The 125629-nt window shown below is 47.1% G+C and overlaps 4 protein-coding genes across 5 annotated transcripts; 2 read left to right on the top strand and 2 right to left on the bottom strand.

The window, feature by feature from the left end:
• Positions 1–26644: 26644 nt before the first annotated feature.
• On the bottom strand, positions 26645–74162 carry ARID3B (AT-rich interaction domain 3B). Its single transcript, XM_032799763.2, has 9 exons — positions 73962–74162; positions 69943–70577; positions 59145–59216; positions 57645–57717; positions 41620–41803; positions 38594–38853; positions 37338–37595; positions 34201–34308; positions 26645–32869 (listed from the first exon to the last, which is right to left on the bottom strand). Exons 2-9 carry the CDS (start codon positions 70495–70497, stop codon positions 32715–32717), a joined length of 1665 nt encoding a protein of 554 aa, XP_032655654.1. The 5' UTR covers positions 70498–70577; positions 73962–74162; the 3' UTR covers positions 26645–32714.
• Positions 74163–74253: 91 nt separating this feature from the next.
• On the top strand, positions 74254–76654 carry LOC116836264 (actin, cytoplasmic type 5). Its single transcript, XM_032799789.2, has 2 exons — positions 74254–74367; positions 74989–76654. Exon 2 carries the CDS (start codon positions 75000–75002, stop codon positions 76128–76130), a length of 1131 nt encoding a protein of 376 aa, XP_032655680.1. The 5' UTR covers positions 74254–74367; positions 74989–74999; the 3' UTR covers positions 76131–76654.
• Positions 76655–84737: 8083 nt separating this feature from the next.
• Positions 84738–86927, bottom strand: LOC116836306 (actin, cytoplasmic type 5). The gene is made up of 2 exons (XM_032799847.2): positions 86723–86927; positions 84738–86404 (listed from the first exon to the last, which is right to left on the bottom strand). Exon 2 carries the CDS (start codon positions 86391–86393, stop codon positions 85263–85265), a length of 1131 nt encoding a protein of 376 aa, XP_032655738.1. The 5' UTR covers positions 86394–86404; positions 86723–86927; the 3' UTR covers positions 84738–85262.
• Positions 86928–86962: 35 nt separating this feature from the next.
• UBL7 (ubiquitin like 7) lies at positions 86963–96315 on the top strand. Of its 2 annotated transcripts, none has more exons than XM_032799845.2 (11): positions 86963–87075; positions 87637–87881; positions 88409–88528; positions 89115–89197; positions 89358–89442; positions 90076–90133; positions 92010–92143; positions 93027–93076; positions 94772–94939; positions 95216–95338; positions 95703–96315. In XM_032799845.2, the coding sequence occupies exons 2-11, from the start codon at positions 87698–87700 to the stop codon at positions 95838–95840; spliced, it is 1143 nt and encodes a 380-aa protein (XP_032655736.1). In that variant the 5' UTR covers positions 86963–87075; positions 87637–87697; the 3' UTR covers positions 95841–96315. The 2 variants fall into 2 exon arrangements, with proteins under 2 accessions (XP_032655736.1, XP_074925602.1); XM_075069501.1 differs by having other exon boundaries at positions 95682–96315.
• The last annotated feature ends 29314 nt before the right edge of the window (positions 96316–125629 follow it).

The following is a 125629-nucleotide window of genomic DNA, read 5'->3' as shown; positions in this document are numbered from 1 at the left end:
AGGCCATGGGGAAGTAGCCCAGGGAGTTGTAGCTGTCATGCAGCTATTACAGGAGGCACTATAGACAGCTGCAATCCACAGGGCCCTGGGCTGGAACCTGGAGTAGAGGGCGGGCCTGGGTTCCCCCCAAACCTCCCAACTCCTGATCAGACACAGGAGGAGTTGATCCCGTGGGGAAGATCACTGAGGTGAGCAAATCTGCCAATAAATGCAGGATCCACCAAGGTAGAGGAGGAACTTTGTCAAAGCATGCAGTTCCTTCCGAGCGCTCGGCAGTGCTGCATGACGGAGTTCCCATCTCACCTTGGGGAGCTCAGAGTCCCTACTTTATAAACCAGCCGTAATGCAGAGAGCTTGGAAAGCCCCTGGAGTGGAGGTAACTGACAGTGCCGGGGGAATCCCAGCCCATCCGAATCAGCCACGGTAGAGCTCAATGCACCCTTGTGCTAGGCATTTGGATTGTGCCATGATGATGTCATGCGGATACAACCACTTTGCCATTTGGCCAGGTTTCAAGCTCCTCTCCAATACCCAACCACTGGGCCATCTCCCTGCTCCTTTTAGACTGCAAGCTCTCTGGGGCAGGCCCCACCTGCCATCCCTGTCTCGAGCACATGCTGGGCCTCTGTAGAACTAGACATGGGCACTCTATAAATAACTGATGAAGTCATGAGCCCGGAGGAGCCCCTTCCCCAGGGTCTGTCCCCAGAGCATGCCCAGGAGTGTGATTTCATGTTTTAAAACGCTTTTGCGATTAATGCCCAGCTGCAAACGTCTCCTGGTTCATCAGCTCATGTGGCAGCGACCGATGACTTTCCTCTCACTACTGGGAGGGTGGCAATGGATAAGGGAGTGAGAAGGAAGGGATAAAAATGGGATTATCCAAACACCTCTGTCCAGCTCTAGGTCATAAGGAACAAAGGCCCACTCCCCCATACCATCAGATCTAACAGGCTGGAGAGCTATGTAGCAAGAGACAAGATACAAAATGCATGTACCCAGGGAAGGGAGGGGTGGGGGAAGGAAAGAGACCAACCTTGCTGATGTTTGTTGAGCAGGACTTGGATGAACAGCCAGAGGAAGAGGATAGCCACCACCCCTTCTATCATTCCTTTGCAGAAGAAGATGATGGACTGGAAAAGGGTGAGAGTTGGGTGTTCAGGATCCACATATGCCATCCTACTGACTGCAGAGAGCACGAGCGGAGCAGAAGCTCTCTAGCTGGTTGTGGGAGCTGTGGTACCAGCCTTCAGCAGAGCCATCAGGCAGAGAGTAGATCCCAAAGGCTAAGGGAGAAGCTCGTAGACTGGGTTCCCATTTCAGGGGAATTGCTTTCCTCCTGCTGAAGATTTCTGCCCTGGTAAAGCGTCCTCAGGGCCTTGGCTGGGAGGAGGACACAGTCCAGCCTGCCTGTATGCTAAGCAAGAGCCAGAGCAGCAGAGTTCACCAGCAGAGCCTATGCTTTGCCAGCTCCTGGTGGGACCCAGCAGGCAGATGGTGTGAAAGCACAGCCCCAATCAGCCAGCAGCCTGCCGGCTATCCAGCAGCCCCAGAGACCACCCGCCAGTGCAGATGTCAGTGGCCCTCTTTAAATAGTTCCAGGGACAGAGGCAGAGGGCAGGGAGTCAACTCAGTTGCTGTTAATAATCAGTATGGCTTCTGCTCCAGTCAGTCCAATCCAGAGCCCTCCTCCCTGCTCAGGCCCTGCCACTTCACATCAGCAGCGACAGGCTAGCCAAGCAGAACACAACTGACTTTCAGTTTGAATTACTGGTACAACATGAGCAGCCAGAGGATCGGTGCCCCGTCATGCTAAGTGCTGCACATAAACAAACAGAGCAAGGTGCAGCCCCTACCCCAGAGACCTTCTGAGCCAATTTAAGACAAGTGGCAGGGGGAAGGGGAAGGAAGGAGCATGCACTGTGAGGAACAGGAAGGACAGATACTGCTGCTATCTTCAAGTTCCCCATTCCCTCCACTCCCCCACACTTGTCACACCTGTCCATGTTACACCACGCACCTTTGTTTATTAATGGTATCAGTATTCTGACAGGCCCGGCCGTTCCTTGTTGGTAATTTACGAGACTTCACAACCTGGACTCCATTCTCTCTGCTGCTCACTTCAGGAGCCCTGCAGGGCGACAGCTTCTTTCTTTCTTGCTCTGTTATTTCTGAGCTACTTGCCTGCAAACCCTACCTACTTCTGAGACTTACTGATCCAGCTTTTCCTCTCTCTGTCATCACATGCCCCACACCCCTGCTGGACCTTTTATAGATCCCTGATGGGACCACTGTGATCCTCTAGTCTGACCTCCTGCATAACACAGTTTACAGGACATTCCGGGATTCGTTCCAGTTGGAACCAGAGTAGATCTTTTAGAAAAACATCCAGCTTTGATTTAAAAATGGCCAGCGATGGAGAATCCACCACAGCCCTTAGTATGTTGTTCCAATGGACAGTTACCCTCACTGTTAAAAATGTGCATCTTATTTCCAATCTGAATTTGTCTAGCTTCAACTTCCAGCTATTAGACGTGTTGTGATTTTGTCTGCTAGACTGAAGAGCCCTTTATTAAAGTTTTGTTCCCCATGTAGGTACTTATAAACTGCGATCAAGTCACCCCTTAACCTTCTCTTGCTTATAGACTGAGCTCCCTGATTGTATCACTGTAAGGCAGATTTTCCAACCCTTTAATCATTCTCTTGGCTCTTTCTGAACCCTCCCCAATGTATTAACTTCCTTCTTGAATTGTGGACACCAGAACTGGACAAAGTATTCTAACAGTGGATCTTTCCTATGGATCTGCATCTCTCTCCCCTCACCCAATATCCCAGTCTTAACCCTGTCTCTTTCTTAACCATGCACACACACCGTTCCCAGATCTCCACTATCCTATCCATATCCTTGACCTCAAACAGATCAACCCAGACCTCTAGTGGTTCTGCATTTGCTCTCCCTCCCTACACACATGCCAAAAACCCCTCAGTCTTCACCCTTGAGCCACATTATTTTTGAGATGAGAGCAAATGGATTCCACCCTATCAAATATCTCACTGGAATGGTCACACACCTAATCAGACCAAAGTTCAGAAGTGTCCAAAACAAGGTTGCACTTGGAATCTTAACTCTGCCCCCTTGGGCATATGTATTCTTGCAGTAGCATTAAACCATGTGATTGTGCAGTTCTCAAACAACACAATACAGCACAACAGTTTTCACAATACATGCTGGATCTTGCAAAGTTTTAATTCCTTTCATTGTCATAATGGCCTAGCATACTTTTATTGTTTAATTCTTTTTTACATACATCTTTATTGCCTCTATATCTTTAGAGTCCTTATCTCTGCTGTACATTTTATTTTCAACAACTAATTATGAAGTTAACTTAGCTGTGAATTTAATTAGCCTATCTATATTCCAGCAAGATGGCAGTATTATGCTAGCTAGGTACTTAGACAGACCCATCACTGATGTAGCTCAGAATATCTGTGCTACGATGTTTAATCTATGGTATTCTGGGTATATATGATTTTGTGTGTATTCTTCATATATGTGAATTTCATGGACTCCAAGTGGGGCACACAGAATACTAAATAGCACTACAACATGCTACACTTGTGGATCTAATGTATCAGGAAAAATTATGTATAACACATGATCATGTAATTGAAAGGTGGTATCATAGAAGCATTGGCACAAGGGGGCAGAGTTAAGGTTATACATGTATTACCTCAACCATTTCCTGATTTTTAAATCCTTATCTGTGCAACCTTAATGTTCTATTAACAAGTTTGTTTGTTTGTTTTTTTAATAGAGTTTCATACGTGTTTTTTTCTTGAAAAGAAAATGCATTGGATGATCTTCAGACTCCAGGACTTCAGAGCTGCATTGCAATGCATTTCAGATAGCACAAATAAATTCCATAACCAGGCACTCTGGCTACATGCCCACTCTGTTACATTTCCCAATGCAACTCCCATTGACTTCACTGATGCAGAATCAGGTCCCTTCGGTTCTCTGAATTTGAGTAAGACTCCAGGTCAATGCATTTCTCAAGCGCCACCAAAGCAGAGGCCTCTCTGATTCAGGGTAGGGTTTCCAGGGGTCTGATTTTCAACTGGAACCCCTGGTTGAAAAGGGATCCTGGCAGCTCCGGTCAGCACTGTTGACTGGGCCGTTAAAAGTCCAGTCAGCAACGCAGCAGGACTGCCCTGACCCTGCACAGCTCCCTGGAAGGGGCCGGTATGCCCAGCCTCTAGGTGCAGGGGCAGCCAGGGAAGCTCCAAGCGCCAGCTCCACAGCTCCTATTGGCTGGGAACTGTACAGTGCCACCTGGCCACGCCTCCATTTAGGGGCCGGACATGCCATCTGCTTCAGGGAGCAGCATGGAGCTAGGGCAGGCAGGGAGCCTGCCTTACCTCCCTGTGCTGCCAATCGGGAGCCGCCTGAGGTAAGTGCCGCCTGGCCAGAGCCCGCACCCTGAACCCCCTGCCCCAGGTCGGAACCCCCACCTTCACTCCAAACCCCTCTGCCCCAGCCCAGAGCCCCCTGCTGCACCCCCAATCCCTCATCCCTGGCCTCAGCCCAGAGCCTGCACCCCCAGCCAAAGTCCCGCACCCTGAACCCCTCATTTCTGGCCCTACCTGGAGCCCTCACCCCCTCCCACACCCACATCCCCTGCCCCAGTCCAGTGAAAGTGAGTGAGTGTGGGAGAGAGTGAGCAACTGGAGGGAGGGAGGGTGGAGTGAGTGGGGGGGATAGGGCCTCAGAGAAGGGGCAGGGCAGGGTCCTGGGGCAGGAGTGGGGCCAGGGCGTTCGGTTTTGTGCAATTAAAAAGTTGGCAACCCTAATTCAGAGCCCTTCTTCAGCAACTAGGAACCTTATGAGTCTGGCTAGAAAACCTCCATCAGACCCACTTCCCCTTACCAATTTGCAGCAGATTGGCTGATTAGCCCTTTCATAGCAAAGCTGCCTGTCAGTTAGCTGCACATGGACAGCAAACTGAAGTTTTACCAATGGGACACTGATGCAGAGCGATTAGGTGACTCAGCCAAAGTCACACAGCGAGTCAGGGACAAGAGCCAGGACTAGGGCTCAGGAGCGCCTGGTTCCCAGGCTCCAGCTATAACCTCAAGATCAAGGGCAGATCATGTACAGAGCTGAAAGCACGCGGAGTGCTGTGTACCTGCTATCTGAAGCAATGCTAACACAGTTAAGCAGAGCTGGCGATACCCCATAGACCTGCACTGGTTTATTTTTGTTTCACTGAGAATTGACGATAATGCCCTGGATACTGATTAACATGCTTTGTTCATTATTAATTCTTGTCCCACCTGCCCTGATAGGGGGAACTAGGACTGCTCCAGTAAATGGGCTGGGAGGTTTGCCTCATTTCCCTGTGGTCTCTCCAGCTGCCTCGGTAGCTGTGTCCTCAGCTAAATCACTGTTTTCAAAGCACTGAAGAATCACAGCGATATCCCTACGTCACCTCCATCAGAGCAAGACGGGTGGCAGCAGCAATCTACTCATGGCACGACAGCCCATCACCTCAGGACACCACTAACCTCTGTGAGACAGATACCGAAAGGTCGTGCACTTTAAGCACAGACAAAAGAATTATGCCTCTGACTTTATCTTGCCCTGGAGGTTGGAACGAATGGGTCCAGAAATCGCAGTCACTGGAAACAAATGCACAATGGGTGCTAACAGATTCCAAGTATTCTGGGCCAGATCCCTAGCTGGTGTAAAGTGGCAGAGGTTGCTGATGATTTATACTAGCTGAGAATCTGCCCCTCTCTTTCTACAATGCTAGGTCACAGAGCCAAACCTTTTGCAATCAGCCTTGTTCCTTGCTGTTCATAGTGCCTCTTTCGCCTGTTTTATTCCCTCAAAGGTCGCTAGATGGCAGAGAGAGAAAATATTGGGACCAATATTTATTTGGGCTAAAGAGCTGTAGCTATAATAAACATTTGACATTCTTCATCTGACACTGCCAATATAACTTCCTCGTCTCTTTGCCCAAAGTCAGCTTGGCGCCCTCCCAGTGCCCCATCCTGTTCAAGTTTAACACAGCAGGAAGCACTGTCTGGTATTTAAAGCAATGCAGTGAGTGTCAGGATGCAGGGGTTCTATTTGCAGGTCTGCCCCGAATCACTCTGAGGGTATGTCTACACCACCCGCTGAATCAGCGGGTAGTGATTGATCTATCAGGGATCGATGTACATCAATCCCCAAACACACTCCCCGTCAACTCCGGAACTCCACCAGGGCGAGAGGTGGAAGCGGAGTCCACGGGGGAGCGGCGGCCATTGATCCTGCACCAGAAGGATGCAAAGTAAGTCAATCTAAGTCACTCTAAGATACGTCAACTTCAGCTATGCTATTCTCATAGCTGAAGTTGCGTATCTTAGATCAATCCCCCCTCACCTCCCCCAGTGTAGACCAGGCCTTGGAGTCACTTTCTTTCTCTATGCTTCAGTGTCCTTCCCCTGCGGATAATATCTGCCTACCTCAGGGGTTCATGAAGGGGCTTAATTTGTAGTGACGTGATTGAGACCCTCAGATGGAAGGCCACACATGGCCAGTATGAAACAGGACCTTTAATAAAGCAGCAACCACGTTCGCCAAATCACACTGTAGATAATGAGCCAAGGCAAGGGATGGGCCCAGCTACACTCTAACTGTGATTCAAGTAGCCGTCTTCCAACCCAGACACAACATGGTTCCACAGGGCAATAGCTGTGATCCCGAATGGTATTAGAACCTTGACCATTCAATTCCTTAGAGTACTTTGAGGGTGCAATTAAAGTCCTTTCTGTAGCTCAAAATGGAGCCACATTCAATAAATGGCCACGTCTAATGCCCAGATAGCACTTCTAGTCTGTAGATCTCAAAGCATTAGCCCTGTTTGACAGACAGGGAAACCAAGGCATTAAATAGAACCCAGGTGACCTGACTCCCTCCCCATGCTCTGTGCACTGTACCATGCTGGGCACCACCCTCCAGCAAAGCTGCTCTAATGAGAGGAAAGGCTGGCTTTATACCACACATCACAAGTGAGAAAAAATATCCCTGTCTGCATGTCAGGGAATTACGTCTAGCTCCTGTCCTGCTAGTAGGAATAGTTTTATCTTTCCACATAAGAATCTCAAAGCACACACGAATGAACTGGGCCTCCCTGAGGTAGGAATTACACACGAAAACTGCGCTAGCCAGACACCTTCTTTAAACATAGCTGCTGGCAGTACAAGTCTGTGCCTCTGCCTGATCCCTCCCCCCACAATCCCAGCTCCGGGGCATGAGGCTCCAAGCCCTAAGGAATGGGTGTTGGTTTTGTCTTTCTGGGGTACCATCCTGGAACTGATCTTCCCAAACGCTGCTGGGAACTCTGGCCTAGATCCTCAGAAGTATTCAGGCTCCTAATGCCCATTGATTTCAGTGAGAGTTAGGAGCCTAAATACCTTTGAGGATCTGGATCTCTCTTCACTCTACCGCAAAGTGCTAGAAAGCAAAGCATTCCCCTCCCCCACTACTCCTGCCACCCCTAGAGCTCGCTCTGCTCTGTGGCAATGAGATAAAACAAAGCTGAAAGAGGCTGAGAGCTGAGGGAGCAGCAAGCAGGATTAGAGGTGGCGGCAGAAATCCGGCTCATTTAGGAAGGATTTTGCTTGCTGGCATCAGCCCCCTTCCAGACATGATCTCTGGGCCCACAGCATGGACATGATCAGCAGAAGCAGCATTTCCTGAGAGGGGTCAAATTAGACCACACAGATTATTCATACTCTTTTATTTGCAATGGAGCTATCAGTACTGGTCTGTCACTCATCTTGGGCTTGGATTTGAAACACTCTGCGGAGGATTTGGGGGAGGCTTTAACTGTGAATACTATTGCAGAGATCTGCAAGCCTAAGCGTGTCACAATGTGTTCTGTAGGAACGAACACAACACTGGGAGTCAGGAACTCCTTCAATCTATCTAGTCATGGCTCTGCCCCAGGCTTGAGACACTTTGGACAATCATGAGAGTTTTGTGCCTCAGTTTCCCCCTCTGTAGAATCAGGATAGCACTTACCGTATGGGAAGCACTGCTGAATGATGAAAGGAAAATCAGAAGGAAGGAAACTGCATCCCTCATTGCTTAAAAGCACCCCCCCTTCCATCTGTACGTTCCTGGTCAGGAGATCACACCCCGTCCCACAGACATACACCTGACCACCATTATCCATGCATTGGTGACTTGACACTCACTTCTGGAAATGTGGCCACACACCCTTGAAAATACAACATCCAATGGCCCATCCAGCTAGCGAGGTCAACTTTGGGGTTCCTCTTTCTGCGCAGACTCTCTTTTATTGGATACAGAGCCCTTCGTCTTGACAGTTCAAGCCTTCCCTGGGATCAGCTCTTGGAAACTGCCTCTCCATTTGTGGCCACACACCTCCCAGAAAGCAACATTCCAGCAGAGCAACCAACCCAAAAAGGGTAGGCTTGTGCGTGCACAAGACAGATCTGTCCCAGGAGCTGGACCTAGACTATGAAACTCACTCCTGCAACCAGGAAGAGTGACCACGGATTCAATGTCTTTTCTCACACATGCCCCCAGCCCCCACCCCGAACTCACTTAAAGTGCCCTGAACATGAGGACCAACCTGGCAGGATGCAGGTGGGAAAGTGTCCAATTATTACAAACCTTATTGGCCAATGCGAGAGAAGCTGCAGAGGAGAAAGGATGGCAATGAACTAGTTAATTCAAGATGGACTGGCACTCAGCTGAATCCATCTGGCATAAGTTTTCCACCTATTTGTTTTTGTCATGCAGGGCATAATAATGACATCATCATGACGCTGAATCCCATTGTTTGCTTCTTCACTCAATCCTGGATTAATAGCCCTGGAAACTGAAGTTCTCTAGATTTATACCAGGCATCAGCTGTGCAAGATTCCCCCCCAATGGTCTGTCAAAAATGCCTCATTCCTGAGAGGGGACATCTGCCACCAGGATCCAGTGAATCTCCCTGATTCTTGGCTGAGATGGCTAACAAGGGAGACAGTGCTAATTGTGGTGCATTTTGAGAAGTGGACACTCCACTGGGCTGATCATCAGATGATGACAGTAAACAGAGCTGTGTATATAAAGTGATCACTTGGCCATGCAAATTCCAAGCATGCATGGCTGCCCGCCTTTCTGAAGTTGCTACAGAATTTTCTTCCAGAATCCAATCTCATTTAAAGAAGAGAGAAACTATAGGTAAAGTTTTGACCTAAGTGATTTAGGAGGCTAAATGCCATTGAAAGCACAATGAGAGTTAGGCTCCTAAGTGTCCACATCACCTTTGAAAATGAAACTTCAGCTCCTAACTCACCTAGGAGTTTTAGAACATTTTATATGAAAAAGCCCTCAGAACATAAGCTATAAACTAATGCAGCAATATCTGCCCGAGTTTGCAGACAGCCTGAAACAAAAGCTCTGAAAAAGGTGTGAGCTGCACCATTCAACTCAGTAGCTCAATCATCAATTTTGTAAGGCACCCGAATCCCATTTAGTAAACCTAGTTGGGCTGCCTGAGGAAGGCCAGCTGCAGTGGTGCCATCAACCGAGAGAGGCCAGAGAAAGTCCGAACTACAGGAGAAATGGTGGATACAGTAAGTGTGCTAAGCACCTTGATCCAAAACCCCACTGAAGTCAATGGAAAGACTCCCACGGACTTTTATAAACTTTGAATTAGGCCCTAAGTGAGGAGCTAAGCGGAGTCTGATTCTGGACAGAGCATTGTTAGAGGCTGAGATTGGTCTAAGGCCGACTCAGGGGATCTTAATATTAGGAGAGAGGAGGGAAAAAACAGCATCTTATACTATGGGACTGTGCTGAGTCAGGGTTTTAACTTGCAGGCCTTTTCATCTGCACTGAGCTCTTTAGCTCCTTTGTTATTTGTGAGTAGACCAAGCAGCTTTTGAAGGCTGAGTTCCTGCTTGGCTGAACAGTGAATGGCCTGTATTATGAAGGTGAAGGGGGTGGAGGTGGGATCAGTGATGTGCAAGGTATTCTGTTGCAGTGGAGACCACAGAAGTTAATACCCAGGGCTTTCAAGCTCTGGGAATGTGAGCCAGGAGAGCCAGAATATTCCAGGTGTGGATTCCCTTGCTGTTTGTGCTGTATATCAGTGCTGATCACTAGAGATAATGGGAAAGACGCATCGGTGGCATAGGGGTTAGAATCTCCTCCCATTCACGTCTACACTGCGGGATTATTCCAATTTTACATAAACCGGTTTTGTAAAACAGATTGTATAAAGTCAAGTGCACGCGGCCACACTAAGCAGATTAATTCGGTGGTGTGCGTCCATGGTCCGAGGCTAGCGTCGATTTCCGGAGCATTGCACTGCGGGTAGCCATTCCGTAGCTATCCCATAGTTCCCGCAGTCTCCCCCGCCCCTTGGAATTCTGGGTTGAGATCCCATGCCTGATGGGGCAAATACATTCGCGGGTGGTTCTGGGTAAAGTCGTTACTCTATCCTTCCCTGGGGAAAGCAACAGCAGACAATCATTTCGTGCCTTTTCCCTGATGCCCTGGCAGATGCCATAGCAAGCAACCATGGAGCCCGTCAGCTTTTTTTTTTTTTTTTTTTTTTTTACTGTCACTTGATGTCTACCTGATGCCGCTGATAGGCGATACTGGAGCGCATTATAATGAGCGTAGCAACAGCAGTCTTTGCATGATAGCAGAGATGATACAGTCAATTCTGTACCATCTGCGCCATTGTAATTGGCATGATGACGGTTATCTGTCCATTCTGTACTGTCGCTGCTACAGGGGTGCCCCTGCTGAGTCAGACGGGGAGTGCAAAGGCAAAAATGAGAATGACTCCCCGAGTCAATCCCTCCTTGAGTCTACTAAAAAGAGTCAGTCCTGCCTAGAATATGGGCATATGTACTAGAAACCATGTATCAGAGAGCACAGCTCCTCCATGTCAGATCCCACAGAAATAAACAGCTGCATGCCATTCACGGGGGTTCCCCTGCAACACAAATCCACCACCTTGCTCCTCCCAACTTTCCTGGGCTACTGTGGCAGGTCCCCCATTTGTGTGCAGAAGTTATAAAGAATCAGGAATAGAAAACAGTGACTTGTTAGTGAGATTAAAATGAAGGAGGAGCGCCTCCGCGCTGCTATACGTCCAGGCAGAACATTAAGCGGTGTGGGGGAGAAGAGCCCAGCATCCTGTGCTATGGACAGTCCAGGTGGACATTAGCGGTGCGGGGAGAGACCCAGCATCCCGGCTGGTCTATGAGTCCACGGCAGTACGAGAATCTTTTCTTTACGAAGCGAGAGGGGGCTGATGGAAGCCCCCCCAGTGCTATGATAGGACGTTCCAGCGTTCGTGTCGAATCATGGCGATAGACGAGAACCATTCTATTTTACCCGCGACGCCCCGCCGAGAACAGTCACTACCTGAGGCCAGCCAGCGAGTCACCAACTCGGCGCTTTGATAAAAGGACGGGCTAAGCAGATCCTACTGCACATCTGCCACTGGGAGGGAGAGAAGCGGACTGCCTTCCACGCCAGCATGCGCTCCAGCAGCATCAGTTAGACGATGAGACATTGAAGGAATCCAAGAACGATTTTCTTTCCCTTTTCTCCGTGTTGGGGGAGGGAGTAATTGTCAGCCTATACCTGAACCCGCCGGACGATGTTTTTGAACCTACAGATTGGTGAGCACTCAACCCAAGAATGTAAATATTTTTCGAGAAGTGTTGTGGTGTGGGATAGCTGGAGTCCCCGTACCCCCCCTCCTCCTGAACGCATTGATTCTTGGCTTTTCCTTACCTTGCACACAGCTGCGTAGTGCCTGGAATTTTGTTTTTCTTGTTTCAAAACACGTGGGGCAATTCGGCTTACCTGTAACGACTCTGAAGAAAACAGATTGTCCTCCACCAACAGCGATCAGATCATATCTCTCCCGCGGTCCAATAGCGGTGCTCTTTGGAATTGGAATTCGACTGGTGCATCGCCACGGTGCTGACAGAGCTCAGCACCGTGTGGGCAAAAACAGAAAGAAATCAAAAGTTCGCAGGGCTTTTCTGTTACCTGGCCACGCATCGAGTTTCAAGATTGCTGTCCAAGCGGTCACAGTGGTGCACCTGTGGACCACCCGGGGCCAATACATCGATTTGCAGCCCACACTAACCTAATCCAGTGAATACTGATAGTCACTGCCTCTCCTCTCGTTGGGGAGAGTATATGAACCAATTTAAAGAGCCCTTTATATCGATATAAAGGGCCTTGTAGTGTGTACGGGTACAGCGTTAAATCGGTTTAACGCTGCTAAAATCGGTTTAAACATGTAGTGTAGACCAGACCTCATAGCTTTCCAGCTATACACAAGTACATAAGTAACCACCAAAGCCACCTCTCCTACCCAATCACAGTGTGCTCTACTGCTAATGGGAGAATCGCTATAGGTTGAGTGGACTGAAGGCTAAATTCAGCCCTTGCATAAGTAAGTACAATTCTTTCCAGGACTGATTCTAGTCCCCAGAGGATACTAGGGTAAGGAGTTGGCTACATGGGAAAATTAACCAGAATAGCTATTGCCAAGTAAACTATTCCAGAATAGCCCTCTGTATAGACAAGCCCTCCGACCTGTCTGCCCAAAGCTAACAAGATGGAGAGGAAGAGGAACTGAATACACCAAGCATCTGACAAAGTGGGTATTCACCCACAAAAGCTCGTGCTCCAATACGTCTGTTAGTCTATAAGGTGCCACAGGACTCTTTGCTGCTTTTACAGATCCAGACTAACACGGCTACCCCTCCGATACTGAATACACCAAGAGGGTTAGGTACAGGATTGCATATACCAGATGTGTAACATTGCAGCACCCCATGTGCATCAACAGGCAGAAAGTGGCATCCTGCACTGAGTCCAGTAGAGTGAAGTGTCTGGTAAATTCTTATGTGCATTAAAACTTTACCCAACACTGAATCAAAGAGTTGAGCACAGTGTGTAAAACAAGCCAAGGAAATGGCCAGTTAAACTGCAGAGGGATGTGCCAGATAGCCCAGGTTCCACTGAGGAGTCGTTAAAAGATGCAGAATGATGAGTGCAACAGGATTAGGAAAAAAAGAAATGCCTTTTTGCACCTTGTACTGAGGCGGCCTGGCTCCCTGTCGCCCCGGAGGATGAAGAGCCCAGCCGGAGGCCAGACTGGGCAGAGCTACAGAGCTCTAAGCCTACCCCACAAAGGGTCAAGTGCCGACCTGGAAGTAAAAAGGGGGTCAAGTGCCGACCTGGAAGTATAAAAGCAGACCCTCCAAGCTCAGTGATGCCCCAGTGGCTGGAGCAAGCGGACGTCCCTCTGGGAGCTTGGGACTGGGAGACTCCTGCAATCCAGGGTAGCCGCCCAGAGTGGCCCGAACTTCCCTGTGCTCGTTATCCAGAGGAGCTGCCGGAGCTCCCCCATGCTCGTTATCCAGAGGAGCTGCCGGAGCCCCCCTGTGCTCGTTATCAGGAGTAGCTGCTGGAGCTTCCCCCGTGCTCGTTATCCAGAGGAGCTGCCGGAGCTTCCCTCCAGCCCCGGCTGGGACGAACCCATGGACCTGGACCCTGTGGAGGACGACCCCAGGATCCAGGTAAGCCCCGAGGGGGAGTCGGGAAGTACAGGGCCGTCCTTAGGATTTATAGTGCCCTAGGCGAGATTATTAAACTGGTGCCCCTGTGCCTGTCTTGCTCTTAGCAACACAAACATAAGCTTACAGTATTGGAAACCTTGCCACAGGCATGTTTACTAAAACAGTTTAACTTAATTAGCACACTGTAATGCTGATGATACTAGCACTAAAAGTAGCACTATAGAAAAATTCTCATTTGACGAGATGCAATAAATATATTTTATTTAAATTTTGTCAACATTTATTGAATGTATATGAAGAGGATTGACAACGGATAGTTTTTAATTACGCCAATTTCTGGCTTTATTTTGGCTGCAAATATCAGTAATAAGGTCATCGTAATGACAAAGAAACAAGTGATGTCTTGTTCGATTTGTTAGATAGCAAGACCAGTCCAAGTGTTCCTGACTCTTGTGAGACGGAGTGGTTTTTATGAGGCTTTAAGTTTTGAAGAAACTCCGTTTCCCGGCTACTGTTAAGGACTTGTCAAGAGATTTCAACGAACAAATATGAAAACTGGTGGCAGATTTGTGAGTTATGACTAAAAACCTGTACAATGTCCTCATCCGATTTTGCATTGACTGGCAACACACTCATTCTATCGTACAGTTTCAAGATCACATTTAAAAATCAATAGATCACCATGTGTATCAGAAGACGGTTCTTAGGTCAGGGAAAGTCCACACCACATGGTGCTGTGGGCGCCTGGCGGCCCAACAGCGGCTTATCCAGTGCACCCGCATCTGGCCAGAGACAAGGCATCTGCCAAAAGATCGCCCACAATTCTGGCGGACATGCTCAATCCCACCACCCGGTCCTTCAGTCATTGAGCGCTGCCCAAAAAGGTTGGGGACCAATAGCTCTTAGTTCTTGCCTATTTGTCATTGTTGCTTATGTTTATCCATATTTCGTTGAATTACAAGTCCACTCGCCCGTTGCCTGCTGCTGGTGAATGGGACCAGGCCGACAGTGGAGATTGGTGGACTCAAGGCTGGAAAATGGTTCAGCCGCCGAGCCTAGCTCAGCCTGCTGCCAGCCTCGGAGGTTCCTAATGGGGTCTACACGGCACCAGCAACGAGGTCGACTAAGTGGATGGAGCTGGGGACCCATCTACAGAAGGGCATGGGCAGCAGCCGGAATACCATGCGAGACACGCAGTGGCGCTGAGCATTCAGCGCCCACACAATACGTGTGATCATTCAAAATACTAGTTGCGTGCCACCTTTGGCATATAGACTTGCGTATGTCTGGCACACCCCTGCTCCCACTAGTAGGAGAGAGATTACAGTTAAGATGAGAGGTCATAGCGCTATATGCCGTAATCAGCGCAGGGGCTCCCGAGCGAACATTTTTTGTTCTCTGATGAAAACGGCCAATCCTCCCAACCAACTTGTCACAATAATCTGTCAACAACTTAATTTTCTGTTTTTTGGTTAAGATATTGATTTTAAAAACATACTGAATGATCGGATTCTAGCAAGGCATTTTTGGCAACACAGATGCTCATGACATCAATGGCACACAAGTACTGGCTTTCATTACTTGTCACTCCTCCCCCCACCGCCCACCCAGCTGCTGGTTCAACAGGCTGGTAGAGAGGAGATAGATGGAAATTGCACATCTTGGGCGTGCAGAGTGCGACAACAGCAGCGCAATCCTAGTCCGCGATCACCGCCAATGGGCCCACCGCCAACGGGCTCAGCGGTACCATGGTGAATGTTGCACGGATCGTTGATTGTCCAGGGACGGCACCACTCGGAGCCGACAGCAGCTCATTCTGCCCTGTTGCAACTCCCCTGGATGAGATGGAATCACTGCCGGTCCGGGGAGAGATCGCGTCCCAGCATAGGGTGAAACAGTTCCAGTGTTCCTCAGTATTTCTAGGCGCCAGTTCAATTTGGGCTTTAATAAGGCATCACCCCCCACTATGGTGACAGACGGAGGGGAAAATAGGATGGCTCGAGGCTGGGGGCAAAGGGTCTTATAGAAAGACCAAAAATGGCCTGTCCCTATAAACGTGGGACATCTGCTTACCCTACCCCAGACCCTTGTTCCTTGATTTTTGCACATGTTCTGGCTATCCCAGCCAAGCCGTGCCTGGACATTCCAATCCTGGCGCCTGCTAGGAGTGAGTTAACCTTTCATGTCATTCTCGCGGTAGGCACGCCGCTCACCTTTCCCACGCCCTCCCAACACAGCTCTGATAGCTCACGCCCGGCGGAATAGGTCCCCTTACAGGTAAGCCAAGGCGGCGGTTTGTATAATTTTGTGTGCCCAAATGTGGTTGCCGCCCATCCTCCGCTCGGTACCTGCAACGCCGATATACTGAAGCTACTGAGTCGGCACACAGATTCAAGGGGTCATTTAACGTGTTTAAGTCAGAAGCGCATTGCCTGCTTCATTTACGGTATTATATTTTTGTTGGCTGTTGTGAAGTGGTGTTTCTTACTGTTTTTCTCGTCTTCTGTGGGTGGCTCAGTTTCCCCTGACAAGGTGCAATTGAGGTTGCTGAGGACAACGGGCAGAAGAGTCCGAAGAGCCCCAAGGCTACACGGGAGGTGTCAGGTTTGAGATGTTGGGGGAAATGGGGGAGAGGCAGAACTTTGTCTGGCTCCCCACCTTCCAGACGGACCTGATGAGTGGGGTCTGTTTTCCTTGTACTACAGTTTTATTTTCGCTTGATCTGTCTTCTAATAAACTCCTCTGCTTTGTTATTGGCTGGCCTGAAGTTGCGCGGCTCGCAGGGACCTCTGGTCTTGCCCCAGGGCCCTGCCCTGGGCAACACTCCGCTAGCGGAGCGCGTGTGGCCCCCCCGGAAGGCTCTGCTGCCTGCCTGAGCGTCCCTAGGCCGCGCGTGGTAAAGCGTGGACAGCTATGCTCGAGAGAGGAGGCTCCCCGCCGTCCTGAGTGCGAGGAGACAGAAAGCACCAAAGATTCCCACCCTAGCCTTCCAGTCGCAACAGGCACCTGACACTCTTCCTTCTGGCTTGTCCTCTTCCAGCTTGAGAAGGCCCCCTGATCTCTCTGTCACCACACTCTGTTGGCCCTTGCGGAGGAGAAGGCGCATCGTTTGGCCTGGAACAGCGGTGGCCCTTCTGTCGCAGACGCATCATCACTGAATTTAGACCCATCACATCACTCCCTACTACTCACCCAAACCTTGAGAATGATAGGGACTGAGGGCACCACCGTCGTTCGAGCACTTCAAGCTTCCCCACTATAACTGTTCTTTAAAGAGTGTAACATAATCCGTATGTGCTTACACACACACTGTACTACCAAACCTGCCACAAATTTACAGTGCACCATATTTCCCCAAGTGCGGACGCGTTCGCTGGACTGGCGGCCTGGGGATGCGAGTCTCCCACTGCACCGCCGGAGCTGTCGCTCGGGTGGCGGTGCTGGGGGCGCAGCGCTCTGGGCCTGCGCGCAAACCGGGCCTGCAGGGATAAGGAACTTGGGATGCCGACAGGCTGCCCATGCGGCTACCGGGCACACGCGGCAGCGATCTTTCCCTCCTTTATCGGCACGCCAGCCAGCTCCAGGGACGGCCTCCTCTCCCCTTCCCCCCACCCGTGGCCCTCCCTTTGCCCCCCAGCTCACTTCACATGCTCCGCGACTCTTCCTCAGGTTCGCCAGCCCCTCCGCACCTCCTAGGCCTGCCTGGCTCCGGCGGCAGGGGTCTGCCATCAACCTCCCCCACACTCTGCTCGCTTGCCACCCTCGCGTTGCCGCGGCGATGAGGAAATTCAAGCTTCCTGTGCCTCCTTCCCATCTCTTCTCTCTCTTCCCCTCCCGGTGCTCCAGAGGTGCCTGCCACTGATCTTTATAGCCTTAGGCAAGCAGCACACAAAAGGAGAGGGACACTGGCTGTTTTCTTTCAGGAGGATCCGAGGACGGGGCAGGGGAGAAACAGCTCCACATATTGGTGGAGCACGCCCCCAGCCTTGAATTTCTTGGTGCTTGAGCACCTCAAGCCCAGCCCCTGCAGGTGAGTTCCTTCCCCCACCCCTTCCCAGAGACTTCCCAGCAGCTCCTCCCTCAGACTGTGCTGCATTCGGCTCTCTCTAGGACCCAGCAGCCCTGCTCTTACATGCTCCACTGCTTCCCGTCTGTCTGGGCTCCCGGCAGAGTGGTGCCCCCAGGCACAGTGGCACCCTACGCGGCTGCCTATTCTGCCTATGGCTAAGGATGGCCCTGGGGAAGTAGCCCGGAGGCAGGTGACCCTAGTCTGGCTGCAGCAGAACCAGAGCCAATGTCATTGTGTTGCAGCCTGGATCCCCACTGACACAGCGGGCTGCCTGCCGCTGTTAGGGCCCCGGGCTGGGACGCAGAGGAGTGGATGGGCCTGTGTCCCCCCTGCCACCCCACTCACGGGTGGCAGTCTCCCCCTTTGCCCCAACGCTCAGGCCCAGGATCTTGGGCCTCTTACCTTGTATAGACTGAACTGCTTGCTCAGCCCCTGCCTGAGGGTCTGGGCCTGGAACTGCTGTGGTCACCCCAGGTAGTGAGGCGGCCTGGCTCCCAGCCGCCCCAGAGAGGGGTGAACCCCCTCTCCCAACAGCAGACTTCTACACACTAGGGGATCTGGGGGTGGAGATTAAAAACCACATACAGTACAGTGCAACCCTGAGAAAGGACTATAAAAATGGTCCCTTTCTACTCAACAAATCTGCTCTCTTCATGTAACCAGAAAATAAGCTCCTGCTCCCTTTTCCTCCCATGAGCCCTGCAGAGCCAGGAAGCCTATAAAGAAGGAAGCTGGATTTTATCCCAGCTCCTGCATCATCATCAGATTTGTGAAGCAAGGCCCAGTTGCAGAACTGATGTTGCTAGCGATGCGTGAGCCAGAAAACAACCCAACTTAGATGCAGAGCTTTTATGGCCAGGAGGTACCATTCTGATAATCTAGTCTGATGTTCTGCATAGCACAGGCCAGAGACCCTCACCCAATCGTTAATGCATCAAGCCCACTATTCAATGTTTAGACCCCACTTTGCTAGTAAACAAAGCACTGTTGACCTGAAATTAACAAGAGACACTAAACATAGAAGCCCATGATGCCATTAGAGTCTTTTTTATCCCTAACAGAACCACCCCAAATAAATGAACATTTAAAAGCAGCTCTCAAAGAACTGGCAGGTCATTCCAGATCCCTGTGACAGGCCAGGTGGCACAAGGATGAAGTTACTGATAGACCAGGCTGCCATTATTGAAGTTCATAGTGGTTTCTTTAGCTCAGTCTGATCCTGCACCGCCCTTACCATGGATTCCAAGGTGAGGTTTTATCTGACTTAGGAGGCCAGGGCCCCAAAGGAGCAGGTTATAACTTGGGTCCACCCACAGTAGGGTTAAAAAATGTTACACTTCAGTCATCCAATCTGACTTCCTACATCATCCCCACCTCTCCTTTATCTCCTGTCCTTGACGCTTGGCCATGCTGCTGCTTTAACCATTTGTCCTACTGCTTGCAGGGTCTAGATGGGAGGGCACCAGACCTGTGTTCTGTTCCAAGCTCTGACACTGACTCACTTTGTTCCCTCAGATGAGTCCCTTAGGTGCCTTTGAAAATCCCAGCCTAAGGGAGTTGGGCACCTAATTCTCCTTAGATCCTTTGAAAATCCAGCTTTAACCCCTCTGTGCCTCAGTGTCCCCATCTGTAAAACAGGGAGAGCGAAGTCCAGCCCAGCTCTGTAATATGCATTGAGTTCTACAGCAGAAAAGCGGCTAAAGACTATTACTAATGGCTCTGTTAAACAACACTGACTTTTGTTCCACCTTTAGCTCCCCACTCTAGCCCTCGCATCTTGGGTTACTGTAATATCCCTTCCTTTCTATTATAACCTTGAAAGTACTGATTTGGATTAAAAACATGCCAGACACTAGTTGGCACATTGTCAATCCTAGAGATGGTAAGATTGCAATCCTTTTCCCTCCGCCACTATGTCTCCTCTGAAGAGCTAAACAAAGCTGTCTCGTGCCTGTATCCTGTCACCTGTGTAGCACTTGTACTGCCCTTTTTTAATAGGCTCTTTTCTTACACAGTAGGGCCCAGACCACAAAAATCCATGGGCCTGTGTAACACAGCACTACACGCCGTACACATTACACACAAACAAACTATGTCAGAAAAAACATGACTGAGACTGCTTGATGCCCTCAAAAATTAGTAAAGGCAGAATTAAAGTTGCCTGTGCAACCTTAATTCCCCACGCCCCATTGTGCATTATAATAATCTATAACACATATGATCCCACGCTATTTTTTCCAGCCTCTTTCAGTACCCAGAATGGATGGTGCTAATTGAATGAGCAACGTTCCAATATTTTGCTTTATCCTTACTGCACCTGTGTGGCACCAGGCCTTATTTGCTGTCCACTATTTATTGTATGTTGTTCTGAAGGCAGAATTATTAATTTCCTCATGGGCTTTTCTATGGTACTCATTACTGTAGTACCTGAGTACTTCACAAACATTAACTAGTTTAGCTTCACAACACCCCTGTGAGGTGAGGGGTGGTTGTTTCAGTACCCAGAGAGATTAAAGTCAGAAGCTTCCATTAATTTTGGGTGCCCAATTTGAGACACCTAGGCCCTGATTTTTAGAGTCCTTAACTTTCTATAGCACTTTATATGTTCACCACACAGCTCCCATTGATTTCAGCTGTGGCCAAGAGTGCCCAGCACTTCTGAAAATCAGATCCCTGGGTAGCAAGTCAAGTACCCAGAGAATGAGGAATACACGAGTGACCACCACCTGTGAAGTATGGTTTAAATGACTTGCCCAAGAATCATACAGGAACTCCGTGGCAGAGGCAGGGACAGAATCCAGCTCTCCAAGGCAGCATTCAACTCCCTTAACCATAAGAGCATCTTTTCTCTTCCTGCAGCCCCCTGCCTCATTCACTATGCCCCTGATGACTTCTGCAACAGGCAAGCCAGGTTCTTGTAGTCAACAGCCTCCTTCGCTACATAACCCTGATGCATCCCTTGAGCAGGTCCCCATTCTGTGCACTGAATGAGGCAGGGGTCCTGTGGAAAAAACAGTATGTGGTCATGCAATTAAAGAATGCATGATAATGCACATGCACAGGGGGGCTGGATTAAGATTGCATAGACAACCTTAATTTTGGCATTTCCTAATTTGTCAGTGCTTTATTTTGCAGCCTTAACAGTGTTCTTTTAACATAGGAAATTATACCCATGCAAAACCCTGCTTTTATTTAAAAAAAAAAAAAAAAAAAAAAAAAGGCAAAACACATCTTATTTTCCCCTAGCCTCATCATTGGAAACGGCAGACCCATTTTCACTGAAATTTCCCACACAAAATCAGCCAGACACCCAGCATGAAAAATTTCAGCCCAAATGGTGATCCTTTAGCAAAATAGTAAGCAACTCAAAACAGGGGTTTATAATGGAAAATGTCAGGTATCCTTAATAATATACAGCAGCCCCATCTATGATCTCTGAAGACAACACAGCAGCTTCACTACAATATCCTAGTTCTTTAATCCTGTCCCCTCAAGGATGGCTCTGATTCTGCTTTCTAAATGGCTATCCACACCCCAGCTACAGCTGCCAACAAAAAGCGCCTCTTTTAAGATACTAGGACTCCTCTACATTAGTTAGCTAGGGCTCCAATGAACTCCTCTCTGATCCCTGCTGCTGCACCAGCGCAACCACTCCTGCTTCAGATTCAAGCACAGGCAATCATCCCTGCTCATATGTGAAGGCTGCTGCCAGCCAAATGCCAGCCCTTTGCACAGAAGGGTGGTTGTTCACTCTTGCTTCCCAAGTCCGCCTTACCTGCTTCATTGCTTTGGCTTTTGAGGTGAGCAGTGAGAACTGACGAGTCCTGAGGTGACCCCAGAAAGGCTGACATGAGGAAGTCTGTATGCAGTGTTGTTACCGCGTCGGTCCCAGGATAATGGAGAGACAAGTGGGGGGGAGGGGGAGAAGAGGTAATCTCTTTTATTGGATCAGTTTCTATTGGCGAGCAAGACAAAGCTTTCGAAGTTTGAAAGGAACAAAATGAAGCCACCAAAGGACACCTGTGCAGGGCAGGGATGAGGGGGAAAGGAGTGGGAGGTCTCTGCTTTCAGTCGCTCATTGCCTGGAGAGGCTGGATGGCAGAAAGAAGGTGAGTCTGGCAGCGGCAGAGAGCTCTGGCAATCTGCACTTGTTTGCTATACAGAGGCCAAGAACTGCTCCAGGCTGGCAGAGCTGAGCAAACAGATGGAAAATTCCACCTGTTTACTCCCCTCTGATCCCAGGGAAAGACAGACTGCTCCGTCCTAAGGGCAGCAGGGGAGATGCAGGGATAGCCTCCGGCACAGGAGAGAGGAAAACTGGCCTGAAGCACTTTGTTGCGGGGTGCTTCAGAGCTCATCTGAACTCTGCCAGGATTCTTGGTGGGAGGAGACAGGAGGGCGAAGCTTGTTGGGATGAAGACATGAGAGCCATTCTGGGCTGAGGTAGGGCAGAGCATCCAATGAAATCTTGGGCTCCTGCTGAAATAGGTACTGCTGGAACCTGGAGTCCATCTCCCCAACAATCCTCATGTCCTTACTAGTTACCAAGCTGCAAATGCTTCCCCAGCCTCACCCACGGACAGGCTGAGCCCTTCAGCCATCAGGTAGGTTTACAACTGGACTGGAACTCACGAGAGATCCAGGTTCAAGTCTTGGCTCTGACACAGGTTTCCTGTGTGATCTCAGAGAAGTCACTTAGTATCTCTGTGCCACAGTTCCCCACCTGTAAAATGGGGGAAACGCTTCTTTTCTCCCATAGTTTGGTGATACTACAGACCTTGACAGACACTTGGGTTTCATAGTCACTATGATGGGCCCAGTATCAGAACCTGCATAGATAATTTTAGTTCAAGGATGCAGAGTTTGAGCTCAATGTGCACCTGCCCTAACGCTGATGGGGGGGAGTGACCTTTACACAGCATCTTCCATTCACAGATCCCAAAGTGCTTGACCACCTTCTATTGACAGTCACTTCGCCCACCACTCGGAGCAGCAGGGAGCAAACATCTAACAGCAACACTATGCAACAGCTCAGGTCAGAAGTGAATGCCACTGCCCCAGCCAAATACTCACAGAGCCTCCTTTCTCTTGAACTATGTGCATCCTGCCTTAATTAAGAGGGGAGAAAAAGGAGCAGATCTGGGAAAAACGAGGAACAGGTCAGTCGCCTGACACTGCACCTCTCGACTTCTCCAACCATCCAAATCAGTAGATTTAGCTTGGGTGCAGGAAGATGCTGCCCTGGAATGAGACTTTCCTGAAAGACAAGAGAGAGGAGTATTATACGTATGCTCAGAGAGGTTTCTGATGTGTGCAGGGCACTGCTTCCAGTGGTCAGCAGCCTGCCTTGTCTCACATACTGATGTGTGTACGGGGTGTGTATACAGTTACAGATGTGTGCTGAAGATGCATTCTTAAAATGTGTTTGGGAGCAGTGCGGAAACTCAGTCCCCCCTAGACAAGGGAATGTGGATTTATTTACCTGTCTGACTGGCTTCATTGCAGGCAGAGGACAATGAAAATACATTTACATCTAAGGTAAACAAAGCCATCAAGCTAAACAATTGGGGGAGAAAACCCTTCAACAATCACATCAGCTGATAAAATCTGCACCCTCGGAAGCCTTCCTGGCTCTTGAGGCAGAGACAACAGACTTGCGTAATATAAGGGGTGCAAAACGACATTTTAGTTCCGCATGAATGTGGGGACAGAAGGAACAGCACTCTTCAAGCCTGTGAAAGTTGGATCCCCTGGTGAGTTCGAAGGGCCAAGGATGTTGGTAACTTTGTCTAAGAAAACTGCTTAGGCAATGATTGTAATTTGCTAAAATAAAGTGTTAGTTACTTGAAAGTGTGTTTTGTTTTGTCTGTAATCAGACCTGCCTTTTTTACTCTTGCTTAGTATCACTTAAATCTCTGTTCTTTGTTAATAAAAAAAGTTCTTAGTTTTTCTAAAAGTCATCTCACTGCTGTTATGCTGAAGTGAAGTGTACATCTCCAGCAGGTGTGTGCACTGTCTTTTTGGAGGCAGAGAACTTCATAACTTCTGTGAGTGTCCAGCAAATGGAACTGGATACTGCAGGGAAATCTCTGGTGAACTCAGGACCTGGGGTTCACAGATTGTTACCTGCAAGGCAAGGTTCAGACTGGCAGAGTCTTGACAAGCTGGCAGGTCAGAGAACTGACACGCAGCTTAGCAGCAGCAAAGCTCTCGCTCTCGGCTAAGGCAGAGGGGTACCACAGTGGCTCACAGTTCTGGGTGTCCTAAGTAGGATGTTACACCACCCTTCTCCTTATTTCCCATATTGAGTAACACTTGTCCAACCAGGAAGCACAGCAGTGCCCATATTTCAACAGCAGGTCGCTGACATTGCATCCATCTAGTGGTAACACATGAGAACTGAAAGCAATTGGAACTTCTGCTGGCCCAGATGCTCAGAGTCGAGGGAGATCCAGGAAAGAGCTACTCATCTATTCCCACTAAGTGCAGCAATGTGGTTCACATGGCAGGAAGTGTCTTGGAATATGCTTGCTCCAAGATGGATTTTGTATCTAAAGTTCCTGAGGGGAAGGGAGCCTGGAGAGTGGTCTAAGAGGATTGTAGCTAGGAGTACTGAGATGAAACTGAGCAAGGGGGAATTTGAGCTGGATGGTGGGAAAACATCTCCCAACTCTAATATCTATTTGCCTGTAGAATAGTGTCCCAAAGGGAAATGGAAACCTAGTGCTTGACGTTTAAAAGTGAACTAGAAAAAGCACTCCAGATAGGAAGGTGGGTAGGGGAGATAAGATGGCACCCAAGAGGTATTTTCCTTCTCTGGTTTCTATTGTGGAAGTTATATATTTGTGCCAAGTGCCAGAATGAGCCAACTTCCAGAACAACGCCATCACTGGTGACAGGAAAACTCTGATGTGAAGGAATCAGAACCAGTTTCCATCCAACTGCCAAACTGGTTCAACAACTGAAAGAACAACTCTGCGGTTTCCTGTGTAACCAGAAAATAGCTGAAGTATTAGAAGTTCTTATAACCACTGAATAGTACAGTTGAAGGGATTTGGAAACTAGTTCCTGCCACCTACAGCTAGTTCCCATACTACGTGTGTCACAAATTGACACCTTTCTGGCTCACTGCCCCCCAGGAGATTCCAGGGCCAATCTAAGAATACCTTGCAGATCATCCAAGGATCCCCAAGCACTTGACAAATTTAAGCCTCCCAACCCTGCCATAGAAGTAGAGGAGGATACTGTGATGGAGTAGGGGCTGTCTATGTGGGGAATGGGAGAGCAGGGGATGTCTTTAGGTGAGGGACAGGATCTTTAAGCCTGTAACCTGAGCCAAGCAGGGTGGAAGGGGGGTCAGCACCTTTGCCCAGGAAGCTGAACAAAGGAATCGGCCGGCTGGAGGAGGGGCAGGTCAGTTTTGGGTTTGGGGCTGTGTGGGCGGAATTCAGGGTATCCTAGCTAGGATCCAAGCACCCTGAAAGCCCAGAAGGACTCGAAGGAGGGGTCCTGACTGTGCCTGCAAGCTCTGCTGTAACCTGCGTTCCTGTTGTCCAATAAACCTTCTGTTTTACTGGCTGGCTAAAAGTCACTGTGGGGTCCAGGAAGAGGGGTGCAGCGCCGGACTCCCCAGACTCCGTGACAGATACCCAAAAATTGCAGAACTCTGCAGCACACTAAAGCTCAGTTCTGAAACAGGCAACATTCTGTGCCCTAGCAACATTCCACTTAAGTCATCTCATAAAATTCCACTCAGAAGTGAGTATGAGCGAAACACATATAAAGCTACCCAAATACATTAAAACTAACAAAACAAATTTTTGTTCATTAATTCATTGGGATAATTCTGTGTTAATTTTCAATTTACTGGAGTAGTTTAAAAATATTGTTCAATTCATTTTCAAGTGCCCTACTATCATGACACTGGCTGGTCTGCATCCTCTTTCAATCCACATACTCCATTGTCAACAGCAGAGACCATCATTCCTGATAAGCATGTGAGTCTGAGACACGAGGACCATCACAAAGAGGATCTCCCAAAGGACTGGATAGAAACATGTATGTATGACAAGCTCCAACCCTGAACTGGAATGAGATAGAAGGACAAGTTACAAAACCTAGGGACTATCACACAAAGAAAATGAAAAAAAGAACTTGGCAGATCGGCTCAGGGATCAGCCTTGACAATTACAGATCCGTATGTGCAGTTGTTATTGCTTGTAGTTTACTTCCATTTTAGTCTTTGGGGGTACATCCCCCACAGTAACAGGTGCAGAGGGATAATATGATTTTCGTCAGTGTACATCTAGGACCTGGAATCCACCCAGGATTAAATTCCTACCACTTTATGTTAAAAAAAAATACCAAATTTGTTTTAACTCTCTAATATTCTCTAAAACCAGACAGAAAAAGGACTAAGAACCCTGATACACAGCTTTTGCATATACTGCTGTAGGTATTTAGGGGTGGGTGGGTTGTTGTGTGCATGTGTCAATCTTTCTCTCTCTGAGAAGAGGCCATCTCACATTGGGATGGAGTGTGTCTACTGGTTAGGGCTGGGAATCGAGTGGCAGGACTCAAGTTCTATTCCTGGCTTTACCACTATGTATGTGTGGCTTATGGCATGTCACCTTGTCTGTGCATATTTGTTTAGCCATCTGTAAAATGCAGATAATACTCATTTGGCTCAAGGCTCCAAAGCTTAATGTCTACCAAGTGCTTGGAGATCCCCTGATGAAAGGCGTTATAGGAGTACAAACTGTTACTGGTATCTAGCTCCTTACCATGCACAGATCTATAATGGGAGGCTGTTAGCTGCAAGGTTATAGGCAAGGTGGCCCATAAAACTACTGCACCTTCCACTTGTGTTTAAAAAGTCAGCTTGAGTCCAGAAACCTGGAGTGATTCCCAGCCCAGTCAATGGAACAAAACACATTTACAGGGGCATCATATGAAGAGGTAGAAGTTTATTGGAATATAAACATTCGGATAACATATAAGATAGAAAAACCCAACAACAACATATACAGACACTTGTTGGAAGCAGACGTCTGAGGTATTTATTCACTGCCTAGGCTATCACATTTTTTTTTAAATAGGTAACAAAACTAGTAGCAAGGCTGCTGCTATTCAGTTAAAATGTCTTCTGGTCTGAATCCATTTGGAGATCATACACAGCAACCAAAGGACTGTGTGACACATTCACATTTGTTCCAGGAGCCGATTGCTAACAGCTCCACCTGTGCAGTTTGAGGTTTATTTCTGAGCTGGACTCCATCCTTTCAATCTTCATGCACTACCAGAACACGCTGGTATAGAATATAAAAGGATAGGAGGTGGCTCTCTATGTGGACCTGGTTTGGAAACCAGACAGCACATCTGCACCCACTTCATTCTGAAAACGGAGCGCTTAGCTGCTGCTGGCCCACTGTGCCTTTGCCTCTAGCTGGGCCCTTTTGGCCGCTGGTTGCGAGACCCTAGTTGCTCTGGAGTTTCAAGATGATTAGACACACTGCAAAACGGAACACGTCACACCAGGAACAGTCCTTCCTGCAATATTAAAACCCCTGAGTGCCATACAATCTTCAACATTCTTAGTTAAATGGATTGGAGCTGAGGAGACACGCTCCCACTCCCAGTCCTCCACCCTGTATCTGGTGCTGGTTTCTATACCCCTATCCCTAAAACCTGGCAGCTCAGCAGGAACTTCTGGATCTAAGCGAAATGTGCATCAAGCCAAGTGCTAGTATCAAGCTCAGGCTAGGGAGAGGGTTAGTATTCACAGTCTGAATGGCTGATCCTTGTAGCCAGCTAATGAAAGAGAATAGTTTATTGTTGCAGCTTATTTTACTGAGGTATCTGTTACACATCCCAACTTTATTCTTTCCCTGAATTTGATAAAAACCAATCTGTTAGTCCCTGCCTATTTCCAGACTAGCTGTGTAAAGCTTATAAACATCAATACTCTAGTAGTGTCAAAGCAGTTTATCGGTTCAGTGATTCGAGTGGCTTTCTGTGCAAGAAAACACAACGGTAGCACATGATACGCAAGCAAAACACCCAATATTAACCTCTGCTCCCGAGGACAAGAGACGAAAGCATATGGAAAAGCAGATATCCTCTAGCCCTATCCTTGGGAAATAATCCCCAGCCCCACTCCCCAAAAAGAAACAGGACAATTATAAAGATTACCCCAACTCTGGAAAAAAATCTCAGAGTTTTGAGACAATGAAATGCCCTGGAGGTCTGCAAGATTCACAAATGCGTTGGGGCCAAAGTTTGGTCCCCACAAATGCATGGGTGCATACAGCTTCCACTGAAGGCAACAGGAGAGAGGATGCCCCAAGGCAGAATGCCTCAGGACAGGTGCATTATAAATAATTTGACTGCCGGTTAAAAAGTCATCACAGTGTCTGCTAATGAGACCAACTAAGCCATACAATATAAACTAATACACACAGGCAGGGGAGCGTCCCACAACGGGGGGTCAAAACTGTGGGCCTCCTGAGGCCGAAAATGCCACCACTCTTACTGGAGCATCAAGCTGAGGAAAAAGCTTGTCCATTGCAGTGTTTTATTGCTGATGAACTCAACCAGTAAGTGATTCTTGTTTACCATCAAGTCTGACTGAGAGTAAGGGATGGGTGTACTTAGCTTTAAATTGAAATTAACCAAAGCACATTAATTAAATTTGTACATGCAAATCAGATCCGGCCCTTTGGCTTCTAAAAGGCTCCAGCCTGGCCTTTACTGTTCAGAGTCTGATCACCTGTTCTATGGTAGATGCTCTTTCCATGAGTGGTAATGGATTATATCACGAAGAAGCAGAGCATTCTGGGACCAAAGGGATTTGCCGGTGCCCACAAAGGCGCTGCTGCTGCTGCTTCTGGGGGACAGGGCTCCCTTTCTGTAATATGTAGGGTGACTAGACAGCAAGTGTGAAAAATGCGGACAGAGGGTGGGGGGTAATAGAAGCCTATATAAGAAAAATCCCCAAATATCAGGACTGTCCCTATAAAATCGGGACATCTGGTCACCCTAGTAATATGTTACACAGTAGATATAAAGATGGAGCATCACAGTTCTCTTGGAATATTTACCAGGAGAGAAATTACCATGTCACCAGCCAGTCAGGACACCCTCCCTCTAGGAGCAGCCCGCAGTAAATTGTTACACTGGGGTTATTTATTTGTTAGCCACCGATCATTGGGAAAATACTCTTTTAAACAATTTGTGATAAAGTTACCTCCAGTTTTTTTTATAATAGGCCTGACCCAAAGTCTACGGAAGTCAGTGGAAAAACTCCCTATTAGCTTGAGTGGGCTTTGGCTCAGGCCCAGTGTGCATCCCCCACTCTGAGATTAAATGCTGTTGATGTCAAAAGGTGCTTTGTTCACAGTTCAGAGCTTGCTCCAGCAGCCTGACCCCAGACTAGCTCCCAAAGTGGTACCTTACAATTTCAGTACAGAGAACCTTGGATCGGTTTATAAGCTCTTAAACGCACTTTAGGACTAAGGGGAGGTGTCTGAGACACTTATGGGCTGGAGAGAGGCGAAAATGTGCAATGGCTTAATGTCCAGCTGTGCAGGCAAGCTGACTTGAGGTAAGTTATCCTAGTATTATAGTCCATCAAACCTCTTAATGCACAGTTTGGTCTTGCCTCGAGGTGTTGGGTGTTCTAACAACGTCACTAAGTTGTTCGGTTCCCCCTGGGCTGGATTCTCATCTCAAACTAGTTGTACACTGGCTTCAATTGAGTTAACTCCTAATTTACACCTGCATAAGTAGGAGGACAATCAGGTCCCTTGCCTTCAGAGGGCTGTAATACCAATCTGGTAAAATGGTTCTGTCCTATCTACACAGGCAAGAGCCAATTGAGTGATAACATGGCTGGGTGACTGTTAGGCCATCCCCCAACACTGACTGCTTGCCTGTGTGGAGCAAAGAAGCCCTTAGATTCTGCAGACACCAGGAGCAGAACTGGGTTAGCTATGACCATGTGATGCGTGGCTGTTGCTATCAGGGGCCTTTACAGCGCTGCAACTTTCTCGCTCAGGGGTGTGAAAAAACACCCCCTTGAGCACAGCAAGTTACAGCGCTGTAAAGCGCCAGTGTAAACAGTGCCCTAGCGCTGGGAGAGCAGCTCAGGGAGGTGGAGTACCTGCAGCGCTGGGAGAGAGCTCTCCCAGCGCTGGCGTTGCAACCACACTCGCACTTCAAAGCGCTGCCGCGGAAGTGCTCCTGAGGCAGCGCTTCGGAGTTTCAAACGTAGCCAAGCCCAGGGACTGTTGCCTTAGAACTATGACTGAAAAAAGTCCAATAGACTGCTGAGGGGGATCAGTCTGCAGCAGGACTCTCTGAAAAAGCACTGTTCAAAGAAACAGTGTTAGAACCCTGCGAGCAATAACATTTCACACACACGGTGGGAGCTAGCATGTCTCTGCTCCAAGTACAGACAGATCTGAAAGGGCACAGCACACTGACCGTTTCAGTGGAAACATGACAGCCCACAGACAAGGCTATAACAAACTAATTTCTAGCCAGCTGATCATCTTGCCTGTGAAGAGAGTTACAATGTGATTTAGACTTGTGTTACCAAACTGTATTTCAACCCCCTAAATATGGGGATGGTTGCACAGTTTGGTAACAGGCTTTTACAACATAAGTGAAAGCAGAACCTAGAACACCTACCAGTATTTAGCTATCTGCTCCATGAAAAACTACCACAATGCACCATTTGGGTACAGTAGCACACAATGTGGTTTGGTCTCATTGTATAAACAGGGCTCAGGTGTATTTTTATCTGTGTGATCGAATCCTACCAGTAAAATCCAAAGCTACTGCACAATTCAGGTGTCTGGTCCTGCCCACACTAGAAGAGTGAACTGTACTTTAACATGTCAGGAACTGCCGTGCTGTAAGAGGTCTAGCAAAATCTGTAGTGTAGACAGGATTGTTATCTTCAAAGCTGTTCTAATGAAACTTGCTAAAGATAAGCCCAGTAGTTGATCACAGAGTTCTGTAACAAACGTTGGGACTACTTGTCCCCCTCTGGGGATACCCCACTGTTCACATTGAGGGGAAATCCTGAAACTCAAGCCAGCCTGAGAAATATATCTGCCCTCTTACTCCTTCTCTACCTGCATCTGTCCTCCTCTATCACCCTGTCCGCATGCCCAGCTCCTGGGTCAATGCTGCTGGAACTGTCTCCAGGCTATGCTAAGGACAGGGAAGCCACATGCTCCTTCACTCAGCTTTGTTGTCTTTGGTGCTACAATAAAAAATAAAAATTAAAAACAAAGTCAGCAAAACACATATAAAAACAAGCTTTAAGATATGCCAATACTTCCTGAAGAGGTAACACAATAACAAGTCCATATCTGAGGTATTTCATCTGCTCAAAAGAACCTGACTCAGGCCTGCACGATGGAAGAGACATCACCAGCGTGGGAGTGGGAGGGCTCAGATCCACAGGCTGTGAGAACATCGCCCGGGCAGTCCTATGTGCTGCAGGAGGGGAGAGGACAGCACAGGTGCCTGTGTGTGGGGAGTGCAGCAGCAAAGAGCTGGGTCTATGGAAGTGAGCCAAGGAACTAACTTGGCTGACAAAGGAGGAATGATGGCCTAAAGCAGCGCTAGCTCCACCCATTGGGAATCTACTTGGAATGGGGGGAGATTTTCTTCCCTCTCTCCACAACCAGAGGCCCGTGCCCTCATTCAACTGGGATGCACCCATGTGGAGCTGTCCCAGGTCCAGCTCTTCTGTCCCTTTTGCCCAGGTGAGCCTCATGAACGATGGCTGTTATTCGGACAATGCGGCAACATACCTGGTAAGAGCCCAACTGAGAAAAGCATGTATTACATGAATAGACACACACACACAGAGCTCAGCAGACTGTCAGTGTCACCTCGTATCTCCTTTGGGTGACAGTGGCCCGTAGCCAACATGTCTGTGTGGGGACAGGATGGAGAGGCTAATGAAACATACAGGAGAGGAAGCGCTGCAGGAAATCACCATTTGGTGAAAACCCAGTTCTATCGAGGGCCAAGGGGCTAGAACTAGGAACAAAGGGATGACATCAAGCAAAAGAAAAGTCAGGATGACTATCAGGATAAAGGCTTCAGTGGTGAGTTTATTTAGCCTGTCCAATGCTCCCCCAAGGGAAGCGGGGAAAGGGCCACTGCTTGGGGCATTTAAAACTAGGCTGGGCAAAGGCCTGGAAAAAACAGTAGGGTTCAGGCTTGCACTGGCCATGGGAAATGACTAGCTGGACTAAAAGATCTTCTCCATCTCCGTGTATCAGATACAGAGGTGAGAGAGTCCTCTGTGTGCTGCCAGGACCCTAGAGAGGTAGTTGCCAAAGGATGAAGAAATGCAAGTCTCCTGTGAATCCAGCATTAGTGACCATTTGCCTTTCAGCCTAGTCTAACACAAAGGAGACAGCATCAGGAGGCTGAACACAGCGGAGACAGAATGGGCGACTAGATGAGACTTGCTCGCTATCAACCTGCACGACTGCTCTGCAAGTGATGGCAAGAGGGAACAAATATAAGGGGAAAGGAGACCAAAGTCCCTCTGGGGTTAGGATTGTCAATACACTGTGTTATGATAGGGAAGTCCACACATCTGTTGATTAGAGAACAGGAACCCTTCCCCCACCCCAATTACTACCTCCTTGCTCCTTCCACCTGCCATGATGATGTCTCAGTCATCTGCAAACACACAGCCCCTAGAGATAATCCCTGATTGAAAAATGCCCCATGTCCCCTTCCCTTCGCCCCAACCCCCCAGCAGGAACACAGTCAAACCTGAAAAAACAATAAAAAAGGCTGGACAAACAAGCAATGCAAATGCGCCAGCACAGAAGGTTTCATCATCTGGCCATTGACCAACCGCAAAGCAGGTTCCTTGAGATGAGGTAATCTGTGCGACTCCTTCCTGGCTCGCTCTCTGCCTTGAACGGAGAGGGCAGAGCTGCCTGAAGCCAATGAGAGAGAGAGCCTGCTCCCCCATCCGTCAGAGAGACCAGCTAGTTGAGGGCTCTGCGCTGGGGGTGCCCCTGGATGAGGTCGGGCTAGGGGAGCAGTGGGAACTGCTGCTGCTACTGCAGGTGCTTTGGGTGCTGGATCCTGCAATTAGATGGACGACGGGCTTCTGGGCAAACAGTACTCCTGCAGGACAGAGACGGGTTTGGAACTGGGTTACTGGGACACCAGAACATCATAGTGCTTAAGGGGAAGCAACTGGCTAGCCCAGACCTATGTACACGGCAGGAAAGGAAAAGAGTCTACCAACCCCAGAGATTTTAGAACAGCACTCAGGGAATTCTACCAGTGAGAGTTAGCCCAACCCAATCAAGCAGGTTCAGGAAGCTGCAGCAACAGTGCGTCCGGAAGAAATACAGCAGGCTGATAGGGATTTTCAAACGAAGCGTCACTCTAACAGCTTCGGTGCCGTTTTCAATGCACTTTCACGCCACTACAACTGCGTTCCACTAAGCTACTCCACTGGCAACACAGCACTCTGCACCCACCTAGGGAAGTGTTAAATGTGACTTTCAGAGGGGATCACCACCCAACTGAGCAGGAGTGAGGGATGTAAAGAGAAACTGACACTCCTCAGAAGGGGGTGAAGAGAAGCTAGTCTTGTCAAAGCTGCTCCTAAGCACGAGAGGAGAGAGATTCCAAAAGTTCCCCTTCACCCAGGATTGGTGGTATCTCCTATAGCAGCAAGGGATGAAAAGCGGCCCTGGTACCACACACAGGGTGAAGGTAGGGAGGGATGTCTTGCCAGATAGTTCTTTCTCCCATTACAGTGAAATGGTGCTTGTACAGAAGTTCTGCAATCAAAACTACTTCACTATCAGGGTGTGTCTACACTGCAATCGGGAGATGTGGTTGCAACACAGACAGACCTGAACTAGCTTTGATCTAGCTAGCTCAAACAACAATATAGTGAAAGCGTGGCTGCATGGGCTAACCCCGCCCACCTAGAACCCTGAGTATGCACTTGAGCAGCCATGGCCTCGGCTGCCATGACTTCAATGCTATTGTCACTCAAGCTTGCTTTGACCTCGCTAGACCCAACCTAGCTCAGGTATGTCTACAGGTGCTGCAATCACATCTCCTGACAGAAGTGCAGACGTGCCCTCAGACAGAGTCCCACTGTACACAGAGATCACATCCAAAAACTGGACAAAGTGATTAGAATATCTCTTTAGATAGCACACACAAAGATGGAATTGCCAAGCAGTAGCATTTAGAAGGATCTTGAATATATATTAAAAAAAACCCAATGACATAAGAAGGGGCCATCTTGACAGAGTGGTGCAGAGGACGACTGTGGAAAAGCAGCCCCTGTGTCAACTCAAGGGTGTCTCAAAGTAACAAAAGTTTTGTTTTTTATGTTTGGTAAATTTATAACCATTAAGAGTATCCCGCATTCAAACAAGAGCTGCTTTCCCCTGCTGCACCACTGCTCCAGGCAGCCGTTGCTTTCTCACCAGCATAGATTGTGCCGTTAATCTCCACAGACATGTTAATACTCCCAATGCCGCTGGGTGACAAATGCAATGCTGCTGCTGCTGCTGCCGTGGCATCTGGTTTATCTTCTGTGGGGGAAAGGACAGTTGAGAGTTAGGTTGTGCTGGATCTCCACGGCACTACCCATGGACAATCTAGTACTTAGAGGGTCTTTCTTTCACCTCCCCTTTGCAGTGAAAATGGAACCAAGCCCTCCCTTCCCCACAGTCCCACTACTCTGACTCATGAACTGGTGGCCTGCTTTGGGGGTGGGGAAGGACTCCGAAGTTTGGAAATACATCGCTCCTGCTTGCAGGCCGTGAAGTACACTGGACAGTGTATAATCAGCTTCTATTAAATGATGAGACTTAGGATTTAAATGAAAGCAGAATGCAGGCAAGTGTTATGTAAGATTCCCCTGTACAGCTGTCAGTACACCCCCTCACGCCCACAGTAGCAAGTCAGAGGGTGCTGAATGGAGAAAAAGTTTTTTGTAAATGTGCAGAACTGTTTGACATTTGACAATACTGAACTTGTTTCGCTTGTGACCACTGCCAGATTCAAACCCTGGCCCTTCAGAGGTAACTAGTTAGAAACCCACTGAATATTTGATACACGGCTAGCATGTAGCTTTATTCAGCTTCATTCTGAAACCTCCACTGCTCTCTTGGCTCTAGCCTGAGCCTGAACATCTACACTGCAGTTGTAGAGCCCCGCAGCTCAAGCCTGAGACAGCTTGCACAGGCGAACTGTGGGTGTGCGCCAGTGTTTTATTGCAGTGTAGACGTACCCTCAGTTAGCAAATGCTAGGCTGCAGTACCGCTGCCTGCCAGCGGAGGGAGCAAAATCTTTTGAAATACCAGACTCATGAGAGGAATAAGAAACAGGTCACCTTTACAAACACGTGAAACCTCCTCCTCCCTTGACGAACGTATCTGGGGACCCCTTTTTTAAGCTGCTGCACTGGGAACTAGATACACTACAATTTTATGATATCTGTGGAAAAAGACATGGGATTGTTCCCCCATCACCCTGCTTTGTGGCACATTTGCTGGCCCTAAAATCTGGCTCAGAGTTTGTGAAGCAGCAGCATCACATTGCAACAACCTCTCACAACAAGGTGCTGGCTTTAGTGCAGCGTGCAAATGCCATGTAAGGACAGAAGAGGTTTTCCTGCGGCTGAAATGTACAAGATTTCACACTGAAATCTTCTATGTAAATCTTACACATTTTTCCAATTTCCATCTGATGTTGCATTCCTTCTGGGATATCATGGCTGTTGTCCCAGCGAGGAATGCTATTGGCATAACTAGCATTTAACCCAAGAGTGTTTATTAAGATAATAGTAACAATCCCTAGCTCTTCTATAATGTTTTTCATTAGTAGATTTCAAATCACTTTACAAAGGAGGTCAGTATCATTGTTTCCATTTTATAGATGGGGAAACCTGAGGCAAAGAAAGGGAAAGTGAATTTGTCCAAGGTCACCCAGTGGCAGACCCAGGAAAAGAACCCGTGTCCCTTGAGTCCTGTCCAGTGGTCTATCTATAGGCCACATTGCCTCCATCAGTGTGTTTTTAGGTTTAGAGGCTACAACTGCATCTTAATGCCAGAAGCAGTGAGAGGAGAGATAAGGGAAGGACATTAGCAAAGTGGAGGGGATTTAAGACATGCCACAAAGTAGCTTTATTCAGCTTCATTTTGAAACCTCCACTGCTCTCTTGGCTCTACCCTGAGCCTGAACATCTACACTGCAGTTGTACAGCCCCGCAGCTCAAGCCTGAGACAGCTTGCACAGGCCAACTGTGGGTGTGTGTCGTTAATCTCACAGTGGATAGTGTGCCTTTCCTCTCCTTTCCTCACACACTATTCTTTTTTAAGGAAGTATAAGTGTGAAATTTAAGTAGGTCCATAGTCTTAGGTAAGTAAAATCTTGGTCCAGCTGAAGCTAGTGACAACGTTTCCATCAGCTTCAGTAGGACCAAGATCTGACCCTACGCCATGTGTATTTTTCTCAACCAGAGCTTCACACTGCAGCAGTGCTCCTGTTGAGTAAAGTGCAATGGCCTCCAGAAAAACTCTTTCCCTTCCCTCACTCAATGTCAAACCTTTGTGGCCTAGTGTCTGCCTCTGAAGGTGCAATTAGATGGGGTTTGAGCTCTTTAATTTAAATGGATCAAAACGTTTGAAGAAGAGAAAACAGCTGTTGGACTGAAATCTTCTGAGACACTGCTGGCTACACTCCCCATCTAATGGCAGCCCCCAGGGCAGATAGGTGGAAGTGCTGTGCTGTTTAATCAGCTCTGGAAGTCACAATAAAATTACATTGATTCTGACTAGTGACCTTTAAGGATGAAATCTCCATTTACCCAGTATTTTCAGTGGCAGTTTCCCCTGGCCATGAGTGCTGCTTACACTCAAGCCTCTAACTCAGCCTTCAGGGGCCTGGAGGCTACGATTTGGGGCAGTCACTTCCCACCAGAATGCCAGGGGCTTTTCCCTAGAGGCTGGGAGCAGGGCAGTGGTACAGTAATCTATACTAAGGAGAAGCAGGGTCCTTTCTCCTTGGAAGCAGTTACTGGCAATATCATCACTAGCCCCAACCTTATCTGAGATGTCACGTGACCCTTTAAAAAAAAAAAACAGACTTAACGCTGGATAATAAGTAGGGCCCTCAAGCAAACAAATGCAGATCTCCATCCAGCTTACTCCCCACCTATGACCTGGGTTTCCTGCGCACTGTATACCCATCACATCCTAGATGCCTTCTACAATCTGTATATGAAAAGCTGTTGCCTCAAGTGACAGAGAAGCTAGGAGGTGATGCCATACCTTAGTCTCCAAGCCAGGAGCAGCAAAGGGAAGTTAGGGAATTCATGCCCTGCTGCAGCACATTGGCACTAGGATCAGAATAGACCAAGGCAAGGCACTCTGGCTGATGGGCTGGGTGGGCGCACCCAAAAGAGTGGGATAGGTTGCAGAAGTGCAAGGGTGCCACTGCCTAAAGTCCTGCATTGGGGTGAAGCCCACATACCCAGGGTTTAAAGACAGACTTCCCCTCTTTGGGGTGCTCACTCCAGCATACAAAACCCCCTCATTTAGCATGGGAGCCTCCTCACCCCTGCCATTGATTTTGATCTTCATGGGGATCTGTCGCGCCATGCTGAACAGGTTGCGCTGAAGTGCCTGCTGGACAAGCCGCTGCTCCTCCTCTGTCATCCGCAAGAGTTTCTTCTCCGGTGGCTCTCCAGCCTCCAGCCTCTCCCTCAGCTGTTCCAGAGTGGCTGTTCTTGCTGCTACCGTTGCCTGCTGGTTAGCCAAGGATACTGGCATGGCAATGCGATTTGGCATGGACACAGTCAGGGGGATGCCATTGCCTAGAAAAGCAGTCAGTCAGTCAAGCTCTGCACAGAGCTTCCTAGTGTAAGCAGTCAGCTTTTAAAACCCAGTGTGGAAGGGGGACAATGCTGCTCTGAGGAACCATACACTACTAGTTCATTTCATGGCAGCCTGTGGCCTGTTCCCACTGTACAAGGCCATTTCTACCAATATCAGGTCGCACTTCCAGGGCACTGAAATCCTCCCCATTCCCAAATGGAACTGCTGCTCCTCAAACAGAATTGTCTTCCTTGCTCTTTTTGCTGGATCAATCTCAACTCCACTTTGGTGTAGTCTGCCTGGCCTAGACCCTCAAAGGTATTTAGGCTCCTAATAGCCACTGAAACCAATGAACATCAGGAGCTTGGATCCTTTGAGGAGTTGGGCCTCTGAAATGCCTTCAGAGACTGGCACTAAAGTGAGCAGATGAGACACCTTTTCCTCTTTCTTTTTTCCTCTGAAATGTACCAGAATATTGCTGATGTGCCCCCAAGGTGGGGTGGCAGCTTATTTTCACAACCTCTTATAGCATCACTCCCACTTCCTAACAGAACTTAGCACTTCTATCACAGTTTTCACCTTCACACAACTAACAAAGATTAGCTAATTAATCCTCACCACACTGCTGGGAATTACCCATCATTTTACAGATGGAGAACTAGGGATGCAGACAGGAAGTCAGAGCTGCCTAGAGCCCCAGTAACTCCTGGTAGATCCCAGTCCTGTCCTCATTCCTCTATCCTTCCCTCTCTCATCCTGCTCTGCTGTCCTGGGTGATTAGTCAGTATCAATGACAATGTTGTCACTACTGACCCAGCGCATACGTAAACTGGTTAACCTGGAGCTTGACGGCTCTATATCCCTGAGCCATCCAAGTCCTCTCAGTGTTAACAAACGTTCTTTGACCCAAGTTTGGCCAGACATTGAAACTGAATTTCACCCACTGCCTACTCCCCCCACAGACATTCTCTGTCCTGCACAGAGATAAACAGCAGACCTTTCCTGAGAGCTGCTACTGGAGAGAGACGAGAGTTGCTGGTTCCACTGCCTGGGGCCAGGCCAATGATCGGGAAGCGAATCTTTGGAGGAGACAGGAGGGAAGGAGGCCCCGTGGCAGTGGGTGAATAACTGAACAAGGAGGAGCTGTAGCTGGGCCGTCGGCCTTCCCGCCTGTTGCCGTCGATTGCAGCCTGCAGCTCAGCAGGAGAGCTTAGGGACTTCTTCTCACATTCGTAGGCATATAAGTACTTCATATACCTGGGAGAAATACACGGAGAGGGGAGATCAAAGCAAGTGTACTCAGCAGCATCTGAAAAAAGTAGATTATGGGAATTCTCAGGTGTACTTGCAGGACTGGGCCCTTTGAAGACCTAACTCTGCTAACCAATATTCATTTTTGCTTTGTGGTCTTTTGCTTAGTGTGCAGCCAGCTGTGTAGTTCGGGTGTCAGCAGTTGTTTTCGTACAGATGATTTCCATAGACTCATAGTCCAGCCTTTGCAGAGGACAGCACTGTACTACTTGATGCTACATGTGTAACTCTAAGGAAGTAGGAAGAAAGCGTGTGACATAACATTGTCTTTAAGAAGTTATGCATGGTCATACAATTAAAGACCATAATTTGAATGCTTACGCACAAGGGGAAGAGTTAAGGGATCAACTCTAACTTTCAAATTGCTTGACAGGTACAACCATAATGTTCTCTTGGGTTTGCCCCCCTCTCTTGGAATTTATTAGGTGGGTTTTGGGGGTTTATTCTAAATAAATTATGTAGAAAAGAAAAATAAAACAGAGCAGGTGCCTCACTCTCTGAGAGAGCAAAGCTCCTCTGATTGTAAGAAAATTGACATAAGCAATGTGAATTCCCTTATCTGAACTTATGTGGCTAGATCGCTGGTGCACCCTTGTCCCAAGCAACTGAGGAGGGAGATGCTTTCCTGAATGCCTTAGGGAGGTTCACAGGAGAAATTCTCCTTTCTCTGAGCCCAAAGAACTGCCAAGCTCCCAAGGTGCATCAGAGTAGGGCTCCCACCTAGGGCCCTGATCTAGTGCACATTAGGGGTCCGTAGTCCTTTTGCGTCTTCAAGGCTCAGAAGGACAGGGGCCAAAGCTCCCATGCAGCCCTTGCCGGAAACTAGTTTATTACGGTATCACCCTGGGACTCTAGTCACAGACCTAGTTATAGATTTAAGGGATGACTTGATTACAGTCTCTAAATACCTACACTGGGAACAAATATTTACCAGCAGGCTCTTCAGTCTAGCAGAACACAAACTAATGGCTGGGAGATGAAGCTGCACAAATTCAAGAAGTAAGATGTACTTTTTTAGCAGCGAGAGTCATTAACCATTGGAACAACTTATCAAAGGCTGTGGTGGATTCTCCATCACTGACAATTTTAAAATCATGACCTAAAAGCTCAGCTCTAGGAATTATTTGGGGCAGTTCTCTGGTCTGTGTGATACAGGGGGTCAGACCAGATGATTACAGTGATCCCTTCTGGCTCTGGAATCTATGAATCAGGACCTGCTGTGCAAAACACTGGACAAATGCACCTCCAGTATATTTTTAACTATGCTCCTAAATTAGCTGCACGGGGTCCAGCAGCACCATCTTTCTCTGTGTGCTTTATGAACATGGTGAGAAATCCCATATTAACTGTATTACGCATGCGCTTTTTAAACCTGGGCACAACTAAATTTGACCGAACACTCACAAATACTTATCCTCACTGAGAGCTGTTTTCATGCCACATTTCACCTTTCTATCCCCAGCTGTTTTGACTGTTTGAAAAAACGTAATAAAACCCCCAAACTCTCCTTGTATTCAAAACAGGCCAAACACTTTTTGTCCAAGCTTTTTTTTAAAAAAAAAAAAAAAAAAAAAGAATCACTTGGGGAAGAGGACACGCCTTGAAAACTGTAGTGAAAAGGCACATTCCAAGAACTCCCAAGCTATGGAGAGGCAATTTAGAATGAAAAGAGGTTCATAATCTCCTGCTCCAGTGATATGACCACCACACAGTTCTTATACAGCAGTTTTCATGAGTAGATCTCAAAGCACTCTCCAAAGAAGATCAGTATCATTATTTTCAATTTACAGATGGGGATTTTTTTTTTTTTTACCCTTCTATAGACCCTTTTCCAAGGCTCTCAAAGCACTTTAGGAACATTAGTGAAATATGTGAGTATCTCCATTTCACAGAATGAGAAACTGAGGGATGGACAGGTCACTCCAAGGTCACATAATGAGTTAGGGACAGAGCTGGGAATCCCCGAAGTCCTGATTCCCAGTGCTCTGCTCTAGTCACTGGACCACACTGCCTCGGAATCTGAACAAAAATGTTAGGAGGCACCTCTGCCTTCATTTTGCCAGTTCTATTCCTCTCTTCTTAGGTTTATTGCTAATGTATCTAATCTCTATTAAGTGTTTATGGGCCGGGAGCAATTACCACAGTATCTAGGTGCTAAAACATGTTGAAAACTCAGAAGACTATTTGATTAATATTCTTAATCATATTTATTACAGTAGTATCTTAGGCCAACCATGAATGAGCCCTCATTGTGCTAAGCACTGCACAAAACACAAACAGTAGATGCTCCGTGTCCCACAGCTTATAATCTACACAGACCAGACACAGAGTTGGGAAAGGGGTAACCATGTGATTGCAAGAAATGGCATGATAGTTCCACGATTACTAGTTTTGGAGGGGTGGGGGTTGGATTCAGCTTAGCTGAAGAGAAAGACAAGTGAAGAGAGAGGGATCACTGAAGAGAAAGGGGGTGAGAGGGCAGAGCAGGAGGAAAGAAGGTAAAAGGGGTGGGTGTGGAGCGAAGCTGAGGTGAAGAGACTGTGGGGAACAAGGAGGAGGAAGGTTGAAACAAACAGCCAATCAGGTCCATTCTTGCCGTAGTAGGGGGCAGTTTGCTTATTTCTTTCCCCTCATTCCCCCTCTTCCTTTCTCCTCTCGACTCTTCCCCCTTCCTCCTGTTTCGTGCTCCCAGAGGGAGGGCTCTATACTTACTGGGTCCGAAGTGTAAACGCTGCACTGGTGATGGAGGTGGGCAGGTTAAGGCCTTTGGTGATCTCCCGCCATATTTTCTTGTTTATGATTTCCACCAGCCCTCCCTTCTCAGTCACCAGTTTGTAGAGCATATAGAGATCCAAGATCTGCTTCGCCATGATGGGTATCCGATTGATGGGAGTTCCTGCAATATCACAACAGGACAGCAAATGGAGACAGAAAATGAGGACAAGAAAACAGTCAGGCAGGTTGGAGCTATTGATCTTCCTGCTAATGAGAAATGAAGGCAATCTTGTTTGTAACCTGACCAGAGTGTGCTCTGTAGGCAAGAAAATGAGAGCGTCTTAGCTACACACCAAGTCCTGTTCATGGAAAATCCTTTCCTGCAGGCAAAAGCAATTACCAGACAAATAAAAATATGTAGTTAGGCAGCAACTTGTGGAATAGGCAAGCTCAGGGGAGGGGAAGAAGTAGGGGGCTTTTAAATTCAGGACAGGAGATGTGAAAGACAGCAGAGGAGCAGCACTATGTGAGTTTCCCAGCGCACTACTAGACACAATTTGTTTCACTCATGCTCATGGGGGAACTGAAGAACCCATGAAACAGCTCCAGGCAAACAACAAGACCTGCTTATGCATCAGGATTCTCTGAGTGGTTGTCAAAATGTTCTTTTCTTCTTTTATGTTTTCTGTACTTAATATGAGAGAGCAGAGATGGAAGGGAATGATGATATTTTGGCTAAGATATACTCTCTCCCCCGTCCACACACCTCTTTTGCAATTGCTTCTGCTCATGCTCTTAGACAACAATTTTGGTCTTACTCCTGTTTCCCCTCCCTTGAGTGACCCCCTTCTCCCATTTTAAGCTCTTCTCTCTTATTCCTTATTTGGTGCTGACACTCTCCTTGGCAGAGGGAAGCCAGATTACAGCTCCCTCCAGAGTCTATCAGAACTGTTCCTGCATAAGCCAGAGAGGGTTAGTGGATGATCCCTTCTCCAAGGGGTAGGATACTCTTGCCACACTGCTTCTAGCCCCCACCCCTCAGTACAAGCATGGGGAAACTGAATTCTGATACTCTGTGTTACTATGTCACTGCTGCCCCCTCTCCTTTTTGAGGGGGAAAGGGGTGGTTAGGGAGTGAGAGGGGTTTGGACGTTTACTCCAGCCCCCTTTGTCTCCTTCACCTCCAAACACAATTTGGCTCTTTTATGCATTATGAGCACATTTGCAAATGTGAAGTCCCCCCACACTTTGTGTTTAAAGAGACATTGTTGCCCAGTTGATTTAGTCTCAACATCTAGGCTTCCGAAAATTAAAGTTTAACAGAAATTGAAGATCAACTGAAATCTGATTTTTTTTTTAAATTCCATTTAAGTGGGTTTTCTGGGTGACATTGCAGACCTTCCCTTGCTGCATTTGCAACCCAAATACAGTAGCAAGAAATTAGTGCATGAGAGCCAGAAAGTGAAACTAACTAATCCATTTTCATTGTCCAAACTGAGTAAACAATCAGCATAAAGAGTGAAATGTACATTAGATTTCAGACCCTGGCTATGTCTTTCCTGCAGTCTGACACTGAGTTGGGAAATCAGGAGTTAATCTTACTTTAGCCTTATATGTTCGAGCATGACCACACTGCAGATGATCAGCAGCCTAGCTCCACATACCTCCTGTAAAGCCACACACCTGCACAAGTACAGTGTATCCAGTCATGAGAGGCACATAGATATCGGAGTGTATATCCCAAAGAGCACAGTCCCACAACTCACTGCACCACTCTAGGCTTCTTTTTGCAGGGTGCTGTGGGACAAACGTCTGTTCAGTTTTAGTAAACTCACAGGTTAACACAGGTATGAAAATCTGATTTTTAACCTGCCAGTGCCCCTTTCCCAGAACTTAAAAGTAAGAAGCTGGGATTTCAAAGTTGAAAGTAATGAAATCTAGCCAACAAGACAGAAAAATGTAGGCATGGCAAATATTTCATTACATAGGAAATGCCATGCTGGATCAAAGCAATGGTCCATCTAATTGCACTGTCCTGTCTAGGACAGAGGTTAGTATCAAAATCTTTACAGGAAGGCATAAGAAACCCAGTAATGGACAATTGTGAAATAATTAGCCCACAGAGAGATTTCTTCCAACTCCCAACAGTGGCATATCATATATACCATAGAGGAAAAGACTTTATAGCCCTTTTAAATGGTTTTTATTCTGCTTTGCATAAGAGTCCATCTAAACTCCACTCACATTCTCAGTGCCCTAAGCGTGTGATCCCTTTTTAGCATCCTGTCATGCTTTTTCCCCTCAATACCTGCTGGCATTGAGTTTCACCAGTTAATTATATGCTATATAACACATCCTTTTGTTAGTTTTAAACTTGCTACCTTTCAGTTGTACCGACTTGTCTCCTTGTTTTTGTATTATGGGAAAAGATAAATTGGAACCCTGGGCTGACCATTCAATACTCTGTATACATCGATCATATTCCCATTTATTTGTCTTCTCTCCTCTGTGGCAAGAGTGACTCTTGCCACAGGGGAGGCACCTGTAAAACAGTAATGCCAGACCTGTTATCTATCAGTGGTATCTCATCTGCCACTTTCATTTTGCATCCTATAGTTCCCTTCAGGTCCAAGACTAGAATCATTCCCCAAAAATGGAAATATGTTTGGTCCCCATTCACCCTAACTAGCCAGCCAGAGTTTAAACCAAGTGCTGGTCTACACTTGAAAGTTGTGACAGTATAAATGCATTGGTTAGGGGGTGTGTTTTTTGTTTTTTCACTAGTATAGGTCCACCAGTACAACTCCCAGGGTAGATGCAATTATGCCAGCATAAATATGCCCTATACCAAGATAACTTATTCTCCTTCCCATACGGCAAGCACCTTTATACTACTAGAGCTGTGTCCACATAGAGGGGTTATACCACTTTAACTATAACAGGATGAGTAAAGTGGTACAATTTTCTGGTGTAGACAAGGCCAAAGTCAGCTTGAACTGTGTTAAGATTTGTAAAGAAGTTCACTTAGCATGGTTAAAGGTTCCATGTAGACACAGACAGCATTTCCATACAGAAAACTCTGTAGGAGCAGTCTGGCAACAGCATGTGCTCCACCTTCTCACCACAGTCCTTTTTTAATAGAGCTGGTGGCTTATGTCAATGAATTATTCGCTTATTTTCCTTGGAGGACTTGCAGACACTGAACTGGGAACTTTCCACTTCTCTGCAGGGCAGGGTGTGTAAATAAAAATCTTATTTATCCCTCTTTCATCCCACCTCACAAATAGGAAGAGAGTTTGTTTTCAACTCCTTTACTGCTGGATACATATTTCTGACCAGGTGGCCACTTTCAATGGAATGCCAGAGCATTCCAACAAAGTAGATAATTACAAAAGTTGCATTGATGATACTACAGTCCATATCAGAGCCCAGTTCTTTGGTCAGCAATGACAGGGGAGGGCAGAACTGGAGCACTTCTCTCTCCTCTCCTCCTCCCCCGAGGCCATCTTGTGATGCTCAAAACCACCCACTCTTCCCCAATCCAATTTAGAGAATAGTATTAGCTCGCTCATAAGGGACTTTCATCCAGCTATGCTTGGACATTGGCCAGATGGGACAGCTGGAACATGAAAGAAAGGGACATTAATAAGGTTCTTCAGGAAAACAAGGGGCTGGCAAGGGGAAATACTGAGATATTACATATTTTTTTTAAAAACTGAGCTTTAGCCAAAACCATAATTTTTCACCCTCTCTAGCTCCTCTCAACCCATGATCTCAAAATACTTTACATACATTAATGAATTAACTCACCTACCTCACAGAGGGACTCTGAAAATATTATCCTCATTTTACAGATGGGGAAACTGAGGCACAGTCAAAATGCTGATGGAGGAACAGAACTCAAATCTGACTTCCCGTAGCCAGCTGTAACCACCAGGAAATACTCCCTTCCTCTGGATAACTTTTAAAAATAGGACCATTATAGAAAAATCTAGGAGTCCCATGGCACCTTAAAGACATGCTTGTATCTGTAATTTTCACTCCATGCATCTGAAAAAGTGAGGTTTTTATCCATGAAAGCTTATGCCCAAATAAATCTGTTAGTCTTTAAGGTGCCACCAGACTCCTCTTTTTTTGTGTGTGGACATAGACTAACACAGCTACTCCTCTGATACTTAGGACCCTTATAGGAAAATCCTACAGAACTTCATAAGAATCTATAAAAAAAGACTCCAAAAACCCACAGAATGAGATTTTTAATAGATTTTCTTTAACCATCCTGCAGAGTTTTACAAGAGAGAGACACTTTCTGTTACATTCTGTAGGAAAGCTAAAACCATAGCATAGAGGGAAGTGGTTATTTTCTATGAAATGCTACAGGACTTTCCATAAAAGGAGAATGTTGAGTAACATTCTCTTAACTTGCATGAGCCAGGGAATGCGAAAGGGGTTGTGTTTTGGGTTCCCGTAAACTCTGGGTGCTCTCCATTGGTTTAGTCAGCCAGAGCTCAGCACATTTCACAGGAGCTGATTGCAAAATGCAGACAGTAAGTGAGGAAAGGCTGCTCTTTGAGCCCCCCTCCCCCAGTCCTTTCAGAGGAAGGGAAAGGTGATAAAGTCTTTATTGGAAACCTCCAGCTCTGAACAGGAAAGGCCGAAAAACGAGCAGCATCACGGGACAGGAGGAGGCTGAAGCAGAGCGCTCCTTTCACAGTCGGCTGCAAGCCTTGTCAGGGCCCATGATGGATTACTGTCATCTGGCAGCATCAGGATTAATGATCCGGAGGTCAGAGGGGAGAATTCCAGAGGGAAAGGTCACTGACCTGGGGCACAGCATAAGACTTGTTGCTGTTTGATGGCAAACTCATTTTACTGTACTTTCCAGCCTGTCTCCCTCTATTCTACTAGCTCAAGGAAACGCCTTCTGCAGCCACTACATTGGCTGTGGGGCCTCCTTTAAATCAGAGAAGGGGGGGTGGGGCTCCTCTCCACGCAGTTGTTGCAGGAATAACTACCTTTTCCTCCCTTGAAGTGAACTCACTACGCAACCCCAGGCCACCTCACCTCTGATACTGAGTAATCAGAATCAGACTGGGGCCTAGGCACTATAATAAACAACAGAGTGAGGCATTTGCATCCCATGGAAAAGGGTTGCTGCCCAACTGACATGATGGGATTCTGAGGAACACAAATGTCTACATACTGCAGTCGTGGCCACAGGCCCCAATGAAAATGGGGGCTCTGCTGTGCTAAAGGTTGAATAGACAACCAGGCAGATTGTCTCTGTCCTCTAATATGAGAAAGGATCAAGGGCAGGAAAATGGGAGTCAAGCTTTTTCAATGGCATATTATTATTTTGTATATATTATATTTTAAAGGCAAGGTTAGATTGGTTTTCCCTGACTACCACACAATCTAGTCATTACTTGTAGGGATCACTGCATAGGTGGGCCTTGAAAAATGATTTACAGGAAAAGATGGCTCTTCTGGATCAATCCAGCAAGGGCGCTCCCAAAGCAAGCTCGTAGAAAGCACGACAATGTGGGTGGGAGAAGCAAGCGAGCTGGGGGCTGAGCCTGGCATCTCTGGAGATGGATGGACAAATAGGGAGGGGCAAAGTTGTCCTCAGTTTCAAAATCCTCTGCAAGACACCTGAACTTGAGGAGATGAAAAAAGGAGAAGCCCCCAAACAGCCCCAAGGCAGGTAGATTTTTGCAAAGGGGAGGAAAGTTGTAACTACAATCAGGGTTTCTTGAGAAAATCATGACGGTAGTTATGTCTGAGTCACCCTTGCAGCCCCTTCTTCCCAACCATACCATTCCCTTCTCCGAAAGCCTTCTCTTACCTTCAAGAGAATGTAACTGAATAAATATACAGAAGCTAAGGTTTTATTCTGAGGGTTTTGAATGTCTCCCTTGTTTAAGGAACAAAGAGTCCTGTGGCACCTTATAGACTAAGATATATTGGAGCATAAGCTTTCATGGGTAAATGCCCACTTCGTCAGATGCATGTAATGGAAATTTCCAGAAGCAGGTATAATTATGCAGGCCAGAATCAGTCTGGAGATAACGAGGTTAGTTCAATCAGGGAGGATGAGGCTCTCTTCTAGCAGTTGAGCTGTGAACACCAAGGGGGGAAGAGAAACTGCTTTTGTAGTTGGCTAGCCATTCACAGTCTTTGTTTAATCCCTTGTTTAAGCAGCATATGGGGCTGAGTTACTGGCTTGCTCTTTCCTAATTTTGGAGCGGGGGGGGTGAGGAAGAAGAGAACCTTGGAGGTATTCTTTTAACAGGTATGCTTACAACTGGTGGCCAGGAGTCTACAAGGTCCAATGGAAAGAGCACTGATGAGGGAGTCAGGAGACCTGAGTTCTTTGCTCTCCTGCCTTCTTCCTGTAGGACTTTGGCCAATCACTTTACTGATTTGTGCCTTAATCTTCCCATCTGTATATTGGGGATAATGTAATTTATCCACGTGTTTCAAGATCTACATTTTGGAGCAAAATATTCCCTCCTTTCCCCCACCCCTCAGCCCCGCCCCTACTATACATGCCTGAAGATGGCTGGTCTTTGTGGTATTTTAATCTGGGACTCGACCAGAGCAGTGACCCATCCTTCTTCTCCTCTTTACCCTGTGCCAACACTTCTCTGAGAGATCGTTGCTCAGCCAGGTTTGGGAGTCCTAACCTGCTTTGATTTAAGAGAGGTCATTACCCTTCCTTTGTCGCAGCAATTCCCCAGGCAATTTCTTCACACCCTTCCTAGTGATGTAGTCTTTAAATCTGTCCCTCATGCCTCTTTAAAGTCTCCCTTTCTAGAGGGACAGACACTAGAAAAGGATGCCACCATGCAATATTATCTTGCAGAATGTCTTTCGTACAAACTGTAATAAAATGCTTCACAGTTAGAAACAGAAATGAATAGGTAAAGAGAAGACAGTTTTCAACAACTTGCATACAGATAGAAGATGAGGGAAGAGATGCTATTCTAGACTTCTGAATCTGCAGGGGAGCAGACACTTACACCAACAGTGCATGACGGGGTAGGACAGAAGCACCAGATGATCAGAGGGAATGGAGAAGGAAGACGGTGAGGCCTGTGAAACAGGCCGGAGCAAGCCTGTTGAGATATTAAAAAATGAGGAAAGCAGGAACTGAATCTCGAAATGAAATGAAAACTAAATTAGTTGGGGAGGGAGGGGGAACGTGGTTGTACTTTCTACATGTGCACTATCCCTGTTATTCCTCTTCTCTCTAAATGGAGTCCATTGATTAAATTAGTCAGCAATATGCAACTAACATCAGAAGTCTCCATTCCAGGCTCCTGCTCTGCTTAGAATCATCGCCAAGCACAAAATCCAGGGTTTTAAGCAGAGCTAGTTGTGTTGAACCAGAGACCCTGCATGCAGCAGTCAAACTGTTCCCACTTCCTCCACATGAAAGGTTCCATTGTCACCTCTGTTGTGTAAGCTGCCCTAGGTCTCACTCGATGTTAAAATGAGAAAAGCAGCTATGGGGAAATGAGAATAAAGGACCCTCTCTGCCAGTGCCATCACTGATCTAATCTCTCCCCAGATTTGCTGCATTTCCACAGCGGGCATTCTCACCTCCCAATGGGAATGTCACCACCTGATCTGCAAGCCTGCGGATCATCAGAAACTCCTATCAAAGCAGGAGCTGGGACTGAGGGTAATTAATCATGTTCTATTTGACAGGAGGTCCACTTCTTATCTGGACCCCTAGAAATGCCATCGGTCTCTGCTTCCCTCCTCAATAAGTGAGGCTGACAGTCAGTGGCCCCTTATCAGATTTCAGCTGCTGAGCCAGAGGCGGCCTACCTGGCTTGTGCACACACTTGCCCAATGACCACAATCCTATTATATTGATAGGGGCAGGGGGCTTCTACATCCCAGTGCCAAGTGCACTACCATCCCAGTCGAGGTCCCATGGAAATTTGCTGCTCTTCACATTAAGATCAAATAAAGTCCCACTGTTCAACTACTACTGACACAGCTGGGTCCAATATATTTGCTATTCCCCATTTCTCTGCCAGATGTTGAACAGCTTTGCAACTGGTGGGGTTTCCACCCCTATGACCTTTGGACTAACAAGCAAAGGTGGGAGATGAACTCTTCCTCAGTCAAAGTGGACACATGAATACATTTGGAAGAAATGCAAAGGAAAGAAGGAAGCGGAGCAGACATACAGCCACAACTAGGCTTAGCTGGGCAACTTAAGGCCAGCTGCTTATGGGTTGTGACAGAGGGTCTGGAATCCATGCCAAACCGTTCTGCCTTTTTGTATTTGCCTATGTACCTGTAAGGCCCTCATCACCACAGTATCCAAATGGCTAGGTTCTAAGTTGCTTGAGCACAGCAAGAGTCATTAAATCACTTGATTAGAAACAGGCTGCCAAGTTAGCTAGGAAGCCAGAAAGCCCAGAGCATCCACAATGACTAGGAAGTACCAATATAAAGAAGATCTTTGGGAGGAGAGGATTTGGATCACTAATATCCAGGCTATGGGACAATAGATTAACTCTTCACAAGCCAAAATCTAATTCCTCATGGCCAGGCGGGAGGTGAACTTTACATCCTCAATTCTGCATTACAGGGAAAAGCTTAACAGGGAGTCCTCCAACTGGTTATTTTAAGACAGAGGTGGGCAAATTATAGGCTGCTGGCCAGACCATCATGCCCAGCCCCCAAGCGCCAGGCCCGGAAGGCTAGACCCCGACCCCTCCCCGGCTGTCCCCTTCCCCTGCAGCCTCAGCTTGCTCATTTCGCTGCCGAGGCAATACTCTGGGTGACAGGGCTGTGAGCTCCTGGGGCAGAGCCTGGCCTGGCCTGACCCGTCTCTGTGCTGCTTGGTGGTGGCAGTGTGGCCTGGCTCCAGCCAGACAGCCCAGCTGTGGCGCCGCCAGCCGCTGGTGCTCCAGGCAGCCCAGTAAGGAGGCAGGGGGGTTGCACAGAGGGCAGGGGAGTTTGGGGGGTGGTCAGGGAACAGGAGTGTGTGGGGGGGGGGTGGATGGGGCAGGAGTCCCAGAGGCAGGGGTGGCTCTATGTTTTTTGCTGCCCCAAGCACGGCAGTCACACGGATTCAGCAGCAGTTCTATGGGAGATCCATCAGTCCCACGCCTTTTGGGCACCCACCGCCAAACTACCGCTGAAACCGCGGGACTGGTAGTAGTATTTATGTGCCCCTTCAAAGGTGGGAAAGCATCACTACTTCTATGTCTATTAAGGTTGAATGGGTGATTTTCATTCTGGAATTTCCTAACTTGAGTGACTAACTCTGCAACCTTAATGAGAGGAATGATGGTGCAGTGGCTAGGATGTCAGCTTGAGACAAGAGAGATCCAGGTTCAATTTCCTGCTTTCCTACAAACTCCTTGTGCAATTTAGGGGTTAAACTAGATGATCCTTGCGGTCCTCTCTAGCCCTATGATTCCATTAATATCATATACTGCGTGACCCTTCCCTCCTTAAGTGCTCAAGGCCCCTACAAAAGAATGCAATATAAATAAAAGCATATACAACTCCTCCTAACACACAAACAAGTAATCAATAATGGGGAGATTAGTGAGTAAATGATGTGCCCAGCTTCACACCTATCCATCATTTTACACAGGAATTCAGTTACCACAGTCCTCAGCTCCTTAAATCAGATCAATTGGCCAAAATAAGTAGCCGATTCAGTGAATGAAATAAATCCTGAAGTGAGATAGAAATTTATACAATTCAGGGGCTAGAACAATTCAGCAGCACAGGACAGAGGTTTGTTACTTTAAATCAGAACATCCAAGTGTTTCATTCTTTGTTTGCCCACAACTCATCTCTCCTGAGAGCAATGACTGGGAACTCTTCTTTCTGGGGTAGCATGCTGAGGGAGATTTCTCCATTGTGGACCTTCTGCTTTGGTGCTAGGAGACATATCTGCCCTAAAAATCACTTACCCTGTCTGCTTAACATTGACAAACAGGCGTGGAGAATTTACACCCAATTTAGAGAACTACTTTATTTTATTCAGAAACCAAGATATCCCTGCAAGAGCAAAAGAAACTTGTGAAGTTGAGAAAGGGCAGAGGGAGGGGGTATATCCTGGACACGTGTATGCCTATAGATAAAAGAATCACCAGTGTTGCCTATAGATAAAAGAATCCATCAGTTAATGCTTTTGTCAATACCACGTATTTGCCATGAGTATTTCCATATCTAAAATGTGCAGATAAAGCACATGACAGAAGGAAACAATTAAAACCACATGCTCAGGCTTACAAAGTCCCTCCTATGCATATGCACATCAAAAACAGAATGGCCAAACCACCTGGGAAAACCAAGGTCACACAGTAACCTTGGTCAGAATTAGCAGAGTTGTACAATCAGAGAGGGTTTACGAGATCATAACAAAGGCAGTACTTTAAATGAACAAAACAGCCTTCTTTCAAAAGGAGCCTTTTCCGATGTGCTAATACATGCAATCTCTTAGGCTGTCTCAGAGAGTTATACCACAATATTCAGTTAGTTCTCTTCCACACACAGTCATTTCTCCAGAGTAACTTCTTGCAAAACACTAGTGATAATCCCAGTAAGATACTTCCATTATACTAGAACACCTCCAAGAAGTTTTGATGGCAATATGTTGAAAACGGGGAAGTGGGGGGAGGGAGAGGAGTGTCATGAGGAAGACCATCATTGTGTACCTAATGCAAAGTCTATGACCACCTGGGGTAGGTTCCATAGAACTTATCTACACTAAATGTGGACACATCCAGTGCAAGGTGTGCACTAGCAGGGTTTTGAAAAAGGTAAAATATACTTCAGAGTGCAATTAGGGTGTATTTCTCTGGTCAGTGAAACAACATTCTATGAGATCAATCATGCAATGAAAGTAGACCCTGAAGATGCTAAAGATTTCATATAAGAGCACATGCAGGAAGTGCAGAGCACACACCCACAGAAATAACTTTATTTCTTTGTTTGGACCAACTTCTGCTGGTGAGACAGGCAAGCTTCTGAGCCACACAGAACTCTTCTTCAGGACCCAGACAAGAGCACTGTGTGGCTCAAAGGTTTGCTTCTCTCACCAAGATAAGTTGGTCCAATAAAAGATATGCCACCCACCTTGTCTCTCGCATATTCTGGGACTGACTCAGCTATAACTACACTACATACATACATTTCTTTTGCCAGCCTTTTCTATGCCTCTATCTCCTCCCCTCTTAAGCAAAGGAGGAGATGTAGGTGGTGCAGTGTTTTAGGTGTTTACAGTTCTCTGGAGAACTGTTTTTCCGATTCATTTTAAGTTGCAAATGTGTTTCAGAGGGGTTAGGTCTAAAACCTACTGCTTTGTGGATGTTTATCCATGCCACAATACTGCTACACAGATTGCTAGGAGTATCATTCTCTGCTAAGGACTCAGATAGGTCAGGACTGAGACGCACTAGCAAAACTACGTGAGGAGCCTTGCTCAGTGCCTGTCAGTGCCATGCCTAGTTGTATGTGAACATTCATATCCCTAAAATTCTCTCCTTTTGCAGCAGAGCTGGAAGTCATGCCCTTCCCAACCTTTCTCCCTCCCACAGCGAAGGGAGGTGGAAGACGCAGTCTAGAAGGGGAGAGTGCGAGAGCAGTGCAGCAACCTAAAGCAAGGTAAAGATAAGGGCTTGTCTGCATGGGAGGTTCGTGCATGGAAGGTCAGTGTCTGACTTTAGAGGGCCCACTTGCTGCACAGTAATGTCCCACATGGACACTTTGAAACACAAATGTATCGAAGAGCACTCTGGAACTTTTAGTGTGCTGTAGCAGTGTCCATAAAGGATGTTACTGTGCAGTAAACTAGTGCATTGTAGATTTATACCCAGGCTTGCCATGCACTAATGTCTCATGCGGGCAAGCCTGATGTCAGTAGATTGGTCACATTGTTGAGCCAGTTCAGAGTTTGTTCTGCACAACAGTCACCCTGATGGTCTGAACTCCTTCCCCACCCCCACCCCGCCTTGTCACAGCTATGGAGAATACAATTCACCTAAATACATACCAAAAAAATCTCCCAACAAAGGAAGAGTTACAGCTTTCCCCTCATTTCCCTCTTCCATCATTACTGCCACTGAAGGGCCATTTTATCACTTGCAGCTGGAGCATTCTGCGACAACCTGCTGTGCTCTGAGGCTGATGAGACCTGCACATTTGATCTGCATTAAACCCATTTCATGGCTTCACATTCTAGGTACATTCCAAGCCATGGCACCAAGGGCCAAGTCTTTTCATGCTCACAGCGCTTCAGTAGCTCCTGTGAAATCTGCTATTTGTTTTTCACATCAGGCCTCCAGTATCAACGTGTTAGCAGTCTCCTGTCATCCCCACCCTCACACACACCCCAAACAAGGGCCAGCACCATCCAGTGTCTCTGTAATAGGGCAGGAAAATCCCCATCATTATACCAATTATACTGACAAAAAGAGCTGCATTCACTCCCACTTAGATTTGAGGTATAAATTAACTGGACACAGACAGACGGGAACACACACAGACGGACGGACAGACACAGAAACATAGCACTTTGTTCTCAGCTCCCAGATACATTAACGCCTCAGTTTATCAGTTTCTTTCTGGCGGGCTCTTTCTGAACAAGGTGTTTATATTTAATGAGAAAGAAGACTGATGTGTGTTAGGTGGGAGTGCAGAGGGGAAAGAGACAAGTATTCATAATAATCTGTGTGTCCACTCTGCTGTGAGAGTGACTAAATGTTGGGAGCATGCCAGAGTCCATCAGTGTGTGTACAAATATGTCCATGTTTGCCTGATATGCTGCTCCAGCTGCTGCTAGCAGTACTGAAGGCATCACAGGAAAATACTAGAGTGAAAACTCACTGTGAGCAGTACACCAATCTCAAACTGAACTCCACAGAGTCTCTTGACTAACTTTTTAGGGGGTTGTCACAGGAGCAATGGCTCCCAGGCAAATACCAGTCCAGCCATATGACTTGCAATCTAGCTTGTTCTGCGTAGCAGCACTAAATGGATGTCAGTCGTAGGAGTTATCAGAAAGATTGGAAACAGCACTCTAGAATTTAACTCCCACTATGGGTAGTGCTCTTAACATGTCCTCTTAAATATCCTTCTGGAAAACAAGAGCAGCAAGAAAACAAAACACTGGCAATGTACAGCTGATTCAAAGCTATACTCCTACAACAGCCAGCTGGTGACCGGCTCAGCCTCTGCAATGGGAGCATGTTGCTAGTTAATAATTAAACAGTAATCGGAAGAAGGCATTGAGGTAGTGAGCAGATTTCTCTCAAGGTAACAAGAGGTTTTCCATTGCTGCCAATCACACTCTTCTAGGACTATATTCTTGTTTCTTCATTTAGACTAAAACATGCAGATAACAGTCATAAATACAAACTAATTAGGACTTCTTAAACCTTTGCCCACGGAGGACCCAGAATCAGTGAAACAGGGCTCAAGCTTTTAAAATGCCACAAGAGTAAATTCCCACACTGTTGGATGTGGAAGCCCTAGCAACATCAGAAAGGGTGTGGTATGTTACAGCAAAGCTATGGAAGACAGATGAGGTACAAACCATGCAGCAGATATGCCCGCAATTAGCCAGAAATGTGATTGCAATGGGGGCCACCCTTTCCCCCATCCTCATCATGTTTCTGCAAGCCTTTGAGAATTTCAAGAAAGGAACGTATCCCAGAAATACCATGGTGAAGTGTCAAACCAAGGGGAGGTGAGGCCCAAACTCCAGTGCAAGGCAGTTAAAGGGCAACTGGCTGCTCTTCAGCTTCAGAAGACAGATGTTTCCCATAATTCTTTACTCGATTTCCTGAGAAATAACCTGGGTAGTGACCATTGCTGTAAGAGCCCTAAGGTAAGTGAGATGGTTTCCTGGTTCTAGTGCTGTCAGTTATAGAACATTATACTATGACGGGAGTAAGCGGAGGGCAAGGTATTTCCCTCTTATATGTTAAATGCTCACTATGCCAGTTCCTAGAACCAGCAGATTGAGACAATGAAAGGACCAGAATGTGGCATAGCACTTTTTATTTACAGAACTTCTTCACTGCCAGCCCACAGTCCTTTTGGCATGTCTAAAAGAGGCCATTATCTTCCTGTTCCAATGACAGATCTGCCTAAAACATAACAGACAAATTGACCAAGTATGGCACATTACAGTTCTCTAGCAAAGGAATGTTACTTCAACTTTCTTTGTGCTGCAAAAGAGATATTAAAGACTGCCAATTTTTTTACCAACCTCTGGGGGGAAAAAAGGCATTTGAAAGGAAAATTCAATTCAACCTCAGATGATGGTTTTCTACATATGACTGGACAACAAAATGGCAGATGAAATTCAATGTTGAGAAGTGCAAAGAAATGCACATTGGGAAACATAATCCCAAGTATACATACAAAATAATTGGGTCTAAATTAGCTGTTACCACTGAAAAAGAAACTTGGAGTCATCATGGATAATTCTCTGAAAACATCTGCTCAATGTGCAGCAGCATTCAAAAAAGTGAACAGAATGTTAAGAACTATTAGGAAGTCATAAAGAGAAAAATATTATAATGCCTCTATATAAAACTATGGTACACCCAGACCTTGAATACCGTGTGCAATTCTGGTTGCCCCATCTCAAAAAAAGATATTTGAATTGTAAAAAGGTACAAAGAAGGGCAACTGAAATGATTAAGGGTATGGAAGAGCTTCCATATGAGGAAAGATTAAAAAGACAGATTGTTCTGCTTGAAGAGACTACTAAAGGGAGATATGATAGAGGTCTAAAAAATCAAAAATGGTGGAGAGTTGAATATGGAACTGTTATTTACCACTTCACATCACTGTGACCCCTGGTTTGTGTGTTAAGTTGACAGGCAGCAGGTTTAAGATAAACAGAAGGAAGTCTTTCTTCACACAGCGCAGGAGTTAACCTGTGAAATTCATTGCCAGAGGATGTTGTGGAGACCAAAAGCATAACTGGTTTCAAAAAATAATTTGGTAAGTTTATGGAAGATAGGTCCACCAAAGGCTACTAGCCAAGATGGTCAGGGTCACAACCCCATGCCCTGTGTATCTCTAAATCTCTGACTTGCAGAAGCTGAGACTGAATGACAGAGGATAGATCACTCAGTAATGCCATGTTCTGTAATTCCCACTGAAGCATCTGGCACCAGCCACTATCTGAAGACAGGATACTGGGATAGATGGACCCAATGTCTGACCCAGGATGGCCATTCTTATGTTCTTGTATCCGTACGCATTTATTAATCATTCTTCTTCAACTGGCAGAACTATACTTAGAAAGACATCTACAAAATATTCTAGCGGAGCAACTCCACCCCCCTACTTCTGTCATGAGAAAAACCACAAAATAAAGTGGTTGACAGCAAAAGAGCATGACAGTTTCCTCTAAACTGTGTTCCTGGGCTCAGCTGAATAGAATGTATGAAATAGAAATCCAAGTCTAAGGAATGCAGTGTGGTAACAAGAAAATAAAAAGAGTGCTTTGTATCTATTTTCCAAGCCCCCATATTGCAGATTCTAGGCATTAGCATGAGCACCTACTTTATATGCAGATCCTGTCTAACAGAGTGGGTGTTCACACACATCTTCCATGATGTATAGCATGAAAATAAGACACCAGGGGCTTCTTGGGGGTGATCAGTGTCAACACAGCAGCTTATTCTGAGACAGGGTGTAGATTTATGTGAATGTTTCAAAAATTGGTTTGTTGCAGGATAAGAAGCAGAAATCAATTGTTCCAAAATGGATCCTAGAGTCTGCTTTTTTTAGGCAAGTGAAAGTGAGGGTAGGGAAACTGGTCATGTCCTTATAATCCAGGATTCAAGGACAGGACAGTTCTTTACACAGCCCTTTTATTCTCAAAACAAGTATCTTAGGTCATACTACTGTTCTCCCACCTGATCAGCAAGCTCAAGTGGCAGCTTCATTCTTTTGAGCCAGCTCCTAGAGCACTGTCCCATTTTATATTATCCAAATAAAGCAAATGGCTCACTCACCTCTCTTCTGCATAAAGATGAAGAGGTCATCCAGGAATGCCTTCCGTTCAGGGTCACTATCCAGTTCGTACAGCTGGGGAAATCAAGAAAAATATTGGTATAACCAAAGCTAGGGCAGACAGAGAGGGTAAGACCACTATATATTGTACTGGGCCTCACGTGATGGTGGGACAACATGCCGCCACAGAGGTAGAGGCAAATCAGTGTTAGAGTTCTGGTCTCCTCCACTGACCAGGCTGAAGTGTAGCAAGCTGAGCTGAACCTCTATAGTGTAGATCAGCCCTCAGAGCACACTAGCGCCTCCAATTCACACCTTAAAGGCACCAAAGAGATGCAACTTCTGATCTTGTTATTCCCTCCTCTGAGTTTTCCACTGATGTGACAATCCCTGAAATGCCTTGAAGGGAGAGGGGAAAGAAAAGATACAGAACTTTCAAATTGTGCTAACAAGTAATGCCTGGTGGGAGATGCTCCTATGAAATAAGTACTCTCACTCACCTCCGCAATCAGCCTAGAATCAATGTTCTGAAGATATATTTTGCCAAAATGTCCTCAAGATCCAGTGTTTCGGATTAAATATTTCTCAAAAAGTTTCATATAAGATGTATTCAGAAAACAAATTCTACTTAGCATCACCCTCTGATATTTCAGAAAAGGTGAGGCAGGAGAATCATGCAACTGTTCCACAGCAAATCCAATTTTCACCTATGGCAGATACTGGGGGGATATACCATGACTGGCTGAAAGACATACAGTGCCAGTACTGCTAGCAGAAAAAGTCCCAAGGAACAAAAACTCCTGCATGTGGAGGAGAAATGAAGTCCATGTAGTTGTGGAAATCATTTCTTCTGCTGGCCATAGCTGCTCTGTTACGGAAGGATATCAATGGAAAAGCAAAGCACCAATGGGTTAACATGTCTGTCTGTCTTTCTCTCAAGATATGGAGTTAGCTACTCAAAGTCTGTCTATTCTACAAGAAAATGGGTTTATTGGGTCATTTCCTCTATTGCCTACCTCTTCTCACACACTAAGCTATTGGGAAGGAAACGCATCACTGGATTTGCACAGCAATTAGGTACACACCTTCAAAAAGGGCTAGTTTAAATTAAACACATTGTTTATTGTCTGACAGGACACACACTGCTGCCACAGTTCAAAATTGCTAATCAGTTTCAAGAAGCTGAATCCTGTACTACCAGCCGAAGAGGGTTGCTGATCAGAAGCGTTAAATATCATAACTGATAGCTAGGAGCTTTTATTGAAAGCTGCCTTTCAGCCATCAAAAGCAATAACATGGCCTAACCCTACCGGTCCCCAGACACAGACGTTGCTAAGTGAATTTCAGTGTACACAGTCCCTCCTTCACATTCCCACAAGCTGCAGCAGAACAGTCTGGGATTAGTAATCCCTCGACAAAACAGAGGGGAGGAACATGCTGAAAGTTATCTCCCTCAACCCCAGCTCCACACGCAGTGAATTTCAATGGTCAGACAGACTTACCTTGGCAAAATCTCGAGAGATTTCTCTTCCTCGGCCTCCATCAGCTTCTTCACTCCAAGTCAGACTTCCATTCTAAGGGAACAGAAAGGAGAGGATGAGTGGACTATAGGGAGAGGGCCCTTGCTATGGGTGGCAATTTCAAATGGAGAGTACACGTCCGGAGGAGGGCACTTCTGGTGTAGGGGACACAGAAATGGAGAGAAGTATTTAAGCAGAGAATCATGTCATATTTTAATTAAGCTTCCAAGCAAATGTGGCCACAAAAGCTGGCTGGAAAATAGAAATCCCTTCCCACAAAAATGTTAATATTTTTTAAAATAAAATTTATTCTTATCTGTATGAAAAGTCAAAAATGCAAAATTTTTTGCAGGAAGGAACTTCCAGAGAAATCCCATGTTGGGAGCCTCAAGGCAGAATTTTTCAGTTTGCCAGCTATCTGCCTGGAAGACTCTTGTCAATTTTACTTTCTGACTGCATGCCAGAAGCTGGTCCCCTCTAGCTCAGCTGCTGGAAAATTCCTGACCAGCTCTAATGGCACATTCTTCCACCTGTTAGACATCAGTGATCTAACATTTGAAGTGGGGGATCTGTTCATTCACTGTAGCCAGGTTCACTTCATTGTTCAAAGCCAAACAAGGAGAAAGTTCAAGAATTAAGCTTCTTACAGTATAACCATCCTTACACAGGTGCATTTTTACTTATGGTCTATAGAGCCCATACTGAAAGCAGCAGGTGCCAAGCATCCATTCTTGTCAACCTGATCATGTTGAGCCTCATCCTTTCTGTTAGCCATCTGACCAGCACTACCTTACTTCAGGCTGGGAAAACATGCAGCCTGGCTTGCTCTGACATTCCAACATAAGCAGGTCTAAGAATAGGTCAAAGGGATGGGAAATAGTGTATAATAAGGTTGGGACCATCTGTACCAATCCTGGTATGCACAAGCCTAAGGAACTGTTGTACTCAGATCTCCTGCATGGAGACAGAAAGCTCAACTCTGTTGGATTAAGGCTGCACTTCTCATTAGGCATTATAGGGACACCACTTGCTTGGCAAATCACTACAGAGAAATAGTTAGCAGAACTGGAAAATAGCAAAGGCAGCATCTGGCTATTTCACAGTTGTGGTAACAGAAGGGTGATACAGTATATTGTGTAGCCATCTTTAAACCAAAAACACCATAGAATAGTAGCCGCCGCTGGCACAGCCAGCCACTCAATCAAGTGCTCTGGTAAATTATAAGTGGCACCTGCCATTCTGGTTACAAATGCACTGCACCTTATCAGATAAAGAGACACTGAATATGTGAAGAGATTTCAGAACAAAAATACATTTTAATTAGAGTTATTTTAACATCTGAAATCTTGGAGTCATCTGGTAGTGACATAGACATTGAATTACAAAGATGAATAGCACTTGTCAAAGACAGGCAAAGCTACATTTTCCCTTTAAAAACAGCAGTGGGCTGCTCTAATGCCCGCTGATTTAGTTTGAGCCAGTAATTCCTGCTGGAAAGTCAATTATCCAGTGAGCCCCATCAGCTGAAAGATATTTAATTGGGGATTATTGCCACTTCTGTTATGTCAGCTGTTTATTCCAGCAGGTCAATTCCCATCCCTCTCTAGGAAGAGTTCTGAAGACAGGTTTTGTTCACAGGAGGATTCATCTGGGTGTCCTTGGCTAACAGAGATTAAAAACACATATTTTTGCTAATTATGATAACATCCAGCTGCTCCTAACATCCCGCTGATGAGAAGCCAGAAAACTAAGAGCAACTAAAAACCTGGATGAACAGTGAATAAAACACACATGCCAAGATCATCAAAAGTGACTAGTGATTTTGAGTGTCCAAGTTGACATAACTTAAGGGACTGTGTTTCAGACAGTGTTAAGCATCTGCCTTCTGAAAGCAGACCCCCATTTAAAGTTGGGTATATAAGAGTCAAAGCACCCAAATTCACTATAGGAACATTTAAAATACTTGGCCATACCTGCTATACTAATTTTTGTTTTTTAAATCCAGGAGGGGAGAGGGCAAGAGAACATGTATAAATTTCCCCAGGCAGAGAGGAAGTGTGAAAAGCAAATTAAACCACATATATATATTTTATATGTGGCACACATTAGCCAACAATTCTCCACTGACAACAGTTTACAACTGAGGAGGGAGGGGCAGAACTACTGTGGGAAAACTGCATGGAGCATTAAAAACATTCTTTATTTTAAAGAAGAATCTACTTCTCATTAGTTTTAGAATTTTGAAGTTTAAATTCTATCAGAGACATCATCAAGGATATAAAAAACACAAAGTAGCAGTATTTATGTGCCCCTTAATCACTAGATCTCAAAGCACTTCAAAGGTGAGAAAGCATCACTACTTCCATGTTTTTTAGTGAAAAGGAGATAAAGGCCAGCTGAACTCTGACATTGCAATGCTTAACTGAGTGGCTGGATGAGATGGGCATCATTTGGCATAGCAAGCAGCAGAGAGACTAAGGTACTGAAGCTCCCAGATAACGAGACCTGGGGAAATAACAGTACATGGGACTTAGGGCATAAGGTATGCTTCTTTTATGATGAGCTAGACCAAATTCTTATAACTCTCCCTTCCATGCAATCAGGGCTGCTTCTGGAAGCAACAGAGTATAATCCAGTGCAAAGGTAAGGGACAAGGAGACTGGACTTAGTGAATTTCAGGCTAGTAGAGAGTACCAGATAAATTGACAATACTGGAGAATAAAGTCTATCCATAGAACAGGTCCACAGCATGGGAAACAACAGACAAACTTTCCCCTGCCCATGCACCTTGACTGCGATCTGAAGGGACTACCTTCCTGACCAACCATTTTGTGGCCTCCCTGCCAAGACTATCAACAATACAAAGCAGCAACAATTGCAATGCCAGTTTTGTGAGGCAGTTTTGTCAGAAACCAGTTCACTAGGAAACAGACCATGATCCATCAACTGATTTCACATAAGCCACCAACAGCCACCAGAATTTCATAGCGTTCCACTGCTAGTGACTTGAGCTCAAAAGGAAGAAAACAAATAGCTATCCAATTATAGATGAGAATGCTGCACAATTACTGACATAAATAAATGATCCTACATATTACATAAAGGCATCTTGCACGGAGGATATAGCTCTGCATAAGCTTCAGTATCTCGAACTTTCACTCCTTCTCGGAAAACATAATTACTCTATGCTGGAAGACCCTTCTCTCCATTAACAGCAGGAGCTTGAGAAATCAATACTCCTTCCACCAGGCATCAAAAGGGGGTTTTATAGATCAGGAGTTGATGCTTTTGGCTTCCTTCCAGTACTATTTAAAATTAATATCAAGGAATATGCTACTGTTTTCTCCCTCATTTTGTAGCAAGCGAATTTACTTGATGTTTGAAAAACAATCATTTCCATAGCTACCAAGTGGGAAATCACAAACAAGAATTCACCTGACATTTCTGACATCTGAAAAAAAAACTAAGAACCCCCCTACAGCTTGGCTCAGCTCTCTGACATTATGTATCAATAGAAGAAAGGTAGAAAATTCAGTAAATAGTTCCTGCCCTGAGAAAAACTTTCAGCCTGCAAGCTGTCCCTAGAAGCTGCCTGCCCCATTCCCCTTGCCCCCATCCCCAAACACACCTCTGAAGCTCATCAGCTATCAAAATGTTCTGCTCCTCCCCAGAGAGGATAGGCCTGACTTTAGAAGCAATTAGAGCATAGGCTATTTTAGGATTACTTCCTAGCCACCTGGAATATCTTATTAAAGCAGAGCTCAGATGTCAAAAGCAGTTTCAGTTACCACCCACAAAAGCCAGAGTTAACTCTTTCCTCAAAAATAAGTTACTGGAATAGGTCACTGACAATTACAAACAACTTGTTTTTAATTCCAGCCTCTTCAAGCCCCAAACCTCCAAATTATTCACCTAAAAACTCCCATGATTGAGCTGTTTAGAACTCAAGAGTACTAATATTCCAACCCTCTGGACAGTGGCCAGAGTCTTAATTTCCCCAAGAACCAAAATCCTGTGTCCAACTCAAAGGGTCCAGGACCTAAAGGTTCACCACTAAAAGTCAAAACATCTGCATCTCAGGCATGAGACTCGCCTCATGGAAAAACTCTCAGTTTTAATATACCTTTGTTATTTAAATATTTTAACGAGACTCAGCTGAGGTCTGATAAGGTTTATGAGACTATGATGTCGGACTTAAATCCCATTGTGTATTAAAGCTGAAGTTCAGTATTCACAAAAAGTAAGGCGGCATTAGCACATTGGCTTGGAGCCTCACCTGCCAACATACCTCAAACCTGATCTGCTTCCTCCATCACTACTATTTCAGTCCTAGTATTTCTAGACAGATTATAAACATTATGGTGGTTTCCCAATGACAAATATCTGTCTAGATACTAAGCTAAATGTTACTGTGAAAAACCCTTTTCTACCCTATGCCACTAGGTTAACAGCAAACACTGAGTTAATGGGAAATGTACAAAGAAGCGATTTCAGGATTATCAGAGACTCAACCGAAATTCCTTTTGTGGGTGGGGCTGAGCCCTAGGAAGTGAAACAGATGCCAGTATAAAGAAAACTGTTGTACTACAAAACACAGATAAGATCAGGATTACTGCCCTGAGCTGCAAACTCTCAGGCACTGTAAGAACCAAGTTATTATTATCACATACACACCTTCCGTTGTCTGGTAAAACTTTGTAGGAGCTGAAAAATCCTGTCCACTCTTACTAGCAAGATAGCACAATTCAACATCTATGGTTTTGAAGGCGCTTCCTATTCTAGCGATCTTAAGATTAAGTGGAGGAAATAAAGGACCGAAATGCATGAATTTGGAATTAGACAGTTACACCTTTTAATAAAGATTCCTTTACAACTCTCTCCTAGCTGTGCAGCTGCTGTAATTGCCTGATTCCCAGTGGCACAGGAAACCAGTGGAAGACAAGAACTCCATAGTATTGGGGTACTGCTGAATTGGGCCTTTGAAAAAAAAGCAAACCGAAGACTGGGCGATGCAATTTCACAATGCTGATTGTATTTAATTTTCCAAGCAATCTGTGCTTTGTCATGTGGCTGGGGAGAAGAGATTTGCACTGGCACAGCAAAGACATTTCCCCATGTACATCTTGAAGGTACACAAGCCTTTCCCAGCCATGATCACCTAGGCCAGGGTTTCCCAAACTTGGGACGCTGCTTGTGTAGGGAAAGCCCCTGGCGGGCCGGGCCAGTTTGTTTACCTGCCCTGTTCACAGGTCCAGCCGATCGCGACTTCCACTGGCCGGTTCATTGCTCCAGGCCAATGGGAGCTGCTCGAAGAGGCGCAGGCCAAGGGACGTATTGTCCGCCGCTTCCAGCGGCTCCCATTAGCCTGGAGCAGCGAACCGGCCAGTGGAAGCCACGATCGGTCGCACCTGCAGACGAGGCAGGTAAACAAACCGGCCCGACTCGCCAGGGGCTTTCCCTACACAAGAGGCATCCCACGTTCGGAAAACACTGACCAAGGCTATGTCTACACTACCATGGTAAGTCAACCTGCACTACGCAACTCTAGCTACATTATTCACATAGCTGGAGTTGATGTACCTTAGGTTGAGTTACTGCGGGGGTGGGGTGGGGGGTCAATGGAAGAAACTCCTGTCAATTTACCTTACTCGTCTCATCGGGGGTAGAGTACAGGGGTCGACAGGAGAGCTATCTGTTGTTGATCTGGCAAGTCTTCACTAGACCCGCGAAACTGACTGCCGGTGGATCAATCTCAAAGCGTCGATCCCAGGTGTAGTGTAGATGTACCCCTAGTCTAACTAGTACACCTGTAAAGCAGCACTGGAACAATAAGCTACAAGCATTGTTAAAGGCAAACACTTGAGCCAAATTTGAAATTTATAATCCCGTGCAGATGGAGTTGCATGGGATATTAACCAGCACCAAATCTGCTCCCTGGAAATTGGATCAGAGCATTCCAATTAAAAAATTAAATCCTTTTGCCTTACAGCTCAAAGATAACAGGGCCAATAGAACCATGAAGACCAAGACACACTGACTTCTCCTAGATAATTTTAAAAGGATATCTGGAGCCAGAAATTCGAGATCAGGTGAGCACAACTGTACACAAATTAATTTATGCATGCGATTATGCTTGTATATTGGGTATATCATTCTGTTATCTAACAGGCCACGAACATGCACAAATACCTTATTTTGTGCATAAACATCAAATATGTGCATGCAATTGTACACACCCAATCTTGAAAACCTGGCCACAGAGTAAATTTCAATTATTTCTGTCTTTCTCTACTGTATAATTTTGGGACATTTAACAAAAATAGCATCTTTGTTTCTGAGACGTTTATCTGCTCTGGCTGCTTATTTCCCATTTTAAGTTACAACTTCAATGGTGACCTCAGCTGTGGTGCAACATCAGTCATCTGCACAGCTAAGAGAGGATAAGGAATTCAGATGGGGAATAAATGAATTCAAAGGACAAGCAGGTAAATTCTTAAGAATCAAATAACTTGTTTTCATGCAAGAGTTCTTTGTAATAAAGAGGAACTAAATGAACATGTGATACACTTAGTTGCTAGTAGAGAAAATTGTTTTCCATTACATGACAGCTTTTTAAAGGTGACCCACAAGTGGAATTAGAAATCCACATTATGAAGTGTGCACTGAGTGCTCCAAATAAGGTGCAGGGCATTTAGCATGTAATACAATTCATTTGTTCCCACGATTTCCGATCCCTTTGGATTACCAGGTATCCCCTCTGAATAGTACCCCAGCATTGATTATATTTAAAGCAACACAGCACCCATGGAACTTCTGCCATCCTTTCCCAAAGCCGGTTTATAGTGATCACTCTAAGTGGGCTTCTCTTTGCAAACACATAATATCTTTCTAAAAGTTTAGGTCAAGATTTTGAAAAGTTACTAGTGATTTTGGGTACACAACCTGAGACACCTGATTTTTTAGAAGTACTGAGCACCAACCCTCTGAAAATCAGGCCCTTTTAAAGTAGGCACTTGAAAATCCTGGCCTTATTATTTATAGCCGATGAAGGGATACAAGTATTAATGTACACACTTTGATATCTGCAATCAAAGTGGTATAGCGTGCTGCTGAGCATACCAGCCTGAGTTTGAAGAGGATTCTCTGGGATCTGAACTGGAAAAGCAGCAGCAGAACTGAACTGGCTGTAATCTGCTCTGCAGTGAGGCTCTTTCCAGTAACCAAAGAAATTGCCAAGCTATGCTTAAAATTAGACAACCTCTCACCCAACCGTCTGCTAAAAGCAACATTTCCACCCACAGAATTAAAATCTCATTTCTCTTCAGATGAAGACAGGCAGCCCACATCTCCCTTTCTACAGGAGCCGTGGGAAACCTCGGCTGTCGGAGAGCTGATGGCTTTACACAGGATTTGAATAGTGCTAGAAGAGACTGAGCCTACTTCATCCCTCCGCCCTTCCTTCGGAACTGCAACCCCTTGACAAGCAGCTAACACTCCCTCCTTGTTTTGTGCTGACAGGATTCCCACTGCCGTGTCAGAAGCTGAGCCAGCTCTTTTGTCTGCTGGCTTGTTCTACAATTATTTACTTGGCTGTCCAAAGCTGACTAAGTCTCTAAAAGTAGCCAGACATCTATGCTGGCATTCATCTTTCTACTGCCCTAGTATTAGATCCCTTCCAGAGGATCTCAGTCTTATGCTATGAAGTCAAAAAAATTTCAGAAGACCTCATTTTAAAAAGAAAATAACTATCAAAAGAAGAAATACAAATAACTTTCCATTCCATAATTAATGGCAAAAACTAGCTAAATATAACCTACAAATATCATGAGATTGTCATAAAGTTTACCCCCAAAATCTGATCTAGCCTAAAATGGTCATATCCTGCTGGTGAATGTCCCTCCAGGCTCAACATCTGTACAGTATTAAAACAGAAGATAACATTTTCAAAATGCACATAAGTGACTTTTGTGCCTAAGTACCACTGACAGACAACATGAGTTAGGCACGTCTGAAAATTATACCCATTATCTACTACTTAGTTGTTCAGTTAAAAATACCACTGCTAAAATTTGTACACACTTTAAAAACATTTGGGCTCTATAATCTAAAAAAATATTATCCCTGCTTGCTGCAGTCACAGCATCATTTAATCAGCTCTTCTTCCCAATGTTGTGCCAACATCACTAATGACACTGATGCATAAACAAGCAAGCAAAACAAATCTGAGCTTGAACTTACATCTTCAAAAATAGGGTGTGGAGAAAGACAGTTGTAAATGGTAGAGGATGAAATGATGATGTATTTAATATTCTGAAGCTTCTAAAAAGGGCAGCACAAATCATTTTAAAAGCTACATATTAGTTAAATATAAAAACAGATACATGTGTTTTTAAGGTACTTTACCTCACCAGGAAACCAAAAAAATCATTTAAATAGCAGAAGAAAAATGTCTGCCTCCTCTTTCTTGCATTCAGAAATCACCACACAAGCTTGATCCTATTTCATTTGAAGCCCATGGTAAAACTACCAGTACCTTAAGCGCGACTAGCATGAGACAGAACCTATCGTCTTGCAGTTAAATTGTCACTCTCCTACATGGAGACTCCAACTGAAGGTACAAACAATCAACCTTTGATACTTACCCTACCCAAAGCGAGCATGACTCACCAGCTGTATTTTACACAACCACAGTGATTTTCATCTGTGCATGTCAAAGTGCTTTACAAACACTAGGCCACATTCATGCATGCAGCAGAGATCCATACAACACTACAGTCAGCAAGGTCAAAGAGGTGGGGAGCAAAGTTAGTTGTAAACCCCCTTTTACACTTCCTGGATTCTAGAACAAACTTGGCAGGTCCAAAACTACAGGAGGTTGCAACAGACCCTAAAGGGTCACATGGCAGCTGAGGACAGCTGAAGTACAACAGCAATGAGAGCTTTTAAGCATGTAAGCCAGAGTGGAGCTGTAACAATATCAGTATGCCACCTGGGGAATCTTATGCCAGAGGTATTACCTGAGCACCAGAGCCAGCAAGTTGGTAGCCCTTATGGTTTGTCAGAGTGGCATAAAGGGGCTGTGAATCAAGCCTATTAACTTACAAAGCTCCATAACTTCTTGCAAGATACAAAAGTATTATACTGAAGCACAAAGGAAGTCAGGAGCCAAAAAAGTCTTCTGAGTCAACATGGAAATACAAGCCTATACCTCAACATGATCAGCAGCTACTACAAGGGAGCCTACAATTCCAGGTTTCCATTTTTTAAGGCCGCTACAATGTGCCACCAAGGAGCCTTGCTGTGCTGTCAGCTCCCTGACTGCTATGTCGTATCAAGACACTGGAAAAAGAGAACTAGTCTTCCCTTCAACCACTATACTCCAGTTTAGAAAGCCCAGCAAGTTCTGAAGCAATTTGTCCAAAGACCTCATCACCTGAATGACATACCCATCTAGTTTCCTGAGACCATTCTGAATAACTCCTCACTCAAATTAGCCACTCTTGAGCAACAAGCACTTTGGAGCATCAGCTGGCAGGTTGCCAAATCCTACAGTTGTTTAGTTAGTGTGCTCACCAGCATGGAGAGTCCAGAATCCCATTTACCACTGACCTGGCAACTTTCATAGAATCCTGCCAAGTGCATTAACACGGAAGCTAGCGAATCAGGACATGAGCTTGATGCAGGAGTTACTGGGTGATATTCCATGAGCTGTGTCATGTTATGCCGATCAAATAAGAATCTTTCCCCACTGAAAAAACCTATGATGGTGTAAAGCAAAGCCCTCTGGTCTCTGACCCACAGTATCTAGGGAACAGGCTTTGAACTGTCAGCGCTCATAGCAAACATTCAGAAGTCTATGATTCACCACAGGCCATCACTAAGGAGCGCCAATCTTCCCACTTATTCACAGGATTTCCAAGGGAGAAACTCTCTGTCTATAGAGAAAGAGACTTCCACAGCAGAGTTAATTCAACCCACCTTAACAGCACCTAATGGAACCCTTCTACAAGCAATAGTGTGGGCAAGCTTGGGTCAAACAGCAGCTAATCCAACCCCCACACCTAAACCTCAGAACCAATCTCAACCCACCAATGAGCTGTTTCTAACCTAACCAAGCTAATCTTAACTCTATAAAGCACCCTAGCACTACACTAAAGAAATGCCCATTTATGATGAAGCACACAGTAAAGTGAAGAGGCCTTAGCTGTACTGGCATATAGCTTCAAGCACTGGTAATTATTGATTCAAACCCAATATTAACATCCTGCTGTAACTATTCAATAAGCAAGTCAATCACTTTCCATCCACTCATGAAATACAAAATGGCTGTGCTTCTCAGATGATCAGGAATGGGATATGAACTTTCTCCCCAAAAGGACTCAGGTTCAGATTCTGGCCAACTTCATAGCAACTGGAAGCCTTTACTACCTGAGGGCTCACAGATGGTCAATGTGAAATAAATTAAGTCAGTTACTAGCAGACAGGTGCCTATATCAAAATTAATCACAACAACTGGTACTAACTAGCCCCATGCTGACAGTCTCAGCAGAAAGGAGACAGAATGAATGAGCCAAAAAGACCAAACTCCTTTTTCACCTCTAGCAGTGACCCTTGTTGATCAGGTTTGACACATGTAGATAAGAGGCTTTAATTTACCTCTTCCATGTACAGTTAGAGAGCTGCACCCCCAGAGCTGTCAAATATAGCCCCTTTTACAAGTGCTAAATTCACTTTTGAAAGAAAGAGCCTTTGTTCAGAGAGAAGAGATGTCAGAACTGACCTGTTTGAGCTGCTCATCCATTCTCCAGGTCTGCCGCCCAGATGAGGAACCAGAATATGATTGTTTAGTAGTGTCTTTACCCTGCTCCTCCTTTTCCTGCTGTCCCCGCTGAAGTCCTGGGGCTGGAAGTGGATTCGAAGTAGAAGCCACTCTTTGGCTGTGATGGGCAACTTTTTGAGAATGAAAATACTTCAAAGTAGAACAGGCATCTTTCCCAGTCATTTCAGTGTCCTCCTCAAGATCTCCATCTTCCAAACCTTCTTCCTCTTCATCCTCTTCTTCATCCTCTTCCGGTTCTGAGGTCACACTGCTCTGATCAAAAGCTCGGGTGGCCCCAATTACAGGTGGAACTTTGGCCAAAGGACCAAGTGCTTGGCTGCCCGAAGCCCTGCCAGATGTGGCTGCTAGAACAGCCTGCTGTGCTGCCAGCTGCTGAGTATAAAGCAGCTGGGCTTCTCTCATTTGCCTCTGCTGTCTCTCTCTGGAATCCATCTGCAGAGGACTTTGCTGCTGTTGCTGCTTCTGCAGCTGCTCAACAACAGCTTCTAGCTTCATCCCGCAGTTAGCATGGCTGTAAAAAGACAGCTTTTCTATCCAGCAGGGCTCAAGCCCCAACCTTCAGAGATCAATAGAACCTAAAAGATAGATAAATATTTGTATGAATATAACACACTTTCATCTTCTTCCCTGTCACAGGATAAGCAGGCTGCAAAGCCAGTCCTCTTTCCAGTCCAGGAGACCGTGAAAAGGTAAAACTAGAGTTTCACAGCTTCAGGCTCAAACTTGCACTTGATTTTCAGTGTATTTAATTGTATTTTCAAACTGAACACACTACAACATAACCTCAGTTTTACAAACTGCTTACCTGAAGTGTTTGTCCCCTGCCCTAAGAGCATATTCTTCACTGACCCCTCTCCCGCAAGTTTTACTAATTACCTTTAAAGCATTCGATTTTAAATTTAGATTTCAATCTTACTCCATATACTATCTGAAGGAATTGCACATGATAATAATTGCACTAAGTGCATGCTCTTTAAGTAAATGTATTTATAATTCTGTATTAAATACTATTGTCTTTGCAGGTTATTTCATGCCCTCATGATTTTAAAGAAGTTCCACATGCTCCCCGAGATCTTAGTAAAAACAGGGTTCTTTTAGCAATTGTTACTCTTCTGAGTAATTTGAATGTCATGAAAGTAAAGATCATCCTACCCCCAAATAGCTAGTCACTGGGAAACCTTTACCCCACCTTCTCCACACACAGCTCTGCCAATGCACCTAACATCCCAAGCTGGGACACTCTCTGTTATTCTAATTAGAGGATGCACCGGGCTTTGTTAGCACTCCATTTTGATCTACAACATCCCTTGCTCTTCCAGTATTAGGCACCTCTTGAACAGAGACTAACAGACCTGACTAGAACCAGGTATACAGTTGAGACATACTAGGCAAATCCTGGGAGGACAATTGTGCTCCTACTTTTCAAAGGCTAAAGGAGAATGTGCATTTCCAGGCATTACGACAGAAATCAGAAATGTAAGTAGATCTAACTGCTAAGTAGCTGCCCTCCAAGACTTACCAGTAAATCAGAACACAGTCAATAAAGTACAAGAAACAAAGGAAAGGCAGCCAGAAAACAAACTAAGGAAATCCTCCTTCCACCCACATAACCAGCACTGTGGTATGCAATCTAACCAACACCAGGTCCTTAAAAAGGAAGACAGCTTGCTAATGCTCTACGGTTAATCGCAAGAAAACATTTCTGTAGGTAAGTCAAATACACTAATTGATGCAATTTCCACACAGTTCCAAAATAAGAGAAAAGACCTCAAACGTCCCTAGTTCTCCTTAAAGAGTCAACAATATCTTCCAAAAACATAATACAATAGATTTTAAATTGTGCAAGTTACAATACCAGAGACATTTTTCTCAGCAAATTATTTCTTGTATTAAGCAACTATTGTCATCAATAAAATCATTCCAATGACAGGTCTACCAGCATTCTTAACTATCATACTTTAATATATCCTTTAGCTTAAAAGTGAAGCAACACACAGTTCGAATGTCAGTAACAATCATACATCATCTGGCATGCGATTAGGGCATCAGACACTCCTCAGGCACAATACACGGTCTGGCCTTGGTGTTATAATACATACACATCTCCCTTGTACAATAATAATGAAGTGGAATGTGGATTCTAACATTAAGCACAAACCATATTGTTTATTACTGTGCCTAAGGCATGTGTATAAAACTCCCATAACATACCTTATTGTGTAGTGCTGCACCTGAGGCATGTTAGGATGTCAACTATCGTATCTCAGATGTAGCAATACTTAACTACAACAACAGATGTAACAATACTGTTAATACATGCTTCATGCAACACAATAAGAAGTGACTAGTATGTGATTAACTTCAGGAAAACACACCTCAGATGCAGAAACACAGCCCTGGTATGTGGTTCCAATGTGTCTTACACAGCTCTGATACAATAATGCATGAAAGGTTATACCAAGATTTATACATTTCTACTGGATTAGACATGAATGTGAAACCCAAGGGCTCCAGGGGAATTGGATTAGATGACCTCCTGAGGTCTCTTCCAACCCTAATCTTCTATGATTCCAGAACCAAAGATATAGTAACCACACCCTGATTAAGTGTAAATGTGATTGTAAAAAGATATTCAACATTTCTGAGTGTTTTACGTAAATAAAGATACTTACAACAAAGAGTACAAGATCAGGATACAATTTTTAAAAAAATTCTCCATCTGGATTGCTATTACTACTTTAGATAATTAAAAATAATTTTAACATCTAACTTTCACGTTCTTGTGCAGTAACCCAACCTCATGTGGATTTCCATCCTGGAAGAGCAATTAAACAAAAAGCCTTCCCATCTGAATTTTTAAACCTTCCTTCTTTGTTTTAATCAAACCTAATTACTGCAATTAAACCACACTGTGTGCTTCTGGCAGCTTTGGCTGGGGCTATAAAAAGGACATTTTGAAACAGAAAAAACGCTTAAAAGTATACAATTCAAGCTCCTCTGAAAAGAAATGAGAGGCTTTAGAAAGTAGTAAACAAAACCGTGAATGCTCCCTGTATTTTCAGGCAGGCTCCACTATAGAATGTTCCTGCTCCCTCAAGCTTTTATTATCCCCTCTATATCTAGTTCTCACACCAGATCACTGTAACCTATTTCCCTAAACCAGCCCCCTAACTAACCACTTTCACCCATAACCAGGCACCCAACCAACTCCTCCCACCATAGTCACGCCAATCAATCCCATAGTCTGTCCCTCAACCAAACCAAATCTCCCTCCCCAGTAAGCAACTCCACATAAATCCCTCTAACCCAGAGCCAGTCATTCCAACCAACCCCAAAACCTGCCCCAACCAACCCACTCCTCCTCAACACTCATAACCCCCTCCTCACAGAGCCCCCCTACTAGTTCCCCCAGCCTCCCTATAACCAGTAACGTATCCTGCCCCACAACACCAACTCTGACATTTAGCCCCCCATAACCACCCCTTTCCCTCCCAGCCTCTGCAAACCACCTCTAACTAGCCAACTCCTTTCTCCTCCAAACCAGCTTCTCCAAAATCTTCATAACTAGCCCTTCGACAACACCCTCGCAGCCTGTCTTCACATCCAGTCCCCGCAAGCCTACCCCGAGCCACAAGCCCGCCCGCGCAGCCTGCCTACTAGACCCCCCCAAACCCGCGTACCTCTAGCCTTGATACCCAGCTGCCCCCTACCCCTCACACCTCAGCCGCCCGGCGCCGGCCTCACACCCAGCCCCACCCACCCCTACCTCTTACCTCGCACCCATCCCCCCACAGCTTGCCCTTCACCAAATACCCTGTCAAGGGGGGCCCCCCCCCCCTCTCCCCCCCAAAAAACCCCTTTACCCCCTCACCCAGCCCCCCCAGCCCATCCCCATCCCTACCTCCACCTCACACCCAGCCCCCACAGCCTGCCCCCAGCGGGAGTAGACGGGCCATTACCTCCTCAAGAGCGAGGGGAGTGGGTCGCTGCAGACCCGCACGCAGCCACTCGACTCTGACCGTCACCCCTCCCTCACCCCCCTTAGCAAGACCGGAAACGGGGCTGGGAGGGGGCGGGGCGGGGCGCATAGCGGAAGCTACGCCACTAACCTCCCCTCCCCCCGCAGAGAGAACGCTGACCGGAAGAAGCTGTCAGAAGGCGGAATCAGCTAGCGGTAAGCACTTGGCAAAGGAGCGGAACTGGGGCGAGTAGGCGGGCCGTTAACATCAGTAGCCAATGGGCGCACGGGGCGGGGGCCGGGTTTCCGGTTCCGGTGGTGATAAAGCGGTACTGGGCGCGGGCGGTAGTGATTGCTGGGAAGGAGGAACTGGGCAGTGCCGGAGCGTGTGTGGGCAGCCGCTGCAGGTACCGGGGTGGAGGGTAAGGGGTGCGGCGGATCTCCGCTGTTGAGGTGGCTGGCTGTGTCCAGCCTTCTCGGTGCTATGGGCTGGGCGTGGCAAGCAGGGCGCGCCGCCGCCTCCGTGGCAACCCCCGCCCCCCGACACGAAGCTGTAATCAGCCCAGCTAAACCTCTCATGTGAACACGCTTAAACCACTTCGGTTATGGCGTAACCTGGTACCACTCGTGGAGGAGAAGGAGGAGGGCTGGGAATGAGCCTCGGGATTCCCAGACTCGCCCGGCACAGCCGTTGTCTGGAGTGCAAGGACTGCGCCAGACTTAAACTCCCCTTTCTAGGCTGCTGCTAGTGCGTGGTGTACAATCACTTAACCTGGCTGAATGCCTGTCTCTGTGCCTGGCTGGAAGTAGAGCCGGGTCATGTGAGCGGATGGGATCTCCCTCAGATGAGACATCATTATGCACCTTCCCTATACAGGCCTGCAGCCTTGCTCCCAGGCTGTCATGTTAGTTTCTAACCCTGGATCCTTGTCGTCTTGCCTCAGTGGTAATCTAAGTAGGGCTTATGGGGAGGGTAGCCAGATATTGACAAACCCTTGTTCTCTGTCCCCTCACTGTTTTTGTCTCAGATTAACTCAAAATGGCTGATGAAGAAATTGCTGCCCTCGTTGTTGATAATGGCTCTGGGATGTGCAAAGCTGGCTTTGCTGGGGATGATGCCCCTCGAGCTGTGTTCCCTTCCATCGTGGGACGCCCCAGGCACCAGGGTGTCATGGTGGGTATGGGGCAGAAAGACAGCTATGTGGGTGATGAGGCCCAGAGCAAGAGAGGGATCCTCACCCTGAAGTATCCAATCGAGCATGGCATTGTCACCAATTGGGATGACATGGAGAAGATCTGGCACCATACCTTCTACAATGAGCTGCGGGTTGCCCCTGAGGAGCACCCAGTCCTGCTCACTGAAGCCCCCCTGAATCCCAAGGCCAACCGAGAGAAGATGACGCAGATCATGTTTGAGACCTTCAACACCCCAGCTATGTATGTGGCTATCCAGGCTGTGCTGTCCCTGTATGCCTCTGGGCGTACCACAGGTATTGTCATGGACTCTGGGGATGGGGTTACCCACACAGTGCCAATCTACGAGGGCTACGCCCTGCCCCATGCCATCCTGCGTCTGGACTTGGCTGGTCGTGATCTGACCGACTACCTCATGAAGATCCTGACGGAGAGAGGCTACAGCTTCACCACCACGGCCGAAAGGGAAATTGTGCGCGACATCAAGGAGAAGCTCTGCTACGTTGCCCTGGACTTCGAGCAGGAGATGGCCACGGCTGCTTCATCTTCCTCTCTGGAGAAGAGCTATGAGCTACCTGATGGCCAGGTGATCACTATTGGGAATGAAAGGTTCCGGTGCCCAGAGGCCATCTTCCAGCCCTCCTTCCTGGGGATGGAGTCCTGTGGCATTCACGAGACCACTTTCAACTCCATCATGAAGTGTGATGTAGATATCCGAAAGGACCTGTATGCTAACACGGTGCTGTCTGGTGGAAGCACTATGTATCCTGGCATCGCTGACAGAATGCAGAAGGAAATCACGGCCCTGGCACCCAGCACAATGAAAATCAAGATCATTGCCCCACCGGAGCGTAAATATTCCGTCTGGATTGGTGGCTCCATCCTGGCTTCTCTCTCCACCTTCCAGCAGATGTGGATCAGCAAGCAGGAATATGATGAGTCTGGCCCATCCATTGTCCATCGTAAATGCTTCTAAAGAGGGTCCCAGCAGGTGTGCTCAGCCTCTGCTGATGGGGTTACACACAGTATAATTGTCAGGGCAAATGTATTTACCAAATTGAATAGATACTTGTGAACTTTGCCCTTGAGAAGCCTTTCGTGTTGGACCAATATTGTTTGATTTACTCACCTCCCCTTATGTTTAACTTGAGTATTCCTTTGATGTACTGTGTAGTAACTATACCCTGTGCATCTTAAGCTCTGTTACAGGTTGCACATGTGACCAAGGTTACAATTAACTATATTAGTGAAGAGAGAGCACTACCTGTTAGGCTTTAGTTTTCCTGTGGCTGACTATTGACCCTTTACTCTCCCACTCTGCGAGCTTTAAATTCCCTGGGGCTGGAGACTAGACTAGACTAAAGGTGGTTGACTTTACAATGTAACTTTGATGTAATGGCATCTCAGAAATAGATTTGTAACTAACCCTAAAGGTGATACTGTAATGTCACTGACAGCTCCTTGTGTAAGGCAAACTAATAAACTTCTGTGGTTTAAAAAGTTGTCATAATTGTATGCCAGGAATTGCACATGGTCTGCCCTCCAGGCTTATTCAGCCTGGTCATCTCACTTTTTAATAAAACCATCATATATTGGCTAAATCATAATTCTAACTCTTGCATGCCAAATTGGTTATATACAGAAGGCTGATGCCTCACTAGGAACATTTGTGCTGGACACGTACTCTGCCACTCCAAAGTGGAGAGCACAAAATCTTTAAATATTGAATTCGTGGTAATGTGGTATTGGAGCTATCATCATCATACTCAGTTTGTAGATGGGGGAAGGGGGGGTTCCTTTTATGCATTGTTCTGACTTTGAAAGACAAAGTAAGGGAGAAGGGGAAAGAAAAGTTCTGATATCTTGATACAAAGGAAGCTAACACTATTTCTAATGGTATTGCAAGTAGGGAGATATCTAAAAGCAAAACCAGTGCAATATAATGCATTTCCTAACATTTTTTAGGAGTAGAACTTTGCTGTTGTATAAGGAATACTTTCCTTTTAAGATTCCCTGTAGCTCAGTGTTTCTCAGACTGGGGCTACTGCTTGTGTAGGAAAAGCCCCTGGTGGGCTGGGCTGGCTTGTTTACCTGCTGGGTTTGCAGGTTCGGCTGATTGTGGCTCCCACTGGCTGCAGTTCACTGCTCCAGGCCAATGGGAGCTGCTGGAAGCAGTGCAGGCTGAGGGATGTACTTGCTGCTGTTTCCAGCAGCTCCCATTGGCCTGCAGTGGCAAACTGTGGTCAGTGGGAGCCATGATGGGGCAGGTAGACAAACCAGCCTGGCCCACCAGGGGCTTTCCCTACACAAGTAGCGGCCCCAGTTTGAGAAACACTGCTATAGCTGAATGGCACTGGGGTGGAGTGTTTTACTGCCTCGATTGTTGTCTAGCTGAAGATGGCTTTCTACAAGGTTAACACCAGCAAAACCATGCAAAGTCACAGTAGTTGTCCTGCAAAGAGTAACTTGCAATGAAAGTATAGAATTTTTCCTTACCTATAATAAAATGAGACCTTAACTATGATTCTAAAAACTACCGCTTTGACCTTTTTTGGAGTTGTCTTGAGATTGCAGAAGAGAAGATACTAAACTTGCTGTTTCCTTCAAATTCTCAGTCTACAATAGCATAGAAAAGTGAGAATTTCTAAACAGTCTAGCAGCTGCCTCTATACGAGGGATCAAGACTGACTCTTGAACCTCCCCAGTCCTCAATCATGCAGTTTTCTTTTAAAATGGTCTTGTTCTGTGGGTGGGTAGGTAGGGGGAAAACAGTCCTCAAACATCAAATCTGAGTGCAGACCAACTGATTACTTCCCAGCTTCAGGCTGCCCCAAAATGACCTGACCTCTTGTTACTGCAACACAGTGCAAGCTAATACACAATTTACTTGCTAGTTTAACACCCGAGTTCCTTTCAGCAGTACAGATTCCCAGCTTTCTGCCTTTTGTGTATGTGTGCACCTCTTGGGTTGGCTTTCCCCATGGATACAATCAGTTCTACCTGAATTTCTAGCCCTCTTGGTTTGTCAGTCACTTCTCTTATCTAGCTCTTCCTCTTTCTCAGGGACTAGAGCCTTGGATAGGACCCCACTCCAGCTAGGGTCAACCTCCTCCAATGTAGAAACCCAACCTAAAGTGCCACTTTGGACTATGGTGGTCTGGCTCAAGTGACTTCCTATATAGCAGAGCACTATAGCTGAGGGAGGCCCAAGGAAATGTACTAAGCAATGTTCTCTGCTTAGTTGTGGAAGTCATGCTTTCTTACATCACTATTTCCTTTTGCTGAGATGTAGGCTCAGAATATTTCCCCAGCTGCATCCCCTCTCCCTCCTGAGAATTGAGGGGGAGGGATGGGGACCATACAGACATCTAGGTCTGGACTTGCTAACCTTCTTCTCAGGCTACACCTAGCTGCTGAGATACAGGGGAGAGGATCAAGAACTTGTTGCCCTACATCTCCAGCTTTGAAAGGTGCAAGTGGACCACTTGGAAACATGGCAATCTTGGAGGAGAAATTCCCACACCCATCCATGGCCTCTGCACTTGTTCCAGCTAATCTGTGCTTAACCTACTCCACTGCTAGAGGAAACCACTTCTCCTAAATATTGGGACTTTTTGGAACTGGGGAATGAAGGCAAGAAAGTCCCATTGAAAATGGTGATTTTTATCCCAAAGGGCTGAGGAGTGTCTTCAGTTGCTCTGAAAACATGCTTTTCTTAGACCCCACCCCTTAGGGCTAAGGAGTAATTGCTCTCCATCCTCTAGGACTTGTTTCTACTATATCTGAAGACCCAGGATTACAGACAGCACCTTACTCTTGTGTGACTTTAATTAATATTGGAAATACCCATCACATTTGTTTAAAAAAAGTTAGATACATTCATAAGTTTTTTAGGAGGTTTTGCAGAGTTGACATCTGAAACCAGGCTTACCAGCAGTTTCTCATTAACACATTTTAAAAGACATGAGGGTAGGGGATGAAATTCTTCCTTTTAGGTAGGACTCAACTGTTACCTGTTTTAATTACAATAAATAATACTCATTACTTCTAAACCTGGGGGGGCGGCAAACTTTTTACACAAGCAAATATGCATTTAAGGAAGTGACATATTTTAATGCCAGTATTTTTAGAGACTTAACTTACTTGTGGGTCTTTTCTATTCTAAAGAGACCACTGAAAGATGACTACAAAAGCACACCATGGACAGAAATATTGTATTGCAACATTAGCTTGGACTGGGATCCTACGTGCTGGGTGCTATACAGACAGAAGAAACAGATGGTCCCTAGCGTCAGAGAGCTTGCAGTCTAATCCAAATATAACACTATACTATATCTGGATTTTTAATAAGGCTTTGGACACAGTCCTGCATGACATGCTCATAAGCAAACTAGGGAAATGTGATCTACATGAAGTTACTATGGCGGCGGAGGGTGCAGCAAGGCTAGGCAGTAGTACTGCTGAAAAGGATCTGGAGATCAAAAATGAATATGAGTCAACAATATAATGCAGCTAACAAAAAAGACTAATGTCATTCTGGGGTCTATGAACAGGAGTGTCATACATAAGAGATGGGGCAATTGTCCCGCACTGGTAAGGCCTCAGCTGGAGTATTGTGTCCAATTCTGGGCACTGCACTCTAGGAACGATGTGGACAAATTGGAAAGAGCCCTGAGGAGAGCAACAAAAATGAAAGAAAGAGTTTTAGAAAACCTGACATATGAGGAAATGTTGAAAAACTGGGCATGTTTAGTCTTGAGACTAGAAGACTGAGGTTGGACCTGATAATAGTCTTCAAATATGTTAAGGGCTGTTACAAAGAGGACTGGGATCAATTGTTCTCTGTGTCCACTGAAGATAGGACAAGAAGTAATTAGCTTAATCTGCAGCAAAGGGGATTTAGGAAAAACTTTCTGACTATAAGAGTATTTAAGCTCCAGAACAGACTTCCAAGGGAGGTCGTGGAATTCCCATTGCTGGAGTTTTTTAAAAACAGGTTGGACAGACACCTGTCCAGGCTGGTCTAGGTTCACTTGGTCCTGCCTCAGCACTGGGGGACGGACTTGATGATTTCTTGAGCTCCCTTCCAGCCTGATATTTCTGTGGTTCTAATTTGACACAACATTCCCCTTTCCCTCATTCCCATGCTGAGGAACCCCATGCGCCCCTCTGATGCTCCCTGCTGGGGTCTTACTTCCCCTACTGGAGACTTCTAGACATCACAGAGACTTCTAGAGACTCACCACCCAGCTGAGCATGACCCTCCTTCCAAATACAACCTGTCCCCATGTGACTTCTTCCTTGGAGACTCCCACATGTCCTTCTCCATTGGACACCCTATCCATCCCCCATTCCATGGGTACCAGTACCTCCATGATCACAGGCCCAAAATGGCATCTGGCCAGCAGAGGTGTTTTGGGTCCTGGACACCTCTAATGTTTCCCCTATGGTGCCACGCAACCCTGCTGTCATAGGACAGATCACAGGCTGATGGGCACTATGCCTGGTGTCATGAGCCAGCTATCTCCAAAGATCACCGTCCTTCCTGGTCCCCAAAATGCCCTGCCTGCCTGACCCACTCCTCAGTACCTCCCACCCTCGGACTATGACCACTCATGCTGCCTTGCGGGAGATGGGTCAGAACCCAACCCCAGTCTCCCTCTTCTCAGGCTGGCAGGGGCTGCGTGCACCATTGGGCTAGAAGCCAAATGAAGCAAAGCTGTTGGCACAGGGGCAAAACAGCCTTGCTTCCTGGCCTGTGCTGGATGTCAGCAAAACATGAGGAAACAAATGAGGTTGGGAAAGATTCCGTTTCATTCTCATTCACGATGCTGGAAGCAGAGCACTGCAGCCATTCTAACCTGGCCTCCTCCTCCTCTGTCTGATCCTGTCCCCCACTGCATCCCTGCCCCATGGCAGGTACCTTCGCTAGTCCCCTCCCTTGCTCTATGGCAGGTACTATCCTCACACTACAGCTGGAGCTTGCATCAGCTCGAGCCTATGACAGGAACTTCCCCCCCAGCACCCACCCTCTGCAGGTAGCCATCCACAATCCCTGCTCCATGAGAGATGAGTGCCTCTTAAATTCAAGCCCTCAGGAGTATCCTCCCCCAACACCCTCATCTAGCAATAGCATTATAAGGAAGACAAAGGGCTCCGCCCTCCCCATTCCTCACTCTCAGTGAGTCTGTACCTCTTCATGACATCCCGGCTGTTTTTAAAAGAAAAACTACCCTACTTATAAGTTTGGTCCACATCCTCAGTGGTATTTACACTTCTAACTTCCATTGATTTCAGTGAGAGGAGCCTAAATACCTTTGTGGACCTGGGTCTTTGCTACAGGCTGGCCCAAGGGATGTTATTAACACAGTCAGTTTCACACTGTAGCCAGATCCTGGTTTCCCACTAGTGATGGGAGGATAGGGGCAGATTTATGCCTTATACAGTGTTAATAAGGGCTTATCTATACTATCATTCTCACCCCCTTGGGGGCTCAGTTACCACATGGCCATCAGACACCAGAGGTAAAACATAGTTCAATCTTACAACATAGGTGGGATTAACTCATCTTCCCTAGATGACACCATGATTTGAAAAGATGGTTGAAACAAAATGTGGGCCCTTCTATGCTTCAAGGCTGATCAAGCTTCCAAAGCGACTGTATGGATGGTTCCTCAAGGTATCTTTCTGGACTGCAGAACCGCAAGCTCTTGTGTTTGCACAGTCTGACATTTGGATCTGATCCTGCAAGGGATCCCAACACCCCCACAAAGGCCCCTTGACTCTAGTGGACATAGGGAGCAAGGCTCCAAGCTAGTGGATTCAGTTCTGGGTCGGCAGGTAAGCTATGACTTTGTACAGCTTGGCAAGCAAGTTGGACTCGTGCTGTCTCCATTTGAACATTTTATTAGCAGAAGAGCAGGAAGATGACTTACCGGCTACCATCTTTTACAAACCTGCAGCAAAGCAAGTCTCTGTAATTCCTCAGAAGATGCTGCATTCAGGGCCTGATCCAAAGCCTGCTGTAGTCAATGAAGAAACCCGCATAGACTGCATTAGGCTCAGGTTCCAAGTCCCCACCTCACCACTTGATTTATAGTTTAATGCTCCCAATCATTTTCTTGGAACAATTGTAAGCAGTCTCTTGGTTGCCTGTCAAGTGTATGGCATTTAAGAGTGTTCTCCCCAGAGCAAGTGCCTAAAAACTATTCCTTTGCTACACTTGAGAACAGAGTAAGAGCCATCAGCAAAAGGAGTAACCCCCTCCTCGCCTCCCCCCACAAAAAAGAGAGCTGTTCACCTTGAGAGACTGAAAGAAGTATTTCCTTTTTCTGTTCTCAGAACCAGAGAGGCTGCAATCCTCACACCTGATAGCAGAATGCAAGGCATGGTAGTGTGGAGCAGGAGTTTGGCAAAGGGGCAGGACAGGCTAAAGACCAGATTATGGGGAATCAGGACGGAGGTAATCATGTTAGAAGTAACAGGCACACAAACCACACCATCGCAGTAGCTATGGGATAAGGACAGGTGAGAGAAAGCAAGCACACTGCCAAGTGCCTGAGAATTTGGATAGCATTAACAGTGTTGCTTCTCAAGGCCTCACAGCCCACCTCTTCTATATTTTGTCTTTATTGCCCATGTAGCAGCTGGGCACTATTGTCCTGTGCACTCACGCTGTCAAAGCCCCACACTTCTCAGTTCATATTATTTCAAAGCTATTTTGTCATAAGCCCCCAGGGTTCCTCATTATACAGGATACCAGCTGTGTGCACAGGGTACATGGGCTGCAACCTGGATAGAGATCAGCACAATACTCACCCATGTCTTTTATACCGTACACCACAATGGTGGGAATCATAGAATATCAGGGCTGGAAGGGACTTCAGGAGATCATCTAGTCCAACCCCCTGCTCAAAGTAGGACCAATCCCCAACTTTTTTTTTTTTTGTCCCAGATCCCTAAATGGCTCCCTCAGGATTGAACTCAACCCTGGGTTGAGCAGGCCAATGCTCAAAGCCCTGAGCTATCCCATATATAATCTGCCCTAGATCACAGGAAGTCCTTTGTTGCCACAGCAAAGTAACTTTGCCATATTGGTATCTGAAAGTGATAGAAATATTCCTATGTCTCTAAGTTATTGTACAACTTGGACTTTATACTAAAGTTGGATAAACCAGCAACCACCAGTCCAACACACTCAGGTGTTCAATACCATGTGAGACCCTTTCCAGGCTACTTGCCTTTGCTTATGCTAGCTGGACATTCCCATCCAGAATCCATGCAGGCAATGAAATATGTGGATGAGGTACACAGGTGCTGGCAGCCTCAAGGAATATGATTCAAACCAGGGCACACACAGAAAAAGCAAAAAAATCAAGGATATACAACAGCATATAAAGTTACTATTTTATGAGCGATCATAACGCATGGTAGTTTTACCCTGTGGAGTGATTTTGTTTGGAAAGGAAGAGAGGTAGGTAAGTTTCACCACCAACCGTTAGGACCAGATCAAGAAGGTATCCTATTTAAAGGATACCACCACTTCATCTTGAGTTCATCCTTAAGACTAGTTTAGCTTCACACTTGTGTTTTCAAAGTGAAGTGAAACAGAAGCCTACCAAAATCTGAATTAAGGGCCACTTCTGCAAAAAGTCTGTCCAGCTGAATACAAAACTGTCCCTCCTACAAGGCTCTAGGGTGGAGTGTGTTTATTCATTTGGAGACAGTACTCAAGACAGGACAGGGCAGTTCTGTTTAAGATAGTTATAGTGTTTGGTTTAGTCTGACCGATCTTAGAAGTGTATGACAGTTTTAACTAGAGTTGAGCATATGCTTCAAGTTCTCACAGTCCAAAGGCAGCTCAGAAGATAATTTTAAACATCAGGAATGATGTCTCCTGCCTGTAAGACAGGACACATTCGATATCTGAGTGGATGTTATTGTGGGTTCTTGTATCTTAGTTGAAGCAGCAGGATGATGGACCTTTAAGCCAAAAAGCAAATTTCCAAAACGCTTAAACAAATTCTTACAGTATTAAAGAGAGGTGTTTAAGCAGCCTAAAAACCCACCCCAACTTCATTCATTAGGTGAAATTCCACTAATTCTCCAGTCAACTCTCTGGGGCAGAAATTGTCCTCTTCTACAGCAGAAAGTCCACTTATATTCCTCCCCCCACCCATTTTTCAAATCCAGATGTTTTACACACCATTTTCCCCTCACTGAACAAAGTTAGTGGTACCCAGCAACACCTACAGGTAACCGTGCTTTTCTAATAGAAGAGAGGGCTCTTCAGGACCCCACTGTAAATGCAGGTCAAAGTTTCTTACCTAGTGAACACAAGCTAATCTCTGTACCAAAATAGAAGTGAGACATGTTATGCAGGTTTCAGAAGTCTCCATTGCATTTTCTGGGCACTCAATCACCACATTAAGGTGATGAGATTAATCTGGTAGGCTGCAGTATAGCCTTGCAATTTAATTATGCAAACTACTAAGGAACAGGCATTTCTATTAGTACACTTGAAAGAATAATTAGCTTCTCCATGCTGATCACCCCAGTTACCCTGAACCAATTGTACAACATGTTTTAAACTTTACACCACAGAAGTTTATTAGTTTGCCTTACACAAGGAGCTGTCAGTGAAAATACAATCATCACCTTTAGGGTTCGTTACAAGTCTACTTCTGAGACGCCACTACATCAAAGTTACATTGTAAAGTCAACCACCTTTAGTCTAGTCTCCAGCCCCAGGGAATTTATAGCTAAAGGGGGAAAAAAAGTAAGGGTTATAGTCAGCCACAAGAAAACTGAAGCCTAACAAGTAGCGCTCACTCTCTCTACTAATAGTTAATTGTAACCTTGGTCACATGTGCAACCTGTAACAGAGCTTAAGATGCACAGGGTATAGTTACTACACAGTACATCAAAGGAATACTCAAGTTAAACATAAGGGGAGGTGAGTAAATCAAACAATATTGGTCCAACACGAAAGGCTTCTCAAGGGCAAAGTTCACAAGTAACTATTCAATTTGGTAAATACATTTGCCCTGACAATTATACTGTGTGTAACCCCATCAGCAGAGGCTGAGCACACCTGCTGGGACCCTCTTTAGAAGCATTTACGATGGACAATGGATGGGCCAGACTCATCATATTCCTGCTTGCTGATCCACATCTGCTGGAAGGTGGAGAGAGAAGCCAGGATGGAGCCACCAATCCAGACGGAATATTTACGCTCCGGTGGGGCAATGATCTTGATTTTCATTGTGCTGGGTGCCAGGGCCGTGATTTCCTTCTGCATTCTGTCAGCGATGCCAGGATACATAGTGCTTCCACCAGACAGCACCGTGTTAGCATACAGGTCCTTTCGGATATCTACATCACACTTCATGATGGAGTTGAAAGTGGTCTCGTGAATGCCACAGGACTCCATCCCCAGGAAGGAGGGCTGAAAGATGGCCTCTGGGCACCGGAACCTTTCATTCCCAATAGTGATCACCTGGCCATCAGGTAGCTCATAGCTCTTCTCCAGAGAGGAAGATGAAGCAGCCGTGGCCATCTCCTGCTCGAAGTCCAGGGCAACGTAGCAGAGCTTCTCCTTGATGTCGCGCACAATTTCCCTTTCGGCCGTGGTGGTGAAGCTGTAGCCTCTCTCCGTCAGGATCTTCATGAGGTAGTCGGTCAGATCACGACCAGCCAAGTCCAGACGCAGGATGGCATGGGGCAGGGCGTAGCCCTCGTAGATTGGCACTGTGTGGGTAACCCCATCCCCAGAGTCCATGACAATACCTGTGGTACGCCCAGAGGCATACAGGGACAGCACAGCCTGGATAGCCACATACATAGCTGGGGTGTTGAAGGTCTCAAACATGATCTGCGTCATCTTCTCTCGGTTGGCCTTGGGATTCAGGGGGGCTTCAGTGAGCAGGACTGGGTGCTCCTCAGGGGCAACCCGCAGCTCATTGTAGAAGGTATGGTGCCAGATCTTCTCCATGTCATCCCAATTGGTGACAATGCCATGCTCGATTGGATACTTCAGGGTGAGGATCCCTCTCTTGCTCTGGGCCTCATCACCCACATAGCTGTCTTTCTGCCCCATACCCACCATGACACCCTGGTGCCTGGGGCGTCCCACGATGGAAGGGAACACAGCTCGAGGGGCATCATCCCCAGCAAAGCCAGCTTTGCACATCCCAGAGCCATTATCAACAACGAGGGCAGCAATTTCTTCATCAGCCATTTTGAGTTAATCTGAAAGAGAGACGAGTACACACCCTGTTAGGTGCATGGAAGTTTTCAAGGAAATGCTGTTGGCTACCTCCCCCATTCGCCCGACGGCAGGGGGTCGCTGCTGTTGTCTGGACCAGCATGTGGGTGCAGCAGGGCTCAGTCTAGGAAGCTCCCCCCCCCCAGAACAGCCAGGCCCGGCCCGGCCCGCCCCCTCACCAGGCCTGCAGACTCAGCGGCTCCGACTGGAGACCAGTGCGAGCGAGACCCCAGCGCAGAGCGGCCAGCACGCCCCGCCCCGCCCCGCCCTCAGAGCGCAGACCCTCCCCCACCATCCGGTACCTAGAGTAGCGCAGTCAGGTCCGGAAACTGCTGCAGCCTCTGTCTCCTTCCACAGGCACCACGCGCGCCGCTTTATCCCCACCGGAAATGGAAACCCGCCTCCGGCCCCGCAAGCCCATTGGTTAACGCGATGATAAACCGCCCCTTACCGCCTTCCATCTACCTATCAGAGCATCGCTGGCCGAACCAGTCTTGTTCCCAGCAGGCCTTGCGGCAGGGAGGCTGAACAGCACGCTGGGAGCTGGAGGCGTTCGGGGAGCTTAGCCAGGTCCGGTCTGGGCTCGTGAACTACAATTCCCAGCATGCGGCACGTGAAGCCGCCGGCACTTCCTGTTTCCGGTGATGGTGCTCAGGTGAGTGTAAACAACATCAGGTGGGGGTTGTGGAGCTGGTCGCCGCGACCCCTGAGGGGGCGGCCTGGCCTCGACTCCCGCCTCGGGGCAGGGTTGGATCAGTATCGATCCATCCCCACAGGGGCTGCGGCCTACCCTAGGTCCCCCTCTCCACTGGGCTGGGCACTAGGGCTCGGCACTAGGGCTCGGCCTGGTGTGGCTCCGTCTCCCGGCCCTGCTAGGATTGTGGGCTGGGTTTGGGGTCCGACAGCGACTCCGGCACTCGGGTCTGGACACCAGGGCAAGACTTAACATAGGCCTCACCCCTAACCCCGGCTGGGGGCCGGGAAAGGCCTCGCTAGAACCTGCCCACTCGCCGAGTTGGGCTCCGTGGTAAGGCCTGGTAGGGGAGCCCCTCCCCGCTCTATCAGGGTTTGGGACCAGGACATAGGTCCCCCTCCCCCAGTGTTGGGGACTAGGGCAGGGACTTAATGTGGCTATCCCCACCCAGAGCTGGGGACACGGTATAGCCTAGTGTAGATCCATTCCGTCTCATGTTGGTTTGTTTCGTTCCGTTCATAGCCTCTCCTGGAGTTCAGAACTGGGTTTCTGAGGCTCAGTTCCTCTCGGGGACACAGTTACAATGTCTTTATCAGAGTGGTATATTGCGGTGAAGCTGGCAGATCAGCCATTGGCCCCCAAATCCATCGTGCGGCTACCAGAGACCGAGCTGGGAGAGTGTCCTTTGGGTGGGTGCAGCATCTCCTACCTGAAGCATCTTATCACTGGAAAGCTGCAGGAGTCAGTCCCAGACCCGGAACTCATTGGTGAGTTGCTGCTTTTACTGCAGGGTTGGGTCCAGTCAGGCCTGGGATCATGGCCAAATTTCAACTGGGTAATTACATACAGCAGTTTCAGTTGGATATAGCTGCTTTGTTTCCAGTGTTGCTGTGTATAATGTTAGTTATTATGGAGACCTTAGCCATCCTTATTTTCCAGGTTTGCTTTTAACAAATCCTTCTAACAAGGCAGGCTAGTAGACACCTATCTCTGCTATGAGATATACTTTGTGTCTGACACCAGTAGAACTCTGTGGGGTTGGGGGAATTCTTTTAAACCATGTAGTTCTGTGAGAGGATGCACAGCTAGGCTTGTGTCCTAAGCTTCAAGGTTCCCTTGAATTTAAATGTGCAAGTGTTTATGCTGCTGAATATTGAGGAGTTGCCACTTCAATAGGTACATCATGTGGCAGGCTGATAGCATGCCTGGAAATGTGTTTATCCCATAAAGGTCAAGCAATAGGTCTTCCCACAGAAACACCCTGTGTTACAGAGCTGTGCTTTCTCTCTCTCAGATCTGATCTATTGTGGCCGCAAGCTGAAGGATGACCAGACACTGGAGTTTTATGGCATCCAGTCAGGCTCAACTGTTCACGTCCTGCGGAAGTCGTGGCCCGAGCCGGATCAGAAACCAGGTGAGAGAGAGGATGCCTGGGATGGCCCTCTGGAACTCTTAAACATGTGTATGTGTGGTGCCCATCTCTTGTGGTTGAGATGGGGACACATACGCTTGCTCGCCTGTCATTTTCAGGGACAGAGGTATAGTGGAAGGAGGTGAATTCCTTGGGATTGATCTGGTCTTCTCTGAAACCTCCAGTCTCAAAGGAAGGGGAGCTCTCTGTGTCTGTTTCACGCTGACATGGGAACTGTGGAAAGAGCCCCATGATACATGGAGAAAGAACCCCCTAGCTGAGCTCCAGTCAATTACACTGGTTCTGTTGAGGACCAAAATCAGATCCCCACTCGTTTTGATCCATCTTTGAAGTGTTCTGTGGTCAGCATCAGACCAGGAAAATTAAAACCGTGGCACTGGGATTGCAGAGTTGGGAGTGCTAGAGCAAAGGTCTTTAGATTCTTCCCCCGCACACACGCTGCTCTGTCAGACTGGGTTTGGCTTTCTTGGCTACGAGGAAACGGATGACCTAAAGAGCAGGCAGAATGAAACTGACCAATAAAAGCTCTTGATTCTTCTTCCCATCTCTTTCTGAATGTCTCCCCCAGAGCCTGTGGATAAAGTAGCTGCACTGCGAGAGTTCCGGGTCCTGCATACCGCCCTGCATAGCAGTCCTGCATACAGAGATGCAGTGAGTGTGGCTTATTCTTCACCCCTAAGTGTTGTCATCCACCATGTGTGACTGAACAGTGGAGAGGGATGGGGAGCCCAACACCAGTTGAATTGGGCTACTGCAGTTTTAGACTGGCCTCATGATGTGGCATTGCTGATCTGTTTGTTTTCTTTGGTAGGTCTTCAAGATGCTGGGGAACAAGGAATCACTGGATCAGATCATTGTAGCTACCCCTGGTCTCAGCAGCGACCCTGTTGCTCTGGGTGAGTTCAGTTGTGGCCAGACAATGTAAAGGACACAGTAAATAGGCATGGTCCATGGAACCTATTAATTCCTCACATGGGGGAGGGTGCGCCAGGCTCCACAAAGAACAGGAAAGGGCAGTTTCTGCAGAGACTCTCCATCTTTGAGACAGAGGGAGGTGTGTGATGAATGCATCTACTTTGCACCTGCCCCTTCCAAGTGCCACAAAGGATTAATTAACTCTAATCCAGGCCTGCCTGGCCTAGTGAGCTAGCAGCATCTCTGCATGGCCATGTGAGGATTCCAGTAGAACTTTGGGTTATTGCTTCTTACGGCCCTGAGCCAAGAAGAGCAGAAAGCTCTGAAGAGCGGAAGTATTGCATGATGCTCAGCAGCAACCACTGTTGACTCAAAATATGGTCCTTATGCTTGGGAGCTGGTAGTCATGATGCAGAGCCTTGTAGGGAAGAGGTGGAAGCCTTATAAGAGAATAATAGCGGAGAGATACCATCTGGGGTGCACAGTTTTCCACTGCCCCAGGGGTAAAGCTGTTCTGGGAACTGAGTGACTTTTGCTTGTGTTTTGGGTCACATTTGACAGATGCCCCTTTTGTTTCCTGACCCTGATTCAATGCATGTCCTGGTCTCTTACAGGTGTCTTGCAGGACAAAGATCTTTTCTCTGTCTTCGCTGACCCAAACATGCTGGACACGTAAGTTTTGAATGGCCATCCTGGGTCCAAGCCATCACATAGCTACGCAATTAGGGTGACCAGACAACAAGTGTGAAAAATCAGGACAAGAGGTGGCGGGTAATAGGAGCCTATATAAGAAAGACCCAAAAATCAGGACTGTCCCTATCAAATCGGGATGTCTGGTCACTCTATACTCAATGCCTGTCTGTACAATTACACAGTTTATTTTTCTTTAGCTGGGAGGAGAGGGTTGCTCCAGTTCCCAACTGCTGGTGTAGACATGCCATTCCATTGGCATAGGCTGAGTCGAAGGCTTTCCCTTCCCTTCTTCCAACTCCTTGCCCTTAGTAACAGTAGTCTGAGAAAAGACTGAGTTGAGGTGTCTGTCACTGAGCTGCCCAGGCTGCACTCTAGGGGTGCAATGATTCAAGAGATTTGTACTTCAGAGCAGGAGCTTTCATCTCTGCTTCCTGAGTTCAAATCCAGTCTTGGTTGGTTGTGGCTGAAAATTGCTACCACCTGCTTGCTGCACAGAGTCCTGTGCGAGCTGAAGTGGGGAATCTCGTTTTTGGTCCCAGTGGGCAACCTGCATCAGAAATAGGGTTCCCAACTTCGTAATCACACAAAACTGAACACCCTTCCCCTGCCCGTTCCTTGAGACCATGCCCCTTCCTGCCCCTTTCTCCAAGGCCCTGCTCCTGCTCACTCCATCCTCCATCACTCGCTTTCCCCCACCCTTACTTTTTCTGGTCTGAGGAGGGGGTTGAGGTGCAGGAGGGATAGAGGCTGTGGGGGCTCTGGCTGGGGGTTACAGGCTCTGAGGTGTGGGACTGAGGATGAGGGGTTTGGGGTGCAGGAGGGGGCTCTGGACTGGGCCGAGGGGGTTGGAGTGCAGGAGGGGGCTATGGGCTTGAGCAGGGGGTTGGGATGTGGGCTCTGGAAGGGAATTTGGGTGTGGGAGAGGGCTGGGGTAGGTGAGGGGTGCTTGGCTCTGGCTGGATGGCACTTACCTCGGGTGCCTCCCAGAAAAACTGGCATGTCCCTTCTGCTCCTAGGCTCGGGCAGCCAGCTGGCCCCCTGTGCTGCTCCTGCCTGCATACGCCACTCCTGCAGCTCCCATTGGCTGTGGTTCCCAGCCAGGGGGAGCTGCTGAGTTGGAGATGGGGGGTGGGGGCAGCATGCAGAAACCCCCTGGCTGCCGCTGTGCCTAGGACCCAGACATGCCACCCACTTCCGGGAGCTGCACAAAGCCAGTGCAAGTAGGAAGCCTGCCTTAGCCCTGCTGCACTGCCAATTGGACTTTTAGCGGCCTATTAAAATCTCCCAGATTGCTTTCAGTAGTCACTAGGATGTTGATGCTGATTCCAGTAGACTCCTGCCCAGTCTTGGAGGGTTGGCAATCCTAAGCAGAAACTCATTGCCAAAATGGGATCTAACTGGCCCCTCTTGTTGGCCAACTCAGCAGAGTGCATAGGATTGAGTGGGTCAAGGGGAGGGAGCTTCCTTCACCTACAGAAGGATGATCTCTATCATGAGATACATCAGCCAGAGGAGCTGGCACTACTGTGGCCCATGCAGTACATGTTCAGTGGATCAAGAGAAGACTCCAGCCTTTGGGGATGTCAAACCTACCATCTTTCACTAGCACCAAATCCACTTAAACAAACAAATAAAATAAAAAAATGTGGAGCATGACTCCTGGGCTGGTGGCAGGACTGTTACTAGACCAGGTAGGCTGGAGGGGTTACATCACCCAGCTGCCAGAGCTGGGATTGGAGATGGTGGTGAAGCATAGCCCACTGGGAAGCCTGAAATTGCTTCTCTGGGTGCTGTGGCAGCCTCCCTTCCCTTCCTCTGGTGCAACCTCCAGGTTTCTTGTTTTTTCTCTGCCCAGGCTAATCCCAGCTCACCCTGCTCTGGTGAATGCCATCATCCTGGTTCTGCACTCAGTGGCAGGCAGCACGCCCCTCCCAACTCCGGAGACCTCCTCACGCAGCATGCCCTCCAGCTCCTACAGGGACATGCCTGGTCAGTTTGCACATGCGAAGCATCCAGCTGTGTGTGCATATGGGGCAGATGAACTGCAGGATCTACAGACTAATCCAGGCAGTAACTGACTCTGAGCCTTCCAGGGGCAGGTAGAGCAGGAGGCCTGGTTTATTGAGTGGGTAACATGCATCTGTTCTGGGGCATAATCTTTAGGGCAGAAAGAGAGGAATTTTCCTTCTCCTCTGACATATGCAGCGTTAAGTAGAACTCACTGACTCCTCCAATTAGAGTGCAATAAAGAAGTTTCTGGGTGTGTTGGGCCTGCAACCATGGACCCTTTAGCTGCTGTAGGTCTTCTCCATCCCACTTAGGATCTGACCCTCTTCACCACTTGGATGGGAATCCTCCAAGGAACACCTAGGATGCTGGTGATTCATAGGTGGCACTCTTTCCTCTGAATCAGAACTAAACCAGTGTCCCACATAGCGGTCCTGGTCCTGTGCTGCTGAAGGCTGGGCCTTTTCCAGTGAGACATAAAACAATTGTGAATATTAAAGATCCCATAGTTGGTTTGTGTGAGAAGAGGTGTTAGCTCCTTCGTCCTGGCTGTATTCTAATTTGGGTAACTGTGCTGCCTCCCTAAATTCCCTCTGTACTTTCACTAGGAGAAGCTATTTTTCACTTCCCCATCTAGTGCTGTAGGGTGACTGCATTTTAATGGTGAGTGGGCAGTGCTTTTAAAATGTAGTCCATGAAGTGTCTTTCCCTGGGAGGCTGAGTGTTGTCCGTCAGCTGGTTTGACCTCTCTGCAGGCTTGGGAGATCTAACAGTCTCTGTTGGGAGGGTAGGTGGGAGCTGAGATTTTGTTGTCTGTGGTTTGAGAGCTTTTCTCCACTTGAATGTGTTCTCTCCTCTGGGGCAGGTGGCTTTTTGTTTGAAGGTCTCTCTGACGACGAAGATGATTTTCATCAGGTAATGTTAGTGGGGCAGGTGAGGGGTTTGGGTTTGGGGGATGGTTGCATTTAGAGGCACAGTAAAATCAGAGATTCTGGAGCTACTCCCTGGGCAGGATAGTCTTGCAGTCAAAGCACTGGATTAGGGTTTGAGAGACCCAGGTTCAGCCCTTGGCTCTGTCACAGCCTTCTGTGTGACCTTGAGCAAGTCGCTTCGTCTCCCAGTGCCTCAGTTTCCCCATCTGTATTATCTAGGGCAGAGGTGGGCAAACTATGGCCCACGGGACCATCCTGCCTGGCCCTTGAGCTCCCGTCCTGGGAGGCTCGCCCCCGGCCCCTCCCCTGCTGTCTCCCCCTCCCCCACAGCCACGCCGCCGTGTGGACAGCGCTCTGGGCGGCGGGGCTGTACGCTCCTGCAGGGCAGCACGGCAGCGTGTCTGGCTCTGGCCGGGTGGTGCTACTGCTGGACATGCTGCTCTGAGCGGCATGGTAAGGGGGCAGGGAGTGGGGGGTTGGATAAAGAGGCAGGGGGTCCTGGGGGATGGGGAGCAGGGAGCGGTTGGATGGGGCAGAGGTTCTGGGGATGGGGGCGGTCAGAGGGCGGGGTGTGTGGTTGGATAAGCGTGGGAGTCCCAGGGGGGCTGTTGGGCAGGGATGTGGATAGGGGTCGGGGCAGTCAGGGGACGAGGAGCAGGGGGGTTGGATGGGTCAGAGGTTCTGAGGTGGGCAGTCAGGGGATGGGAAGTGGGAGGAGTTGGATAGGGGGTGGGGGCAGGCTGTCTGAGGAGTCACAGCCTTCCCTACCTGGCAATTCCTATAGTTTTGCAACCCTAATGTGGCCCTCGGGCCAAAAAGTTTGCCCACCCCTGATCTAGGGATTAAAATTGTGTCTAATTCCACGGACTCTTGTGACACTCAAGGTATTAATGATTGTGAGACGCTCAGATACTACAGCGAGAGGAGCCACAACAGTACTTAATTAGGCTCAAGCAGTAAGAAATAAGTAGGTCCAGTTCAAGGAATGGTGCTTCCCTGAATGCCAGCACCAAATACCATAGGAGCTATGCAGCATCTTGCCTGGATGTGAAGAATGGGTGAGGCAATTACTTCTGCTTCAGGGCAGCACTGCAGGTTTCTTTGCAGAGGAACAAGGTCTTGGTGGGGATGATTGATTATTCAGCAATGGGTGGGGAGGGGCACCCTGCATGACAAGGATCATTAAGCTGAGGTGATGTCCCAACCCATGATCCTTTTACAGAACCACTGATTAATGGCTATTCAATCATTCCCTCTGTATAATCCATCCAGTAACTGCAAGTGTCGGACCCTGTGATTTCTCTTTGTTTCCCTTCAATTTGCCAGCACTGAGCCATGATCACTAAATGGCCTAGACTGCTGGTGGCCCCAGCCACCTCTGAACTCTGGGTCTCTGTCACATTGTTTGTTTGAAGTTACTGACACCACTGCAGTATAATCGTCCATTGCTGCATCTTTTCAGGGCTTCCAGTGTCTCTATAACAGCCGTGGTTGATACTGGGGGTTCTTAGTTGGTGACTCTGAAGGTTAACGTTGAAAGGCAGGGGAGTTGGCAGGCTGAGCTGTGCAATGTTAGTTCTGAAGATGGCTCTGATGGTGACTTCCCTGGAATCCTGAGCACACTTGAGTATCTTTGTGACATAGACGCTAACTCATGGGTTTTCTCCTGTCCCGGCAGAGCACAAGGTCCACGCCTTCCAGCAGCGCTTCTGGGTCCCGCCCAGCATCGCTCGGCTACACGGGGGCTGCCGGACCCCGGCCAATCACACAGAGTGAACTGGCAACTGCGCTGGCCCTGGCCAGCACGCCTGAGAGCAGCTCACACACTCCTACCCCTGGTACCCAGGTAGGGTAACAGCACAGCATCAGGGAACCCCTCTCTCAGGCCACAAACTGCAGCGAGATACTGACTGCTGAGAGCCAGTCCCAGCTAACGGCCCTGGAACCTGACATTGGACTAGCCCATTATGGCAGGAGTCTCCTCTGTATAGACTCCGGGAGGGAGAATGTTTGGGTTTGGGGAGATCCTTCTGGAGGAGGCATTGCTCTGAAGATTGCTGTGTTGGCCAGTTAACATTACAGCTGTGTGTGGATCCGACTAACACGGTCTCCTGTCTTCCAGGGTCACTCATCGGGCACCTCTCCAATGGCCTCTAGTGTCCAATCAGGAACTCCCATCACCAACGACCTCTTCAGCCAGGCCCTGCAGCATGCCCTGCAGGCATCTGGGCAGCCCGCCATGCAGGTCAGTAACTCAGTCTTGTCGTTTCAGGGTTCTGTGACCCATCTCTCTCCACCCTGATTCCAGCAGCTATTGCAAGACAGGCAAGTCTTTCACTTGAAGCCCTGCGTTGCAGGTGCCTCAGTGGCTGGCCGGAGCTCCCAGCAGGAGGTGCTGTAGGGAATGATGCAGAAGCACTGGAGGTGGAGGGTATGGGGCAGGACTGTGGGTTTGCTCCCAGCAGGAGGTGCTTAATCCCAAGATGACAGAGGTGTAGAGATGCAGCAGGGAAAAGCTGTGGCATTGGAGGCTGTGGAGGTGAGTGGGGAATAACTGTTGTTTCTCGGGTACTGAGAGATCCTCTTAGCTATCTCTCCTCTCTCTACAGAGCCAATGGCAGCCACAGCTGCAGCAGCTGCGGGACATGGGCATACATGACGACGACCTGAGCCTCCGGGCCCTCCAGGCCACCGGAGGGGACATTCAGGCTGCCCTGGAGCTGATATTTGCAGGCGGGGCACCCTAACCCCCTGTGAGCGAGGGCGGAGTGGCATGTTTCAGAGATGCTGCTAGGTTAGGACAATTGTGAAGTTCCTGTCTCTGATCCCCACCTCAGCCCTGAAACACTTTGACAGAACTGAGTGTCTCTCTTGCCCTGGGCAGCTTAGGGGACTCTCTCTCCTGCCTTGTCAGGATGCAGTTGATGGCAGAGGAGATGATGTACTACGCTGGGATGGGAACTTTGACTCAGACTCAGAGAGGTTCTTCCTCCTGCGCTCCCCTGGTCTGTAGCCACCATAGGCAAGACCACTGGATTTCTGTACAGCTGCAGGAACAGAGCAACAGCCCCCTGAACCAGGAGATGCTGCAAAGCCACAGCTGCTCCCACAAGGCATCTGCCAGCTTCCTCTCCTGCTTGCACTTCCATTCCTGCAACCCTAGAAAGCCTCGGTCTGTTTTAGTTCATCAATGTTTGAGTCTAATAAAGCTGAACCTCTCCACTTGTCTGTCATTGGAATTGTGATCTAGTAGATTTCAGAGCTAGCCTGAGTGGTTGTTGAGTGGGAGGCCTCCAAGAATAAGCTAGGCTGCTGGAGGAAGTACTGGTGAGAATTCAGCTGGAGGTGTTCTTCCCCTGGAGTCTATACTGAGCCAGTGTCACTGGGCAATGTCAGAGGTGCTGTCTCGACGGAAATGATCCAAGATGATCATTTGCATGCATTAAAATGGGGGGAGGGGGAATGTCCTCATAACAACATTTAGTATTTACATCCCACTTCTCATCTGCAAACCCCTTGGCAACCACTGATTGATCCTCACATGATCCCTGGGAAGTAGGCAAAAGCAGGGAAGGACAGGAACTGGCTAAAATCCAGGAGGAATAATTTCATTCTGCCCACTGAAAGTTCTCTCCTTGCTTTCCAGGGATATGCTCTTCCTCCTCGTTTTCTAGCTCTTAACTTGGTGCTAGTGTCATTATAGCGGCTGCCATATTCCACCTCACCAAAGCATGCAAGGGACATGCAAGGGCAGAGAGAAAGATGCCACAGCTGCTGAGCTCCCTGCATTTCTGGCCATTTCTGGAAAAGTGGGCCTTTGTTTTAAGTGAATACGAGCTTTTGGCCTCATCAGCAGGAGGACTGTACAGGCATCTGTATTAAGGAGAGACTCAGTACCCTACAGCATGAGATTCACTCTTTAGCTGAGACCTGCCGCCACCAGCTGTGGGGAACCAGTTTGGAATTTGAAGAACAGGAGTCCTTGTGGCAGCTTAGAGACTAACATTTATGTGAGCACAAGCTTTCGTGGGCTAATGCCCACTTCATCAATCACATTTGCAAAAATGTGATTGGATTATTCCCAGCAAGGGTGCAGTAGCACACAGTCACCACATTGTGGCAGTAAAGGCACATCACATCAGAGGTGCACTGCAGACAAGCCAGTAATCAGAGGACTTCAAAGCCTTGGACCATGGTCCTGCTGGGAGGAAAATATCCCTGTTTTCATAGGAGAGAGTCCGAAAAGCCCAGGCCAGTGTTTTCAGGAGTGGCCCCTGGTTTTGGTTGCCCAAAGGGAGGACAGTTTGGAGCTGACTTTCATTGTCAATTCATTGAATTTCACAGTAAGTGAAGTCAATGGCCATTGTGTTAAAGGAGGCTGAACAGTGTGTTTTTACATATATTGCTGCCTACTTTTCCTCCCACGTTGAGGTTTGGCACATGATCTCCAACGGGCTGAGTTACTTGCTAGTCAAATGTTCGTAGGCTGGCTTGCTCATAGGGTTTTTGAAACGTGTTCATTTGATCATACGGTTTCAGTTGGTGTCAGCAGCTCTTCAGTTAACTCTATGGTGTGGGGCTACCTCAGGGGCTCTCGCTGTAAGCATGTTTCACCAGGGACTTCCCATTTTTGGCATCAAAGTGAACCTGCCTGGTTAAGTTTCTGATGCCTCCATCAACATCGCTCTGCGGGAGGGCAGGGAGAGTGAAGTGGCCCTTGGGTGTGTTATCAGTTGGTAGCAGCTGTTTCCATTCTGGGCTCCAAAGCTGCCCTGGCACCCTCATTATCTCTGGATATCCTTTCCTTCCCCACTGCGTACTGGGGCTGCCTGCCACTGACCTTGTCTTTCTTGAAAGAGCAGGTCTGAGTGCCTGTTCTTGGGCGGCTGCCCTGGATCACGGCCCAGCCGATTTCCTGGTTGCCAGACCCACTTTGCAATGTTATCTGGCGGTTATCCACCCTCCCCACCACATTTCACCTTGCTGGTTAGGAACATCCCATGGCATGGCTGGCCTCCCCGGCCAAGGACACGGCATCTGGTGACAAGAAGGGGATTTGGAGAAGGTGACATTGTAAACGGAGCAGAATGGAGATATGAACATCCTTGCTTTGCTGTCACAGCCAATTAGGCTGCAAATGGGAGGAGACTGAAGCTGGAGGAAGCTAATTAGATGAAGGATCACCTGTGAGAGAACAGGTGGGGCTTCTGCAAAGCCAGAAGGCTGGCAAGCAGCAGGGAGGAAGCCTGCAGTCTTCCTCCTGGGGTAAGGGAGAAGAAGCCTGGTAGGAAGGTGTCTGGGCCAGGGTGAGAGCAGTAAGGTGATGGCGATGCCAACCCTAACTATTCACTAGAGGGCCCTGGAGTGGAACCCAGAGTGCAGGGTAGGTCTGGGTTCCAGCTCCAACCACTGCCGAGTGGTATTGTTTGGGGGCCATGAACAGGAAGACTACCTGGGCCTGTTGGAATGCAGGGCCCGCTCCAGCTTTTTTGCTGCTGCAAGCGGCGAAGAAAAAAAGAAAAGCCCGATTGAGCGGTGTGATTGAGCTGCTGCCAAAGTGCTACTGAAGAGGAAGCAAGGCACTAAAGGACCCGCCGCCAAATTGCTGCCGCGGACCTGGACATTCCGCCCCTTTCTATTGGCCGCCCCAGGCACCTGCTTCCTTCGCTGGTGCCTGGAGCTGGTCCTGTTGGAGTGCCAAGGTCAGGGGCCATGAGGACTGCCTGATGCCATGTGGACAGAAGAGGCTTAGAAAGCCTACCCCTGAAGGGGAACCACTTAGTGATCTGGCTGGAGGGCTACGTCACAGAGGGGCTGCAGTGGCTACTGGAGCGAGACGGGCTGCAAACAGAGAGAGAGGCAAAGGGACAGGATGCAACTGCAGGAAGAGGCATCGACTTTGCGAGCTATTTCCCAAAGCATCCAAGTAGAGATGCCATCCCAGTGCTGAGTAGAGCACCCCCCATCCATCACACCCCATGCTCTGGGTGTCCCTAAACCTTTTACTGCTAGAAACAGAGACTGGATAATGGGATGGATAACTCAATAAATTGCCTGGTCTGTTCAATCCATCTGAAGCACTTGGCACTGGCCACTGTCAGAAGATCAGATGCTGGGCTAGATGGACCATCAGTCTGATTTAGAGTGGCCCACTCCTGTATTCTCCTGATCAGTCACAAGAAAAAGTCATGTTTCCGGCAGCATGCAGAAACCACATTGCTTCTGCTTTTTGTGGCTTGTTGGAGTGAATCTGAAATCCAACATTTCAGTCCCCTAAGACCTGATTTCTGATGTAAAACCCCTATTAGCAAGAGACTGATATTTTTCCCCCCATGGTCTCCTGAGAGAGCCCTGGTTCCTCCCCTTCTACTGCAGCCTGCCATAGAAGGGGTTTGGTTTCACTGCTGAGACACTAGAGCCATTTGGAGTCATCGTCCCCCTTGTCCCTGCCCATGCTCCACATTTCCTTACTGACACCAGGACTTGTGTGCAAACGCTTGGATCACTTTATTATGACATGCCTTGAGCACTAGTCAGGACTCCTGCTCCCTTCTGCCTGCAGTGGGATTGGTTGGGTCAGCTGGCAAAGGCAGATATGGGCCAACAGCAGTGGTCTCTCTGAGAGTTCTCCGTGCAAGTGTTCTGCCAGGAGTCGGGGAAAGCAAAGGGATTTAGCTGAGCCTCTGACTATGCCACGTAGACTGTGATGGTGGTTCTCAGCCCTAGTTTCTTGATCTTTGCCAGGTTCTACAGCAGGGGTAGTCAATTTTTTTTTTTCCAAGGTCCAAATTTCTTGGTCAAGGTCCATACTTCAGAGAACATCATAACACAACAACAATAATGATAATAAGCAAATAAAGATTTGGGGGCCCATTCAAAAGTCTAGTGGCCTTGATTTGTCTGCCTATTCACTACCCCTGTTGTACAGTGATTGAGGCTCTACCTGAGCCGGACAGGCTGCAGTGCTGCTGAGAGCTGCTTACATGGAGGTTAAGTAATGTCCCCACTGATACATATGTACCTGCAAAGGCTCTGTGTTGTGTTCTCTGGAGGCTAGCTAGGAAGAGAGCCCCTGCAAGGCTCCCCCCTCAAGGTGGCTTTGCTCACAGGAGAGGCAAGGCTGGCGGGGGTGAGCTATTCCTGCAGGGGAAGGAATCTGGGCATGGACCAGTCACCAAGGCCATTAGGGCAGTGAGGGCTGGGCATGGGGCCCTTCTCCAGTGGTCACAGCACTCCCAACAGAGCTGGCCTTGAGGGTTTACAAAGCTGCCCTGAGCAGCCCCAGGAGGCCATGGCAGGGGGACTGTTACTGGATCCTCTCCTGTCTGGGGAAATGAGTGCTTTAATCAATGCTGGTCAATGGCATCAAATACCTCATAAATGTCACATGCAACAGGGCCCAGGGACTTCCCGGTCCCTCCAGCTGGGCCCCAGGTCACGATGTCCCCTGTCCCCTTGTCATCTCTGATGTTACCTGACTGTCCCATCCCAGAATCTTCTCTGCTGCCATGGGCTGGAATTGCATCATTTAGGCTAGCTGCTCTGGTGGGCAACAGGAACAGCAGTGGGATGGAGTCCCTCCTCTCCAGATCTGCAGCACGGACCATTTCTGAAGGTCAGCACCAACCAGCAGAGATGGGGAGGGGAGGGGAATGGGGAGAAGTGCTTTTGGGACCCGAGGTGGGAGATTTTCCTCTTTGGGGTGGCCCTTGTCCCCAGATCTAATAAGAGTATGGGCAAGGGTTGGGGCGATCCCCAAGGAGAGACCCTGGATGGGGGTGGGTAGCACCCACCAGGAAGGGCTCTGATGGGGGCTTCTCTCACAAACCCAACCTGGGTATGGGTGGGGTAATCACCCCCTAGAATGTACTCAGGTGGGGGGGGACAGCAGCCCCTGTGGGTTCAGGCTGTGGGCAGGGCAGGCTTGTCAGTTGCCAAATCATCCCATGGGTCTCCCATCCACAGTGAGCTAATGCAGCCTCCCCAGCTGGGCTGTGCCTGGTGCCCTTGTCCCTCCTGGCTCAGGCTGAGACCCCCTGGTAGTAGGACCCGGGGCCTGTTTGCAGCTCCCTGAGGCAGGATGGGGTCTGTCCCCCAGGGCTGGGCTGGTACTTTTGTGAACTAAAGTTTGATTGATGGAATTGTTTTACTGTAAGCCTGTAATACTAAATTGTTCTTTGGATTTGTTTTGTTAGATTGTTGTAGATGCTAGATTAGTAATAGTAGGATTGTTTTATTTAGCCTTATTTTTCTATAGTAGAGGCCTGCTTTTAATATTGTTTTGCTATTCTGGGTGAAATGTGCTGTTCCTTGTGGGCATGAGATCTGTGTGGTATGTAAGCAAATAAGAGGAAAGATGCCAGCAACAGATGGGCCTAATTGCAAAAAGGGAGTAAAGAGAAGAAGTCGCCAGTATCACCTTGTCCTGATGGCTGAAGAATGCAGATTAACAGCCCTGGAGTACAAAGGCATCCGCCCTAAATCAAGAACAAAGCGCAAGATAAGGAGATGGAGAATGAACTGAAAACAACCAGTTTTGATGATAAATGATTACAGCATGACACAGCAGGATCCATAGACTAACATAAGAATCAACTCCTATAAAAGAGGGGTGAGAGCCAGGAGGCGTTGGGTTCGTTTTGAAAAAACAATGGAGCATCGGTACGCGCGGCTGACAGAGGCCCAGCTCCCACTCGTGTTCCGTCTAGCTGGCCACTAGACTGACTTGAGCAACAATAAGGATTGTAACTATAACACCAGCTGCGGAGGGGGGAGAGAGAGAGAGAGAGTGTGTGTGTGTGTGTGTGTGTAACACAGCGTATTGCCCTGTCCCTTGAAAGAGATTCCGTGAGTTTCTATAAGCATAACACTTTCTAAAAGCCCAGCATAGGCCCCATTAGCAGGGGGCATCTGGGGGCCCTAGCCCCTAGGGCAGGTCGAGAGGGGGCTGGTCCTGGTCCCACAGCTGCACAATGGGATGGGGGCAGGGAATCCATGCCCAAGGTGCTGAGGTCTTGGGGTGGCTGGCCTGCCACACTGAACCCCACTGGAAAAGCAGGATGGGGGATGGCTCCAGTCCCTGGGATGATGGGGGGAGAGAGGGATTGGCTGCCTCCAAAGAGCAGCTGTGACCCTGTGATGCCCAGATCAGGGGTAGGGCAGGCAGTCCAGTAGCAAGCCAAAGAACCAGAATAGGAAGGGGCCATTTAAGGTGTCTCCCCCCATAAAATGTCAGGAGAGGAGGAATAAAACAAGGGACCTCCCTTCCTCACTGCAGAGCTGTCGGGAGGGGAGTGGGGAAGAGCGACCAGCCCATGTCTGCATCTCCCAGCTCCTCTGAGCTGAGTGGGGCTGCGTATAAGGCAGGGGTAGGCAGCCTATGGCATGCGTGCTGAAGGCGGCACACAAGCTGATTTTCAGTGGCACTCACATTGCCTGGGTCCTGGCCACCAGTCCAGGAGGGCTCTGCATTTTAATTTAATTTTAAACAAAGCTTCTGAAACATTTTGAAACCTTATTTACTTTACATACAACAATAGTTTAGTTATATATTATAGACATATAGAAAGAGACCTTCTAAAAACGTTAAAATGTATGACTGGCACGTGAAACCTTAAATTAGAGTGAATAAATGAAGACTCAGCACACCACTTCTGAAAGGTTGCCGACCCCTGGTGTAAGGGGACCACGAGGAGAGCAGTGGGTTTGGCTGGAAACCACTGGCGATGGAGACAGCCAGCGGAGGTGAGTGGTGCTCTGGGCAATGGGTTTCCAGCCTGGGGCAGGGGCACAGGATCAGCCATCGCCAGCTGGATCAAGGGCCCATTGGGCTGGGATCCTGCCCCAAGTCAAGCCCCCTATGCCAGGGTGAGGGGAGCTCATGATGCTGCTGCAGATCCCTATGGGAGTCAACTGATGCCTGATCCCCTTGGCCACAGTGCAACTACAGAGAGACCTGCAGGGAGAGCAGGGCCGGCTTTAGGACGTGCGGGGCCCAATTCAAAAGAGCTGCCACTGAAATGCCACCAAAGATGGTGGCAGTTCGGTGGCAGCTCAATCGATTGCCGCTGTTTCCGGCAGCATTTCAGCGGAGGGTGCAGGGCCCTTCTTCCAGACACTGCAGGACCCTCTTAGGTGCGGGGCCTGGTTCCCAGGAATCGGCCTAAAGCCGGCCCTGAGGGAGAGGTTCCCCTGCCTCTTTAAACCCAGTGTGTCAGCGTCTGAGCCCCTGAAGCTGCAGTGATGGGCAGATGGCAGCCCCCGAGTGGCTGAGTCAGGATCTGCCTTTTTACCTCCCTAGCCCTGCCAGAGACTGGGCTGCAGGTAGGAACCCCCTGCAGCCAGCACCGGGCCCAGAGTCAGCTCCCTGCAGGATTGGTACAGGGGGCCGAGTGGCTGCCTGGCTTTAGCACTATACGTTGTTGGTTGTTAACTATTGTTGACTGTGTGACATTGCGCTCCATATGCTTTATGAAAATATGCTTATGAGTGTGAATATGATGTACTTTTTTACTGGAACATCTCTGAGGGTGAGATTTTACCTGTAATCAGAATCGTGGCAGTGTTTGATCCCCACTTTGTCCAGATGTGAAGTGGAGAGTTGGACACATTTATTTTAAGTAAAGACTTCAATAACTCAGACATAGGTTAGGAGTTTGTTCCAGGAGTGGGTGGGTGAGATTCTGTGGCCTGCGTTGTGCAGGAGGTCAGACTAGATGATCATAATAGTCCCTTCTGACCTTAGAGTCTATGAGTCTTAATGAATTAGGCTTTAATGTGCGTTTTTGATTCATTTTGCTTGGTGACTTACTTTGTTCTGTCTGTTGTTACTTGAACCACTTAAATCCTACTTTTTATACTTAATAAAATCACTTCTGTTTATTAATAAACCCAGAGTAAGTGATTAATCCCTGGGGAAGCAAACAGTTGTGCACATCTCTCTATCAGTGTTATAGAGGGCGGACAATTTGAGTTTACCCTGTATAAGCTTTAGACAGAGTAGAACTAATTTATTTGAGGTTTGGATCCCATTGGGAGCTGGGTGTCTGGGTGCTAGAGAGGTAACCTGCTGAGCTGTTTTTGGTTAAAGTCTGCAGCTTTGGGGGCATGAACCAGACCTGGGTCCGTGTTGCAGCAGGTTAGTGTGTCTGACTCAACAAGGCAGGGTTCTGGAGTCCCAAGCTGGCAGGGAAGACTACTTATTATTATTAACTTTTTATTGTTATGGCCAGTTATTAACTGTTCATTATATTTGGCTGGTTTCTATTGACTATTATTAGCTATTTATTTGTTGCAAGTAACTATTAAATCTATTATTAGCACTTACTATTTATTAATGATCCAACAGGGCAGGAATGGGGTGGTGATCATTTGAATGCTCTGTTTGCTGCCTGGCCTCACTGCAGAGTCCCTGAGTGTGTCAATCAGCATGGAAGAACAGCCCCCCAGGGGGCTGATGCTAAGGGGTGCATGTCTCTCAGTGTCCCTGCCAGTATGAGAGGGGAGCAAGTGTGCTGGGCTGGCTGCACAGTGAGTGCCCAGCAATGACACAGTGACCCATGGTGTGGGATTGCTGCTCACACATGGAACTCCGGTTTGTGCTAATTCACTGTGGGTTTGGGTTTGTGCGTGCAGAGCCTTTCATTATTATCATCACATCAGCACTTTAATGGTCCTTCCGAGGAAATGGGTGTGTTATCAGCCGTGCCAAGTGTCATGGCCTTGACAACTGTGCTGTGCCTGTCCATAGCTGAGAGCATGAGAGCACTTCCAGTAGCAACATGGGGGTCTTGTGGGCAGAGCTACCAGCCAGGCACACGTGACTTCTAATCCCAGCTTTTCTACTCACTGGCATGAAAATTTCTGGGTTCACCACCACCCTTTTTTATTAACCACAAAGCAATCCTGCAATTTTGGGAGCAGAGAGCTTTCATTCACCTATTTGACAGCTGATCTAACAGAGAAGTCTGCTCACAGTCACTTCCGGCAGAAGAACTCAGATCTCCAAGCTGGCAGATCAGAGCCACGCCTCAGCCGCTTTGCCCCTCTGCCTTCCTGAATTAATATGCCAAATTATGTACTTGCTATGCTGTCACTAACCCCTAGACCATACTTTGCTCCCAGAACCAGCAATAGAACCCACATATCCTGATTCTCAATATGCCACTGCTGTCTCACCAAGAGTTGTGTGACCCACTGGCAAAGGGTGTGTTGTGGGCCAAGTTACAGATTGGGCCATGCTAAGACAAACAGCTCTAATACTAGTTCCTCTTCAAATCACTGTCATCTGAGTTCTTCCAGTGTATCTGAAGATCATGGGTTAATATCCTGTTGATGGGCGAGGGCAGGGGTGGGGGAGAGGAGAGGAAGTACATTAAAGACTGTATCCTATGAAAGTAGGAATCACCAGGCCACACTGGATGACACCCCTGCTCCATTCTAATCCAGCATTCTGTCTCTGAATGGGTAAGAATCCTCCAGCTGGCTGGTGTGGATAATCTACCCCATACAGAGGTGTCATCCTGATCTCTTAGGCCTAGATTCTCAAAAGTATTTAGGCTCCCAACTCCCCTTGATTTCAATGGGAGTTAGACCTCTCATTATCTGAGAGGATCTGGGACTTTATGCATATGGACAAAGGGGCTGAATTTAGGACAAATGGAAAATAGACCACTAAGTAATTTGCATAAAACATCACTCATCAAGCGGTGTGGCACTTGGTAAATATGGGCTTATCAACACAGGGAAACCTGATCAGCATAGCTAGTATGGAACGCTCAAGCACTTTGATTCCAGAATAATTACTTCACTTTGGAACAGTATGAGTTATTCCAGAATAAAGTCACTTTTATTCTGGAATATAGTGGCCACATAGGGTCTATTCTGGATTAGTTATTGTGAAATTGCTTATTCCACAAAAGCTATTCTGATCAATTTCCCCATGTCAATGAGCCCTATGGAGTGTTAGTCGGATCTCAGTAGCAGAACCCCCAGACACTAGTCAGGATCATGTTCCAGTGATGTGCTGGGTGCTGCTCAAACACATAATATGACAGTGCCTGATGCAGTGAAGAAGAGGCAGTAAGGAGTTGGCCATGTCTGTCTTACACCTGTGAAAGCTGGGGAGACTGAGCCTGAGAGTAGATCTACGCTTATGGGAGTGTGTACAGTACAGACACTGGATGTCCAGCTAGCAGTGGTATAAACAGTAGTGTAGATAGTGAGGCATGGCTTACATGAGTAGAGTGCCCTACCTGCCTGAACCCTAGGGTATATACCCTACATGGCTCTCTATCCTGTTGTATTAATTGAGATGAAATATAGGGGCTAAAGGCGTTCACACAAGCTGGAACAAGGTCTGTGGTTTGGTAGTCAGACACCATGTCTGCTTAGTATCATGGCAAGCACACCATTCAACATCTTTTAACCTCTTACTAAAGATACAGTAAAGATGGGAAAACGGTTACAGTCTTTGCAATGCAAAGTATTAAATAAGACTTTCATTTTAACGTCATCCCTTGTTCCCTTTCCCCTGGAGAGGGGTTTAAAAGGGAAAACCCCTTGTGTGACAGTTTCTTAGATGGTATCAAAGATGGTAATAACTGTCCTGTTTGGGGAAAAGACGAGAAGTTAGGTGATATGTGCTGGCGCTGTTGTTAAGGTCTGATCCCGTTTCATCCCAGGTGGTGATTGGGATTCAGGTGGAAACGGTTGGGGTGGTGATGTCATCTGGCTTCTTCTCTCTGGCCGTTTCTGGTCAGCTCATATCTCAGGATCATGATGATGAAGGCCTGGGATCAGGAGCAGCAGGAGGTCCCTAAAAGTGTTGGGGGGGGGCACACTGCTGCTTCCCCATGAGGCCTCACCCCCCGGTCACTCCTCTGTGTCCCCTTCGCCCCATTGCTTGCCCTTATGGCTGGTGAAAAAGGGGGAGCCTGTGAGTCTCTGGCTACCCCATTCCAGTGCCCCTGCCTGGGAGATGGTGAGGGTGGCAGATGGTGAGGCTCACTCCAGTAGCCTCTGTCTGTTCTTCCCCTCTCTTTGTCTTGTTCTTTTGTAAGCGCCCCACTTACTCTTTCTTTTAAGGATCCCCAAAAGCGAGCAATGGGTGGAAGAGCCCATCCCCTCATTGTTTTGTCCACCAATTAGGCCTAATATCTGACACGCCAATTTTAGTTAATTCAAGCTCCACATCATCTGTTTTTAACAAGCATAACTTGAACGGTCCTTGGATTATATCAACATGGCCTCTTTGGTTTAGACTAATCCAGTTTCTGTCTCATTTTTTCCCACCTGTTTCCATCCACATTTGTTAGTGTAGATTATTGCAGTCTTTTATGAATTTACACTCACTTTTTACAGTTAGACTCACAATTAGGGTACATGTGTACACCCAATTGTCACAGCAATGCCCAAGCCGTGTCTCTGATGTCTACACTGCTATTTTTAGAAGTGTAATGTCCCCCTGCCAGAGCCTTTCCCCAACACAGTGAAAGACTCCAGCAGGGAAAATCTCTGGTACTGGAGAATTGCCAGAGCCTTTCCCTTCTGTTTCCTGCCTCCCAGAGCCTTTCACTGCCACATGTAGCTGCATGACACTGAGAGTGTGGCCACAGCCTGCCTTTCACTGAGGCATATAGCTACGTGTACCTTACATGCTGCTGCCAGTGTAGGCAAGGTCTGAGTCTGTCCAGAGGGTTCTGAGAAGTGGCAAGTAGCATTGGGCTAATAGTGACCAATTTTATATGCTGCTTGGTGATTTACAGCTGGGAAAGCCTGAAACACAGTGTATCAGTGCAAGCCCCTTGCCCGGGTGTGTGAATAAGGCAGCGAGAGCTGCAAGGCCTGGGCAAAGAGGCTGTAGAATCAAGAGCCCTGACTACCAGGTTGGTATCTGACCCACTTTCCTATGAAAGCACTCAGTGGCCTTATGGCTGATCCTGATGCTGAACTGTGGGCTCAGCTTTGTCCCAGGAGTGAAGCAATTCTGGGCCACCGGGATTTCTTTAGAAGAGGGTTTGGCTGAACGAGGCCAAGGAGGCTCACTCAGGTGAGAAGGGAGTTTTTCCTGGGATAGTCTAATGATCAGAGCGTGATCCTACAGCAAGGTCAGTAATATAGCATGGCTGCTCAAATGCTCTAGGCCATATAAATGGGACCACCTAGGTGTAGGACTCTGCCCCTTCCCCTGAGGTGGGGAAACCTCTTCCATTTAAATAAAAATAAAATTTAGAATAATTGGAGATATACTTGTCTCCTAGAACTGGAAGGGACCCTGAAAGGTCATTGAGTCCAGCCCCCTGCCTTCACTAGCAGGACTAAGTACTGATTTTTGCCCCAGATCCCTAAGTGGCCCCCTCAAGGATTGAGTTCACAACCCTGGGTGTAGCAAGTCAATGCTCAAACCATTGAGCTATTCTTCCCCCCATCCATTGCGGTTGGAGGGAATTATTGCACTTCTGTGACCAAGTCATGCACAAACAGAAGCTATTTTAGGTTGACGGCACAGGTCTTGCCTGTTCTGGGTGTGTGAAATGATAGGTGTGGATTTCAAGGCATGGAGGAAACTCAATAATAAAAACAATGTGGGTTTATGGAAAATAGGTCTTATCAAACCAACCTGATTTCATTCTTTGAGATTTCAAGTTTGGATGATAAAGATGTGACAGATAATGAAACTGCCCTGTAATAATTGATGAATACTGTGTACTGACCTGGTTTGAAGTATCAGAGGGGTAGCTGTGTTAGTCTGGATCTGTAAAAGCAGCAAAGAGTCCTGTGGCACGTTATAGACTAACAGACGTTTTGGAGCATGAGCTTTCATGAGTGAATACCTACTTTGTCGGATGCATGTCTTTGGTGCTTTGACCTGGTTTGGGGGCTGGTTAGTATATGGCTATGTTAGTTTAGCTTAACAAGGGGGTTGTAAGGAAAAACAAGCACAGAGAGGACTGATCAAGCTGAGCCACCCCTGGGTAAACACTGAGGGGTTGTTAAGAAACAATGCCCAAACATAGTAAGTTTGAAGATTCTACCTCCTGGCTCCAGCCAACTGGCTTTTGACAAGCAGGGCCAGAGGCAGGGAATCGGAAGAACAGAAGGACTGTAGTAGTTCGAAAAGAGACTCTCTTGGGGTGGGGCAGGGGGCCATTCAGGCAATTGTTCAGAGGAACCAGTCTGCATACTGGCCCCTGCTGGGGGTCTGAAGAAGTTAGGCCTGCCTAGTTTACCATCAGGGGATGGCAAGACTCTAGGTAAAATAGACATAAGCAGTCTGTGTCAGTGTGGGTGGCTATACCTAGTGGTCAGAGCAAGGAACGGGGCAGGTCTAGGGCAGGACTGGGAACAAGGGAGACACAGGAGTGATCACATCTGTGGCTGTAAACATTGAGAAGCTGCTTGTGTGTTGCTGCTGCTGCTGCTGGGCGTAAGAGTAGGCTGGTGATGCCAATCAGGGTGTTCAGCTGTAGTTCACTAGCTGGTTCCAGGTTCAACTGTAGACCCTGATTCCAGACAGACTGTTGTTTTACAGTCAGTCTGGAAATACTTTGTTCCTGTTGTTACAATAAATAATATTTTGGTTTAAGAAGGTGGTCTGGTCAGTACATGCACCACTGGTCACAGGCTCCTGAAGAGAGGAACTACAGGTGTTGAACCTAGACAGACCTGTAGGATAAGCTCAGTGGATACGCAGAGTTCGGTATCCCAGGGCCTGGCCTAAGAGTAGGAGAACTGTGTAACTCCACCCCAGAAGAGCTGAAGGCCTGGCCTATGACAGACAAGAGGCTGCTCTCAGAGAGACCAGGAAGGGGGACAGAAATGCAGCTATTCCTATACAGTGACATACAGGACCTGCATAGATGTAATGTACTTTTGTAAGGCTTTGATTTAGCACTGCATGACAGTGATTATAAAACTAGCTCTGTACATCTTCCAGCTACTGGATGGTGTTATATCTTTCTCTACTAGATTGAAGAACCTATTATTAAACATTTGTTCCCCATGTAAGTACTTACAGGCTGTGATCAAGTCACCCCTTAATCTTCCCTTTGTTACACTAAATAGGTTGACCTCTTTGAGTCTATCATTATCAGGCAGGTTTTCCAATCCTTTAATCATTCTCGTAGCTCTTCTCTGAACCCTCCCCATTTTATCAACATCCTTCTTGAACTGCGGACACCAGAACTGGACCCAGGATTCCAGAAGGGGTGACATGAATACAATCTAGAAGTACCTACATGGGAAACAAATATTTAATAATGGGTTTTTCAGTCTAGCACAGAAAGGTCTAATACAATCCAGTAGCCGGAAGTTGAAGCTAGACAAATTCAGACTAGAAATAGGGTGTAATTTTTTAACAGAGTCATTAACCATTGGAACAATTTGGTCAAAGTTGTGGTGGATTCTCCATCACTGACATTTTTTAATATCAAGATTGTTTATAAAAATACCCACTCTGCTCTAGGGATTATTTTGGGGCAGTTCTCTGGCCTGTGTTATACAGGAGGTCAGACTAGATGATCACAGTGGTTCCTTCTGGCCTTGAAATCTCTGAACATCAATAAAGTACACATTACATGGACTAAAAACAGGCTAACTGATGGATCTCAATGGGAAATCATCCTCGAAAAGGGGTGTTTCTAGTAGGGTTGTACAGGGATTGGTTTTAGGTCTGAAACTAGTCAATATTTTTATCAGTGATCTGGAAATAAATATAAAATCGCTGCTGGTATAATGTGCAGATGACCCAAAGGTGGAAGGAATGGTAAATAGTGATGAGGACAGGGCAGTCACTGGATCACTTGGTAAACTGGGCACATTCAAATAAGATGCATTTTAATACAGCCAAAGGCAAGATTGTATGTCTAGGAACAAATAACATAAGTCATATCTACAATAGAGAGGACTATATCCTGGAAAGCAGCCTCTCTGAGAAGGATTGAGGGGTCAGCGTGAGCAAATAGCCCAACATGAGCCTCCAGTGTGATGCTGTGGCACAAAAGGCTAAGATGATCATGGGATGTATACCTGAGAGAAGAAAGATGATTTTACCTCTGTCTGTGGCATTGGTGAGACCAACACTGAATGCTGTTCTGGTGTCCACATTTTTAAAAAGATGTTAAAATATAGGCCAGGGTGCAGCAGAGAGCAACAGATATGATATGAAGACTGGAGAAAATATCTTACAAGGAGAGACTTTGGAGGTCAAGCTTTTCAAAAGGAAGATCAAGAGGTGACTTGATCATGATGTACAAGGACCTTTTCAGCAAGAGAAAATACCAGATCTTAAAGGGATATTTAATTTGTAGATAAAGGCAAGACAGAACCCAGGACTCGATGTTAAAGCCAGACATGTTCCAATTACTAGTAAGACATACATATTTAATAGTGGTGCTGATTATTATTGGTTGTATTCCTGGAGCATCTAGGAGACCTAGTCATGGACTACTGGTACAAACTATCAAAGAATGATGGATTCTCCATCAGTTGAGGTCTTCAGATCAAGCCTGGAAGCCTTTCTGTAAGAGATGCTTTAGTCAAACACAAATGATGGGGCTCACTGCAGGTGTAATTGTGGGGAGTTCTCTTGCCTGTGTTATACAGGTGCACAGATGAAACAATATAACGGCCCCTTCTGGCCTTAAACATAGATGATTCTAGTAAACCTGGCTAACAATCATCTCAGTAAGGACGCTGCAAGGTTCTGTTATCTGCTGCTTATCCCTTTGAAGCATCTGGCATTGGCCACTGTTGGAAGACAGGATCCTGGACTAGATGAACTGTTGGTCTAACCCAGTATGGCCATTCTTCTGTATAGTTTGAGAAACTGAGGCAGAGGGAGGTTAAGGTCCCTTGGGCCCATGGCAGAGGTCAGAGTAGGAGACAGAGCTGACATCTTCACAGTCCTGTGCTCTGGTTGCTAGGCTGCAATTCCTCAGTCAGAAGACAAGGCCGTTTCCATCTCTGGCATGTCTTTGGCATTAGTCAGAGGAAGATTACCAAACATGATGCCAGACTATGCCCAAGCTGTTTGTTTGTTTGCTCCTATTTTAATTGTGTTGTGTCTAATTAGGATCTGAATCAAGGAGAGAGGTATGTGTTTGTGATTGTGGTTTCCTTGAGAGTTACTCCAGGATATTATCTTTTTGTGTGCTGTTCTGGCTATATGTTTTTTAATGATATAGGAGCCTCAATAGCTAATAGGTGTATTAATGTCTTGGAGTCTAGTGCAGGGGTTCTCAGGACAAAATTTTTGGTGGCCTCAGAATGTGGCCATTGACTCTTACTGGTGGCTGGTCTCGCACTTTTTTTCCTAAAATACTTAATTAGCTTTAGGAAAACCAAATAAATATGCACATATACACATCCAAATCATTGTAATTTATTTACTGCTAGCTAGTAAGTCTGTTGTGAAAAGTGATATTAACAAATATACAAGTATCCTTTTTCACAGCAGACTTACTCAGCACTAGCGAGCCTGGGGCTAAATTAAGCCCTGGATGGAGGGTCGGGGAAGACAGTGAGGGCCAGGGGAGATGGAGTTTAGGGGTTGAAGGAGGTAGCGAGGGGCTGGAGCCTGAAGCCTCGCAGCTGGAGGATGGGGCCCAGGGACGGATCTTAAAGCCATGTGCCTGGAGCCTGTCATCATTCAGCCAGAGCCCAGGGGTGGAGCCCAAAGGCCTATGTCTAGAGCCTGCTGCCTCGCCACCCCTGACAAGGGGGGGGAACTCACTGGCTGCCTGCTCCTACATGTAAGGGGATTGTTGTCCCCTTACTAAAACTCAGTGGGGTTTTTTGGTTGGTTAGCTCCCAGTGCCAAAAGAAAGGGGGGAGGGTCAATGGGAAATCAGAACCCTGAGACTGACAGTCTCCAGGAACAATGGGGAGAGGTCAATGCTCCAGGTCAGCCTGATTGACAGGGCAGGCAAGCTAATCAGGGAGTTAGCAAACCCAGGAAGTAATGGGGGGGCGGGGTCCTGTCCTCCATGTGAGCTGGAATTGCCTGGGTCAGAGAGAATGGGCTGAGCTAAGGAGAAAGCAGGGGCCTGAGCTGAGCTGAGCTGGGGAACAGAGCTGTGCCAGATCCAGAGGGACCAGAAAAGCAGCCCAGGAAGCAAGTCAGTGCTGGGAGCAGAGTCACAGAAGCAGTCACAGAGCAGACCTGTGCTGGGAGCAGAGCTGCAGCAACCAGAGCCAGAGGGTCCAGGAAAGCAGCCTAGGGGCTGGAAGCAGAGAAGCAGCAGTTCTGAGCCAGAATGAAGCTGGAGCTGTGGCAGAGGGGAGCTGGGGCTGAAGCAGTCCGGAGCTGGGTGCGGTGAGAAGCTGGGAAGCATGGGGGGCATCTTGGGCAGTGGGCCCAGCACAGGAAGACACCCCCAGCCAAAAAGCCCTGCAGACCAGACTTGGAGGGTGATCGTAACCCCAGTGGGGCGGGGGCGATGCTGGGAGGAAGGGTCCTGCCATCTAGAGCCTGAGAGCTTGTGGCCACCCCCAGAGCAAGTGTCCTACCTGCAGCATTCAAGGAGTGCAGCCGGGGCCTGAGAAGGAGGCTTGAGACTCGTGAGGAACAGGCTGTGAACTGCCCTGACATTCCAGCCAGGGCTCGTTGTGATGTCCCGTGCCACAGAGTTGGGTGATGGGTTTTCCTTTCACCTTTCCCATTCTTTCCTTATTTTTTTTTAATTGATTGCTGTTTAATAAATTGTATTCGCTTTGAACTGTATGTAATGATCAGTGGGTCAGAGAAGCATCCAGTGCACAGAGAGCACCCTGGAGTGGGGACACCCTAGCCACTGTCCTAAGTGACCATGATATGGTTGGGGGTTGAGCCTCCCAGGAATCCTGGGACCACCCTTGTTGGGGTTACAAGGACTCTGCCACATAGGAGAATGGAACGGGAGCCCACGAGGTCAGGCAGGCCTCTGGGTAAAGGGAGTGGGAGCAAGGACTCAGATCCTTTCACTAGTCCATTTCACTGGGGTAGTGTATAAGCCAGGAAAGTTCCCCACAACAGTGGGACCATTCCCCACACTTACATACAACGTTGTGCCCCAGGTGACTCCAGAGTGGGGCAGAGCCCAACCCCTGCTGCTGCCCCCAGCAACCAACACCAAGGCAATGCATCCAGGAGCAATGGCAAGGGGGACGGGCTGCTATTTTGCTCTCCCCCACCCCATCATAGCCCAGGAGGCTGTGGCTGCAAGAAAAGCCCCTGGTGGCCTCATGTGGCCACGGTGGCTGCATTTGAAAAACGGTGGTCTAGCATATGTGTGTCTTGGTTTGCCACTCCTCATTCTTCTGTCTGTCTCTTGTTATCTATCATATCTGTCATCACCTGTCTATCAAACCTTTATCTGTTTGTCATTAATCCATCCATCTGCCGTGCATCCTCTCTCTGTTGTCATCCATCTGTCTGTCCTTGGTCTGGTTTTCTGGTGTCATCCATCCATCCATCCATCAGTGTGAGCTAGAGTACTTTTGATCATTCATCCGGATGGCAGGCTGTGTCTGAAGGGTCAATACCAGCTACATGAATAATACTAAGACATTTGAAAAACCACCCTCCTCCCATGGAGTTGAAGAGACCACAAACAATCATTGACATGACAGTGCATGAGAGGAAGAGAAAGACGTGAAAAGAGAAGCAGCATCTGCAATTATTCACGAACACCCTTTATTAACTTCTTGAGCCACAGACAAAAGGAGTGTTTATAATAAGATCCTAGACAAAATGTGGAACAGTTTGACTAGAAAAACCAGCTCGCTTCTGGCCTAACAGAAGAAACAGAGCCCAGGTTGCTTTAACCAATTTGCTTACACATTCTCCCCGCCCACCCCTGCCTAGGTTGTTTGTGAGTTTTGTTTATTTTAGAGAGGAATTTATGTTAATAATTCTGCAGAACACGTTAGTTCTGCAATCTTGGCTAAACACCAGTGTGTGTGATTAGATTTTGCCTACGTAAAATTCCTGCCATTTCAGTTGGCTACAGTTCTGTTCATTGCCTGGCCTAAACTTTTGTGCTACTGGTCAGCTGCCATATCTCACTCCAAAGGTGCCTGTATTTCAATGGCGGGCATAGTGATTCCTCAACATTAGCACTCATCTGTTATGTACACGGAGGCTGCTGTAAGCTGTGCTAGGGGCCGAACTGGGCCCAGGATTACAGGCAGTGGTAGAAAGGTGGCCAACTACCACTTGAGCTCCTTGCCCCCACACAGAAGTCAGGTCCTGCACCTAGCACAGATCACCTGCATCTCGAGACAGCCTAATATAAGCTCCATGGCTCAGAACCCCAAAGGTATAAAGGCACCTAACTCCTGTGTGAATCAAGTGGCGTTAGGCACCTAAATACCTTTGGTATATCCAGGCCCATCTGGTAATATAAAAATTGAGAATTAACAGCCAGATTCTGGTCTCCCCTACACTGTTGTAAATCTGGATTAAAGTCCCAGTTTAAGTTCAGCCCTGTTTATCCAAACAGCTAGGGCCAGCTTCTGATCTCAGTTACACTGGTGTAAATCCACATTAACTCATATTGATTTCAGTAGAGTCCTTGAGGCTAGTGTAAATGACAGCAGAATCTGTCCCTCGCTGGCTAGACAAGGAGGCTGGATGGAGGCTGGAATAACTAAGGTGTCCTTTTGACAGTGCTCATTCACCTTTTGTCAGTGCTGGCTATGTTGCTGTTATGTTCTGTTCTAGCGCCTCCCCCAGGCCACCTGCCTCTGGCCTCAGGTCTTCTGTGGCTCAGCCCTCCAGCCAAGTCACCTAATTTCAGACCCCTTCCTGGGTATCAGGAACAAGTGCAAACAAAACTGCATAATTCTTCTGCCCCCTCAGGCTACTGAAGTCTTCTCTGCTTACCCTATCTCTGGGCTCTCTCTCACAGGAGCCTGCTCTGCTCTGTGAGTCTCCCTCTGTGGGAGAGTCCCACTTTCTTTTCAGTCTCTCCCTAGATCTTGCCCCCTCTTTTCCAGGGCCCACCTGACCCTGTGGCCTTCCTTAGTCTGCCTGCCTCAGGCCCACGTGAAGCCAGGAACTCCCCGGCCTACCTCCTCTCTAGGGTCTTCTCTCCATCCCTGAGTTCCCTCAGTCTACTTACAAGGCCAGGAGGCAATTAGTTAATCAGCCACCCCCCAGGTGTGGCATGTGACTAATTGGGGTTTTATCCCTTACCTTGCAGGTGCTGGGGACTAAGCCCCATCCCAGGCCCCTTGGTGCTGAACATTTCCCTTGTGTCAGTATCTGTGTCACTTACGGGAATGGTCAGTAGACATTCCTTCCTTCCTGTCTCAACACACACTAGCCGACCTCCCATAAAGTGAGCATTTGCTGTGTGGAGGGATTTCTGGGCTAGACAGTTCTGAACTCTTGGGTATAAACTCTCTGACCCTGACCCATGACATAAATCCCTGGGACCACAGAGGCTGTTATTTCCTCTGTGGGGAAGACATGGAAGTGACTCATTCCTCTAGGAGCCTGCACCTCATTTCCCACGGGGGAGCCAGGTCGTGGCTCAAAATCTCATTGCTCACTGAAACCCTGGCTTATTTCCCAGTGGTTTGGTGAAATTCACAGATAAGGTCTCAGACTTTCGAGCTAGATCCAGCCTCCATGACAACAGGCCTTTCACACCTCATATTTCTCAGCTCCAGTTATAAAGAAGACATGCTGCATGGGTGACCAGCCATTTATATATTCCAGATACACATCTGGCCATCTTTTGCCTGATGTGGAGAACTGGAACCTTCCCAGCTTCCTGGAAGGACAGGATTGTGATCTCACTTTATAAGGGCAAGGGACCGCGCAGTGAATGTAAGAGCTACAGGCCAATCACCTTGTTGTCCATGGCAGGGAAAATGTTTGTGCATATTCTGCTGGTGCGTTTGGAGCCCCTGCTACATCAGAAATGTCACATCCATCAGTCAGATTTTATGAGGAACGTGAGCACATTAGATGCCATTTTGGCCCTCTGCTTCTTGTTGGAGATACACTGTGAGTTCAAGAAGCTGCTGCACATGGTATCAGTTGATTTTAAGGCTGTGTTTGATTTAGTTGACTAAGTCACTTTATGGAAGGCCTTAAAGGGCGTACATGTCCCAGTCACTCTTCTGGACTTGATTAGTGAGCTGCACAGAACCACTGCCCATGGACATCTTGGGAATGGGAGGTTGGCACCTTTTAAATCAGTATCTGGGGTCAGGCAGGGCTGTGTTTTGGCCCCGTGATCTTTTGTCAGGTGGTGGATTTCGTAATGCAGCATTCTGTCAGGTCAGTAGGTATTCAGATCAGTGATCTCTTGCTCTAAGACCTAGCCTACGCTGGTGACATTGTTCTCCTAGCACAGAGCCCAGATAGGTTTCACGAGGCACTCCAGCAAATGGAGGAGGAGTTGGCCAAGGTCGGTCATGATAACAGACAAAGCTGCAAAACCTAAGATCAAGTCCACCAGTGACTTCAATCTTTAAATAATGAAACTGTTAAAGCCTTTTTCAGCTTTTACTGTTTGAGTTCTATACTCACCACTTCCTCAAACTCTCACCCAGAGGTCCTTCACCGGATTGGCATCACAGTGTCTGCCATGGGTTGTTTACAACAAATATGGAACTAACATCATCTCAGTACAACAGTCATGTTCAGGATCTATTCAAGTTGTATCCTCCCCGTACTGCTGTATGGCTGTGAAACATGGACACTATGCCGCTCAGACCAGGCAAAGCCGAAGGCTTTCCACACAAAAAGCCAACGTTGTATCTCAGGCATAAAGTGGAATTACTTCATTAGTAACGCAGATGTTTACAGTCGCTCTGGTCTACAGATTATTGGGGCCATTGTCCGCAGATGGCATCTTAAATTTCAAACATGTCACTAGAATGCCACAAGGCATTCCAGCAAACGCCATTCTCCGAGTGACTTGTAACATCCGGATAAAATTCCACCAATCGAGAGGTGGAGGCGGCCCAGAAGGAGATCAAGTCTGTTCCGACTCTTGACCCATCAAGCCCTTGCAGCTGCACAGGAATGGACAGAATGACTAACGATCGTTATGGCTAACTGTTGAAGAAGAACATGCAATTAGAAACATGCATGATCAACCATTTATATATCCCAGATACGCACGGACACACGTAATCAAAAACACTGGTGATAAACCCCCTTATACATCCCAGGTACACACGCACACATGTGTACCACACATCATTAGAAACATGGGTGATCATTTATATATTCCAGATATACCTCCCTCGCTCCCCCCATACACACACGGTCGGAAACACTGGAAAAAGGAATCATTAGACTGTAAGGTCCAGCTGCTCAAGGTATTTCACTTCAGTGGAAGATAGGAACCTAAATACCTCTCAGGATCTGGGCCTAAGCACTTTTGGGCCATCCTTTCATGATATGTGTGTACAGCACTTACCATGGTGGGGTCTTGATCCCTCCTTGAGGCCCTAGGTGCTAGCGCAATGCAACTAATAAACAGCTATAATACTTGAGCATCCCAGAGGGCTTTCTGAGATGTTGGCGTCTGTTACTCTTGCCAGCAGTCTGGCTCTGCTGAGGACTGAGTATCTGATTGAAAAGGGGAGCGTTGGAAAACGGGGTTGTCTGATGGTTTGGGTATGTGCCTGCAATTTGGGAGACATGGGGTCCAGTTCCTCCTGTACCCCAGACTGACTGTGGGCAAGTAACTTAGGGTGTATATACTCTAGAGCTGGGAGGTGCAATTTCCAGGTTGCGTAGGCATAACCACATTGGCTCTGATCAAGCTAGTGCACTTAAAAAGAGCAACCCAGGTGGTTGTACATGCAGCTTTCCCACGTACAATCCTGCCTAAGATCCTGGGTGTGTATTTGAGTGACTAGCCTGTGCCATGGCTGTGCTGCTATTTTTTGTGCACTACCTGAATTAAGATTCATGCGTATACATCTGCCTGATCTGGAAATTACACCTCCAGCTGCTGAATGGATGTACCCTTAGGCCCTGATCTCAATGGTATTTAGGCACCTAATTCCTAATTCCTAATTCCCTTGAAATCAGAGTTAGGTGCCTAAGTACCTTTAAAGATCTGAGTCTTAGCTTGTGAGATGCTCAGCTACTGTAATGATGGGCCCAGAGTTGATAAACTCATTCCAGGGATGCAGTCTCATGGGGCACTGAGCAGGATCTCCTGCTCTCATGGAGTCACAGCACCTTTCATTTTTACTGACCATTAATTTGCCTTTGCCATGGTGAGGGGAAAAGTCCACAAAGCTCCATTTCCTTCTGATCACTTTAGCCTCCTAGGAGTTCAAATGTCTTTCTGCCAGCCCTGGAACAAACAGTATCCCTCCTCAGCTGTGATAAGGGTTTAATTCTCTTCCATTCTCCTTTCACTTTATTTCATATTGATGCCTCTTTGTATACATAGCAAAGCCCGTGCAGAAGGAAAGCTGTCTGATAACTGTGGCAGTCTTTCTGCTGGAAGAGGTCCTTTCTCCTCTGCTACCATGTGCTGCTCCTTCCCAAAGGGATCACACAGGCAAGCAGAAATATCAAGAAGATAAAAACCTAGGACTTCCTCTGTATATATCCTGGGCTTTTGTAATAGGATTTTACCGTACAAACCCATGGTTCTCCAGGACTTCGTGGATGTCACTTATGCTCATGTCATGGCCTCTTCGGACGTCTGTGTCAGGATAGAATTCAGAGCCTCCTGCTTCCAAAGTACAAGTTTCTAAAACCTATTTATCTAAAGGAGCATCTCCATTAGTGTTAGTGGTACTGAGCTTTGACACACAGTTGAGCAGTGCTGACTCTTATGTAGTAGAGACCAGTGAAACAACTGCTCGTGTGCGCACACCCTCTGCACACCCTGGCATATATCACATTGGTAGTTGTGCAAGTGAACGAGCCCCTGATGATGTGACTGATGTGGTTAGGTCCTGTGATGGTGTCCCTTGAATAGACATGTGGACAGAGTTGGCACTGGGGTTTGTTGCAAGGATAGGTTCCTAGGTTTAGTGTTTTTGTTGTGTGGTGTGTGGTTGCTGGTGAGTATTTGCTTCAGGTTGGGGGGCTGTCTGTAAGCAAGGACTGGCCGTCTCCCAAGGTCTGTGAGAGTGAGGGATCATCCTTCAGGATAGGTTGTAGATCCTTGATGATGTGCTGGAGAGGTTATAGCTGGGGGCTGAAGGTGACAGCTAGTGGCGCTCTGTTACTTTCTTTGTTGGGCCTGTCCTGTAGTAGGTGACTTCTGGGTACTTTTCTGGCTCTGTCAATCTGTTTCTTCACTTCAGCAGGCGGGTATTGTAATTTTAAGAACACTTAATAGAGATCCTGTAGGTGTTTGTCTCTGTCTGAGGGATTGGAGCAAACGCGGTTGTATCTTAGAGCTTGGCTGTAGACAATAGATTGTGTGATGTGGTCTGGATGAAAGCTGGAGGCATGTAGGTAAGTATAGTGGTCAGTAGGTTTCAGGTATAGTGTGGTGTTTATGTGACCATTGCTTATTAGCACTGTAGTGTCCAGGAAGTGGATCTCTTGTGTGGACTAGTCCCAGTCCCAGGTGGGATGGAAATTGTTGAACTCCTGGTGGGACTCCTCAAGGGCTTCTTTTCCATGGGTCCAGATGATGAAGGTGTCATCAATATAGCACAAGTAGAGTGAGGGCGTTAGGGGATGAGAGCTGAGGAAGCATTGTTCTAAGTCAGGCATAAAAATGTTGGTATACTATGGGGTCATGCAGGTACCCATAGCAGTGTCACTTACTTGAAGGTATACATCGTCCCCAAATGTGAAAAGTGGGAAAACTCTAGAGGTGGAAGCAAACTTTGGCTTTGCCTGGAAACTGGCTTACAGTTTTGTAAAGTGCTTTGGGATTTCTGAATGAAAGGAACCACGTATAAATATTAATCTTTACAAACGGTCATAATGCAGGACCTTGTGCTAGGAAATTATGCATGGCACCTGTAGTGACACTAGGAGGCATTCTAGTGCAGCAGTGACATAATGAGACTGTAAGTGTGTCACAAAGAATATTGGTGGTAGCTAAACTTTAACTGCAATTCCTGTGTAAATGAATCTTAGTTAGCTCTTTGGGGCAGAGCACAAGTCCTTTTGTACTGTTCTAGGCCGGGTGCTGTAAAAATAACAATGTCATTCTTTCCCTGATTATATGGTAGAATCCAAGCACCAACATTTCTTTAGTCTTCAAAGACCAGTGCTGCAAATGGCATGTTGTCTTTTAAAATGCCTCCTCAGTAGGGGAAGCTGTCAGCATTAAACCCAAAACAGAATTCAACTCCCAGCTCCACGCTGGCAGTGAGACCCTATAATGCTGAACTTGTTGTGATCCTCAGCACTCAGCATAACAACTTCCTGGCTGGCACCTGTATTCTGTCCTTGTGAGCTGCTGGAGGCATGAAACAACCCAGAATCCCACTGTTCCCTCATGCTGCTCAACTTTTCTCTGCTCCCTGTTTCAGCTGCTACTCACATTCCTCTCATTTCGGGCCTGATCCAAAACTTGCTGAAGTCATTGGAAAGACTCCCATTAGCATCAAGGGGTTTGGGATCAGCCACTCTCCCATCTCGAGCGCCGTTTCTGGCCCTGATTCAATAAAGCACTTAAGTACATGCTTAACTCTGAGCCTGTGTTGAAAGTCCCACTGAAGCATGTGCATATGAGCTTTGCTGAATAGGGGCCTTGCTACTCTGCCTTGTATACCATAGATGTGAGCATGGAACGAACTCCCAGCTTGCGGTATCTGGGCTTCTGACCCCATCCCTTTAATAACTCACATGCTTACCGAGCCGCAAGACAGAAGGCTGCGCTAACTCAGGCTGTGGTCATAAATAATCAATTAAAGACCCAATCATCCAAAGCCCCTGTTAACCTAATGGGGATTTTGCCTGAGTGGGGAGCATAGGATAATACCCTAACTCTCTGCTTAGACTATACGCATGCAGTTCAGGAACAGAATCACTCAGCGGGGCCCTCCACTCCTACAGCCAGAGCTTAGACTCTGAGAGGAGTGAGGAATATAAAACGAAGGTGGGGCACCTCTACTGCATACAGAGATCCAGATTACTGACCAGGGATTTATTACCTGACAGGCGTTGATGCCTATTCTGGAACTCATAATGGAAATCAGATTTTCAGAGGCACAGAGGGGAACGAGTCCATTGGTGTCTATGAAAATCTCCTCTCCCCTCTCCCCGGCACGTTTTATTGCTCTGAGAGGGGGGAACCCTAACACAGCCAAATCACCCAGACTCGCTGCTCAAATGAATCCTAAAATCTGAACAATAAAGCTTGGATTTTACCCCCAGCTATGAAATGTAATGACAAAACACGTGAAGATCATTTTTCTTGTGAGGGTTGGCCTGTTTCCTTTCTGCTCTCTGTGTGTTTACAAGTTATTTTTCTTCAGCTGTATGAATTACATTTTCTTTGCTGTCCTTTGATTGCCAGCTCTACAACAGACTGACCTTTGGGGGTGGGGGGAAATAGGGTGACCAGATGACCCAATATTATCAGGGCCCGCTTTGTTTTCTATACACAGCTATTACCCAAATCTCCCCCCCCGCCACCTCCGCACCCCAGGAAAAAACCTGGCCTGATATTCACACTTGCTATTTTATCTCCCTAGGGGAAAACCTTCTTTGTTAGGCAGGAAAGGTAACTAGCACTAAGCGAAGGCCCTAGTTTGTGCTTTTTGATTGTTTTGTATGGTAACCATTTGTCTCCACCATTTCCTTTTGTTTCTAGTAGAATCTCTGTTTCCTACTTAAATCAGCCATCTTTCGTTATACGGGAGCAGTGATTTAAGGTAGAACTGGTAAACATTGCTCTTTTGGGGGGACATTGCTCTTTTGGGGGCAGAGGATCTGGGATTTCTGTGAGTAATCCATGTCAGGGGCTGGATATCAGAGGGGGATGATTCAGAGGGCCTCAGGGCCTGGAGCGCACCTCTTGTTAACTGTAAGGCAAAGACGGGGCTGATGGAGAGTGCTCGAATGGCTGAAAGGCTGCTGATGTTAGGGAGCTAACGCCCACGTGCTGCACTCATGATCAAAGAACCGTCACACAGGGAAATGTATGTAAACAGTCGCCTAGAAATAAGAGGAACTGTCTGGAGGAAGCATTTTGACAGTGACTGGCTGGAGGGCTGGGCTGAAGTTCAAGCTATTTATAAAACGATTGTCTTCCGTATGCTTGAGAATAAACTCAGAAATTAAAATAGATTTAATGAAGAGTGTTTTTCCCTGTTATACCAAGTGCAGCTGACTTGAATAGGCCCTGAAACAAGACCCCTTGGGAGAAGGAGCGGCTCTATGGTTTTTGCCGCCCCAAGCATGGCAGTCAGCCGGCCTTTGGTGGCGCGCCTGTGTGCGGTCTGCTGGTCAGGATTTGGCGACATTTCTGCGGGTGATCTGCCAATCCCGCGCCTTTGGCGTACCGAATTTCTGCTGAAGCTGCGGGACCGGGGGACCTCCCGCAGGCAACCGGCTGCACCGTTGCCTGGAGCCGCCCTTGCTTGGGAGAGTTTGGAGCTAAATTCTGTGGTCCAGAGCCACATTCTTAATGCCAGGATAAAAACACTTGGATATCAAATGAACGGATGCAGCTAATGCAAAGTATAGATTGTGTTTATTTTTATTACAAACTGAGAGAGAATCCGAGCTCATCATTGACTAAAAATTGTCATGGCCGGAGTTATATGTATCAAGAATGCTGAGGGTTGGTGCAGAGTTAACCGATTAGATAGCATATGTACATAAATACCTTCCAACTGGTAGTTCAGGGGACCATAATGGTATCTTCTGGACTGCTAACTCAATCTCCCTTTTAGAATATTAGTTTACATGAAATGCCATTTTTTTTTAGAAAATGCTTTGTTCTGTTAATTGAATTTACCATGATTTACCCATTGCACCAATAAGTCACAATGCTGACCAACGTCTTCATATTTTTATTAATATAATTTCTATAATGCTAATCACATTCAGATAGTCCTGACTTTTGCAATGTTGTAAAAATAATACACTAATTGTATAAACACACAGCACAAAACCAGAGCTAAGATCGTTCAGGACATAAACTATAAAGGAAATAATAATACATCAAGCTTTCAAGGGTATAATGTATCTTTTGTGTGTACAGCCCAAATTTTAGGTGCAAAAAATCTTTTAGTCTCATATCATCACCAACAGCTGCTGGGGCTAAAAAGGGAGTGATGTGTATATATACCATGCTGCTGATTAATAAATGATGGACCTGACTTTCGTGTACTTTCACACAGCCTTGATAATGTAAAGGGGCCTTATAGAGGGCGTGAATTACATTTACACTCACTTTAGGGCTCACGCTGCCAGAGCAGTAAATTAAAATTGGGCCCAGTGTGCAGAGGGATCAATGAACCCAGTACAAAGATGCCACCATTTCTGGTGTGGAACATAACAGCTGTTTATAAGTGAACAGCAACACGGCACAACATTATAGGACTGGAGGGGAAGAAAGATGTATCAAATTGGAAGTACAGGAGGGATTTTAAGGTCATCATCTCTTTTTCTAATGTCAAGGTTAAGTAGGGCTATATTCCATTGGTTTCTTAGTTTAGGTAAGTACCTACGCTGCCAGTTGGCTCAAGTCTAGGCCTGTTTTAGAGACAGAGAAACTGAGCCACAGAGAGGCAAAGTGACTTGCCCAAGGTCACACAGCAGGCCAGTGGCAGAGCCAGGAATACAATCCAGTTCTGAGTCCTAGACTAGTGCTCCAGCCCCTAGGCTATACTGTCTCTCATCTGGCAGACCATAGCCAACTTTTGTGATTCTTACCATGGACCTGTCGATAGTTGGGAGTAAAAAGCCCTACACATCAGAGTTAGGGGAATACACCAGAATCTCATCTTTCATTTTTTTTTAAAAGTAAGTTTCTGTCCGTCATGATGGCAGAAGAAAGCTTGTAAAGGTGGCCCTCAAAGGCTAGAAAGCCAAGAAAAAAATTACCCCCAATGTATTCTATTTAGAAGCTCACGGTTTTTAGGCACTCATGATTCTTGAACACTTAAGGTTGCAATGCCACAGAAGCAAGCAGGGGCCATAGTATCTCTCTAACCCTGAGGATTTGCCCTATCCATCTCCACATGCACAAAGTGACCACTCCCTGGCACCTCCAGCTTGCAGAGCACTACATTCCCCAAGAACAGCTGTATGGCACTATAGGAGATTGGCCGTTGGTTGCTGTGGGGCAGTCCCTACTCCCTGTTTCATCTATAAGGAGCAGGTGTTCTGGATTCAGTCAGTGATATCATACTCCCCCCACCTCCCTTCATAAAGGGTTTGGATGGTGAGTTAGGGTTTGTCTTTCCTTGGAAATGGAGTGAAATAGCTAGTCTGGAATTCTTATTCCACAAGAATTCCAGACCAGAAATCCTGCCATAACTCCTTGTGTGGACTCTTTTATTCCAGAGTAGCTGATTTGGTAAATTTCCAAACTTTGATAAACCCTTATCCCTAGCTGGGGTAACTGTTTCCCACCTTTGCTCCCGC

The sequence above is a fragment of the Chelonoidis abingdonii genome, chromosome 9, assembly GCF_003597395.2.
Source record: "Chelonoidis abingdonii isolate Lonesome George chromosome 9, CheloAbing_2.0, whole genome shotgun sequence".
Classification (NCBI taxonomy): domain Eukaryota; kingdom Metazoa; phylum Chordata; order Testudines; family Testudinidae; genus Chelonoidis; species Chelonoidis abingdonii.
This window is presented reverse-complemented; position numbering and strand designations above follow the sequence as displayed.

What these genes read in the sequence shown, in the direction of transcription:
- ARID3B (XM_032799763.2), bottom strand. Translation starts at nt 70,497, where the DNA reads ATGAAGCTAGAAGCTGTTGTTGAGCAGCTGCAGAAGCAGCAACAGCAG. An exon ending in CATCTTTATGCAGAAGAGAG is followed by an intron (nt 41,804 to 57,644) that starts GTGAGTGAGCCA and finishes GTGATATTGCAG; the next exon opens with GAACTCCCATCAATCGGATA. An exon ending in GCGTTTACACTTCGGACCCA is followed by an intron (nt 38,854 to 41,619) that starts GTAAGTATAGAG and finishes TATTTCTCCCAG; the next exon opens with GTATATGAAGTACTTATATG.
- LOC116836264 (XM_032799789.2), top strand. Translation starts at nt 75,000, where the DNA reads ATGGCTGATGAAGAAATTGCTGCCCTCGTTGTTGATAATGGCTCTGGG.
- LOC116836306 (XM_032799847.2), bottom strand. Translation starts at nt 86,393, where the DNA reads ATGGCTGATGAAGAAATTGCTGCCCTCGTTGTTGATAATGGCTCTGGG.
- UBL7 (XM_075069501.1), top strand. Translation starts at nt 87,698, where the DNA reads ATGTCTTTATCAGAGTGGTATATTGCGGTGAAGCTGGCAGATCAGCCA. An exon ending in CCCAGACCCGGAACTCATTG is followed by an intron (nt 87,882 to 88,408) that starts GTGAGTTGCTGC and finishes TCTCTCTCTCAG; the next exon opens with ATCTGATCTATTGTGGCCGC. An exon ending in GTCCTGCATACAGAGATGCA is followed by an intron (nt 89,198 to 89,357) that starts GTGAGTGTGGCT and finishes TTTCTTTGGTAG; the next exon opens with GTCTTCAAGATGCTGGGGAA.